Source organism: Pongo pygmaeus, chromosome X (assembly GCF_028885625.2).
Source record: "Pongo pygmaeus isolate AG05252 chromosome X, NHGRI_mPonPyg2-v2.0_pri, whole genome shotgun sequence".
Lineage (NCBI taxonomy): Eukaryota > Metazoa > Chordata > Mammalia > Primates > Hominidae > Pongo > Pongo pygmaeus.
In genome coordinates, this window is record NC_072396.2 from 55,336,019 (window position 1) to 55,480,197 (window position 144,179).

General features: G+C 42.5%; 2 protein-coding genes and 1 non-coding gene across 6 annotated transcripts; 2 read left to right on the forward strand and 1 right to left on the reverse strand.

The window, feature by feature from the left end:
- Nucleotides 1-21,625: 21,625 nt before the first annotated feature.
- Nucleotides 21,626-64,562, reverse strand: ITIH6 (inter-alpha-trypsin inhibitor heavy chain family member 6). Its single transcript, XM_054473064.1, has 13 exons — nt 64,416-64,562; nt 63,251-63,405; nt 58,433-58,543; nt 57,345-57,592; nt 54,990-55,159; nt 40,590-40,706; nt 32,426-32,597; nt 29,634-31,667; nt 27,715-27,807; nt 26,638-26,673; nt 26,359-26,472; nt 23,711-24,088; nt 21,626-22,814 (listed from the first exon to the last, which is right to left on the reverse strand). The coding sequence occupies exons 1-13, from the start codon at nt 64,515-64,517 to the stop codon at nt 22,603-22,605; spliced, it is 3,942 nt and encodes a 1,313-aa protein (XP_054329039.1). The 5' UTR covers nt 64,518-64,562; the 3' UTR covers nt 21,626-22,602.
- A 9,268-nt stretch (nt 64,563-73,830) lies between these two features.
- On the forward strand, nt 73,831-82,253 carry MAGED2 (MAGE family member D2). Of its 4 annotated transcripts, none has more exons than XM_054471282.2 (13): nt 73,831-74,050; nt 75,550-75,623; nt 75,968-76,459; nt 77,067-77,375; nt 77,496-77,559; nt 77,821-77,900; nt 78,397-78,491; nt 79,186-79,265; nt 79,359-79,401; nt 79,729-79,791; nt 80,898-81,012; nt 81,486-81,928; nt 82,119-82,253. In XM_054471282.2, exons 2-12 carry the CDS (start codon nt 75,579-75,581, stop codon nt 81,918-81,920), a joined length of 1,821 nt encoding a protein of 606 aa, XP_054327257.1. In that variant the 5' UTR covers nt 73,831-74,050; nt 75,550-75,578; the 3' UTR covers nt 81,921-81,928; nt 82,119-82,253. The 4 variants fall into 4 exon arrangements, with proteins under 4 accessions (XP_054327257.1, XP_054327258.1, XP_054327256.1 ...); XM_054471283.2 differs by lacking the exon at nt 73,831-74,050 and adding an exon at nt 74,574-74,680; XM_054471281.1 differs by lacking the exon at nt 73,831-74,050 and adding an exon at nt 75,233-75,470.
- On the forward strand, nt 80,607-80,734 carry LOC129025568 (small nucleolar RNA SNORA11). The gene has a single exon (XR_008497313.1). It is a non-coding gene; the product is annotated as a small nucleolar RNA SNORA11 (small nucleolar RNA).
- Nucleotides 82,254-144,179: the final 61,926 nt, after the last annotated feature.

Sequence of the window (144,179 nt, forward strand, 5' to 3'; positions counted from 1 at the left end):
CCATGTCCCTACAAAGGACATGAACTCATCCTTTTTTATGGCTGCATAGTATTCCATGGTGTATATGTGCCACATTTTCTTAATCCAGTCTATCATTGTTGGACATTTGGGTTGATTCGAAGTCTTTGCTATTGTGAATAGAGGCGCAATAAACATCCATGTGCATGTGTCTTTATAGCAGCATGATCTATAGTCCTTTGGGTATATACCCAGTAATGCGATGGCTTGGTCAAATGGTATTTCTAGTTCTAGATCCCTGAGGAATCACCACAGTGACTTCCACAATGGTTGAACTAGTTTCCTGTTGCACCAACAGTGTGAAAGTGTTCCTATTTCTCCACATCCTCTCCATCACCTGTTGTTTCCTGACTTTTTAATGATCGCCATTCTAACTGGTATGAGATGGTATCTCATTGTGGTTTTGATTTGCATTTCTCTGATGGCCAGTGATGGTGAGCATTTTTTCTTGTGTTTTTTGGCTGCATAAATGTCTTCTTTTGAGAAGTGTCTGTTCATGTCCTTCACCCACTTTTTGATGGGTTTGTTTGTTTTTTTCTTGTAAATTTGTTTGAGTTCATTGTAGATTCTGGATATTAGCCCTTTGTCAGATGAGTAGGTTGTGAAAATTTTCTCCCATTCTGTAGGTTGCCTGTTCACTCTGATGGTAGCTTCTTTTGCTGTGCAGAAGCTCTTGAGTTTAATTAGATCCCATTTGTCAATTTTGGCTTTTGTTGCCATTGCTTTTGGTGTTTTAGACATGAAGTCCTTGCCCATGCCTATGTCCTGAATGGTAATGCCTAGGTTTTCTTCTAGTGTTTTTATGGTTTTAGGTCTAACATTTAAGTCTTTAATCCATCCTGAATTAATTTTTGTATAAGCTGTAAGGAAGGGATCCAGTTTCAGCTTTCTACATATGGCTAGCCAGTTTTCCCAGCACCATTTATTAAATAGGGAATCCTTTCCCCATTGCTTGTTTTTGTCAGGTTTGTCAAGGATCAGATAGTTGTAGATGCGTGAAATTATTTCTCAGGGCTCTGTTGTGTTCCATTGGTCTATATCTCTGTTTTGGTACCAGTACCATGCTGTTTTGGTTACTGTAGCCTTGTAGTATAGTTTGAAGTCAGGTAGCGTGATGCCTCCAGCTTTGTTCTTTTGGCTAAGGATTGACTTGCAAATGCAGTCTCTTTTTTGGTTCCATACGAACTTTAAAGTAGTTTTTTCCAAGTCTCTGAAGAAAGTCCTTGGTAGCTTGATGGGGATGGCATTGAATCTATATATTTCCTTGGGCGGTATGGCGATTTTCATGATATTGATTCTTCCCACCCATGAGCATGGAATGTTCTTCCATTTCTTTGTATCCTCTTTTATTTCACTGAGCAGTGGTTTGTAGTTCTCCTTGAAGAGGTCCTTCACATCCCTTGTAAGCTGGATTCCTAGATTTTTTATTCTCTTTGAAGCAATTGTGAATGGGAGTTCACTCATGATTTGGCTGTTTGTCTGTTATTGGTATATCAGAATGCTTGTGATTTTTGCACATTGATTTTGTATCCTGAGACTTTGCTGAAGTTGTTTATCAGCTTAAGGAGATTTTGGGCTGAGACAATGGGGTTTTCTAGATACACAATCATGTCATCTGCAAACAGGGACAATTTGACTTCCTCTTTTCCTAATTGAATACCCTTTATTTCCTTCTCCTGCCTGATTGCCCTGGCCAGAACTTCCAACACTATGTTGAATAGGAGTGGTGAGAGAGGGCATTCCTGTCTTGTGCCCGTTTTCAAAGGGAATGCTTCCTGTTTTTGCCCATTCAGTATGATATTGGCTGTGGGTTTGTCATAGATACCTCTTATTATTTTGAGATATGACCCATCAATACCTAATTTATTGAGAGTTTTTAGCATGAAGCGTTGTTGAATTTTGTCAAAGGCCTTTCTGCATCTATTGAGATAATCATGTGGTTTTTTTCTTTGGTTCTGCTTATATGCTGGATTACATTTATTGATTTTCATATGTTGAACCAGCCTTGCATCCCAGGGATGAAGCCCCCTGGATCATGGTGGATCAGCTTTTTGATGTGCTGCTGGATTCGGTTTGCCAGTATTTTATTGAGGATTTTTGCATCAATGTTCATCAGGGATATTGGTTTCAAATTCTCTTTTTTTGTTGTGTCTCTGCCAGGCTTTGGTATCAGGATGATGCTGGCCTCATAAAATGAGTTAAGAAGGATTTCCTCATTTTCTATTGATTGGAATAGTTTCAGAAGGAATGATACCAGCTCCTCCTTGTACCTCTGGTAGAATTCGGCTGTGAATCCATCTGGTCCTGGACTTTTTTTGGTTGGTAAGCTATTAATTATTGCCTCAATTTCAGAGCCTGTTATTGGTCTATTCAGAGATTCACCTTCTTCCTGGTTTAGTCTTGGGAGGGTGTATGTGTCAAAGAATTTATCCATTTCTTCTAGATTTTCTAGTTTATTTGTGTAGAGGTGTTTATAGTATTCTCTGGTGGTAGTTTGTATTTCTGTGGGATCAGTGGTGATATCCCCTTTATCATTTTTATTGCATCTATTTGATTCTTCTCTCTTTTCTTCTTTAAGAGTCTTGCTGGCAGTCTATCAATTTTGTTGATCTTTTCATAAAACCAGCTCCTGGATTCATTGATTTTTTGAAGGTTTTTTGTGTCTCTATCTCCTTCAGTTCTGCTCTGATCTTAGTTATTTCTTGCCTTCTTCTAGCTTTTGAATGTGTTTGCTCTTGCTTCTCTAGTTCTTTTAATTGTGATGTTAGGGTGTCAACTTTCGATCTTTCCTGCTTTCTCTTGTGAGCATTTAGTGCTACAAGTTTCCCTCTACACACTGCTTTGAATGTGTCCCAGAGATTCTGGTATGTTGTGTCTTTGTTCTCATTGGTTTCAAAGAACATCTTTATTTCTGCCTTCATTTCGTTATGTACCCAGTAGTCATTCAGGAGCAGCTTGTTCAGTTTCCATGTAGTTGAGCGGTTTTGAGTGAGTTTCTTAATCCTGAGTTCTAGTTTGATTGCACTGTGGTCTGAGAGAGAGTTTGTTATAATTTCTGTTCTTTTACATTTGCTGAGGAGTGCTTTACTTCCAACTATGTGGTCAATTTTGGAATAGATGTGGTGTGGTGCTGAAAAGAATGTATATTCTGTTGATTTGGGGTGGAAAGTTCTGTAGATGTCTATTAGGCCCGCTTGGTGCAGAGCTGAGTTCAATTCCTGGGTATCCTCATTAACTTTCTGTCTCATTGATCTGTCTGATGTTGACAGTGGGGTGTCTCCCATTATTATTGTGTGGGAGTCTAAGTCTCTTTGTAGATCACTAAGGGCTTGCCTTATGCGTCTGGGTGCTCCTGTATTGGGTGCATATGTATTTAAGATAGTTAGCTCTTCTTGTTGAATCGATCCCTTTACTATTATGTAATGGCCTTCTTTGTCTCTTTTGATCTTTGTTGGTTTAAAGTCTGTTTTATCAGAGACTGGGATTGCAACCCCTGCCTTTTTTTGTTTTCCATTTTCTTGGTAGATCTTCCTCCATCCTTTTATTTTGATCCTATGTTTGTCTCTACATGTGAGATGGGTTTCGTGAATACAGCACAGTGATGGATCTTGACTCTTTATCCAATTTGCCAGTCTGTGTCTTTTAATTGGAGCATTTAGCCCATTTACATTTAAAGTTAATATTGTTATGTGTGAATTTGATCCTGTCATTATGATGTTAGCTGGTTATTTTGCTTGTTATTTGATGCAGTTTCTTCCTAGCCTCGATGGTCTTTACAATTTGGCATGTATTTTATAAATAAATTATAAATAAAGGAGAAATAAAGGAGAAATAAAGTATTTTATTTCTCCTTCACTTATGAAGCTTAGTTTGGCTGGATATGACATTCTGGGTTGAAAATTCTTTTCTTTAAGAATGTTGAATATTGGCTCCCACTCTCTTCTGGCTTGTAGAGTTTCTGCTGAGAGATCAGCTGTTAGTCTAATGGGCTTCCCTTTGTTGGTAACCTGACATTTCTCTCTAGCTGCTCTTAACATTTTTTCTCTCATTTCAACTCTGGTGAATCTGAGAATTATGTGTCTTGGAGTTGCTCGTCTGGAGGAGTATCTTTGTGGCGTTGTCTGTATTTCCTGAATGTGAATGTTGGCCTGCGTTGCTAGATTGGGGAAGTTCTCCTGGATAATATCCTGCAGAGTGTTTTCCAACTTGGTTTCATTCTCCCCGTCAGTTTCAGGTACACCAATCAGATGTAGATTTGGTCTTTTCACATAGTCCCATATTTCTTGGAGGCTTTGTTCATTTCTTTTTATTCTTTTTTCTCTAAACTTCTCTTCTAGTTGCATTTCATTCATTTCATCTTCCATCACTGATTCCCTTTCTTCCACTTGATCACATCGGCTACTGAGGCTTGTGCATTCATTACGTAGTTCTTGTGCCATGGTTTTCAGCTCCATCAAGTCCTTTAAGGACTTGTCTGCATTGGTTATTCTAGTTGGTCATTCATCTAATTTTTTTTGAAGGTTTTTAACTTCTTTGCCATGGGTTCGAACTTCCTCCTTTAGCTCAGAGTAGTTTCATCTTCTGAAGCCTTCTTCTCCCAAGTCATCAAAGTCATTCTCAGTCCAGCTTTGTTCTGTTGATGGTGAGGAGCTGTGTTCCTTTGAAGTAGGAGAGGTGCTCTGATTTTTAGAGTTTCCGGTTTTTCTGCTCTGTTTTTTCCCCATCTTTGTGGTTTTATCTACCTTTGGTCTTTGATGATGGTGACGTACAGATGGGTTTTTGGCGTGGATGTCCTTTCTGTTTGTTAGTTTTCCTTCTAACAGTCAGGACCCTCAGCTGCAGTTCTGTTGGAGTTTGCTGGAGGTCCACTCCAGACCCTGTCTCCCTGGGTATCAGCAGTGGTGGCTGCAGAACAGCAGATATTGGTGAACTGCAAATGCTGCTGCCTGATCATTCCTCTGGAAGTTTTGTCTCAGAAGAGTACCCAGCCAATGAGGTGTCAATCCACCTCTACTGGGGGGTGCCTCCCAGTTAGGCTACTCAGGATCAGGGACCCACTTGAGGAGGCAGTCTGCCCATTCTCAGATCTCAAGCTGGGTGCTGGGAGAACCACTACTGTCTTCCAAGCTGTCAGACAGGGACATTTAAGTCTGCAGAGGTTACTGCTGCCTTTTGTTTGTCTGTGCCCTGCCCCCAGAGGTGAAGGCTACAGAGGCAGGCAGGCCTCCTTGAGCTGTGGTGGGCTCCACCCAGTTTAAGCTTCTGGGCCACTTTGTTTACCTACTGAAGCCTTGGCAATGGCTGGCACCCCTCCCCCAGCCTTGCTGCCACCTTGCAGTTTGATCTCAGACTGCTGTGCTAGCAATGAGCAAGGCTCCATGGGCGTAGGACCCTCTGAACCAGATGTGGGATATAATCTCCTGGTGTGCCATTTGTTAAGCCCATTGGAAAACTGCAGTGTTAGGGTGGGAGTGACCCAATTTTCCAGGTGCCGTCTGTCACCCCTTTCTTTTACTAGGAAAGGGAGTTCCCTGACCCCTTGTGCCTCCTGGGTGAGGTGATGCCTCGCCGTGCTTCAGCTCACACATGGTGCACCACACCCACTGTCCTGCACCCACTGTCCGGCACTCTCCTGTGAGATGAACCCGGTACCTCAGTTGGAAATGCAGAAATCACCCGTCTGGAGCTGTTCCTATTCGGCCATCTTGGCTCCACCTCTGTGTGGCCCATTTCTATGTAGTACCAAGTCTGCATGCATAACTGTTTGCTTATGCCTCAAAGAATGTATGTCCCAGTTTCTGTGTGCCCCAGCGCCAGTGTACCTCACTTTATATATATCCCAATATTTGCTTGTTCCACTCTTTGTGAGCCCCAGTGTCTGTGTATCTCAGTGTTTTTTTTCATGTCCTTGTCATTGTGGGACTCAGGTTCTGTGTGTCTCTGCATCAGCATGTTGTTGTGTCTCTGAGTTCCAATTTTTGTGTGCTTCAGTCTCTGTACCTCAGTTTCTGGTGTCCCAGTGGCATGTGTGTCCTAGGTTCTGTATGTTCCTCTCTCTGTGTATTGCAGTGTCTGTGTATACCAGTACCTGTGTACTAGTGTCTAGTCCCACTATCTTCGTGTGTCAGTGTCCCTGTGTGTTTTGACATCTGTTCTAATGTCTATGTGTGTTAAGTATTAGTGCATGCCAGTGCCTCTATGTGTTTTAGTGGGTGTCTATGTTTTCCAATGGCTGTATGCATCTTTTTTTTTTTTTTTTTGAGACAGAGTCTCACTTTTGTTGCCCAGGCTGGAGTGCAATGGCGTGATCTCGGCTCACGGCAACCTCCACCTTCTGGGTTCAAGCGATTCTCCTGCCTCAGCCTCCTGAGTAGTTGGGATTACAGGTGCCTGCCACTATGCCCAGCTAATTTTTATATATTTTTTAGTAGATACGCGGTTTCCCCATGTTGGCCAGGCTGGTCTCGAAATCCTGACCTCAGGTGATCTGCCCACCTCGGCCTCCCAAAGTGCTGGGATTACAGGTGTGAGTCACTGCATCCAGCCGGCTGTATGCATCTTAATATCTGTATGGCAAGTGTCTGGCTGTGTTCCAATGTTTACATATTCTAGTTTCCCAAGGTCTATGTGTCCCAGTGTTTCTGTGTTCTGGTGTCTATGGTTTCTTCTGTATATCATTGTCCAGTATCTGCACGTCCTTGGTTCTTTGTAAATCTGTGAGATCCCATGTCCCATTCTTTATGCATTCCTATGTTGTACATTCTATTAGTCTCTGCGTTTCAGGGTCTGTACATCCTCATTTCTGGATGTCCCTGGGTCTCTGTGGTCCCTTGATTTTGCCATTTTCTCTGCATGTCCCTGATCTCTACGTTTTCATGTATGTGCATCCTTGTCCTTGAATGTACTTGAGTTTTTGTATATCCTGAGCCTCTGTTCTAGTGTCTGTGTCTCCTTGTCTCTGTGTGCCTGTGAATCTCTGTCTCAGTATCTGGGAATCTGATGAGCCCTTGTATTGGAATGTTTGTGCACCCTTTCTCTGTATATCACTGACTTTTTGTGTGTTCCTGATTCTTTACATGTCTCTGAATTTTTGCACATCCCTGAGTCTGCATATCCCTGAATCTTTACATGTCCCTGAGTCTTTGCATCTGATCTAGTGTCTGTCTGTGTCTGGATGTCCATGAAGCTCTGTTTTCCAGTTTGTGTGTTCCTGTCTCTAGGCATCCCCAGGTCTTTGCATGTCCCTGAACCTCTGTACTCTATTGTGTGTCCATGAGTCTCTGTCTCTTTAATTTTTAATTTTTGTGGGTACATAGTAGGTGTATATATTTATCAGGTACCTGAGATATTTTGATACAGGCATGCAATGTGAAACAAACACATCATAGAGAGTGAGATATCCAACCTCTCAAGCATTTATCCTTTGAGTTACAAACAATCTAATTATACTCTTTTAGTTATTCTATAATGTACAATTAAGTTATTATTGACTATAGTCACCCTATTGTGCTATCAAATAATAGGTCTTATTCAGGCTCTCTAACTATTTTTGGTACCCATTAACCATTCCCGCTTACCGCCCCAACCCCCTACTACCCTTCCCAGCCTCTGGTAACCATCCTTCTACTCTCTATCTCCAAGTTTAATTGTTTTAATTTTTAGCACCCACAGATAACTGAGAACATGTGATGTTTGTCTTTCTGTGCCTGGCTTATTTCACTTAACACAATGACCTCCAGTTCCATCCACGTTATTGCAAATGACAGGATCTCATTCTTTTTAATGGCTGAATCATATTTCATTGTGTATATGCACCACATTTTCTTTATCCATTCATCTATTGATGGGCACTTAGCTTGCAAATCTTAGCTACTGGGAATATAGTGCTGCAGCAAACATGGGAGTGCAGATATCTCTTTGATGTGCTGATTTCCTTTCCTTTGGGTATATACCCAACAGTGGAGTTGCTGGATCATGTGGTAGGTAGCTCTTTATTTATTTTTTTGAGGAATCTCAAAACTGTTCCCCATAGTAGTTGTAGTAGTTTACATTCCTACCAACAGGGTATGAGGGTTCCCTTTTCTCTACATCTGCATCAGCATGTGTTATTGCCTGTCTTTTGGATAAAAGCCATATGAACTGGAGTGAGATGATATCATATTGAAGTATTATAGTTTTGATTTGCATTTCTCTGATGATCAGTGATGTTGAGCACGTTTTCATATGTCTATTTGCCATTTGTATGTCTTCTTTCGAGAAATGTCTATTCAAATCTTTTGCCCTTTTAGATTGTATTATTAGATTTTTCCCTATAGAGTTGTTTGAGCTCTTTATACATTCTGGTTATTAATCCCTTGTCAGATGGGTAGTCTGCAAATATTTTGTCCCATTCTGTGGGTTGTCTCTTCACTTTGCTGATTGTACCTTTTGCTGTGCAGAAGCTTTTTAACTTGCTTTGATCCCATTTGTCCATTTTTGCTTTGGTTGCCTGTGCTTGTGGGATATTGCTCAAGAAATTTTTGACCAGACCAATGACCTGAAGATTTTCCCCAATGTTTTCTTATAGTAGTTTCATAGTGTGAGGTCTTAGATTTAAGTCTTTAATCCATTTTGATTTGATTTTGTATGTGGTGAGAGATTGAGGTCTAGGTTTATTCTTCTGCATATGGATATCCAGTTTTCCCAGCACCACTTATTGAAGAGACTCCTTTCCCCAATGTATGTTCTTGGCACCTTTGTTGAAAAGGAGTTCACTGTAGTTCTGTGGATTTGTTTCTGGGTTCTCTGTTTTGTTCCATTGGTCTACATGTATGTTTTACATGAGTACCATGCTGTTTTGGTTACTATACCTTTTTGGTATAATTAGAAGTCAGGTAATGTGATTCCTCCAATTTTGTTCTTCTGGCTTAGGATAGCTTTGGCTTTTCTGGGTCTTTTGTGGTTCCATGCTAGTTTTAGAATTATTTTTTTCTATTTCTGTGAAGAATGTCATTGGGATTTTGATAGGGATTGCATTAAATCTGTAGATTGCTTTGAGTAGTATGGACATTTTAAAAATATCGAGTCTTCCAACCTGTTAACATGGAATATATTTCCATTTTTAAATAACTTCTTCAATATCTTATATCAATGTTTTACAGTTTTCATTGCAGAGATCTTTCACTTCTTTAGTTAACTTAATTCCTAGGTATTTTATTTGTAGCTACTGTAAATGGGATTACTATCTTAATTTCTTTTTCAGGTTGCTTGCAATTGCCATATGAAAACACTAGTAATTTTTGTATGTTGGCTTTGTATTCTGAAAATTTACTGAATTTATCATTTCTAATACTTTTCTTGTGGAGTCTTTAGGTTTCTCCAAATATAAAATCCTATCATCTGCAAACAAGGGTAATTTGACTTCTTCCTTTCCCATTTGGATACTTTTTATTTCTCTCTCCTGTCTAATTGCTCTAGCTGGGACTTCCAGTACTCTATTTTGTAACAGTGGTGAAAGTGGGCATACTTGTTGTGTTTCCAAAGTTAGAGGAAAGGCTTTCAGTTTTTCCCCATTTAGTATGATACTAGCTGTGGGTCTGCCATATATAGCTTTTATTATGTTGAGGTATGTTCCTTCTATAACCAGTTTTTGGAGGGTTTTTATCATGAAGGAATGTTGAATTTTATCAAGTGCTTTTTCAACATCAATTGAAACAATTATGTGGTTTTGTCCTTCATTTGGTTGATAATAATGCATCACATTGATTGATTTGCATACATTGAATCATACTTGCATCCCTGGGATAAATTCTACTTGGTAATGATGAATGATCTTTTCAATGTGTTGTTGAATTCAGTTTACTATTTTTTTTTTGAGATGGAGTCTTGCTCTGTTGCCCAGGCTGGAGTGCAGTGGCGCAATCTCAGCTCACTGCAAGCTCCACCTCCCAGGTTCACGCCATTCTCCTGCCTCAGCCTCCTGAGTAGCTGGGACTACAGGTGCCTGCCACCATGCCCGGCTAATTTTTTGTATTTTTAGTAGAGACAGGGTTTCACTGTGTTAGCCAGGATGGTCTCGATCTACTGATTTCATGATCCGCCCACCTCAACCTCCCAAAGTGCTGGGATTATAGGTGTAAGCCACCGTACCTGGCAGTTTACTAATATTTTGTTGAGGATTTTTGCATCCGTACTCACCAGAGTTGTTGGCCTATAGTTTTCTTTTCTTTTCTTTTTTCTTTCTTTCTTTCTTTCTTTCTTTCTTTCTTTCTTTCTTTCTTTCTTTCTTTCTCTTTCTTTCTTTCTTTCTTTCTTTTATGTGTTTCTGTCTGGTTTTGATATCAGGGCAATACTGGCCTCATAAAATGAGTTTGGAAGTATTCCCTCCTCCTGTATTTTTTTGGAATAATTTGAGTAGGCTAATTTTGTATTTTTAGTAGAGACAGGGTTTCACCTTGTTAGCTAGGATGGTCTCAATCTCCTGACCTCGTGATCCGCCCGCCTTGGCCTCCCAAAGTGCTGGGATTATAGGTGTGAGCCACCATGCCTGGCCAGGCTTTTCTTTACTGGGAGACTTTTTGTTTGATCCTGTTAATAGTTACTGGTTTGTTCATGTTTGGATTTCTTCATGGTTCAATCTTGGTAGGTCATATGTGTCTAGGAATTTGCCCATTTCTTCTAGATTTTCCAATATATCGGCATATAGCTGCTCATAGTAGCCACTAATGATCCTTTGAATTTCTGCAGTATCATTTTGTAATGTCTCTTTTTTCTCCTCTTATTTTATTTATTTGGATCATCTCTCTTTTTTCTTTTTTTTTTTTTTTTACTTTTATTTTATTTTTTTTTCATTCTTTTTTTTTCTTTTATTATTATTATTATTATTATTATACTTTAGGTTTTATGGTACATGTGCGCAATGTGCAGGTAAGTTACATATGTATACATGTGCCATGCTGGTGCGCTGCACCCACCAACTCGTCATCTAGCATTAGGTATATCTCCCAATGCTATCCCTCCCCCCTCCCCCCACCCCACAACAGTCCCCAGAGTGTGATGTTCCCCTTCCTGTGTCCATGTGTTCTCATTGTTCAATTCCCACCTATGAGTGAGAATATGCGGTGTTTGGTTTTTTGTTCTTGCGATAGTTTACTGAGAATGATGATTTCCAATTTCATCCATGTCCCTACAAAGGACGTGAACTCATCATTTTTTATGGCTGCATAGTATTCCATGGTGTATATGTGCCACATTTTCTTAATCCAGTCTATCATTGTTGGACATTTGGGTTGGTTCCAAGTCTTTGCTATTGTGAATAATGCAGCAATAAACATACGTGTGCATGTGTCTTTATAGCAGCATGATTTATAGTCCTTTGGGTATATACCCAGTAATGGGATGGCTGGGTCGAATGGAATTTCTAGTTCTAGATCCCTGAGGAATCGCCACACTGACTTCCACAAGGGTTGAACTAGTTTACAGTCCCACCAACAGTGTAAAAGTGTTCCTATTTCTCCACATCCTCTCCAGCACCTGTTGTTTCCTGACTTTTTAATGATTGCCATTCTAACTGGTGTGAGATGGTATCTCATTGTGGTTTTGATTTGCATTTCTCTGATGGCCAGTGACGGTGAGCATTTTTTCATGTGTTTTTTGGCTGCATAAATGTCTTCTTTTGAGAAGTGTCTGTTCATGCCCTTCGCCCACTTTTTGATGGGGTTGTTTGTTTTTTTCTTGTAACTTTGTTGGAGTTCATTGTAGATTCTGGATATTAGCCCTTTGTCAGATGAGTAGGTTGCGAAAATTTTCTCCCATTTTGTAGGTTGCCTGTTCACTCTGATGGTAGTTTCTTTTGCTGTGCAGAAGCTCTTGAGTTTAATTAGATCCCATTTGTCAATTTTGGCTTTTGTTGCCATTGCTTTTGGTGTTTTAGACATGAAGTCCTTGCCCATGCCTATGTCCTGAATGGTAATGCCTAGGTTTTCTTCTAGGGTTTTTATGGTTTTAGGTCTAACATTTAAGTCTTTAATCCATCTTGAATTGATTTTTGTATAAGGTGTAAGGAAGGGATCCAGTTTCAGCTTTCTACATATGGCTAGCCAGTTTTCCCAGCACCATTTATTAAATAGGGAATCCTTTCCCCATTGCTTGTTTTTGTCAGGTTTGTCAAAGATCAGATACTTGTAGATATGTGGCATTATTTCTGAGGGCTCTGTTCTGTTCCATTGATCTATATCTCTGTTTTGGTACCAGTACCATGCTGTTTTGGTTACTGTAGCCTTGTAGTATAGTTTGAAGTCAGGTAGTGTGATGCCTCCAGCTTTGTTCTTTTGGCTTAGGATTGACTTGGTGATGCGGGCGCTTTTTTGGTTCCATATGAACTTTAAAGTAGTTTTTTCCAATTCTGTGAAGAAAGTCATTGGTAGCTTGATGGGGATGGCATTGAATCTGTAAATTACCTTGGGAAGGATGGCCATTTTCATGATATTGATTCTTCCTACCCATGAGCATGGAATGTTCTTCCATTTGTTTGTATCCTCTTTTATTTCCTTGAGCAGTGGTTTGTAGTTCTCCTTGAAGAGGTCTTTCACATCCCTTGTAAGTTGGATTCCTAGGTATTTTATTCTCTTTGAAGCAATTGTGAATGGGAGTTCACTCATGATTTGGCTCTCTGTCTGTCTGTTATTGATGTATAAGAATGCTTGTGATTTTTGCACATTGATTTTGTATCCTGAGACTTTGCTGAAGTTGCTTATCAGCTTAAGGATATTTTGGGCTGAGACGATGGGGTTTTCTAGATATACTATCATGTCATCTGCAAACAGGGACAATTTGACTTCCTCTTTTCCTAATTGAATACCCTTGATTTCCTTCTCCTGCCTAATTGCCCTGGCCAGAACTTCCAACACTATGTTGAATAGAAGTGGTGAGAGAGGGCATCCCTGTCTTGTGCCAGTTTTCAAAGGGAATGCTTCCAGTTTTTGCCCATTCAGTATGATATTGGCTGTGGGTTTGTCATAAATAGCTCTTATTATTTTGAGATACGTCCCATCAATTCCTAATTTATTGAGAGTTTTTAGCATGAAGGGTTGTTGAATTTTGTCAAAGGCCTTTTCTGCATCTATTGAGATAATCATGTGGTTTTTGTCCTTGGTTCTGTTTATATGCTGGATTACATTTATTGATTTGCGTATATTGAACCAGCCTTGCATCCCAGGGATGAAGCCCACTTGATCATGGTGAATAAGCTTTTTGATGTGCTGCTGGATTCTGTTTGCCAGTATTTTATTGAGGATTTTTGCATCAATGTTCATCAAGGATATTGGTCTAAAATTCTCTTTTTTGGTTGTGTCTCTGCCAGGCTTTGGTATCAGGATGATGCTGGCCTCATAAAATGAGTTAGGGAGGATTCCCTCTTTTTCTATTGATTGGAATAGTTTCAGAAGGAATGGTACCAGCTCCTCCTTGTACCTCTGGTAGAATTCGGCTGTGAATCCATCTGGACCTGGACTTTTTTTGGTTGGTAAGCTATTGATTATTGCCACAATTTCAGCTCCTGTTATTGGTCTATTCAGAGATTCAACTTCTTCCTGGTTTAGTCTTGGGAGGGTGTATGTGTCGAGGAATTTATCCATTTCTCAAACTAAGCTTCATAAGTGAAGGAGAAATAAAATACTTTACAGACAAGCAAATGCTGAGAGATTTTGTCACCACCAGGCCTGCCCTAAAAGAGCTCCTGAAGGAAGCGCTAAACATGGAAAGGCACAACCGGTACCAGCCACTGCAAAATCATACCGAAATGTAAAGAACATCGAGACTAGGAAGAGACTGCATCAACTAACGAGCAAAATATCCAGCTAACATCATAATGACAGGATCAAATTCACACATAACAATATTAACTTTAAATGTAAATGGACTAAATGCTCCAATTAAAAGACACAGACTGGCAAACTGGATAAAGACTCAAGACCCATCAGTGTGCTGTATTCAGGAAACCCATCTCACGTGCAGAGACACACATAGGCTCAAAATAAAAGGATGGAGGAAGATCTACCAAGCAAATGGAAAACAAAAAAAGGCAGGGGTTGCAATCCTATTCTCTGATCAAACAGACTTTAAACCAACAAAGATCAAAAGAGACAAAGAAGGCCATTACATAATGGTAAAGGGATCAATTCAACAAGAAGAGCTAACTATCCTAAATATATATGCACCCAATACAGGAGCACCCAGATTCATAAAGCAAGTCCTGAGTGACCTACAAAGAGACTTAGACTCCCACACAATAATAATGGGAGACTTTAACACCCCACTATCGACATTAGACAGATCAACGAGACAGAAAGTCAACAAGGATACCCAGGAATTGAACTCAGCTCTGCACCAAGCGGACCTAATAGACATCTACAGAACTCTCCACCCCAAATCAACAGACTATACATTTTTTTCAGCACCACACCACACCTATTCCAAAATTGACCATATACTTGGAAGTAAAGCTCTCCTCAATAAATGTAAAAGAACAGAAATTGTAACAAACTGTCTCTCAGATCACAGTGCAATCAAGCTAGAACTCAGGATTAAGAATCTCACTCAAAACCGCTCAACTACGTGGAAACTGAACAACCTGCTCCTGAATGACTACTGGGTACATAACGAAATGAAGGCAGAAATAAAGATGTTCTTTGAAACCAACGAGAACCAAGACACAACATACCAGAATCTCTGGGATGCATTCAAAGCAGTGTGTAGAGGGAAATTTATAGCACTAAATGCCCACAAGAGGAAGCAGGAAAGATCCAAAATTGACACCCTAACATCACAATTAAAAGAACTAGAAAAGCAAGAGCAAACACATTCAAAAGCTAGCAGAAGGCAAGAAATAACTAAAATCAGAGCAGAACTGAAGGAAATAGAGACACAAAAAACCCTTCAAAAAATAAATGAATCCAGGAGCTGGTTTTTTGAAAGAATCAACAAAATTGATAGACCGCTAGCAAGATTAATAAAGAAAAAAAGAGAGAAGAATCAAATAGATGCAATAAAAAATGATAAAGGGGATATCACCACCGATCCCACAGAAATACAAACTACCATCAGAGAATATTACAAACACCTCTATGCATCTCTCTTTTTTCTTAGTCTGGCTAAAGGTTTGTTAATTTTGTTGAACTTTTCAAAAAAAAACTTTTGTTTAATTGATCTTTTGTATTGTTTTCTTCATTTCAATTTCCTTTATTTCTTCTCTGATCTTCATTATTTCTTTTGCTAATTTTGGGTTTGGTTTGCTCTTGCTTTTCTAGTTCCTTCAGATGCATCATTAGGTTGTTTAAGCTTTTCTTCATCTTTAATGTAGGCATTTATAACTATAAAGTTCCCTCTGAGTACTGCTTTTGCTGTATCCCATAAGTTTTGGGGTGTTGTGTTCCCATTATCTTTTCTTTCAAGAAAATTTTTAATTTCCTTCTTAATTTCTTCATTGACCCATTGGTCATTCAGGAGCATATTGTTTAATTTCCATGTATTTCTATAGTTGCCAAAATTTCTCTTATTGATTTAGAAATGAATAGTTTTACTTCATTGTGGTCAAATAAGAACCTTGATGTTATTTCAGTTTTTTGAATGTTTTAAGACTTGTTTTGTGACCTAACATATGGTCTTTCCTTGAAAATGATCCAAGTGCTAAGGAAAATAATGTGTACTCTGCAGCCATTGGATGAAATATTCTGTAAATATGTATCAGGTCCACTTACTCTATAGTGCAAATTAAGTCTGAGTTTGTTAATTTTCTGTCTGGAAGATCTGTCCAATATTAAAAGGGGGATGTTGAAGTCTCCACCTATTATTCTATTGGGGTCTATCTCTCTCTTTGCTTATAATAATATTTACTTTATATATCTGGGTATTCCATTGTTGGGTGCATATATATTTAAAATTGTCATATCCTCTTGCTTATTGACCCTTTTATCATTATATAGTGAAACTCTTTGTCTCTTCTTACAGTTTTTGCCTTGGAATCTATTTTCTTCTGATACAAGTACAACTACTCCTACTCTTTTTTGGTTTCCATTGTCATGGAATATCTTTTTCCATCCCTTTATTTGCAGTCTATGTGTCTTTGTAGGTGAAGAATGTTTCTTGTAGGCACCAGATCAATGGATCTTTTTTTTTTTTAATCTATTCAGCCACTCTATGTCTTTTGATTGGAACGTTTAGCCCATTTGCATTCAATGTTATTATTGATAAGTAAAGACTTACTCCTGGAATTTTGTTATTGGTTTTCCTATTTTTTTGTGGTCTGCTTTTCCTTCTTTTTTCCATTCTGTCTTTCTTTTAGCAAAGGTGATTTTCTTTGGTGATATGATTTAGTTTCTTATTTTCTTGTTTTTTGTGTATCTGTCATACGTTTTTTGCTTTGAGGTTACCATGAAGCTTGTAAATACTATCTTATAACCCTGGGTTTTTTTTTTTTTTAATGTGTGTGTGGTCTTCTCTTCTTTCTCCTTCCTGTCTTCCTTTTAGTGAAGATGATTTTCTATAATGATATGATTTTGCTGGGCACAGTGGCTCATGCCTGTAATCCCAGCACTTTGGGAGGCCGAGGCGAGTGGATCATGAGATCAGGAGATCGAGACCATCCTGGTTAACACAGTGAAACCCCATCTCTACTAAAAATACAAAAATTTGGCCGAGTGTGGTGGCAGGCGCCTGTGGTCCCAGCTACTTGGGAGGCTGAGGCAGGGGAATGGCATCAACCCAGGAGGCAGAGCTTGCAGCGAGCTGAGATCGTGCCACTGCACTCCAGCCTGGGTGACAGAGCATGACTCAGTATCAAAAAAAAAAAAAAAGATATGATTTAGTCTCTTGGTTTTTTATTTTTTGTGTGTCTGTTGCATGTTTTTCAGTTTGAGTTTACCATGAGGCTTTCAAATACTTTCTTATAACCCATTATTTTAAGCTGATAACAACCCTGTTTGCACAAACAGACATAAAGAAAATGATTAAAGACTTTATGCCTTAACTTCATCTCCTCATTTTCTAATTTTTTTGTTACTAGTTAGGTCTTATTGTACTATGTCTTGGAAAGTTGTTGTAGTTAGTATTTTTGATTGGCTCGTCATTTAGTCTTTCTACTTAGGATAAGAGTAGTTTACACACCACAGTTACAGTGTTATATTCTGTGTTTTTCTGTGTATCTTCAGGTGATTATTTATTGCTCAGTCATATCCTTGTCTTTCTGATTGAAGTACTCCCTTTAGCACTTCTTATAGGATGAGTCTGTTATTGATGAAATCCTTCAGCTTTTGTTTGTCTGGGAAAGTCTTTATTTCTCCTACATGTTTGAAGGACATTTTCATGAGATTTACTTTTCTAGGGTAAAAGTGTTTTTCCTTTCGCATTTTAATATGCCATGCCACTCTCTCTTGTCCTTTATGGTTTCCACTGAACCGTCTGTTGTCAGACACATTGGAGATTCATTGTCTGTTATTTGTTTCACTGCTTTTAGGATGCTTTCTTTAACCTTGACCTTTGGGAGTTTGATTATTAAATACCTTGAGGTAGTCTTCTTTGGGTGAAATCTGCTTGGTGTTCTATAATCTTTTTGTACTTGAATGTTGATATCTTTATCTAGGTTTGGGAAGTTCTCTGTTATTATCCCTTTGAATAAACTTTCTACGCCTATCTCTTTCTCTACCTCCTCTTTAAGGCTAATAACTCTTAGATTTGCTCTATCAAAGCTATTTTCTAGATCCTGCAGGCATGCTTCATTGTTTTTTATTCTTTTTTCTTTTGTCTCTGACTGTGAATTTTCAAATAGCTTGTCTTGAAGCTCATTAATTCTGTCTTCTGCTTGATCATTTCTGCTATTAAAAGACTCCAATGCATTCTTCAGTATATCAATCACAATTTTCAACCCCAGAATTTGTTTCATTCTTTTACATTATTTCAATCTCTTAGGATTCTGAATTCCTTCTCTGCATTAGCTTGAATTTCTTTGAGTTTCCTTAACACAGCTATTTTGAATTATCTTTGATATCACATTTCTTTAATATGTGAAAGGTCACATATCTCTATTTCTCCAGGATTGGTCCCTGGTGCCTTATTTAGTTCATTTGGTGAGGTCATGCTTTTCTTGATGGTCTTGAGACTTGTGGATGTTCGCCTGTGTTTGGGCATTGAAGAGTTAGGTATTTAGTCTAGTCTTCACAGTCTGGGCCTGTTTGTACCCATCCTTCTTGGGAAGGCTTTCCAGATATTAGAAAAGACTTGGATGTTGTGATCTAAGCTGTATCTGCATTAGGGGCAACCAAAGCCCAGTAATGCTGTGATTCTTGCAGACTTGTAGAGGTATTGTCTTGATGGTCTTGGACAAGATCTGGAAGAATACTTTGGATTTCCAGGCAGAGACTCTTTTTTCTCTTCTCTCTCTTTCTCCCAAACAAACAAGTCTTTCTGTTATGAGCCACCTGGAGTTCTGGGTGGAGTGAAACAAGCACCTCTGTGGCCACCACTATTAAAACTGCACTGTGTCAGACTTGAAGCCAGCACAGCACTGGGCCTCACCCAAATCTTAGCATAACCACTCTTTGGCTACCGCCTATGTTTGCTCAAGACCCTGGGCCTCTATAATCAGCAGGTAGCAAAGTCAGTCAGGCTTATGTCCTTCCCTTCAGGACAGTGAGTTCCCTCAGGCCCTGAGTAGGTCCAGAGATGCCACCCAGGTACCAGGTACTGGAGTCAAAAACCTTAGAAATCTACCTGATGTTCTATTGTACTGTGGCTGAGATGAAACTCAATCCACAAGACACAGTCCTTCCCAATCTTCCCTCACTTTTCTAAAGGCAGAGGAGCCTCGCCCCATGCCCACTGCCACCACAGGCTCACAGGGAGTACTGCCAGGCTACCACTGATGTTCCCTTAAGAATCAAGGTCTCTTCAATCAGCGTGTGTTGGATGTTGCCTGGCCTGGGACTCACCATTTAGGGCAGTGGGCTCCCCTCTGGCCTAAGGCAGGTCCAGAAATGCCATCCAAGATCCAATACCTGGAATTGGTAACCCTAAGAGCCCTCTTCATGCTCTACCCTGCGAGGTTGAACTGGTACCTAAGGTGCAAGACAAAGTCCCCTTTACTTTTCCTTCTACTTTAGTGGAAGGAATCTTGCCCCATAGCCATTACAGCTGGGAATGTGTTAAGTCTCATCTGAAGCCAGCAAGTCTGAGAGTCTCACCCAAGGCTCTTGACGTAGTACCTGGGTATCACTGTTAGTTATTCAGGGACCAAGGGCTCTTCAGTTAGCAGGCAAGGAATCCTGCCACAACTGGGTCCTTCCCTTCAATGCAGCAGGTTCCCTTCTGGCCCAGGGTATGTCTAGAAATGTTGTCTGGGAACTGGGGCCTAGAAAGGGGGCCTCACAACTCTGACCAGTACCCTGTCCCATTGTAGCTTAGGTGGTATCCAAGATGCAAGACAAAGTCCTCCCCACTCTTCCCTCTTCTCTCCTCAAGTGGAAGGAAGAAGTCTCTTTTGGAGCTGCCAGCTGTGCAGCCTGGGGTTAGGGGAGGTGTTGTGCCAGTACTCCCTTTGCCACTCTGCCTAATGTCTCTGTCGGTTGAGTGCCCTCCCCTCCGCAGTCCACTGTTTCAGAGCCCAGTTTAGCACTAGGACTTGCTTAGGAGTTGCAGTCCTTGTGTCTTAGACTTCCTTTCATGTTTATTTGGGGCCCCAAAACACTTTGGCCCAAGGTGGTGTGGCTTGTGGGAACTCAAATTTCAACTGCTGGGATGGGCTATTCCCCTCTGGCTAGGGCTGGTTTAAATGTTCCCTCTGTGTGCAGGTGTCAGCTGAGTTCGTTATTTTGCTTTCTGCTATGACAGAGCAGCACTGAGTTCAATGCCTCACTTCAATTGCTGTGCTTTCCCTCTCCCAAGTAGTCAGATTCTCTCTCCACACCCCTCAGCCACTGCTAGAGGATGGGGAGGTGGTGTTGGTGAGTCAAGACTGTTTTTCCTACCTCTTCAGTGCCTCTTTCAGTGATATGAAGTTAAAACCAGGTACTGTGAGTGCTCACCTGATTTTTTGTTCTTAAGAAGTTGCTTTTTTGGTGTAGATAGTTGTTTAATTGGTGTCCTTGCGGGGAAGGCGGGGGATGATAGGTGGAGCCTTCTGTTCCACCATCTTACACTGCCTCCCTCTGTGTTCTTCTGTCTGGGTGTCTCTGAGGCTCTGTGTTCCAGGGTCTGCATGTTCATAAATCTGCATATGCCTCTTTCCATATGCCCTGTGTTAGTGAGTCCCCGAGTCTGTGCATTTCTGGAACTTTGCTTTCCATGTCTGTGTCTCTGTGTTTCTGTATTTATCCTCTTCTCCATCTATTTTCCCCAGCTTTTGTCAATATCTCTGTATTATTGTTTCTTTATGTTACTGTGGTTGTGTTTTAAGTTGTTCTGTGATTCAGTCCCTCTCTTTTTCAGTTCCTGTGTCTTTTTTCTGGGTTCCCATGACTGTTGACATTTCTATGAGTCTGTTTGTCAGGGTGTCTTTCTGCATCTGTTTCTCTTTCTGTGTCACTCTGCCCCTGATTTTGTTTTGGTCTGGCTCACCTCCTCTGTGTTCCTGCCTCTCTGTTTGCATCTGGTGTCTGGTTCCATATCTTTTTATCTTTAAGCCACTATCTCTGTGTACCTGGGTCTGATTCCCTGTTCCCATGCCTTCTGTTGTGGCCTTGGTTGTCTATTTGTGTGTAACTTTTTCTGGTGTTGCCAGGTGCATGTTGGTTCTGTGTCTTTGCATCCTTGCTTCTCTGGATATACTTCTTTGTCACATGTTTATGCCCATTTGCTTATATTCTGTCTATCTGATCTATGTGTTTAGGTTTCCTTGTTCCTGTTTCTATCTCACCAGACATGTCCCTGTGTTTCTGTCTCTGTGTCTAGCCTGTGTCCATATGACTGTGTTTGTGGGTTCACATCCATATGTCTACTTGTTCTGGGTTCTCTGTCTCTGAATTCCCAATGTCCCTCTCACTATGTCACAATGTCCCCATTTTACCTGGGTCTGCATCTTGCCGCTCCTTATGTCTCTGGCCTGAACCTTATCTCTTTTCTTGTAACTGTTCAAGTGTCTGAGTCTCCATGTCTTTATCTGTGAATTTGTGAACATATGAGTCTTGCTCCTGTCTCACTCTTAGTGTATTCCTTTGCCTATATCCCTATCTTTGTCACCAAGCCTGAGTCTGTGTAACATCTCTGTTTCTACATCTTTATATGTCTCTGGCCCTGTGTTTCTCTGTTCTTCTCCTATTCTCTGCCTCATGTCTGCAAATCAGCATGTCAGTGTATCTCTGAGTTTCTACCCCTCTGACTTTGGTGTCTTGGACTGTGGTCCTGGTCAGTGTCTCCTTGGTTACCTATGTCCGCATGTCTCTGTGTGTCTTGATACCTCTGCTTCTGTGTCTGAATCTCTATGTTTATCTATCTCTTAGTTTGTATATAGTTATGTATCAGTGTCTTTACATTACTCATTATGTGTCTGTACCTAAGTGACCTTTTTTACTCTTTGCCTCTTTGTGACAGGGACAGTAACTGAAAACCACGAAGACACAGAGGCACAGCCAGAGAGCATCTGTTCCTTTTTCTCTGAGTTTATGTCCCTGATTCTGCCAGTCTGACTCCCTGTCCCCATCTTTTTATGTCTCTATACCCCTATGTCCCTGTTTGTTTTGTGATTCCTGTATTTCCATAAGTGTCTGTTCCTCTATTCCCCATCCATATCTGTGCCCTTGTCACTGTTTTTCTGGGTGTGATCCTGTGTCTTTGGTTGTGAGTATGTATATATGTGTGTCTATTGCTGTTATGGGATCCTTTTTTGTTAATTAACTAATTCATTCTTTTAACAAATATTTACTAAGCACCTATTATGTGAGAGGCACTGGGGATACATAGATGATTCAGAAAAGGTCCTTGCCCTCAAAGATCTCACAGTCTAAGTTAGGGATCCAGACAAGTAAACAGATGATTACTACACAGTATAAATACTGTGAGCGTGGAGGGGTGGGAGTGGGCTATAGGAACCCAGAAGACAGGACCAAACTCAATCTAGGGCAGGCATCAGGAAAGGCCTCCTAGAAGAGGTATCAACTAGGACTTGAAGGATGAATTACATTCACCTACAGGAACAAAGGAAGAGTGTCTTACGCAGAAGGAAAAGCACATGCAATGGTCCAGTGGTAGGAGTGAGCATGGTTTGTTAGGGAAACTCTGAGAGTCTTAAATATGCCATAGGAGTTAGGGAAAGCTGTGAGCAGAACTACTGATCATTTTTTTGTTTTACAAAAGTGGCTTGTAGGGCTGGTGTGGAGGATGGATTTGGAGGGGTGAGACTGGAGACATGAAGGACCATGAAGATGCAGGAGTCCCTGACTCTATGTCTCTGCATGCCTATGTGTTTGTATACCCTTGTATATGTGTTCCTTAGAACATGCGTGAGTCTGTGTGTCCCTGTGTGTGCTTCCATGTCCTTGGGTCTCTGTCCCTGGCTCACCCCATGCCCTGGTTTCTGGATCTCCCAAATTCAGGTCTCCTGGCTCTGGAATTCAGAAGCCATCACAGGACATAGGAGAGGTAGGGGTGGCCCAGAAGCAGCTCTACATGAGAGCGCTTCACCAGCCAGCAGGAAGCCCAGTGGGGCAGCAGCCTTGGTGAGTCCTTCAGCAGCCTCTTGCCTAGAATCACAGGCACATCTGGGCCATGGTGCCTTCGTAAGCATGGCCCCATAGGTCCTGTCACCAGTCGGATGTCTGCGTGCTGGAACTGCCCTGAGGGAGAGAGATGCAGTGCTAGTCAGGGAGGTGGCCTGAGTCCCTGCTCAGAGATCTGCAAGGAGGCCCAGCAGGAAATCCAGAGGGATTTAAAGGAGGAAGAAGGAGGAGCAGCAAAGGACCAGAGGGAAGAGGCTGGGCATTGTGGGAACTGTGCAGGAGCCAGATGTGGCTGGAGTGTAATATGGAAGTAGGGAGCCAAAGTGCATGAGATGGCAGAGAAAGGGGGACAGCCAGGTTTGGAGAAGACAGGGAAGATTAGAAAGAAGGAGGCAAGAGGAGGGAGGAGGCCCAGAGGAGGTAAAAATATCTGTTCAACCCACTGTCACTCTTTGATGTGAGCCTCTGCCTCAGGTTCTGCCAGTGTCTCCTGACCTACAGCCTGGCTTCCTGCAACCTCCCTTCATAGCAGTCTCCAGAGGGATCTTTGTAACACCCAGATATGACTGTGTCTCTCCTCTGCTTATAACGCTTCATGGCTCCTCACTGCTTTCAGGATAAAGCCCAATTCCTCATCCAGGCATTCAACTCTGACCACTCAACCCTATTTCCTCCAACTTCCATTCCTTTCCTCCACACTTTTGTTTTGCCTTTCAGACTCAGTGTGGGTGTGTCTACCTCCTCCAGGAAGTCTTTCTTGAGCTCTGAGGCTGGGCAAGTTCCCCCACTCTGGTTTTCTCTAGCTCACTGTGCAGCTTTCTGTCCAGCAATGATCCCCTCCTGTGTTCACTATCCATACCTGGGTCTGTCCTCTCCCAAGATGAGGAGCTCCCCAAGGGAAGAGCCTGTTTCTGATTCCTCTTCCTGGTTGGGGATATAGGTGCCTTTCACCCTGGCAGTGTCTTTTTGGTGGCTGGTGCTCCCTGGCTCCTCTCAGCCTCAGCTGCACTTACCTATCAGGCCACGGGCTGAGGGGCTGAGGCCTGAGCCATTGGCCACGTAGAACCCCAGGTGGGGTAGTTGCAGGGTACTGGGATGTCTGTAGCGGTGTCGGAGGACTAGGAACTCAAGGTAGGGCCCAAGGCGGAGGGTAAGGCGGGCTGCAGCAGCCACGTAGAGCTCCAGCTGGGGCCTCTTCAGCAGGGCAGGTCGGTCCCAGGACAGGCGCAAGGTACCCTCACCTCGCAAAGTTATAGAACTGCGGCTGATGGTGATAGTGTAGGCCCGGGGTTTGTCTGTAGTGACTGTGATGATCTGGAAGTAGGTGCGAGTCTGGTCCTTGTGGCCCGGCCTTGGTGGTGCGCCAAGCAGCTTCCCACTCACATGCAGCCCTGGAGGGAGGGGAGTGTGGGCCTGGAGCAGGGGCTTTTGCCTGGTCATTTACATGGTTACCTACAGCATGGGCAGATGAAGTAGTGAAGATTTGTGGCTAGAGGGCCAGCTCCTGAGAGAACTACTTCTACCATGGTCCACCTGGCTGCTCCTTCCTGAACAGTGTGTGGGGTGGGGGCATGTAGTATGCGTGCACATGCTTACCCCAGTGTGGTTGTTTGCATATATATGTGTGTTTGCCTCTGAGTGTGTAATATGTGTGTTTGGTTATGTTCATATGAGTAACTCTGGGCATATCAGTACATCTGCATGTTTGGGGAAGGTGGCATGTTAGAGTGCGTATTTTTGCTTGTATGTTTATGTATGTGCCTCTGGATATGTTGGTGTTATATGTCTTGGTGCAATAGTGTATGTTGTGTGTACCTGGTTATGTGTTGGTCTGTACTGATGTGTATCTGGAGTGTCAGTGTGTGTGCATCTGGATTAGTGTCATTGTTTGGCTTGGCGGGTATTTCCATGCATCAGTGTATTTCATATAACTAGTGTAGCAGAGTATGTTTGTTGCCTGTAGGTGTTGAATTCCTGGAAATTGGGATTAACCTTGGGGTATTCAGTGCTTGTATGCCCAAGTGTGTTGATGTGCATGCCATTGTGTATATCTGGGCATGTGTTGTGTGTCACCATGTGTCTAGGTGCATATTTGCATATTTGTGGGTGAAAGGAGTGTCAAAATATGTACACCATGGTGTGTATGAGGAGTCTTCAAAAAGTTCATGGAAAATGCATTTTATGAAAAACTATGCATGGATTTCAAAATTTTTTGCACCAAAATAAACTGATACTAATTTGTTACAACACGGATGAACCAGATCTAGTTTGAAGCATTAAGGACAAGACATCAGTTTGAAAAGAGCCCCTATCAGAGCAGCATGAACTCTGCTAAAATTGAAGGAAGAACAATTTATGGTGAAGCTTGGGTGCAAGAACGGTAAAATTATTGGCATTTTATGAAAAGTTTATAAGGACAATGTCCTAAAGAAAGCAGCAGTTTACAAATGGATAACTCATTTTAACAAGGGATGAGACAATGTTGAAGATGAAGAAGCCTGCAGTGGCAGACCATCTACATCAATTTGTGAGGAAAAATTCATCTTGTTCATGTTCTAATTGAAGAGAACTGGCAATTAACAGCAGAAACAATAGCCAACACCATAGACATCTCAATTGGTTCAGCTTACACAATTCTGATGGAAAAATTAAAGTTGAGTAAACTTTCAACTCGACAGGTGCCAAAACCATTGCACCCAGCTCACCTGCAGACAAGAGCAGAGCTTTCAATGAAAAATTTAAACAAGTGGGATCAAGATCCTAAAGCATTCCCTCAAAGAAGTATAACAGAAAATGAAACATGGCTTTATCAGTATGATCCTGAAGACAAAAGCACAATCAAAGCAATGGCTACCAAGAGGTAGAAGTGGTTCATTCAAAGCAAAAGCAGACTTGTCAAGAGCAAAGATCATGGCAACTGGTTTTGGGAGATGCTCAAGACATTTTACTAGTTGATGTTCTGGAGGGCCAAAGCATGATAATATCTGCTTATTATGAGAATGTTTTGAGAAAGTTAGCCAAAACTTTAGTAGAAAAATGCCTGGGAAAGCCTCACCAGAGAATTCTCCACCATGACAATGCTTCTGCTCATTTCTCTCATCAAACAAGGGCAATTTTTCAAGAGTTTTGATGGGAAATCATTAGGCATTGACCTTACAGTCCTGATTTGGCTCCTTCTGACTTATTTTTGTTTCCTAATCTTAAAAAATCTTTAAATGGCACCCAGTTTTCTTCATTTTTAAATAATGTATAAAATACTGCATTAACATGGTTAAATTCCCAGGACCCTCAGTTCTTTAGGGATGGACAAAATGGCTGCTATCATTGCTTATCTTGTACTTGATGGAGCTTATGTTGAGAAACAATGTTTATGTTTTTAATTTTTTATCGTTTAATTCCATTTTACCACAAACTTTTTGAAGTTCCATCATATTTGTGTGAGTTTACTCTATGCCCTTTTGTGTGTGTATCTGTGAGTATCTTGGTGTTTGAGTGTATTCATGTGTGTTTTTGTGTGTGTCTTGGTGTGTTCTTGTGTGTTACTGTGTGTTAGTGAGGTGCATTGCTATATGTCTGGGGTATTAACCCACAAATGTCTAGGGGTATTGACATGGATATATCCAGCTGTTGTGTATGGTGATGGAGTTCTTGGGGCTCTTACCTGCCTTTGGGTCCTCTATGAGCTGCAGGAAGTCCCCAGGGTGCCCATTCAGTGTGAAGCAGATCTTCTCTTCTGAGTGTGGGATTTGGATCACAAAGTGGGGGTCCCCGTCCACTGCAAGGCAGAAGATACAACTCTAAAGTTAAAGGAATAAATGGAAGGGAGAGGGAAAGAGAGAGGAGGGAAAGGGAAGAGGTTATGTCTATTTCCCTAGCCCCAGTCCCAGTGCACAAGCTGCCCTGTACTCAAACAGGGGAGCCATGGGGGTGACTGGCTTACCTGAGGAGGAGAAGGTGAAGATGCTAGGCAATGTGCCTGCAAAGGAGAGATAGACTGTGTTGGGAAGGGACTAATCTATCACATTCCTAGGAATTCTGGGACCTCCTCCCAGATAAGGGCCAAATTCCTATGTTCAGCATTTAAGGCTTTTCTGAAATCTAGTCCCTGCCCAGCTCTCCAGTCTTTGTGCTCTAGCCCAACCAAACTATTGTTATGAGTGTCCTACCTTCTCTTCCTTTACTCCTGTTTTTCCTGCCACCTGGATTTTTTTCCTTTCCCTTAACTACCAAGGATGAATTCCTAGTTATCCTTCAAGGCCAGCCCAAATGCTCTTTTCTCTTGCTCTCTGCCTGTGGTAGGTAGAATTCTAAGATGGCCCCCAGGATCTCTCGGTGTACACACTCTGTAAAATCTCCAGAGCTGTGAATATGATGAAATATCCTCCCAGAAATAGGTTATTTCATGTGACCCTATTGAACTTATGAAGGGTATATTATCCAGGTGGGCCTGACCTAATCATGTAAGCCCTTAAAATTTGCATCTAGAGGTCAGAGACAGAGGAGTCAGAGAAATTTAAAGTGTGAGAAGGGTTTGGCATTAGGGGAATGCTCCATGGCTGCCTTTGAAGATGGAGGGGGACCACATGACAAGGAATGCAGGAGATTTCTAGGTGCTGAGAGTGGCCCCAGGTAACCTCTAGCAGCTGAGAGCGATCCTCCAGCCAACAGCCAGCAAGAAAACAGGGACCTCAGTCCCAGCAACACAAATAACTAAATTCTGCTAACAACGTGAATAAGTGTGGAAGAGAATGAGAGCTCAGTGTGACAGACACCTTGATTTCAATCTTGTGAGACCCTGAGCAGAGAATCTAACTAAGCTATTTCTAGACTACTGACTTACAGAACTGTGAGATTATTAATTGGTGTTGTTTTAAGCTACTAAATTTGTGATAAATGTTACACAACAATAGAAAACTAATACATTACTTCCCTCTGGTCTCCCACAATGTCAATAAGAATTCTAATGGAATGGAAATGAAGGCCCAGGGGATCTTTGTCAGGGGAGCTCCTTGCTCACCTTTTGCTAACCCCACAGAACTTCCTTGAGATTCCATGCTGCCTCCAGCTCCTCCCAGGATCTCCTCAGAATTGCCATCCCAGTTTGGACTTCCTTCCAAGCACAAAAGAAATAAGAAAACCCTTCAAATTCCCGGGGCAAAGGCTCACAATCCTTCTGACAAGGAAAGCCCTCACTGGCTCTGCAGGCTGACCTGCCCATCTCCAGGACTGGGACCTTATGCTCTCCACAGCCTCTTAATCTTTCAACTCAGATATGTTCAAAGTTCTTCCTTATAGCATTTATACATTCATTTGTCCATTCGTTCATTCATTCATTCAGGCATTGCTTAGGTATCAGGTATATTGTGGTGAAAAATAGAGACATAGTTTCTGACCTGGTGAAGCTCATAGTTTAGTAGGGGGTGGCAGACATGAATGAAATAATAATTTATCACAAATGGTGATAAATGCTATTAGAAAAAAATAATGAGGTGACTGTGGGAGTTAAACAGAGACCTGAAGTAGCCTGCTTGGGGAAGGGTGGGTAAGGAGATCTGAGCTGAGATCTAAGGCATGAGCTGGAGTTTGAAGGGCAATGGAAGGGATGAGGGCAGCAGGAAGGGGTAGGACAAAGCTGGTCAGATGATTATGAAGCAGAGACAGTAGCTTGAGAAAAGTCCCTGAGTGGAGATGGGATAGGGTGTTCATTGGAGAGGCAAAGTAGAGACCAGTGGGGCTGGAGTTCAGAGAATGGGTGGGAGAGGGTGAGGTCATAGGGGAATGGGGGTAGGGAGCAGATCACACAGAGCCTGCTGGCCATGAAGAGGACTTTTAACTTCATTCTAAGTATGATGGGAAACCCTTGAGGGATTTTAAGTAGGGAAGGGGCATGAGATGATTTGTGTCTTTAAAGGATCCCTTTGGCTGCTGGGAGAGACTGGTCTGTAACAGAACAAGAGAGGAAGCAGGGAAACCAGTGAGGAGCCTGGAACAGTTTTCTAGGTGAGACACAATGGTGGTCTGCTGTAGCACAGTGACACTTGGGGTGGTGGGAAGTGGATGGATTTGGTAAATATGTTAGAGGTAGCATTGTCAATAACTGAGGATGGATAGGATATCAGAGGGGTGTCTGAGGAGAGAGGCATGTAGAGGATGTCATACCCAAATTTGCATCCCTGTGACTTAGGCACCCTCAGTGGGTTCCAATCCTGCCCTATAAGATCACCTAGGAAATGTCACTCCTTCTCTTAGGAAGGCAGGATACTGGAGTGGTGAATCACATTCATTCTGTGACCAGATTGTATGAGTTCAACTCTCTGACTAGCTGTGTGACATTGAGAAACTTATTTTACCTCTCTGTGCTTCATTCTCCTCATGTGTAAAATGAAGATGTCAAGAAAGAAAGATGTTTCTTGTGAGGATTAAATGAGGGACAAGTACAGTATGTAGAGCAGTACTTGTGCATAGGAAGAGCTCACAAATGTTAACTTATTATTTCATACTTTTTTTGGAAATTAAAGATAATTTTAATTATCTTCCCCAATTCTTCTACCCCTGTCATTAAGCAGGACTATTCACAGAGCACAGAAAAACCAATAAGACCCGTCTCGTCCAATGATGCATTCCTCCCCTGCTTGGGAAGCATCAACAATTCTTTTGTCCAACAAAACAAATGTCAAAGCTTACCCTTGGCCAATTTGTTTCTGTTCAACCTTCCCAGTCTCAACACTCCTCCTCTCCCAAGGCCTCTAATTCCGTGCATGTATACTGAGGCCCAGAGAAGTTAAGTAATTGGTCCAAAGTCCCAAAGCAAGCAAGCAAGCAAGGAAGCAGCTGCCCCATCACTGGAGTCTGCATAAGCCTTGTAGATTCCCAGCTCCTGGTACTGTCCATTCATAACTCACCCCCATGGCTCGACCTCTTACCCACGGCACTCACCATCTTCATCAGGAGTCAGGAAGGTATAGAAAGCTGGTGGGTTCAAGGACTCCACGAACTTGGATTCCACCATTGATTCAGACAGCAGCTCTAGCTCCTCAGGGAGAAGGAGCAGACTGATGGCCTCAGGGAGTATGCCAGAAGGCAGCAAGATTGGCAGGTTTGGAGGGCTGCCTTCTGGTGTAGGCCTGGAGCTGTTGAGTAGGCTCATTGTTGGAACTCCTGGCCTAGATGGTCCCAGAACTTGCCTGGTCCTCTGGGGACCCGGGAGCAGGTCATACTGATGCCAGAACCTTCCAGGGGGCAGAGTGGGAATAAAGGGTATGGGGAGGGGTTCTCCAAGGACCGAGGTGGTTGTGGTACTGCTGGGACCTGTGGAACTTGAGATTGTATTTGGGAATGTGCTTAGGCTCTCAGGAAGTGGGGGCCTTTGTCTGTCAGGTCTAGGAGGTAGTGGGGTTTGAGGCATATGGGGGTTTGGGGTCTCAGGCTTGGAAAGTGATATGCTTGTGGAAATTTGGTGTGGTGGGGCACTCGGTTTAAGAGATAATGAGATTTTAGGGGTCTTGGACAAGAGGATTCCAGGCCCCGGGTGTGGCATGTTGTTTCGGGTCTTGGGAGCAAGAACCCTAGGTCTGGTGTGTGGTGGGTACTTGGGAACCTGAAGTGTAGAGACTCCAGGTCTTGACTGTGGCAGGCCTTTAGGTGACTGTGATGTGAGCGCCCCAAGTTGGGGGTGCGATGGAGCACCAGGTTTGGAATGCAGTGGAGTAACACATTTCACAGTGTCAGCTTTGGGCGAGGCTGGGATGCCAGGTTTCACAGGTGGGACTTGTGTCCTGGAGTTCATGGGTAATATATCAGGATTCTGGTGTGATAGAAAGCTGGGCTTCAGAGGCAACAGAGTACCAGAATTTGAGGGCACAAGAATGGCAGGTTTTGTCCTGAGAGTTGGCTGGGCCAACGTGCCAGAATCCTGTTGTGCTGGAATTTTGGCCTTTGGGTATGTGGGCGTCGACAGGGTATGAGGGCTCTCTCCCAATGGCTCCAACTCTTTGGAACTTAGCATCTGCTTGGTAGAGGCAGTAGTAGTTGAGGATAAGTAGAACTTTGGTTTCACAAGCCTTGATTTGGGGGAGATGACCTTGGGCACCAAGGCTGGCTGAGCTGTGCTTACCCCTAGGCCATGCCTGCTGCTGGATGAGGGCATGATGGTGTCTGGCCCAGCAGAGGTGGAAGTCTGTCTCCTGGTCTCCTCACTGGCCTCTTTGGGTTGCATCATGACCAGTGAAGTCAAAGGTGTGACAAAGTTGTATTCAAGGGACAGGTTGAGGACTTTGGCAGCCAGCAGGTGGCGAGTGGTCATGTCACGAGCTTGGAAGCGTGCATCCAGCAGCTCTCCAATGGTGACATAGGCCCAGAGGCGGCGGATGAAGTGGGCCACATTGGGGGCTGGCTCCCCTGGGCAACCAAAGGCCTTCTGGCTGTTGTTGGTGGCCCCTTCACTGTGGTGGACCACAAGAAGCTGATCCTTGGGGCCACGGGCTGCCAGGTGGATGCCCAGTTCCTGTTTGCCTGGCTGCACCCGTCCTGCCACCACCAGCTCAGAGCCACCAAAGTAGTTGGGGAAAACGGCCCAAGGGGAGGCCCCAACCAAGCCACCCAGGTAGTTCAGATGCACATCTGCCAGCAGAGGCATGGAGATCTCCTCATAGAGGCCCTTCAGCTGTAGGGCTGCATCAGTGTCCTCATATATGCGCCGGGCTATTCCCTGGTTTTCCAGGGACAGGCGGCGCAGCAGTGTAAAGTCAGCATCATCCCCAAAGGCCAAGCTGAAAAGGGATACCCTGTGGCCTAGCGCCTGACGGACATTGGAGAGGATCACACTGGGGGTCGTCACTCCGGCTGTGGGCTCCCCATCCGTCAGGAAGATGATAAGAGGGATCCTCCCCACACTGGGGCCTCTCCCAGGCTCCTGGTTGCTATGGTTCAGCACTGAAGCAGCTGCCAGCAGAGCTGAGTTGATGTCTGTCCCTAATTGGGGAATAGATTGTGAGACCATCTTCTCTGGTCACTTCTACCCCCATTGCAGACACACTGGGCACCTCACCAACCTCCCAGGCTCACAGCTCCTTATCTTTGCTCAGGCTGTATCCACTGTTTCTCCTTCCCAACTTCTCCACTCCCACCCAGACTTGCTGAGATCTGACATTGGGGCCCACGTGTCCTTGGCTTTTATCACTCTCTGTCTCACACTGTTCTTTGTCTGTTTCTTTGGTGGTGCAGGGTTGAAGGGGGAGATGTCTCATTCCTGAGCCAGACTGGCAGGCTCCCAAGGCTAGCACCCCCACCCGCCAACCTTCTTGCTACAGGGGAAGAAAGGACAGGGTTGATAGGAGGCAGTGGGTAGAGGAGACTTCAGTAGTTGTCAGAGACGATTGCTTAAAAGCTAGAATCAGGGCAGCAGCTTCCTCAAATGCTTGGAAATAAATATCTAGATTATTGATTTAAGGAAAGTTTAGCAAATTCTTTCAAGTGTTTGCTTTAAAGAAGAGGAAACTGAGGCCAAAAAGAAATGTGCCCTAAGATACATGGAGAATCAGCTGTGCTCTTTCTACAAGGAAAGGGTGATGGGAGAACACAGAGGACAAAGGACCATATTTGTGTGAAATGTGGTCTTGATATTTCAGGCACTGTGAGAGTTGAGGAGGATGGGGGAATGAAGAGAGGGTTTCAGGAATTTCCCATATCACCACAGCCTGCCCATTTGGGTGGGTAGATCTAACACTTACAGCCATTGGCTTCCATGCAATGCAGGTAGTCCTTGGCACTGTGGACATTCTGGATGGTGGCCTGGATTGAACCTCCAGCTTTCCAAACATTAACTGTGTCAGAAAAGGAGATGATGTTGAAGTAGTCATTGGCTTGAAGGTCACTGAGGATCACATTCATGGCCATTTTAGTCTGTGGGATATGGATGAAATGAAGAGAATGGGACAAGACTTGAGGTCTATGAGATGGAAAGGCTTTTTCTACACAAGGCATCAACATCTAAATGTTATATGGTTTTAAGACTCTGACTGCAGGACTCTGTGAATCTAGGATTCTCAGGTGAAAAGACTCTATGGGTTCCAAGGCATAGAACTGCACTGTTTAATATGGGAGCTAATAGTCACATGTAGCTACTTACATTTGAATATAAACTAGCTAAAATTAAAGAAAAATTCAAACATTTAATTCTTTACTTGCAGTAGCCACATTTCAAGTGTTCAATAGCCACATGTTGCCAGTGGCTACTATATTAGATAGCACAGAATTTTAGATCATTTCCATCATCACGAAAGTCATATTGGACACTGGTCATCTAAAAGGTTCAAACTCCATGTTTTTAGAGCTCTAGGATTCATTTGCTATATGGTTCCTGGGCTCCATGACCCGGGATTCAATGATATTTAGGACCTTTATGATCCCAGGTCTTTTTTTTTTATTATTATACTTTAAGTTCTAGGGTACATGTACACAACGTGCAGGTTTGTTACATATGTATACATGTGCCATGTTGGTGTGCTGCACCCATTAACTCATCATTTACATTAGGTATATCTCCTGATGCTATCCTTCCCCCCTCCCCCTATGCTACAACAGGCTCCAGTGTGTGATGTTCCCCTTCCTGTGTCCAAGTGTTTTCATTGTTCAAGTCCCACCTATGAGTGAGAACATGCGGTGTTTGTTTTTTTGTCCTTGAGATAGTTTGCTGAGAATGATGGTTTCCAGCTTCATCCATGTCCCTACAAAGGACATGAACTCATCAATTTTTATGGCTGCATAGTATTCCATAGTGTATATGTGCCACATTTTCTTAATTCAGTCTATCATTGTTGGACATTTGGGTTGGTTCCAAGTCTTTGCTATTGTGAATAGTGCCGCAATAAACATACATGTGCATGGGACTTCATAGCAGCATGATTTATAATCCTTTGGGTATATACCCAGTAATGGGATGGCTGGGTCAAATGGTATTTCTAGTTCTAGATCCTTGAGGAATCGCCACACTGACTTCCACAAGGGTTGAACTAGTTTCCAGTCCCACCAACAGTGTAAAAGTGTTCCTATTTCTCCACATCCTCTCCAGCACCTGTTGTTTCCTGACTTTTTGATGATCGTCATTCTAACTGGTGTGAGATGGTATCTCATTGTGATTTTGATTTGCATTTCTCTGATGGCCAGTGATGATGAGCATTTTTTCATATGTCTGTTGGCTGTATAAATGTCTTCTTTTGAGAAGTGTCTGTTCATATCCTTCACCCACTTGTTGATGGGGTTGTTCATTTTTTTCTTGTAAATTTGTTTGAGTTCTTTGTAGATTCTGGATATTAGCCCTTTGTCAGATGAATAGATTGCAAAAATTTTCTCCCATTCTGTAGGTTGCCTGTTCACTCTGATGGTAGTTTCTTTTGCTGTGCAGGAAGCTCTTTAGTTTAATTAGATCCCATTTGTCAATTTTGGCTTTGGTTGCCATTGCTTTTGGTGTTTTAGACATGAAGTCCTTGCCCATGCCTAAGTCCTGAATGGTATTGCCTAGGTTTTCTTCTAGTGTTTTTATGGTTTTAGGTCTAACATTTAAGTCTTTCATCCATCTTGAATTAATTTTTGTATAAGGTGTAAGGAAGGGATCCAGTTTCAGCTTTCTACATATGGCTAGCCAGTTTTCCCAGCACCATTTATTAAATAGAGAATCCTTTCCCCATTTCTTGTTTTTGTCAGGTTTGTCAAAGATCAGATGGTTGCAGATGTGTGGTATTATTTCTGAGGGCTCTATTGTGTTCCATTGGTCTATATCTCTGTTTTGGTACCAGTACCATGCTGTTTTGGTTACTGTAGCCTTGTAGTGTAGTTTGATGTCAGGTAGCGTGATGTCTCCAGCTTTGTTCTTTTGGCTTGAGATTGAATTGGCAATGTGGGCTCTTTTTTGGTTCCATATGAACTTTAAAGTAGTTTTTTCCAATTCTGTGAAAAAAGTCCTTGGCAGCTTGATGGGGATGGCATTGAATCTGTAAATTACTTTGGGCAGTATGGCCATTTTCACGATATTGATTCTTCCTATCCATGAGCATGGAATGTTCTTCCATTTGTTTGTGTCCTCTTTTATTTCATTGAGCAGTGGTTTGTAGTTCTCCTTGAAGAGGTCCTTCACATCCCTTGTAAGTTGGATTCCTAGGTATTTTATTCTCTTTGAAGCAATTGTGAATGGGAGTTCACTCATGATTTGGCTCTCTGTTTGTCTGTTATTGGAGGATAAGAATGCTTGTGATTTTTGCACATTGATTTTGTATCCTGAGACTTTGCTGAAGTTGCTTATCAGCTTAAGGAGATTTTGGGCTGAGGCAATGGGGTTTTCTAGATATACAATCATGTCATCTGCAAACAGGATCCCAGGTCTTTATAGCTGCCTTTCAATGACTTTGCATGCTTTGGTTCTGCTGTAATCTGCTCTTCTGCCTCACCCTCCATTTCTTCCAGGCTAGTCTCACCAGCCCCTAGAAAACTCAGGTTCCAGTTTAACTCCATAAACCTTGCTCTTTTGTGCTCTTTAGATAGCATACTCTCCAACTTCCCTTTATTTATTCACATCTTTACTGTTCTTTCAGTTGCTCCTCCTCTGGAAAGTTCTTGCTTAAGTTGCCAACCCTGACCCCTGCCCTTCTCACTTAGATATTCCCTGTCCCAGTCTGTTAACTGACTGTTTTACATGAAATATTTTTACTTTCTATCCAAATATTGAACCTTTTGAGAGAAGGGCTTATAATGCTGCTGCTTCTTGTCTCCCTTCTCCATGGCAATACTAGCATAGGGCTAGGCCCATAGGAGGTTCAGGGAATAGAGTGTATAGGATCTACTATTAGGTATCATTTACAAGACACTTGCTATGTTCCAGGCACTGTGCTAAACCCTTTCGATGCATCAGCTCACTTAATTATCACAGCAACACAATGAAGAAGGTACTAATAGTATCCTCATTTTACAGGTGATGACACTGAGACTCAGAGAGGTGGGTACTTGCTTAAGGTCACACAGCTAGTCATTGATGGACAAGGGATTCAAATCCACATTTGGGAGGTTTTAAATCCAGTGACCCTAAGCACAATATTATGCTTTCAATCCTTTATATAGATATAGATTTCAGAGACCACAGGAAGGACACTTGAGACCCACCTTTCTCTATACCTTAAACTGATAGGAAATATCTTGAATGCTTCTAAGTGGATTAGAGTCTTTCCTGCCATAGGGAGAGCTCTGGGGATAGGTCGTATATTCTGGGAGAGGGAGCTAAGCACCATACTCTTGTTTCCATTGAGAGGGAAGAGACTTAATAGGATTGCCTTTCCTGGGAAGAGCAGTAGAAAAGTGAGAGCCTATGAGGTCCTAGAAGTCAGAACCTCTTGTTGACCAGGAATAGACTGTTTGTAGAAGTGTGCTGTTTAATCTCCAATTACTTTGAGATTTCCCAGCTATCTTTCTGTAATTGAATTCTAGTTTAATTCCATTTGATTTGAGAGCATACTTGGTATGATTTATATTATTTTAAATTTGTTAAGGTATGTTTTAAGGCCAAGGATATGGTCCATCTTGGTAAATGTTCCATGTGAGCTTGAGAAGAATGTGTAATGTTGTGGAATAAAGTATTCTAGAAATGTCAATTCCATCCAGTTAATTGATGGTGCTGTTCAGTTCAACAATGTCCTTACTGATTTTCTGCCTGCTGAATCTGTCAATTACTGATAAAGGGATGATGAAGTCTCTAATTATAATAGTGGATTCATGTATTTTTACCTTCCAGTTTCATCAGTTTTTACTTCATATATTTTGGTATGTTGTTGTTCATTGCATGCACGTTAAGGATTGTTTGTCTTCTTGGAGAATTTCCCCTTCACCATTACATTTGTTTTATTGTTATATCATATAATGCAACTATTTATTGCTGAAAATTTCCTTGCTTTGAAGTCTATTTTGTCCAAAACTAATACAGCTACCCCAGCCAGCTTTCTTTAATTTGTGTTAGCATGGTATATCTTTCTCTATCCCTTTGCTTTTGATTTATCTGCATCTTTATATTTAAAGTGGTTTTCTTATAAACAACCTACAATTGGGTCTTATTTTATTATCCACACTGAGAGTCTCTGTCTTTTAATTGGTATATTTAAACCATTTATGATTATAGTCGTTACTGACATAGTTGGATTAATATTTGCCATAGTTGTAAATATTTTCTATTCTTTTAAAATTCTTTATTCTTATGTCTTCCACTTATTTTGTGGCTTCTCTAGTTTTAATTGGGCATTTTACATGATCCCGTTTTATTTTATCTCTTAGCATATGCATTAGACTTAAAAAATTTTAGCAGTTCCCCTAGAGTTTGCAGTATACATTTACAACCAATCCAAATCCACTTTCAAATAACACTATACAGCTTTATGCATAGTGCAAGTACCTTGCAACAGAGTATTCCCAATTATTCCCTCCCATCCTATACAATATTACTCTCATTAATTTCACTTATTCCTAAGCTACATTCACTAAATACATTGTTATTTTGAAAAAATATTATCTGTTACGTCAGTTAATAAGAAAACTATTTTATTTTGCCTTCATTTATTCCTTCTCCAACACTTTTCCTTTCTTTATGTAGATCCAAGTATCTGAGATATACCATTTTCTTCCTCTATGTAGAACTTCTTTCAACATTTCTTGCAAAGCAGGTTTATTGGACAATTCCCAAAATTTTTGTTTGTTTGAGAAAGTCTTTATTTTTTTTTCACTTTGGAAGAATAATTTTGATGTATACAGAATTCTAGGCTGGTGGGCTTTTTCCTTTAACACTTGTAATATTTCACTCCACTTTCTTCTTGCTCCCATGGTTTCTGAAGAAAAATCTGATATAGTTTATATCCTTGCTCCTCTATAGATAAGGTACATTTTCCTCTGGCTTTTTAAAAGATTTTTCTGCTGTCTGAATATGATATGCCTAGGTGTAGACTGTTTAGTATTTATCCTGCTTTGTGTTCTCCTAAGCTTCTTGGACCTGAGGTTTGGTGTGCATAATTTATTTTGGAAAATTTGTGTCTATTATTACTTCAAGTATTTCTTCTGTTCCTTTCTCTCTTTCTTCTCCTTCTATTATTTCCATGATGCATATCTAACACTTTTAAAATTATTCCACAATTCTTGGATATTCTAGGGTGTTTCTTAAAATTCTTTTTATTTTTGTTTTTTAGCTTCAGGAATTTCTATGAACGTATCTTCAAGCTCATTGGTTCTTTACCCAACTATGTCCAGTCTACTGATGAGTGAATCAAAGGGATTCTTCATTCCTGTTACAGTATTTCTGATATCCAGCATTTCCTTTTTATTTTCCTAGGGTTTTCATGTCTCTGCTTACATTACCATGTGTTGTCCTTATATGTGGTGCACTCTATCCATTAGTGCCCATAGCATATTAATCATGGGTTTTAAAATTCTTGGTTTGACCCATTAAAAAATTGGCAAAGGACATGAACAGATACTTCTGAAAAGAAGACATACATGTGGACAACAAGCATATGAAAAAAATGCTTAACATCACTGATCATTAGAGAAATGGAAATCAAAACCACAATGAGATACCATCTCACACCAGTCAGAATGGCTATTATTAAATAGTTAAAAAACAACAACAACAACAGATGCTGGCAAGGTTGTGGAGAAAAGGGAATGCTTATACACTGTTGGTGGGAGTGTAAATTAGTACAACCATTGTGGAAGACAGTGTGGCAATTCCTCAAAGATCTAAAAACAGAAATACCATTTGACCCAGCAAACCCATTACTGGGTATATACCCAAAGGAATGTAAGTCATTCTACCATAAAGACACATGCACATGTATGTTCACTGCAGCACAATTCACAATAGCAAAGACATGGAATCAACCTAAATGCCCATCAATAGTAGACTGGATAAAGAAAATGTGGTACATATACACCATGAAATACTATGCAGCCATAAAAAAGAATGAAATCCTGTCCTTTGCAGGAACAGGGATGGGAACTGGAGGCAATCATCCTAAGTGAATTAATGCAAGAGCAGAAAACCAATGCTACATATTCTCACTTATCAGTGGGAGCTAAACATTGAACACACATGTACACAAAGAAGGGGACAAGAGACACTGGGGCCTACTTGAGGGTGGAAGGTCGGAGAAGGGTGAAGATTGAAAAATGATGTATTACATACTGTGCTTATTACCTGGGTGACAAAATAATCTGTACACCAAACACCTGCAATACTAAATTTACCCATGTAACAAACCTGCTCATGTATCCACTGAACCGAAAATAAAAATTGGAAAAAAATATTTCAATCAAAAGTAAAATTGTTTGGTAATTTCAACATATTTGACATATTGAAGTCTGGGTGTGATGTTTGTTTACTCTCTTCAGGCAGTGTTTTTCTCCTTTTAGCATGCCTTCTCATTTTAGGTTGAAAGCCAGACATGATGTATCAGGTAAAAGGAAATAAACTAAACGGCATTTAGTGTGGGGTTTTAAGTTTATCTGGCTATGAGTTAGGTAATGTTTCCTGTTTGGAGCAGTTTTAGTTGTCAGAGGCTAAAACTACTACTTTTTTTTTTTGACAGGATCTTGCTCTGTTGCCCCAGCCTGAGAGCAGTGGTGTGATCTTGGCTCACCGCAAGCTCCACTCGCTGGGCTCAAGCCATTTTCCAAATGCAGCCTCCTGAGTAGCTGGGACTACAGGTGCGCACCACCACACCTGGCTAATTTTTGTATTTTTAGTAGAGACAGGGTTTTGCTATGTTGCCTAGGCTGGTCTCAAACTTCTGGGCTCAAGTGATCCGCTTACCTCAGCTTCCCTTCTAGTGTCCGTATTTTTGTTGCTTCTGTTGTCTTTGGTTTTCCCTAAGAACATTTTCTTAAATAGGGTTTGGGCTTGTAGTTCTATCAGCTGTAACTTTCCATTATTGCCAAGGAGCCCAGTTGATGTGGTGATAATGTGTGGAGTGAGAGGAAGCATTCTATACTCTTATGAGGAGGTCTCAGTCTTTTAGTGAATTGGTGTCCCTGAGATAGAAACTTCACAAGGACTTCTGAGATTTTACCCCTCCTCAGTGAGACAAGAAGGCTAGAAAGGGCTGGATTTGGGGAGATCCCTCCCCCTACACTGGGGCTGGGGAGCTGGCTTGGGGTACTACCCATTTTTCCCCAGGTTGCTCAACTCTGGTAAAACAAACTCAGCCTTAGGTCCCAAGGGCTCTGTGATCGAAAGATTAAGGAGCAAAGCTATACAATTGCAAGACACTGGTACAAAAAGCTCCAGGGTATTATGGTATGAAATGCTGCCTGCAGAACTTTATGGATTCAGGGGCTAAAGTCAAAGCCCACTTGGTCTACGGCCTCAGAACTCTGACCCATGGGCACAGTGGTAGAAGTGCAACAAGATTAAAATCGATACGGCTCCTGACTCTATGGTTTCTAATTCTATAATGCTAGTACTCTATACTATTAGGCCTTTAAAGTAAAAAAAAATAATAATAACAAAGACCCAAAACCTTGTGGCCTCAGGAAGACTCAGAGTCTTTCTGACCTAAGGTTTTCTTGCTTCTGGATTCTAGGATCCCAGGGTGCTCTAGCTTGAGGGTCCTATATGACCCTGGGCTTTTGTGGCTGAGGGTCTCAATGGTTTCACAGTGACCAATGTGTCAATGTTCTTAGGACTCTGTGGCTCCAGGTCCACAGGCTCCTGTTACGTAAGATACAAGGACCCTAGGGTAGGCCCAAGCCTGTAAGACTCAAGGGTCATGGGATGGTGGAATCTCTTCTCCCAGGGCCCCATTGTTACCATGCTCTCTGCTTTCTGGGTCTTCTGATACTAGGACTAAGAAAGGTTTCCAGGATCCTTGTTACCTGTTCCATCTTGGTACCAAACATGGAGCCGCTTACGTCAATAACAAAAACCACATTCTTCTCCATAGGTGGAAGGCCTCTAGGGGCAAAGTAGTGAATGAAATAGTCATCGTAAATCTGGACAAAAAAAAAAAAAAAGTAAAACCAAGAAGGACAGTGAAAGCCAATCTAAATCAGGTCCTCTCTTATTTTCCTGCATAACACTGTGCTTTGTTCCCCAGGACTTCTCACTGTTTCTAAACAGGCATGCGTGTGACTGTTTGCTCACTGTCCATCTCCTTCACCAGAACCGTGTCTCAGCTATTCAGACCTTCATCCTGGGGCCTGCCCCAGAGCTGTGGAGGGAATGAGACTGGCTTGTAGCCCAGGAATCCAAGTATCAGGATCTCTGTAATATATGAGTTCCTGTCTGTGAGAGAATTGGGCTTGCACAGCCTTGAGGGTCCCTAGGGATATTTTGCCTGGGCTGCAGGAACTCCAAGTATTGTTTTAACCTCCCTGTATAGAGTGAGCCTGGGGCCCAGCTCTTTGCTGCCAGGGGCTGGGAGTTACAGGGCCTCCCTCTCCTCCTAAAACCTCCTTTCTGCTGTTGCTGGGCAGAGCAGGGAGAGGAGGAGGGAACCTAAGCAGAGTGAGCTGTTTATTCAGAGGGGATTGGTTACACCAGGTACAGATGCCTTGGGCTGTCCTGGATGTGATTGGCTGCTGACTCCCCTCCCCCACTCCATTCCTCCCTCTGCAGAGCCTCTGGGCTGGGACAGCTGAGGGAAGGGGAGGGAAGGGGAGGGGAGGGGAGGGGGGCTGGGAGGGCCCCTCAGGACCAGTCTCAGCTCAGCTCAGCTCAGGGATGTCTGCGCTGGCTGAGGGTCTGTGCTACCCTGAAGCTGACGCAGGCTCTGCCCAGGGCCACAGGCTTTTGCTCCTCTCTGCCCTTCAGGCACTCTCTGACCATTAGGCTGTACACTACCTCTTCCCTCTCAAGAGGAAAGAGGAGACGGGAAGACATCTGCTCTTCCCCCTCCACCCCAGCCTTTGAATTAATTCACATGTGCAATTGCAGCCTCTGTCTCTGCTAATCCTGGCACTCTGGTACAGTTCAAAAAGGCCTGTGTCACCCACACTACAACTGCCCAAGCCAACAGCAGAACCCAGTCACCTCCCATACCTGGGCCGGTGAGCACTCCTGGGAAAATCATGCCTACCTTTCCCCGATCCCATGCCCACCAGGGCCCCCACTTCCTATCACATAACTCAAGGGCAGGACCTTGCTCACTAACCTCTCCCAGTCACTTTAGCAGTCATTCCATCCTACCCACCTGACTCGGGAAGAGAATTAAGAGCATGGAGACAGGGACACTTTGACTGCCCACCCCACCCTTCTACAGGGTCCACATCACCATACACCTCCTCCCTCAGCCTAAGGAAAGGAGGTCCTGCCTTGGACCCCATGCACTGCAAGTGCCCAGCCCCTCCAGTACTCCTCAGGTCCCCTCTCTCCAACCCCATTTAACATGTACCCCACTGGGTCTTCTTGAAATATAGATTTTTTTTGTCTTTTCCACGCACTAAGACTAGCTCTTGTCCCCAGTCCACTCCCAAACTTCTCTCTAGCCTCTTTTTTCCCTGAAGTATCACAGGCTGAGAAAGTGGGCACCTTCAGTGGGCTTAAATGCAGATCACTCCTGGGGACCACCACAGACTGGCTACCATGCCCACCCCGCATAGACACTTCCCTCACTAAAGGCAACCGTGACTAGCTTGCCTCCAAACTCAATGGCTGGAAGAGGGGTGAAGCAAGATGGTGGAATAAAAGCTCCACCGATTGTCATCCCCCTAGGAAGGACACCAATTTAACAACCATCTACACACAAATAAGCACCTTCAAAAGAACCAAAAGCTCAGTACCTGGTTTTAACTTCCTATCAATGAAAGAGGCACTGAAGTGGTAGAAAGAACAGTCTTGAATTGCCAACACCATGCCTACCCCACCCTCCACCTCTGCCCCCAGCAGAGGAGGCACGGTGTGCAAGAGCATTTCTGTGTGTTGGGGGAGGGAGAGTGCAGCTATTGTGAGGCATTGACCTCAGTGTTGCCCTCTTAGAGCAGTAAAAAAAAAAAAACTGAACCAAACTCGGCTGATGCCTGCATATGGAGGGAGCATTCAAAACGGCCCTAGCTACACGTGAATTACCCATGTCAGCAGTTGGCACTTGAGTTCCTGCAAGCCTCACCACCACGGACTAAAGTGGTCTAGGGCTCTAAATAAACTTGAAAGACAGCCTAGACACAAGGACTGCAACTCCTAGTAGGGGCCTAGTGCTGAACTAGGCCCAGAGACAGTGGACTTAGGGGGCACACAACCTACCGAGACAGCAGCTAGGGCAGCTAAGTGAGTGCTAGCATCACCTCTCCTCTAACCCCAGGCTCCACAGCTTGTGTCTCCAAAAGAGACCCCTTCATTCTTCTTGAAGACAGGAGAGGGAAGAGTAGAAAAGACTTTGTCTTGGATCTTGTATACCAGCTCAGCTGCAGCAGGATAGGGCACCAGTAAGAGTCGTGAGACCCCCTTTCCAGGCCCTAACTCCCAAACCACATTTCTAGACACACCCTGGGCCAGAAGGAAACCTGCTGCCTTGAAGGGAAGGACCCAGTTCTGGCTGCATTCTTCACCTGCTAAATGAAGAGCCCTTGGGCCCTGAATAACCAGCAATAATGCCCAGGTACTACACTGAGGGCCTTGGGTGAGACTCTGAGACTTGCTGGCTTTAGGTGATGCACATTCCAAGCTGCGGTGGCTATTGGGAGAGAGTGCTTATGTTTTACAAAAGCAGAGGAGAAAGTAAATTGGACATTGTCTTGAAGCTTAAGTACCAGCTTGGCCACAAGGGTGTAGAGCACCAAGCAGGCTCTTGAGGTCCTAGATTCTAGGCATGGGCTCTTGGATGGCCTAGAATCCAACTTCTGGGCCTGCCCTAGGCCAGAGAAGAGCCTACTGCCCTGAAAGGTGAGGCTAAGGATAGGCAGCATATACCACAAGCTGACTAAAGAAACTTTGGGCCTTAAGGGAAAATCGGTGGTTGCCTGTCAGTACTCCTTGTGAGCCTGTGGTGGCAGTGGCCATGAGGTGAGGCTCTTCTGCCTTTGAAAAGGGAAAGGAAGAGTGAGAAGAAGTGTATTTTGTGGTTTGACTGCCAGTTTGCCAGCAGGACAATAGAACACCAGGTAGAATTTCTAAGGAGTTTGACTCTAGTCTCTGGCTCCTGGATGGCACCTTTGGATCCACCTAGGGCCTGAAGGAACTCACTATCCCAAAGTGAAGGACACAGGCCTGGTTGTTTTTGACACTTTCTGATTGTACAGCCCCAGGGTCTTGAGTGAACATAGGCGGAAGCCAGGACATGGTTACAGCAGGCCTTGGGTGAGACCCAGTACTGCGCTGGCTTCAAGTCTGACCCAACACAGTCGTAGGTGGTGGCCACAGGAGTGCTTGTGTCAATACACCCCCTGCTTCAGGTGGCTCACAACAGAGAGAGAGAGAGAGAGACTCTGTTTGGAAGAAAGTAAGGAAAGTGAATTAGTCTGCCTGGTAATGGAAAGAATTCTCCCAGATATTGTCCAAGACCATCAAGACAATACTTCTATGAGTCTGCAAGAACCACAGCATTACAAGGCTTGGGGTGCCCCCTAAAGCAGATGCAGCTTAGATCACAACATGTATGTACATTTGAATATCTGGAAAGCCTTCGCAAGAAGGACAGGTACAAGCAAGCTCAGACTGTGAAGACTATAATAAATACTTAACTCTTCAATGCCCAGACATAGAAGAACATCTAAAAGTATCAAGACAATCCAGGAAAATACATGACATTACCAAATAAACTAAATAAGTCACCAGGGACCAATTCTGAAGAAATAGAGATATGTGACCTTTCAGACAGAGAATTCAAAATAGCTGTGTTGAGGAAACTCAAAGAAATTTGAGATAACACAGAGAAGGCATTCAGAATTCTATCAGATGAAAATAACAGAGATTGCAATGAGATTGCAATAATTTAAAAGAATCAAGCAGAAATTCTGGAAAATGCAATTGACATACTGAAGAATGTACCAGAGTCTTTTTTTTTTTTTTTGACAGAGTCTCCCTCTGTCACCCAGGCTGGAGTGCAGTGGCACGATGTTGGCTCACTGCAACCTCTGCCTCCTGGGTTCAAGCGATTCTCCTGCCTCAGCCTCCTGAGTAGCTGGGATTACAGGCATGTGCCACCATGCCCGGCTAATTTTTGTATTTTTAGTAGAGACAAGGTTTCACTATGTTGTCCAGGCTGGTTTCAAAGTCCTGACTTCAAGTGATCCACCCGTCTCAGCATCCCAGAGTGCTGGGTTTAAAGGCATGAGCCACTGCACCCGGCCTGCACCTGAGTTTTTTAAAAGCAGAATTGTTCAAGCAGAAAAAACAATTAGTGAATTACAAGACAGGCTATTTGAAAATAAACAGTCAGAGGAGACAAAAGAAAAAAGAATAAGAAGCAATGAAGCATGCCTACATGATCCAGAAAATAGCCACAGATAGGCAAATCTAAGAGTTAGTGGCCCTAATGAGGAGATAGAGAAAGAGATAGGGGTAGAAAGTTTATTCAGGGGGAGAATAACAGAGAACTTTCCAACCCAAGAGAAAGATATCAATGTCCAGATACAAGAAGCTGCCAGAACACCAAGCAGATTTTACCCAAAAAAGACTACTTTGAGGAATTTTATAATCAAACTCCCAAAGGTCAAGGATAAAGAAAGGATCCTAAAAGCAGCAAGAGAAGAGAAACAAATAACAGACAATACATCTCCAATATTTCTGTCAGCAGACTTTTCAGTGGAAACCTTTAAGGCTGAGAGGGTGTCATGACATATTTAAAATGCTGAAGGAAAAAACTACTTTTACCCTAGAATAGTACATCTGGAGAAAATATCCCTCAAACGTGAAAGAGAAATAAAGAGTTTCCCAGACAAAAAAGAGCTGAGGGATTTCATCATTGCCAGACCTGTCCTACAAGAAATGCTAAAGGGAGTACTTGAATCAGACAGTAAAGGATGTTACTGAGCAATGAATAATCACCTGAAGGTACAAAACTTACCGGTAATAGTAAGTACACAGAAAAACACAAAATATTATAACACTGTAACAGTGGTGTATAAACCACTCTCATGCTTAAGTAGAAATACTAAATGATGACCTAATCAAAAGTACTAACTAAACAACTTTTCAAGACATAGTACAAGAAGTTACAAATAGAAACAACAAAGACATAAAAAGCAAGAGGATGAAGTTAAGGCATAGAGTTTTTATTAGTTTTCTTTCTGTTTGTTAGTGCAAACAGTGTTAAGTTGTTATCAGCTTAAAATAATGATTAATAAGATAGTATTTACAGGCCTCATGGTAACCTCAAAACAAAAAACATACAACAGATACACAGAAAATAAAAAAAGTAAGAAACTAAATCATATTACCAAAGAAATAATCTTGCTAAAAGGAAGACAGGAAGAAAAAAAAAAGAAGGACGAGCAGACCACAAAAAATAGGAAAACCAATAACAAAATGGCAGAAGTCCTTACTTGTCAATAATCACATCGAATGTAAATGGGCTTAACTCTCCAATTAAAAAACATAGAGTGGCTGAATGGATTAAAAAAAAATAAGACCCACTGATCTGTTGCCTATAAGAAAAACATTTCATCTATAAGACACACATAGACTACAGATAAAGAGATGGAAGATGATATTCCATGCCAGTGGAAACAAACAAACAAAAAAGATGAGGAGGAGCCATACAGAGACAAAATCTATAAGAAGAGACAAAGAAGGTAGCAATATAATGATAAAGGGGTCGATTTGGCAAGAGGATATAACAATTGTGAAAATATATGTGCCCAACACTGGAGAACCAAGATAGATAAAGTAAATATTATTAGAGCTAAAGGGAGAGATCGACTCCAACATGATAATCGCTGGAGTCCTCAAGACCCCACATTTGGCACTGGACATCTTCCAGGCAGAAAATCGACAAGGAAACATCAGACTTAATCTGCACTATAGATCAGAAACCTTAGATATTTACAGAACATTTCATCCAATGGCTGCAGAATATGCATTCTTTTCTTCAGCACATGGTTCATTCTCAAAGATAGACCATATATCAGGTCACAAAGCAAGACTCAAAATTCAAAACAATTGAAATACCATCAAGCGTCTTCTCTGACCACAATGGAATAACACTAGAAATCAGTAACAAAAGGAACTTTGGAAGATATAGAAATACATGGAAATTAAACAACATGCTCCTGAATGAATAGTGGGTCAATGAAGAAATTCAGAAAGAAATTGAAAAATTTCTCGAAACAGATGACAGTGTAAAGACAACATACCAAAACCTACGAGATACAGCAAAAGCAGTTCTCAGAGGGAACTTTATAGCTGTAAGTGCCTACATCAAATAAGAAGAAAAATGTAAACAACATAATGATGCATCTTAAGGAACTAGAAAAGCAAGAGCAAACCAAACCCTAAATTAGTAGAAGGAAACAAATAATAAAGATTAGAGCACAAGTAAAGAAATTGAAATGATGAAAACAATAAAAAGATCAAGGAAACAAAAAGAGTTTTTTTTAAGTTTAACAAAATTGACAAACCTTTTCCCAGACTAGTTAAAAAAAGAGAAGATCCAAATAAATAAAATCAGAGATGAGAAAGTAGACATTATGAAGTGATACTGCAGAAATTCAAAGGATCATTAATGCCTACTATGAGCAATTATATGCCAATAAGTTAGAAAATCTAGAAGAGGCTAGAGAACCCAGAAATAAGGCCACACACCTACAACTATCTGATTTTCAACAAACCTGACAAAAACAAGCAATGAGGAAAGAGTTTCCTATTCAGTAAATGGTGTTGGGATAACAGGCAAGCCATTTGCAGAAAAATGAAACTGGACCCCTTCCTCATACCATATACAAAAATTAACTCAAGATGGTTTAAAAACGTAAACGTAAAACCCAAAACTATAAAAACCCTGGAAGACAACCTAGGCAATAGCATTCTGGACATAGGAAAGGGCAAAGATTTCATGATGAAGACGCCAAAAGCAGTTGCAACAAAAGCAAAAATAGACAAGTGGGATCCAATTAAACTAAACAGCTTCTACATAGCAAAGAAAACCACCAACAGAGTGAACAGACATAAGAAAATGTTTGCAAACTATGCATCTGGCAAAGGTCTAATATGCAACATCTATAAGGAACTTAAACAAATTTACAAGAAAAAAAACAAGCAGCCACATTAAAAAGTAAGGAAAGGCATGAACAGACACTTCTCAAAAGAAGACATACATGCGGCTAACAACCATATGAAAAAAAGCTCAACATCTTTGATCATTAGAGAAACACAAATCAAAACCACAATGAGATACCATCTCACAACCAGTCAGAATGGCTACTATTAAAAAGTCCAAAAACAACAGATGCAGGCAAGATTGCAGAGAAAAAGGAATGCTTAAACACTGTTGGTGAGAGTATAAGTTGGTTCAACCACTATGGAAGACAGTGTTGCAATTCCTCAAAAACCTAAAATCAGAAATAGCATTTGACCCAGCAATCCCATTACTGGGTATATAATCAAAGGATTGTAAGTTTTTCTGTTATAAAGACACATGCATATGTATGTCCATTGCAGCACTATATACAATAGCAAAGACTTGGAATCAACCTAAATGTTCATCAATGATAGGCTGGATAAGAAAATATGGTACATATACACCATGAAATAGTATGCAACCATTCAAAACAATGAGATTATGTTTTTAACAGGAACAGAGAAGAAGCTGGAGGCCATTATCCTTAGCAAACTAACACAGGAACAGAAAACCAAATACTGCATGTCCTTAGTTATGAGTGGGAGCTAAATAATGAGAATACACGGACATATAGAGGGGAACAACACACACTGGGGCCTGTCAGAACACCCTCTGGAGGGTGGTAGGAGAGTGAGAATCAGGAAAAATAACTAATGGGGTTGGACACAGTGGCTCATGCCTGTAACCCCAGCACTTTCAGAAACTGAGGCGGGCAGATCACCTGAGGTCAGGAGTTCGAGATCAGCCTGACCAACATGGAGAAACCCCATCTCTACCAAAAATACAAAATTAGCAGGGTGGGGTGGTGCATTACTGTAATCCCAGCTACTCAAGAGGCTGAGGCAGGAGAATCGCTTGAACGCAGGAGACTGAGGTTGTGGTGAGCCGAGATTGCACCATTGCACTCCAGCCTGGGCAACAAGAGTGAAACTCTGTCTCAAAATAATAATAATAATAATTAAATAAAAATAACTAATGGGTACTAGGCTTAATACTGGGGTGACAACATGGGGTGTCTGTAAAACAAACCCCCATGACCCACATTTACCTATATAACAAACCTGTATGTGTACCCTTGAACTTAAAAGTTAAATTAACAAAAAGAATGTCTAGAAGAAATGGACAAATTCCTAGACACATACAACCTAACCATGACTGAAGCATGAAGAAATTAAAACATGAACAGAATAATAACATGCAACAAGAGCAAAGCCATGATAAAAAGTCTCCCAGTAAAGAAAGGCCCAGGACCTGATGACTTCACCACTGAATTCTACCAAACAGTTAAAGAAGAACTAATACAAATCCTACTCAAATTATTACAAAAAATAGATGAGGATAGAATACTTCCAAACTCATTCTACATGGTCAGTATTGCCCTGATGCCAAAACGAGACAAAGACACATCAAAAAATGAAAACTATAGGCCAACGACTCTGATGAATATGGATGTGCATGTCCTCAACAAAATACTAACAAACTTAACTCAATAACACACTCAAAAGATCATCATGACCAAGTGGGATTTATCCCTGGGATGCAAGGATGGGCCAACATATGCAAAGCAATCAATGTGATACGTTATATCAACTGAATGAAGGACAGAAACCATATGATCATTTCAATCGGTGCTGAAAAAGCATTTAATAAAACTCAACATTTCTTCATGACAAAAACCTTCAAAACACTGGGGATAGAAGGAACATACCTCAATATAATAAACGCCATATATGGCAGACCCACAGCTAGTATCATACTGAATGGGGAAAAACTGAAAGCCTTTCCCCTAAGGACTGGAGCACGACACGGATGCTCACTTTCACCACTGTTATTCCACAATGTACTGGAAGGCCTACCTAGAGCAATCAGACAAGAGAAAGAAATAACGGGCATCTGAATTGGAAAGGAATAAGTCGAATTATCCTTGCTTGCAGATGATATGATCTTATACTTGGAAAACCCTAAAGATCCCACAAAATATATTAGAACTGATAAACGAATGCAGGAAAGTTGCAGGAAACAAAATCAACAAAATAAAATCAGTAGCATTTCTATATGCCAACAGTGAACAATCTGAAAAATAAAATTAAAAAGAAACCCCATTTATAATAGCCACAAACAAAATTAAATACTAGGAATTAACTTAACCAAAGAAGTGAAACATCTCTATAATGAAAAGTATAAAACACTGTTAAAGGAAATCGAAGAGGACACTAAAAAATGGAAAGATATTCCATGTTTATGGATTTGAAGAATTAATATTGTTAAAATGTCCATACTACCCAAAGCAATCTACAGATTCAAAGCAATCTCTATCAAAATCGCAATGACATTCTTCACAGACATTGAAAAAGCAATCCTAAAATCTAAATGGAACCAGAAAAGACCCAGAATAACCAAAGCTATCCTAAGCCAGAAGAACAAAACTGGAGGAATCACATTATCTGACTTCAAATTATACGGCAGAGCTATAGCAACAAAAACAGATTGGTACTGGGATAGAAACAGACACATAGACCAATGGAAAGGAATAGAGAACCCAGAAACAAATACACTAATCTATAGTGAACTGATTTTCAACACAGGTGCCAAGAACATACACTGGGGAAAGAACAGTCTCCTCAATAAATGGTGCTGGAAAAACTGGATATCCATATGCAGAATAATGAAACTAGACCTCTCTCTTACCATATACAAAAATCAAATCAAAATTGATTAAAGATTTCAATCTCAGACCTCAAACTATGATACTATTAATACTACAAGAAAACCTTGGGAAAATCTCCAGAGCATTGGTCTGAGCAAAAATTTCTTGAATAATGCCCGATAAGCACAAGCAACCATAGTAAAAGTGGACAAATGGGATCACATCAAGTTAAAAAGCTTCTACACTGCAAGGGAAATGATAAACAAAGTGAAGAGACAACCCACAGAATGGGACAAAACATTTGCAAACTACCCATTTCACAAGGGATTAATAACCAGAATATATAAGGAGCTCAAACAACTCCATGGGAAAAAAGTCTAAAAATCCAATCAAAAAGGGCAAAAGATTTGAATAGATATTTCTCAAAAGAAGACATACAAATGGCAAACAGACATATGAAAAGGTGCTCAACATCACTGATCATCAGAGAAGTGAAAGTCAAAAACTACAATGAGATATCATCTCACCTCAGCTAAAATGGCTTCTAACCCAGAGACAGGCAATAAGAAATGCTGGCGAGGATGTAGAGAAAAGGGACCCCCATACACTCTTGGTGGGAATGTAAATTAGTAGAACCATATGGAGAACAGTTTGGAGGCTCCTCAATAAACTAAAAATTAGAGCTTCATCATACAATCCGGCCATTCCATTTCTGGGTATATACCCAAAATAAAGAAAATCAGTGTATCCAAGAGATGTCTGTACCCTCCTTTTTCTTACAGTGCTGTTCACAATAGCCAAGACTTGGAAACAACCTAAGTGTTCATCAACAGATGAATGGATAAAGAAAATGTGGTACATATACACAATGGAGTACTATTTAGCCACAAAAAAGAATGAGATCCTGTCATTTGCAACAACATGAATGGAACTGGAGATCATTATGTTACATGAAATAAGCCAGGCACAGAAAGACAAATCTCGCATTTTTAGATCACTCATCAGTGGGAAATTTAGATGAAATTTTTCATTTCATCTAAAAATGAAAAATGGAGATAGAGAGTAGAAGAGTGGTTACCAGAGGCTGCGGCGAGTGGGGTAGTGGGGAGATGGGGGGCGGAAGCCAGGGATGGTTAATGGGTACAAAGAAAAGTGAGAAATAATGGATAAGACTTAGTATTTGATAGCACGAAAGGGTGACTATAGTCAATAATAATTTAATTGCACATTTAAAAATAAGTAAAAGAGTATAAATGGATTGTTTGTAACACAGGGATACATGCTTGACGGAATCGGTACCCTGTGATGCGATTATTACGGATTGCATGCCTGTACCAAAACATCTCACTTAACCCGTATACACCTACTGTGTACACTCAAAAATTAAAAGTAACAACTTTACTAAAAAACAAACCCAATGTCTGTATTTTGAGTCTCTTGGGACTGCCTTCCCCGCCCATGAATGTCACAGTTGAACATGGATGACTTCTGCTGTCTTCAAAAGTCGTTTCCCCTGCGATCTGCGACAGTGAACTCTCCTTATTCTCCTACCGCCTCTGTCTGCCCACTCCCTTCGCAGTGCTTCCCAATATTTGTCAGGTCAAAGCATGAAAAGAAAATGATTATGCTGGTGCAGCTCAATGGAGTGAACCGCTGGGGACTGGGGCTCTGGGCAGGCTGTGTGCAGTTGATGGGGCAGCTGAGGGTATCCATAGCTGCTGGATTGGGCTGCTTCACCTTAGCTTTGCCTTCAGGGATTTTCCCTTCTGGCTCCACACACGTTCCCTGGGTGACCTCCCTCTGTCATTTGGCTTCCACCACAGAACCCATATCAATCACTCTGCATCTCTTCTCCCGTCTAGGGCTCCCACAGTTGCCCCTCACCAGTGGGTGCACATTCACTGTTGGACATGTGCCCCAGGATGTTTCAAGAAGCCTCTGATGCATCCTGCCCAAGCAGTGAATTCCTTGTCCTGCCCCCACGTGGCCCTTTTATGCCTTCCTGGTCAGGGGCACCATCATCCACATGGTCACTCTGGAGACAAATCTGAGTTTTGCCTTCAATCCTCGGGTGGCCCCCATTCCCCGCAGTGAATCAGCCTCCTGTTGCTTTTCTCTGCTGGATACTTCTCCAGGCCACCCTCCTCTTCATCCCTAACTGACAAAGCCCAAGCTCAGGCCTCATTCGTCTCAGGTTTCCTTCTTCTACTGAGACCTCTCCCATCCATGCTGCTTGGAGGCAGTGGCTGGGACCCTGTAAACACGACCTCACAATGTCATTTTATCTCATGGCTCCCTGGTCACCAACAGGACAAATCCCATGTTCCTTTCGTTGCCCTGCAGGACTCTCCAGCCTTCTATGTGGCTCTTTGGGTTTTTCATCTCAAATCTCTGCTCCAGAACGCCAAGCTATTTGCAATTCCATACACACGTTTGGTGAGTTTTAGCCTGTTTCTTTTTTCATGCAGCCCCCGCTCTGCTGGAATGCCTTTCCCTCCCACAGGCCACCTCCCATGGCCCACTTTTATTCATCCATAACACACAGGTCAGCCTTGGTCGCCCTCAGGGAGCCTTCTGGAACTGGCTTTCCTCTTCATTATGGCTTCCATCTTACCTTGTGTGTCATGGAAAGGGCACTTCTACCTTAGTGTCAGTATTGGGTTTCTGCATCTCACTCAGAGACAAGTAGGCTGTGTGTGTGATACCCTTCCGGGTTCCCAACATTGGCCAACACAAGGTATGACACAGATTAGGTGCCCAGTGAGCCCCAGCAGGGTAGATGATCTGATGATGTGCTCGGCTTTGAACGAAGGGCACACTCAAGTAGGAAGTGGGAGATGAACTGAGTGTTCCTGGCAGGGTGTCAGGAGGGGTAAGGGCTCACGGTGCATGGGAGTTCCTGGTTGTACTGGTCAATGCCTTCCATCTATATTTCAACCGCTGGCAGCTGTGTTAATGGTAAAGAATAAACCAGCAGAAGAATACCTCCATGAGCTAAACACACCCACATGACAGAACACCAGGTTAAAGCCCCTGCTGCCACCTGCTGGCAAGGTACCCTCGGCTCCTATCCTGGCAGGAGAATAACTTTTATTCCCCCTGCACAACAGACTGAGCCACACCTCTGTGCCTCTGCACATGCTGTTCCTTCTCTCTGCATGTCCTTCCCTTCACCTGATCGACTGACTTGCAGATATATCCAATTCATCTTTCCCATGCTTACTTAAATTCCAACTCCTTTAGGATGACGGCCCTGAAACCCTCCTCCACTGGCACCCCCGCAGAATCCATGACACACTTAAACACAGCACCTAGAACATTTGATGACCGACAAGGCTCTGTGTATCTGGGTGCTTCAGGATGGGGTGATGGCAGAGGGAGATGAGTGGCTGTGTCCGACTCACTTCTGAGTTGTCAGAGTCAATGAGTACACGACTGGCCTAGTTCACATATTCATTCAACATATGAATGAATGAATGTTGCAGGAGAAAAGGTTTAACCATAGGTCACTTTTAGTCCAGGGCAGACAAACGAATTGTTGGTGGGCTGGAGTCATCAAGGGGAGGTGTTTCGGCAGTGTTTCAGGAACACGAGGATGCTGAGCAGTGGAGCAAGGAGGAAGAAGTCATTCTCAGGGCAGCGGCCACCATGAGCAAATGCTCACACAGAGGAGAGGCAGGCTTGGGTGTTTTGGAGAAAGGTGTGATATGGTGTGGGGCAGCTGGAGGGTGGTTTGTGTGCTGGGGTTGAGAGTCCTGTGGTGGGAGAGGAAGGGTGGGACCAGATGTCTCAGGCTGCACTGCCATCCTTGTGCTCAAGCCAGGGCCCTGGGATCAGTGCTCTGTGCTTTCCCATCTGGGAGAGTGTGGGACCTCTGCTCTTTCTTCATGAATGTGGAAACTCAGAATTGAAGGGCTCCCTGTTTAGGCAGATGGCTCCACTGAAGCAATAAGGATTGTTGAAAGCCGAGAGAGAGCAAGGAAGCCCAAGAGAACACAGGAGAGTATAGGAGCTGCAGAACGCATGAGAGTCCATAAGCTTGGGTGCCCAGTTAGTGGCCAAGGGTTTACTTTGCAGAAGGACTGTTTTCGAGTAGGCTATGACTTGATTCAGTTAGGGATGGGTCCTTTGGGCACTTGATTCACTGGAGACAGTTCCAAGTCTCCAACCCCTTGGGGGATTCGATGTGCCTCCCAAGGTTGAAGCCATGTGTCTTTTCATGTCAGCCTATCCTTGTTCGCTAGCTCTCGCTTATCCCTAGGGAAACTGGTGTGAACAGCTGGAGAGGCCCAAGCATTGCTCAGGCCTGTTTGACTCCAGAGCGCATCTTCTCTTCCCTTCCCCAGGCCCCCTCACCTGCACGTCTCCAATGATGTCCTCCATGACCACATCATACTGAACCAGGAAGTCAGCCATGATGCCTGAGCCAGAGATGGACAACTGGTCTTGCAATGTCGGGCAGTAGGTGATTCGGACACAGGTCTCTCCCTTCTCAATCCTGGTGGATGGGGGTGAATCCACCTCACCTGTATGGGTGGGGAGGATCGGGGCGTGGTGGTACAGAGGACTCGCAAGACAGAAGAACCACAGAAAGGGCAGCACAAAGGGTGCTATCTGGGGAGGGTGAGAAGTCTAACTCCTCCCCAAACCTCTGGTGCCTCCCGCCTACATCTTTCCACCTGCCCCATGCTCCTCTCCCAGTCCCACAGCCAGCTCCTCTCTGCATCCTCCATTGAGCCCAGCCGGACAGACCCAACCTGGCCATCAGCTCCCAGGCCCTGGCAATGTGGCCCTCACTGGCAATCTCACCCTGCCTCATTTTCCATGCAACCTGGGGCCCAGTCTTTGGAGGTGTGGCATGTCCGGAGGTACACCAGCAGCCCTCGCCTCCTCCCAGAGAGGCAGTGCAGTGAGTGTGTGTCCAGGAGACAGACAGACAGACACACAGACAAGGTCTAGGTCTCCTCCCATCCCCCCACTGCTGTGGGAAACAGCAGCCTAGCAAGGTTGTCCTCTGGATCGGATTTCATATTTCTTCTTCCCTCTCTGCCTTCTGACTTTGGGCATCACGTGTGTGAACAAGCCTTTTAGAGTCTCATGAAATCACAGATGAATCTCTAGTCCCGGATGTTTGCTGAGCTGGCCACAAGATCAACTCCTCTGGAATCCAAGACAAATGTCCATTTAGAAATGTCACTGTGCCTCCTTTTTTTCCAGAAAATGGAAACTTGGGAATTCTGCTCCCCCTCCTTCCTGCCACAGCTGTCAGGAAGCTCAGGGGCACACTGAGCCCCATACTCTCTGAGGCGCCTGCTCACATACATTCCCTTGGCTTCCTTCCTCTCAGAGCTCTTTGTTCTGTTTTCTCCCCCACAGGATTGGTTCTACCCTCTGTTTTAACCTTTAAGGAGAATGGGGGAGGGACCTGCCATTTATAGCTTAGGGCTGAAGAGTGCGGCCTGCCCGGACTCAGATGGCCTGTGGGTCCAGGTTCCAGCTGCTGCTGTGTGTCCCTGGACAAGAGACTCATTCTCTCTAAGCCTCTGGCTCCTCATCTACAGCACAGGCATGACCGCAGCTCCTACTTCATAGGCAGTGCTTGTGGGAAATAAATGAGGCCATTCATGTAAAGCGTTTGGAGCCATACCTACAACTCAGTGAGTGCCACCTAATGCTAACGAGTAGAATGATTGTGCAATCTTCTCTGCACGACGTAGTTGGGAGGGAGGAATTCTCTCAAAGTCTCACAGTGGTCCTGAGCTGTAGATGGCATCTCGTCCATTTTACAGATGGGAAAAGTGAAGTCGAACAATGGAGTGACTGGCTTTGATCATCCCACATTAGGGGAGTGTCAGCACTGGGATTTGGATCCAGTCTGTGTGTCTGTCTGTGTCTGTTACATCCACTGTCCACCCAGTGCCTCTCTGGGTCAACAGAGTTGAATGAGTTGGGACCTCCAATGCTAAACAGCTTTGGAGGGGCTGCCACATGAGCCAGGGATTTCTCTGCACCTGTCCTCTCATCTCTCAGATGAGGTGAGCAGGCCAGCTCCGTGATTCTCCAACCTGGCTGGATGTCAGTGTCGCCTGAGACTAGTTGATGACACAGCTTCCTGGGCCCCACCCCCATGCTACTGAACCAGACCCTGAAGGCTGGGCTCCAGGAATCTGCATTTCTAGGAGCCCATGTTGTGATTCTGATGTAGCCAGTCTGGGCTTCCAAAACCTCTAGGTGATATTGGAAGCAAACCTCTGAGGCAGGATGCTTCTCTTCCCTCCAGGGCCTGAGATGGTGTCCTCCAGGGAGCCTGCACTTGCTGTGCACTCACTGTCCTGCCATTCTCAGTGGGGATCCAGGGAAAAGCACGATTTGGCCAGTGTGGCTTCTACAGCCTTCAGCATGGTTAACATATGATTTAATTTCATTAGCCCACCCAACAAACCCTCCCTTATCACTGATGTTTTTTTTTTAGGGAGATCAAGAGTCTGGGAAGTTTCTAATGCGCCAGGTCATACAGCCTGTAAGGACCAGGCCAAGGTTAAAATCCAAATATTTTCACCTTCAAACATGCCCTCTTCTCACTGAATCAGGAAGGAACTTGGCAGTGAGTACAGAGCAGAAGTGGCACTAGAGGGAAACCCAGTGGAATCGATAAGGTTTTCATTCAGTGAAGGCCAGTCTGATGGGTGACCCATAGTGCTGCCCACATACTTGCATGGGCATTGGTGCGCAGACGGCTGGTCCTCAGGGGTGGTATGTGCACATAGGAGATGCCTGTCCTTTCTGACACTGTAACCTCTACGCTCAGCCTCTTCACCAATTGGCCGGGCCTCAGGCTCACCACCAGCTGGTACTGGCCCTGGTGCCGCTGAAGCAGTTCCTCATAGGCCAGGGAAAAAGTCACCTCTGTGCCTGCTGCCAGGCTGGTGGAGATGCGGAACTTCTCTGATTCCCGGTCCCTGGGCAGGAAATGGAGGATGGTGGGAAGAGAAAGGGATCTTCTGAGGAGTACAGGGGCTGTTAGATGACCTAGTTTTGCTCCCCCCAACCCTGGTCCCAGCCGACCTGACTAGGCTTCTGGTTCAGCTGAGTCACTGGCCCATGGTCCGTCATCCATGCATCCACTTATCAATCTCTCTCTCCCTCCCTCCCTCATTCAGCCTCCTAAATATTCTGCTTGAGAAATTATCTCACAGGTGGTCCACCCTTAAGGGAACTTAGTCCATGAAGATCTGAATATAGAACAGACCAACTAGGGTCTAATGATTCATTTTACAAAGAGTTTTCAATTTACATACAATGCCTCAGCCCCTTCAAATAGACCCTCCCACTATCCTCTCCCCTATGCTTTTGAAGGAGCTTGTTTATGTGGCAGTAACTCAGTTTGCTGGAGCCAAAGCTAAAGTTTTTGCTCTATGAAACTCTCTTGGAAGCTGGGAGGAAACATTGAAGGAAGACAATATATTTCTGCCCACTGAATGGAACTCAGGAAACAAAATTCAATTTAGAAAAATCTCACTTGCATATAACCTTCCTGGAAGGTGCCAATTCTTAAATAAGCCACAATCTGCTGACAGTAGAAAAGTGGAAATGGGGAAGTAAATTTCCGTTTATTGAACACCCACCCTGTTACAGGCTCTGATATTCATTAACTCACATCATCTTCACATGATCCTATGAAGTAGAGGTCATGTCCCCACTCTGCAGAGATGGAGACTGAGGACCAGAGAGAACGTGCATCTCCCCTGATCACACAGCTAAGATGATTAAGTCATGATTTGGACTGGATGGGGACTTACCTGATGCCTACATGAGCAGCTGTCTTTCCCTGCTGATGTGCTTCTTCATAGATTTTCTTTGCCTGGTGCTTCTCTTTGACTTCTGCAATGTAGACTTTATTGTTGATGGTCCTAATGGGGCAGAAAGAGGAGGGACAGCAGAGACAGAGAAAATAAAGAGTTGGTCAGAGACAGAGAAAGAGACACATGAGGTAGAAAGAGGAGGATAGAGATAGGGAAAGAGAAAGAACAACACAGTGCCATAAAGCCCCAGTGTGAGCAGCAAAAAGAGAAGAAGAGGAAAGGAGAGGGCGATAACAGAGTGAAGTAGTTATCATTATCTCCATTTGTCAGATGGGGAAATAGAGGCCACACAGCACATGGTGGATCTGGTTGTTAGAGTTTTGTGTTTCCCAAAGTGTTGAATGAATTCTACCTTTTGGCACACGACATAATTTTAGGTACGATATAACCGAATATTTTTATTATAATTGTTATGTATTTACAGTAATGTTTATTAAATTACAACTAGCACATTAAACCCATGATCTCATAGATATTGTTGCTCAGAATAAAACTAACTCAGATCATCTCAGAAAGTATATCTATTGAAAAAATATATTGGGTAAATAATATGGCCATATTAATATAAAAATATATTAAGTAAATACTATGGGTGGTATAAGTGGTAAAAATTGTGAAAGAAGTGTGCAAATTGTTGCAAAGTCTTCTGGGCCTGACTAGGGAGGAGGCCTTGTCCTCAGGGAGCTCAGAGACTGATGAGTTACAAGCAGACTTGCTTACCCCCATTTTCCCCGTTTCTCTAAGGAAGGTGATAAAGTGAAAAGAAGCTCAAAGAAGAGAGAGAACACTTTTGCCCAAGTCTTCAGGAAAGGGTCCTAGAGAAGGTAGCCTTCAAGCTAGGCCTGAAAGACAGGGAGGATATGGATAAATAATCCTCACTGGCCATGCCTTCTCAGTTTCCTCTGTTGGCTCTTTCTCTTCCTAACCTCTGAATCTTTGGAACACTCCAAGGCTCTGTTGTCAACCTTTTATCCTCTCCCCTCCCTCCCTCTCCCCTTCTGTCCTCTATTCTTTCTACATTGGCTCTCTAGGTGATGTCATTTAGCACCATGGCCTTAAATATCATTTATATACAGATGCCTCCCAAATCTGTATCTCCAGTGTGGACTTGTGCCCTGAACTCCATACCCATCCAATTTCTTACTTGACATCTCCACTAGAATGTTCCATAGACACCTCAAGCTGAACATATCCAAAACTGAGCTCCTGACAACTCTCCCCTCCCAAATCTGCTCCTCCTCTGGTATCTTTGTTTCAGGACATAGTTGCTCAGCTAAAAATCTTAGAGTCATGTTGGATTCTCCTCTTTGTTTCACAATCCACATCCAATCCATCAGGGATTTTCAGCTCCATCTTTAGAAGACATCCACAATCTGACTGACTTCTTACCACTTTATTTGCTGCTGCACCCCTGGTGCCTGGAATAGGGCTTGGCACAGAGGAGGTGCTCAACAATTATTTGTGGAATGGACATCCTGGACAGACAACAGGAAAACACAGAATGTGTTTCAGGGGACAGCAAGTAGTTAAATTTGACTGGAGTGGAGGGGCAGGGAAGGGAGGTATGGAGAGAAAGTTGGAATGGTTGAGTGGGCCTAGAGAATAGGGGGCTTTGAACACAAGACTCAATGAGCTCATGCAGCAGCAAAGACTTTTTGCCATGGAGAATGGAGAGTCTTGGACAAATCTTGAAAAGGGGAAGGATGGATCAGAGCTGGCCTTTGAGGAGTGATGGTTGGGTGTCCTAGAGAAAGTTAGTGCAACTCTGTAGGACGCAAGTACAACAGTTTCCATTTTACAAGTGGAGTAACTGAGGCACAGGTATCAGGAAAGTTGCTTGACCAAGGCAGCAGCTTCCAGGAGCACTGGGGGAGGATAGGCTGGTGGCAGAAGAGACCACTCAGGGAAGAAGTGTTTCTAGGCAGCTGAAACAGATTATTGCTGTAGCTGGGCTAGTGTGGGGGTGGGCCGAGCTGGCACCTTCCCAAGGTCTCCTGGGGGGTGAGGGGGGTAGGGTGGAGCTGGTCTGGCAGCAGGACACTGGGGCCTCTGTGTGTGTGCTGCCTCCAGCCAGCATACTTTCCACAGAGTCTGCCCAAGAACATTTCCTCCAGCTTGCTTTGCTTAATTTTTTTTTAAAAAATCTGTTGGTGTTTTTTTCAATTGAAGCAAAAATCCAAATTCTGCCTGACTACTTGGCCCTTACATCATTTGACTGCCAGCTTCTCTGGTTAGCCCCCCATACTCCAAACTCACGCCTGCTCTTTTTGGTCCTTGATTCCTCTGGGTACCAACATGCAATGATCTTAGTCCCTTCAAATCTTACCCATACGGAAATCCTGCTTTCAGGGAGCCCTCCTTGACTGCCTCAGCACTTCTCCCCCAAACTCCCTGGCTCTGACTCCATACCAGTCCCCTCCTCTAACCCAATCCTTCTCCAGGGGAAGTGCCAGGAGGTTCTTGATGGCACAGCCTAGGCCCACCCCAGGGCTGCTGTTTGAGGTTTTACAGATTATTGATGGCACAAGAACCTCCTCCCAACTAACAGGGACAAGCGGAGTGAACAAGGGTGGATATTCTGCTTGTGGTGGGCTCACTTATCTGGTAAATCTGATAGTCCCTCTACCCAAATCCAGGGGCCTTTTTGTAATTCACGCTAAAGTGTGATACTGGCTACTGAGGCCCTACTAAGCTTTCCCTTTATTTGCTCCAGCTCCCTTGTTTATCACCTCAACAGGGTACTGTCATCTACCAGGTCTAACAAGCCGAAAAAAGGTAAACACCATCTATATTTACTTACTCTCCACTGCAGTCAGGTTGTTTCTCCCTCGATAGTCTCTCAGATCCACCACCACTGTCCTGCTCCCACCTTCAGCATCCCCTACGTGGATTCTGTCCCTGTTTGCCTACTCAGCTCCTGGCCACCTAGCTGGCCCCTCCAGTCTGCTACCACTTCACAATCACCTCTGCTTGCTTAAAACCTTACCATGTCTCCTTATTATGGCCCATGCTTATTTCTAAAGAGAGGTGCACATGTCCCAGGGGATGCTGGAGACAAATCGAAAGGGAGTGGAAAAATAATACTCATGCTCTATTTTAGGGCTTTTTCCTTATCCTTTAGGGATTAATATTTATATGCTTCATAATGTACCTAATATATTTGCTCAGCAGTATATTTATATAATGCCTAAATGAATAACTATATATGTTTTGGGAGTATAGGATCAAGTTTTTCCTGATAGGTGTGCAAACACATAAGATGGTTTGGAGACCATTAAGTGAGACCCAAGGAGGTGCTCTAACATTGGAAGTCCTCCACAGCCTACTCTTTCTCTGCCTCTCACATCTCATTTTTTTTTTTTTACCGCTCTTTTACCTCTTGTCTGTCCCTGACAGTACAGTGACACAGAAGTACTTGCAGTTCCCCTAATTGAGGGAACATTTGTGCCTTTATTCCTTTTTCCTGGATTCCTCCAGTCCTGCCCTCACCCTAGTTGCCTGGTGAAGATGTCCTATTTCAAGCCTCAGTTTAGGCGTTATCTCTCTGAGGTTTTCTCCACCAGCCTGGGAATAGGAAACTCACCATTGTCTTCACCATTCCAACCATTCCACATTCAGACTTCTCTTTTTCCTCAGCATACTTTATTAAAGTAATCTACTCACTGCTCCCCAACCCAATGCTCTTTTTTAGAGACAGTCTCACTCTGTCATCCAGGCTGGAGTGCAGAGATCATAGCACAGTGCAGCCTCAACCTCCCATGTTCAAGCAATCCTCCTGCCTCAGCCTTCTGAGTAGCTGAGACTATAGGCATGCACCACCACACCCTGCTAATTTTTATTTTTTTTCTAGAGATGGGTACTCTCTATATTGCCCAGGCTAGTCTTGAACTCCTGGCCTCAAGCAATCCTCCCACTTCAGCCTCCCGAAGCTCTGGGATTACAGGTGTGAGTGAAACTGTGCTGGGCCAGTTTCCTTTTTTATATCCCCCCCTTAAATTGTGAACTCTCTGAGACTAGGGACTATATGCAGTTCACCTTCCTCTTTCTGTTGGACTCAGCACAGTGTAAGTCACACACTCAGCACCAGGAAATGTTTGTTTAAAAAGCAATAAAGCTAATATTATCAACTACTTAATATGTGCCTGGAGCTAATTTTAGCATATGTTTCCATGTATATTAGTTCATTTAATCCTTGAAAGTGAGTTCTGGCCGGGTGTGGTGGCTCATGCCTGTAATCCCAGCACTTTGGGAGGCCGAGGTGGGTGGATCACGAGGTCAGAGATTGAGACCATCCTGGCTAACACGGTGAAACCCCGTCTCTACTAAAAGTACAAAAAATTAGCCGGGTGTGGTGGCATGCACCTGTAGTCCCAGCTACTTGGGAGGCTGAGGCAGGAGAATCGCTTGAACCTGGGAGGTGGAGGTTGCAGTGAGCTGAGATTGTGCCACTCCACTCCAGCCTGGGCAACAGAGCAAGACTCCATGTCAAAAAACAATGAAAAAAAAAAAAAAGAAAGAAAGAAAAAAGAAAGTGGGTTCTAATTTTATCCCCATTTTGTGGATGTGTAAAATGAGACTCCCAGAAATGAAGTAGCTTGCCCTGGGTCCCAAACTGGCAGAGCCAGGATTCAGACTCAAGAAGTCTGATCTCAGAGTGCATTCTCTTAATCACTATGCTCTGCTGACAGAATAAGCACAAGAATGAACAAATATATGCACAAATGAATGAAGTGGTGACTTTGGAAGCAGACTTACATACTGAAATTGGAGATAAAGGCAAGATGAGGCAGATCCAGGTCAAAGATGGCTTCATGGGCTTCAGCATGTGGATTAAACAGGACAGAGGTGACCAACGTGTGGGCATAGCGAGACACCACCGTGGAGCGCATAGAATAGCTTGTCATTAACAGCTGAGAGAGAAGACAGGAGGAGATGTTTTAGGTAGACTATGTCCTCAGCGTAGATGGGCTAGTATTTGGGAACCCAAGATTCCTACACAGGCCTCAAAGTATACAGGTGGATAAACTAAGGCCTAGAGAGGGAAAACAGCCTCTGTCATCCATTTGGTGGATCTGCCTGATTACTTCAGCAAGCTTTATCAAGTCTCAGAACCCAAGACTCAGAAGATTAGAGATCAAGGGACCTCTCTGGACAAGCACTTCTCTAACTTTGATGTGCACATGAATCTCCTGGAAAGCTTGTTATAATGAAGATTCTGATTCAGCAAGACTAGGGTGAGGGCTGAGATTTTATCTTTCTAAAAAGCTCCCATGGGATGATGCTGGGACTAGTCCACAGATTTCACTTTGAGTAGCAAGGCTTTAGAATATAGCAGAGCAGCCGCCATTCATTGAATCCTACTCTGTCCAAGGCACTGTGATAAATATTGATTTTTTTCTCCTTTAGGATCTCAGGTGTAAAGAGTTGCACTTATAAGCACAATCATGCACCGCAAGCATGGTAAGTATCTGGCATCCATGATGAGGGCACACAGCAAGTACAATATCTATCTTCTTCCTCTCCTTTCTTGAGGCAATGGTCCCTCTATCTACCCACACGTGATGCAGAGCTAGTTCCTTCCCAGTGTGGGGCAGTGGGAAATGAGGACGATTTGAGATCAGACGGTTCTGCCACTTCCTAACTGTGTCTTAACCTTGGAACCTCTGTTTTCTCTTCTCTATAATGGGGATAATAATATAGCCCATCTCACAGAGATGCTGTGAGGACTAAATGAAATAATAATTCTGGGATCCCTGGTGTAGCACCTGACATGTGCTCAGCAAATAGTACCTTTTTTCTCTGGCTCTAGCTTCTCAGTCATAGGACTGAAGAAACACACTGAATAACCTTCCCAAATTTCCCCCAAGAAGCTAATTTTATCACAAATCCCCAAGCTTTGTTCCCTCATCCCAGAACTGACCTTTGTGCTTGATGAAGCAGGGACAGGGGGTCCCTGGTATGTCAGTTCAAGAAGAATGGTCAGCAAAAAGCTAACACAGATGAGGTACCTCCACCCAGACATGATGACACCTCTGGCCTGGATCTGTTGTTCACATCCAGAAGATCTGAGCCCAATCTCCAAACCCTTGCTCTTTTAAACCTCCAGGTATCCCTTCTCTTGAGAGGGAGGGACCATCCTGAAGGGTGGGGAAGGCTCTGAATGTGGCATTGAGGCTCACACAAGTCAGGATTGTCCAAGAGCTGGGGCTGGCATCTTGCCTGGAGAAGGGCCAGTTCCATGCTTCCTTTTTTCCCCTCATCCAGCTGTAAGATGAATGGAAACTAAACATACCAGAGTGCTGGGTCTGTCTGTTTGCTGTGTTGGCTCGGGGTGGGGTTTTTCTTTCCTATAAACATCCACAGGAGCCCAGTAACTGGGGCCAGAGAAAGGTCACTTAGCATTGATCATCTTAAAAAGGTAGTGGCGATGAGAGAGGGATTGGCAAGGTAAGCCCCCAATACTGGTCTTCCCTGGTATTGACTTTAGCCTAGTGCCGGGAGGGACTTACTCAGGATCCCATAACAATTTAGGGGTCCCATAGACATAATAAGACTTACAATCTCTAGAACAGCCAGAGGCCAAGACAGGCTGGGGCAGGACTGAGAAAGAATATAACATAGTGGTTTCAAAATACAGGCTCTAGACCCAGACCACATGGGTTTGAATCTCAGTTCTGCCACTTACTGACTGTATAATATTGAGCAAGTTAATTAACCTCTCTGTAGCCTCAGTTTCTTCATCTATAAAATAAGAATAGTAATAGCACCTACTTCATAAAGTTCTTATGAAGATTAAGTGAGTTTGTACTTTTAGAATGCTTGGCACATGGTAAGTGATCAGTAAATAGCTGCTAGGAGGGCAGGATGAGGCATGACAGAGATCAAAAGTCTGGAAAGCTCCCTGTCCTCAGAGACCTGAGTGGAGGGAGAAGGGAGACGCTGAGGTGCTCTGGACTCAGGATCTGCAGGTCCTGTGGAGGATGGGGGGGGCGCGAGGAATGGGGCTGAGAAAAAGGAAAGTACTTGAAGGTCTGCACAAGGACTATCAGCCTCAGTCAGAATCCTGCTGCCCCTGGCCCTCCCGCCTCTACCCATCCACACAGGGAGCACAGACAGCTCCAGTACTTACTCTCAGGGGCAAAATCTCTGATGACATTTTACAAACTGCCCCAGGAACACTCAGATTTGTCCTAGGGCATTTGGCATCACAACAAAGTCTTCTCATTCTGGCATCTGTGGGTCCCAAAACCTGTCAGTTGCCACCACCCACAAGTCCGCACCAAGTTTCCTCTCAGGATTTCCTCATGAGGGAGAGTCCTAGCTAGAGAACAGCTCTGCTTATACAGTAACAGAGAAAACTTCCATCAGCTACCCAGTCCTTTTCTCTTAAATATGAATGAGTAGCCAAGGAGTCTCAAGCAAATTAAGGAAGCCTGTAGCATGAAAGCAAAATACTAAAAGAAACAAATAGAACAACTGACCCTAGAGCAATTTGAGGATCTGGGAAACAAAAGAGAACTTCAGGGGAAAAATTGATACTATTCTGAATAAGATTCAAGAAGATATAACACTCATAAAACAAGAACTAGATGCCATAAAACAGGAACAATCAGAGAAAACAGAGATTCCTTAGAAATTAAAAATAAGTTACTGAAATAATAAATTTCCCAGGACCAGGAAATGAGGAAATCTCCCAGAATGTAGGGCAAAAAGCCAAGGCAACAGAAAATGTGAGAGAAAATTTAAGAGAGATGGATTAATCTAGCAGATTAGACATTCAAATAATAAGAGTTCTAGATAGAGAAAACAAAACAATGAAGGAAACTTTATTGAAAACATATTAGGCCAGATGTGGTGGCTCACATCTGTAATCCCAGCACTTTGGGAGGTTGAGGTGGGAGGATCGCTTGAAGCCAGGAGTTTGAGATCAGCCTGGCTAACATAATGAGACCCTGACTCTACAAAAAAAAGTAAAAAGAAATAGCCAATCGTGATGGCTCTCATCTGTAAATCCCAGCTACTTGGGAAGCAGAGGCGGAGGATTGCTTGAGCCCAGGAGTTCGAGGTTACAGTGAGCCATGATTGTGCCACTGTACTCCAGCTTGGGAGACAGAGTGAGACCCTGTCTCAAAAAAATAGATATATTAGAAGTTATAATAATTTCCTACACCTGAAGAAGGATCTCCAGACAGCTGCCCAGAACAGTGAATCCAGGAAACAGTGAATCCAATTCAAGCAATGACTACAGCAGCCTCCTTACTGGTCCTCCTGCTTCAGCCTTCATCATCCCCTTTTCTGCCTCCCACCAGTATATTTTTACAACAACCAGAGGGATCCTTTTGAAACCCAGGTCAGATCCTGTCCCCTTTTTGCTCCAAACTCTCCTGTGGATCCCGCTTGTGGCTTACATGGCCCTATGTGAGAGGGGTCGGTGAGGCAAGCCCTCATTACCCATTTGACCCCATTTCCTATTACTTCCCTTCCTGCCTTCCTCCATCACTCTAGCAACTCTGGCCATTATGTTCTTCAAAAGTGCCAGGCATGGGGAAAAAATGCCAGGCATGATCCTGTCCCATGGCCTTTGCAATGACTGTTCTTTCTGCTTGGAATGTTTTCTCACCAAGTATCCACTTGGCTAGTTCTCTCACCTTGTGCAAGTTTTTGCCCACATGCTACCTTTTCAGTGAGTATTTCCCTGACCAACCTATTTACTTATTTTTATTTTTTTTGTTATTGATACATAATATTTGTACAAATTTATGGGATACATTGATATTTTGTTACATGCATAGAATGTGTAATAATCAAGTCGGGGTATTTAGGGTATCCGTTGCCTTGAGTATTTATCATTTCTATGTGTTGGGAACATTTCAACTTATCTTTTCTAGCTATTTTGAAATATACAACACACTGTTATGACCAGCCTATTTAAAACTGAAATTTTTCTCCATAGCACTTATCACACATTTTAATTTGGATACGTTTTACTGATTTATCTTATTTCTCTCCCTTACTAGAATCAGCTCCATGGGGGCCAAGGATTGCTATCTGTCTTCTTCACTGCCCTAGCCTAATCTTCTAGAACAGTACCTGACACGTAGTAGACACTCAAAAAATACTTGTTGAATGAGTGAATACAATAAAAGCATATAATTCAAGGAAAAAAGAAAAGCTTTTAGAAACTGTGTGTGTGTGTGTGTGTGTGTGTGTGTGTGTGTGTGTAATTATTCAAGAAAGTCTTGGCCAAATACAAAGCAAAATAAAATGTAACATGATTATGAGCAGCTGATAAGAGTATAAGAAAGATTCCATTTGACCTTGATGCTAGAAACATTCTCCTCTGAGAGGCCCAAAGACTGTGACATTGAACTTGAAGAGAAGGAAGTGTATTCCAGGCTCACTACTTGGCTAGATTTTGAAAAATATTTACATAGCCATGATAATGTGAATGCTGTTTATTGGGTTTCAGGTCATAGAGTCAACCTGGGGAGACAAAGTAGGGAAGATCTGATTGTGGCTGCAGAACAGAATGTAAACGTTAATAACCAGGGCAATGTAAAAGGAAAGATAAAACTGACAATGTGGGACATTGAATGGGCAGGCGGAGGGTTGTAGCCATAATATCCTTGGCTTAAAAAATGGGGAGTCAAAATTATCTGTCAAAATGGATGGAATACAAAATAGAGGGCTGAGTATATTTTTTTCAAGTTATAAAATTAACCAAAAACAAAAAAGGAACATCAGTGTTAACCATTGCAGGGGAGTAGAGGGAAAAGTGAGGCACAGTACATAAACAAAATCCTTACTGCCATCTCTGGGAGTCAATAGGATATTGTCTAATTTTTTTTAAAAAAGAAACATTACATACATATTATCTAGAGTTGTAAAGGGAACCAACAGTAGAGCTAAAACTAAAAACTGTTAAAAGTTGGCTTTGAGGGGATGGGATGGAGATGGGGAGGGTTGAGGCAGGGGACTATTCGTTTTTATCACGTGATCTTCTGTACTATTTCATTTGTTGTCATGTACAAGCATGAAATTCATAAAAATCAAATGTTAACAACTGCATGTTGATCTCAAAACAATGAAATAATTATATTTCCTATGACACTTATGACAATATCTAAATGGGCATATGGATAGTCAGTTAGACGTGCCTCCATAGATGAAAAACATACTGTAATGTGCCTAGCATATGTCTGTGAAGAGTGTTGGAAAGGATATTCTGGGACTTAAATCATTGGACAAAGTATAGTGTAGTGGTTAAGTCTTTGGTATTTGATATTCCATTGACTTGGGTTCAAGTCCTTTCTGTACCACTCATTGGTTGCCTTGCCTTGGGCAAGTTACCCCTCTCACTTTTAATATTGCCATCTGTGAAATGAGGCTAATGTTCACACAGTATAAAAATAAACCCCTTAAGAGCAAGGGCCACCTCTGTAGAGGTGTCTAATGCATAGTTGGTGCTCATTTTCTGTTGAATGGCCTAATCATAGCTCACAAGCCTGTGCTAAGGAAGGACTCAATATACAGAGAACAGGGGAGAATGAGGGTTAGTCCAAAAGTGGGTAGCAGGTTTCCTCATCTATGGGAAATTTGTCTTTTGTTTGACAAAATGTCATTTTTGCTGTGGAAAGGTAACCCTTAGGGCTTAGAGTGAAACAAAGTTAACTAAATTGCCCTACATATAAAAGGGGAAAAATGAGATTTCACCAGCAGCTCAAGAAAGAAGACATAGGCCAGGTACGGTGGCTCATGCCTGTAATCCCAACAATTTGGGAGGCTGAGGCGGGTGAATCGCTTGAGTCCAAGAATTTGGGACCAGCCTGGGCAACATGGCGAAACCCCATCTCTACCAAAAATACAAACAAACAAAACCCTAAAAATTAGTAGGACGTGGTGGCATGTGCCTGTAGTCCCAGCTACTTCTGGAGGCTGAGGTGGGAGGATCACTTGAGCCCAGGAGGTGGAGGTTGCAGTGAGCTGGGATCACACCACTGCACTTCAACCAGAGTGACGGAGTGAGACCCTGGGGGAGGTGGGGGGAAGAGAGAGAGAGAGAGAGAATATAGAAGCCTGGAAATGGAAAGGAGAGAAGTTGCCAGCATGTTGGGGGACAGAAAGGGTCCAACAGGGGTGGGGCATGGGGCCTGGGAGAAGGAACAATTATTAGGCCTTTCACAGTGGTGGGAATGGTTATGGAAATCTGAAGAACAAGAAAGTCTGATGTCCAGTTTAAAGTTGATTTCTATGCTGAGCTACATGGTTTAAATGACTAAAGAAGTGACAGGCAGCCTTAAAAGGAAACCTTTGCTACCCTCTCCCAAATTTTCCAAAATTCAGAGATATGGATTCTGTATAGTTTGGGAGAAAGTAAATGTGCTAGGATAGGATTGGTGGTGGGGATATTCTGGGCTTTCCATTTGAGCTTCAAGAGTCTGGAGTCTTGGATGCCTGTGGGACTAGACAGTTCCGTCTCGACATTCTGCACTAAGCAATCCTTAGCCTGCCTTTCCTTATCTCCAGAACAGAGCTGCCTGATGATAACAGCCTTTCATCTTTCCTCTTAGTTGATATGTAGGATCTATATGGTCTCAGATATTTCTCTACTGATCTATGGGTGCTAGAAATGGGCCTGAGACCCAGTGACCTAGGTTCTTCAGAGTTTATGGGTGGATGCTGAAGATCAAGATTCCAAGAGTTCACAAGGGGAAGGTGGGAGGAAATCTCTCTGGTCAAAGGGTAAAGATTATGAACTAATTTGTCTTTTCTCCCCCGATAAGGTTGCCTCCTATCCTCTGATCCCCAGGTCATAAGATAAGGGTGTTAATGGTATTATGTTATGAAGGTGGTGGAATTGAGAGGGGTCTGGGGAAGTTTGGGTTTGACAATCTTTGGGAATGCCTCTCTGATGGATTTGGACTGAGATTTTTCCTGACTTCCTGAATCCAATAATATCTCCTAACATTCTGACTCTGTATTCCTTTAAGTTACCCCAGGATTCCAAAGACCACAACTGAGACCTAAAACATTGTGAAACTTAAAATGTTGGAGGTTGTAACCGAGTGTAGATATACCAGAAGGGTAGTTGTAGCAGAGGGTGTTCCCCATGGGGACAAAATTGCATAACAAAGGCTCCTAGGCAAGAGAAGGCAGGGCATATCTGGTAATAGTGAAGTGTTCTGTTTAGGTGGAATATAGGCAACTATATCTAGTACTCTCAGAAAAACAGCAGGAAAAGGGCTGGAAAAGCAGTCAGGGCTGGATTTTGGGAGAGCCTTGAAATCAAGCTCAGGCATTTCTTGGGAAAGCATTCCATACCCATTGTCATGTATACCTCACCTGCTATTCATATCTCAACTTACTGCAATCAGGAAACTACTGCATGGAATAGACTCTGAAATAACAATGGCTTAAATAAGACATACATCTATTTGCCTCACCTAAAAGAAATCCAGAGGTAGGCAGTTCACGTTGGCTTCTTGAAATTGTTACGGATCCAGGTTCTTTTTAGTTCACTAATCCAGTATCCTTAGAGTGTGACCCTAGTCCTCATGGCCTTTATTCTGGGAGGCTATGTATCTAGCTAAAAATCAGATGGCTTATTACTAAGGAAGAAGAGGAGGATGAATATCAGGGTAAGCAATTAGCAAGCTATGCCACAAACATGTGCACTGAAACTATTCCTTCCAAGGTCCCCAGAGACCACCACTTGATCGTCAAAATCCCCAGACATTTTTTCAGGTCTTACTTTTCTTGATTCTTGGCACCATTCATCACTATTGACCTTGACTCCTCCCTCCTTTTGAAACAATCTCTTCCCTTACTTTTGTGACACTCCTTTCTCTTGTTTTTTGTTTGTTTGTTTGTTTTTGATGGTGTCTCGCTCTATCACCCAGGCTGGAGTGCAGTGGCACAATCTCGGCTCACTGCAACCTCTATCTCCCGGGTTCAAGCGATTCTCCTGCCTCAGCTTCCCGAGTAGCTGAGACTACAGGTGTGGTCCACCACACCCAGCTAATTTTTTGTATTTTTAGTAGAGATGGGGTTTCACCGTGTTGACCAGGCTGGTCCTGAACTCCTGACCTCAGGTGATCTGCCCACCTCGGCCTCCCAAAGTGCTGGGATTACAGGTGTGAGCCACCGTGTCCGGCCCTCTCCTGTTTTTCTCTCTGCCTCTTTGGTCACTCCTTATCAGCCTCTTTCATGAGTTTCTTTTCCTCCTCCTATACCAAAGATGCTGTTGGGCTGCAGGGCTCTTCCGTGGGCCCATGTCTCTTCTAGCACTATGCATTCACCAGGGTGCTGTTACCCTTTCTCATGAATTCAAGAACTATTTATGTACTGATGACTCCTAGATCTATAACCTCAGCCTAGACCACTTCTCTGAGCTTCAGACATGTATATTCAACTGCCTGTAGTACTTTCCACCTGGACATGCCACAGGTGCCTCAAAAGCAATGTTCAGTTCTCGTCTAACCTGCTCCTCAAACCCGCTCTTCCTTCAGTATTCCTGATCTCAGTGAAAGGGGTTATCATTCACACAATCTCTCAAATCAGATCGCCAAGAGTTCCCTTTGACACTCCCCTCCTCCTTGCCCTTCTCTTCACAATCCAGTTACTCAAGTCCAGTTACTTTTTACTTCTTTACTATCTCCTCGATTCAATCACTTCTCACTATCTGCCACCACTCTAGGCCAAAGCACAATCATTGCTTACCCAGATGACTACAAAAGTCATAAGTACTCTCCCTGTTTCCAAGACAACACCTAATCCATACTCCATATAGCAGCTAGGTGTTCTTTCTAAAACACAAACCTATGCTGTATCCTTGCCTAGAATCCTTTAATAACTCCTGGGTGCTCCCAGGATCAACACCAAAGTCCTCATCTTGGCATTCAAAACTTGCCAACTTGCCACGATTTGGAAGGGGTGGGGAATTTGAGATGCCAGAAGTAGAAGAAAAGGAGGGGCTATGTCTAGTGTGGATAAGGGAGAAAATCTAGGAGTCAAGAACATGGTGAGCTGATATCACACACTTGGAGAAAGCAATAATTCAGAGAAAGAGAAAAGACAGGAAAACAGAAGCCTGCCTTGAATATGCAAGAAATTTGTGTGTTTGTCTATCTTGAATTATCCATGGAACATAGGGATTCATGATATGTTATTTACATAGTAAAAGGTGACCACATAAAGCAGAAGACTTGTGTCCATTTGAATTACATTTATATGTGGAAAGGCACTGAACATTATTTCTGCAACTAACAGTTGTGCTGAATTTTATTATGGTTTTTAATAACTTTTTAGTTGATGCTCTTGGGTTTTCCAGGTCTGCATTTATATATTCAGTAATTAATGATGATTTGTCTATGTCCTATTATTTTACATCTTATTTTGTTCTCTTGAATAGATCCAATTGCTTATGTGAATTTATTATGTGATAGAGGTGCCATTTCAAAGCAGAGAGGGAAAAGATGGATTAGTTTGCACATGATGTAGGGGTAAGAGACTGTGATTTTGAAGCGTAATCAAGCTGAATCCGTATAGAAAATAAATTTTGAAATGATCAAACATCTAAATGTAAGTAATAAAGCCACAAAAGTGCTTGAAAAAAAAAACAGGGTTTGTTATAGGAGTGTGAAAAGCATCTTTAAGCAAGCAGCAGAATCCAGTTGTGATGAGGGAAAAATGGATATATTTGACTATATAATAATTAAACATTTTTGTTTGGCAAAAGTTATCATAAATAACATGAAAATATTTGTAATATGTGACACGTACAGGAGAGACATTGCTGGTGGGAATGTTATTCCATGTACTTTTTAGGAGTAAGTTGACAAATTTTGCATCAAAATGGAAGACTTTTTTGTAGCATTTGAGCTAGCAAAAAATACCATAAAAAAAAGTGCCCCAAACAATCTAAATGTACATGTGTACTGGACTGGTTCAATAAATTATGGGACATCTATGCAAGAAAAGATCATGCAGCTGTTTAGAAAAATGTGCACTGACGGAAAGATGTTTTATATATAACTGGAAAAAAACAGGTAGCAGAACAGAAGGTATGTATAGTGTACCATTTGTCGGAGAGAGAACCTGAATAATTAGTATACAAATAGAAAAAAAATCTGGAGAGCAAAATGTTAATAGTGGTTATTTCTGGGAGATGAGTGGCCTTTCATTGGTGTGTTATATATTACTGTATTGTTTGAATTTTTACAACAACAACAACAAAACAACAACATATTACCTTTGTAATAAGAAAAAATGAAGATATAAAAATAAATTCAATGAATGACTTGCTTTCAGGGGGCGGTTTGGGTTGGAAGAGCTTCAGACTGAGCCTGGTACAGTGGCATAAACATGGGCTTTGGCGTCAGACAGCCCTGAGCGGGGCCCCATTGCCCCACCCCCGAGGAAGGCGAGGGGGGGTGGCAGGGGGCTGCGGAAAGGGGCTGGGCTGGGTTGGGCTGTCTGCAGCTCTAGTCCAGGAGGCTGAGACTTCGAGAGGGACTTAGAGAAGGCAGACGCATCCCGAACTCGCTGGAGGACAAGGTGAGGGGCGTTGAGAATGGGGTTTATGGAGGTCAGAGAGTGGTTTCAGACCCCTCGAACCCATAGCCAGGCAGATGAGCAATTCTTACTGCACCACTGCAGCTGAAGCAGAGGTGACCTGGAGTGGGGTGTAGGCAATGAGGACGACCGAGAAAGTAGTAGGCTGTACAGACTGGGAGCAGAGACTAGCGGAGGGAGGAGGGGAGAAAAACGGGGAACCAGGAATGTTGGGAGGGGGACGAGGAATACAAGGAGGAAGGGGAACACTGAGGGGGAGTGAAGATCCAGAGAAGAGAATCGGGGATGCAGAGAGGGGTTAAGGAATACTGAGGGGCAGGGTGTGCAAACGTAACACGGAGGAGGATGTAAGGAATGGGAAGAAGGAATTCTGGAGTAAATAGGAAATGTGAGGTAGGAATAGGGAGTAGGGAGCCAGGCTAAGGGAATACGGAGGGGGGCATAAGGAATGAGGAGTAGGGCGCGGGGGAGGGGCAGACAGGCTGGGACGGAGGCCCCCTAGGGAGGCGGAAAGGGGCGGGACCACTTCCGGCCTAGAGAGGGGAGGGCGGTCTCCGAGTTTCGGAGGGGCTTGGAGTGAGTGGACGCACTCGGGAATTGTAGGAGGACGAGGTGAGCAGCCGGGCCGGCTTTTGGATGGGAGCCCCGCTAGGGGTCGGCCCCACCCTCTGGGATCTGGAGAAAACCTGCCATAAGGACCGGATCGTACCGGATCCATCCGGCTGGGAAGGGAGGGGACTGGACCCGGTTTGGCCGGGCCCAAGATGGAATCACTAGCTCAATATTTATTTGAGGAGGGGGTGTAATAGGGAAGGGGCGGAACCAAGATGCGCCTGTCTGGAGGGGGGCGTGTTAGGAAGAAGGGCGGGGCCAAGAGACACTGGACTCGGTAGGGCGTGAGTAGGAGAGGGGCCGGGCCCACCAGACACTGCGACAATTTTGGAGGAAGGCTTGTTGGGCAGGGGGCGGGACCGAATGGTACTGCGGACCTGGAGTGGGGCGTGTGTCGGGGCAGAGTGCCAGACTGAGACCACGACCATTGCGCATGCGCACTATGTTTCGCTAGAAAGGGGCGTGTTGAGAAGGGCTAGCACTGAGAAGAGCGAGCTGCTGAATGCGCATGTGCACGGTGGACATCAAAGAAAGGGCTCGTGCTGGGAAAGCGGGCGGGGCTGAGATCGGCCCTGCAGCCGACGCGCATGCGCTCTATCGACCTGCGGCTGGGTGGGGGGTGCACTGGGAAAAGGGGCGGGGTCCTCAGAGCTGCCGCGCTGGCACATCTTCCTGGCGAAGGGGAGGGTGCGGCTGCAGAGAATTGAGACTTAGAAGCTTTGAATTCTTGTATCTGAGAACGGAGTCGTTGGGGGTGGTGGAGGGGGTTGGAATTGGGGACCTACGGAAGGTGAGGATCAGCCTCCAGGCACAACAGGGGAGAGGACGTTCAGTGGGCTTCAACTTGACCCAGGCCTTCTCCCCTTCAGGCTCAGCTCTTGCCAGGCCAAATTGAGACATGTCTGACACAAGCGAGAGTGGTGCGGGTCTAACTCGCTTCCAGGTAAGGCCTCTTTCTGTCCTTTCCCCAGCTGCTTTTCCTCTTCAGCCCTTGTTGCTGCCCCAAGTCCCTTGGCTCTTCCCCTCCCATCCTTGTCCTTCTCCACCTACTTTCCTGCCTGGGTGTCCCCCTGCCCAGTGGAGGGAGGGAGAGAAGGTGGGCGGGCCCCTCTTCTGCCATCAGTTCTTGCTCAGAGGAAAGGGAGGCCTTGTTGGGCTGAGGTGGTCAGAGCACACCGCAGGTAGGAGTCAGTACAGGTCAGAGAAGTGTGGCCTTGGAATTTTGGAGCCATTTGCTTAGTTGGGGGTGGGGAGAAGGTCTGTGAACTTCCCTGCTTCCTCTTGCAGGCTGAAGCTTCAGAAAAGGACAGTAGCTTGATGATGCAGACTCTATTGACAGTGACCCAGAATGTGGAGGTCCCAGAGACACTGAAGGCCTCAAAGGCACTGGAGGTCTCAGAGGATGTGAAGGTCTCAAAAGCCTCTGGGGTCTCAAAGGCCACAGAGGTCTCAAAGACCCCGGAGGCTCAGGAGGCACCTGCCACCCAGGCCTCATCTACTACTCAGCTGACTGATACCCAGGTTCTGGCAACTGAAAACAAGAGTGTAGCAGCTGACACCAAGAAACAGAATGCTGACCCGCAGGCTGTGACAATGCCTGCCACTGAGACCAAAAAGGTCAGCCATGTGGCTGATACGAAGGTCAATACAAAGGCCCAGGAGACTGAGGCTGCACCCTCTCAGGCCTCAGCAGATGAACCTGAGCCTGAGAGTGCAGCTGCCCAGTCTCAGGAGAATCAGGATACTCGGCCCAAGGTCAAAGCCAAGAAAGCCCGAAAGGTAAGACCTCTGCAGTCACCACCCTTGGTTTTCTACTCCTCTCTCAGTTGGTTCATTTGTTCTACAAACATTTAGAAAGATCCCTGTGCTCATCAGGGCTGTGGGGGGCACTGAGAGTAATGTGATGTAATTCCTGTCTTCAGAGAGCTTGCAGACTGATGGGGAGGTGCAATCTGAATGTAATGCAGTTTATGTTTACATAGTAGCTGCCCTGTATTAGGCCTTGAGCTAAGCACATTTATGCAGGTTGTCTCATTAAATCTTGAAAGTAATTCTCATAGCCCCAATTTTATGGAGAAGGAAGCTGAGTTCCAGAGAGGTGAAGCGGCTTGTCTAGGATGGTTCAAGCAGAGCCAGTAGTGGGCACAGAAAGAGAAGAAGACTCAGCCTCCACCCACCCTTGGTTTGCTCCTGGCCTGCTAGGCAGATGATACACCTGCTTGGAAGTCAGTGAGAAACAAACCCAGGGTTCAGCATGGCCAACATCTATTGAGTCAGACTGTTACTACAGGGGTGGGAGTAGCGGCTGCTTCCTGGAAGAGATAGGGAGAGGAAAAGGACCACTTGCTTCATCTGGTGATGTTGAGCTTCCTCTCTGTTGATACAGGTGAAGCATCTGGATGGGGAAGAGGATGGCAGCAGTGATCAGAGTCAGGCTTCTGGAACCACAGGTGGCCGAAGGGTCTCAAAGGCCCTAATGGCCTCAATGGCCCGCAGGGCTTCAAGGGGTCCCATAGCCTTTTGGGCCCGCAGGGCATCAAGGACTCGGTTGGCTGCTTGGGCCCGGAGAGCCTTGCTCTCCCTGAGATCACCTAAAGCCCGTAGGGGCAAGGCTCGCCGTAGAGCTGCCAAGCTCCAGTCATCCCAAGAGCCTGAAGCACCACCACCTCGGGATGTGGCCCTTTTGCAAGGGAGGGTAAGAACTCTGTCGTTTTTACTCTGCCTTTTCTACTGCCTTGGCTGCCCTTTTCTTTGCCATCGTCTCAAGTTTTCTGCAAACTTGTTTTGGTCTTTCCATCTTTTTCTACTCTGCCAGGCAAATGATTTGGTGAAGTACCTTTTGGCTAAAGACCAGACAAAGATTCCCATCAAGCGCTCAGGTAAAGTCCTACCAATCCTCCCTCTGCCCTGAGCTCTGCCCTCCATTGCCCTTACACCATTGTGCTGGGGGATATCCCTTGCTCTTATGCTCATGTCTCTGTCCTCCCAAAGTTTTAATTTGGCAGTGCTGGCATCTCTGTTGATAAGCACAGAACCGGGTTATGCCACCCTTGGTGTGGTTGGCAAAGAGTCTATAGCTTGGGCATCAGGGCCACCTGGCATCTCTTCAGTCAGGTGCTCACAACACTCTCCCCTTACAGACATGCTGAAGGACATCATCAAAGAATACACTGATGTGTACCCTGAAATCATTGAACGAGCAGGCTATTCCTTGGAGAAGGTGAAGGGGCAGCCCTGGGGGATGGGCACAGTGGGGAAGCCTTGAATTCAACAAAAATGTACGAGTCCCTTCTCGGGAACCAAAGAGACCTGCTAATCCAGCTCCATCACTATGCTGAGGGGCAGACAGTGGCCTAGGGAGGGGTGTAGATTAGCGATGGGTCACACAGCAAGTCAATGGTAAAAGTACAGCTAGGACCCAAGACACCCAACTTAGTCCTGCCTTCTGTCCGCAGCTCCTGCCATGTATTTGAGATTTCACCTCTCCCTTTCATTCCCCATTCTCTGTCTCCCTAGAGTCCCACTCATCACAAAGATGATGATGACAATGGTACATTTGCAGTGTGTTTACCGGGTGCCAGGCACTTAGCTATGTACTTTGTGTGCATTATCTCACTGATTTCTCACACATGCAAAACTCCTAGGTACATAGGGAGCTGCAGCATGCCCCGGAAGCTGAATTTTGTCATCTCACAAGCTGTTCTCCCCATCCGCAGGTATTTGGGATTCAATTGAAGGAAATTGATAAGAATGACCACTTGTACATTCTTCTCAGCACCTTAGAGCCCACTGATGCAGGCATACTGGGAACGTAAGCTGGGAAAGGGCTGAGGTGTGGGGGGGGCTTCTGCTTTGGCCATGTGCTGCTACCCCTTCTTTGTCCTACTTCCCCCATCCTCTTAGAGAGTCAGGAAAGACAGGGTCTCAAAAGCCCTGTCCCAGTTCCCATGCATAGTCGGAGCCCTGCTCACAGTAGTGGCACCTGATTATGATTGACTGAAGGGTGTAGGAGCCTGGTGTGGGACATTCCTGCTGTCAGGTTTGCTGTCTCTGTAGAAGCTTCCCAGGAAAGCAGGCCTGTCATTGCTTGCCTCTTCCTACTGGGTGCCTGGCCTGGCTTTGGCAGAGTGGTTCTCAAGGAGGGCTTCCTGGTGTGGGTGGATCAGGATGCGTGAAGCGCAGGAGTGTCAGTGGGGCTGAAGGTTCTGGGACAGAAAGAGGGGACTCACATTGACTGAGTGCTTGTGTTGTACCAGGTTGACAGCCATTCTTCCGTCTTCTTGGAAACCCAGGGAAGGGAAAATATGATTTTTCTATTTTACCGAAGAGTAGACTGAGGCTTGCAAGTCTAAGTGCCTTGCCCAGGGTGGCATAGAGCTGGAAGCAGAGACTGGGCAGAATTCTGTATCTGAGGAATCTGGGACAGGCTAGCCTAGTGAGTTGGCTTGTGTGTCTATTGCAGATGGCTGCTGAACATAAACCTCTCTGTCCTGTTATTTCTCTAGGACTAAGGACTCACCCAAGCTGGGTCTGCTCATGGTGCTTCTTAGCATCATCTTCATGAATGGAAATCGGTCCAGTGAGGGTGAGTGGCTGGGCTTGCAGCTGAATGGGTGGCTGTGGTCTAGATTCCATGTGTTCAATTTCTGTCCCTGTCTCCTCTTGCCTCCCCTCGCAGCTGTCATCTGGGAGGTGCTGCGCAAGTTGGGGCTGCGCCCTGGGTATGATTGGGCTCTCTCAGCGCTTGCTGTCCGTGTTGTCCTTTGGCAAGAGAGGACGGTCCTAGGATTGCATCAGTCTGGTGGTCTGGTGGAGTGGGTGGGGTGCTGGACTGGGTAGACGGCCCAGGGTTCTGACCTGGGTGGATGATGGGCGAATGGTCCTGAACTCTCTGCTCCCTCTCTCAGTGTCTCTTGGGCTTCTATGGAGCTTCCCTCTTGTGCTGGAAACCTCTTTTCCATCTTGGAAATGCCTCTGCCCACATCTGGGAAGTGCCATGGCCTTGAGTGAATTTATTTGTTTATTTATTTTTCTTTTTCTTCTCTCAGGATACATCATTCACTCTTTGGGGACGTGAAGAAGCTCATCACTGATGAGTTTGTGAAGCAGAAGTAAGTATCTCTGTCTGGTGTTCATGTGTTCCATGCATTTGGCCTATTTCAGAACTGAGTGATAAAGCCATGGTGCATGCATGCATGTGTCTATGTGTGTATGTATTTGCATATTTGCATGTATGCAGGTGGGATTATTCCTTGGGCGGTGATGGGAAACAGGAGCAGCACATGTTTCCTGATCTGTTACATATACTTCAACATTTGTCTTGAGACCAGTTCTACAAGGGAGGGATTATCGTTACCATCATTGTACGTATGCAGAAACTGAGGTTTAGAGAGGTGAAGTCATTTGGTCAGGGTTACACAGGTAGCAAGTAGAAGAGTTATGTTTAGAACTTGGCTCCAAAGCCTTAGTTCTTTTTACTCTGCTAACTAGAGCTTCATAGAAATTAATTTCCGTAAAGAAATGACATAGAATGGTAGCTTCAGGCAACCAGGTACCATGCTGGGGAGTTAACTTGTACATCTCATTTCATTTTCATAACTACCCTGCAGCTGTCATCCTATCCCCGTTTTACAGTTGAGGGACCTGGGGCTCCGAGAGGGGAGATCTGAGCATGGCCCACAGCTGGTATGGGCCTGGAGCCCAGTCCTCTTGAATTTCTGGCCAAGGCTCACCTATCCTTGGTCCTTGGAGGACATGCGAACACTCAGCCACACGCATGTGCACACAGAAACACACACAAAGGGTCAGGAATTCAGCATGTGTGAAGCATGCTGCTATTGGCTATTCTTCCTCTGTAGTCTTTCTGGTCATTTTCTGTGGTGGACCTTTCTGGGCTTGGCCAGGCTGAGGCCAAGACACTTGCAGTGGGGTGTGCTCAGAGCAGGGGGCCCAAAGAATGGCTCCTCTGTTTACAACACACCCAACAGGAATCTGGGGTCATTGTGATGAGGGCGTCAAACTTGTGGCTTCCCTATGAACAAATGTCCCCCAACACCTCTATGTGGCTTCTGGGCAAGACCAGTGGGACAGGGCTCAATATTGGAAGAAAGACTGTAGTAATTAGTGGATAATGTTGCCATCTGGAGCCTGTCCAGTCTATGCATGGGTAGGCCATGAATGGTCTTAGAAATAAAGGCTTTGAACCTCTCTTTCCAAGGTACCTGGACTATGCCAGAGTCCCCAATAGCAATCCCCCTGAATATGAGTTCTTCTGGGGCCTGCGCTCTTACTATGAGACCAGCAAGATGAAAGTCCTCAAGTTTGCCTGCAAGGTAATTGGAGAGCTGCCTGAGCTTGGCAAGTCAAGAGCAGGGGGTGCCCCTGGCTGGGGCAGGCTGTGTGCAGAGCAGCCTGCAGTTCAAATCTGAATGTTTTGGTGCTTCTGTTAATTGTCAAAACACTGTAACAGGCACTTTTTCTGAATCATTTAAGCCTTACAACCTGATATGTCATTGCCCTGTTACAGATGAGAAAACTGAGGCCCAGAGAGGTTGGTAGGTGACATGTCCAAAGTCATGGAGCTAGTAAGTGTCAGAGCAGGGATGGAGTATTAGGTGCATAATTACTGGTAATACTGTGTTATTACTATTATCTTTTTATACTAAGCATGTAGCATAGTGCCTAGCATAAAGAGTAGATGTTTAATCCTCTTATGCTCATTCTGATGGTTATTTACATAGTAAGACTGTATTATTACTATGGCTTAATCCCTCTGTGCTCCTTCTGATGGTTATTTTTGTTTCAGGTACAAAAGAAGGATCCCAAGGAATGGGCAGCTCAGTACCGAGAGGCGATGGAAGCGGATTTGAAGGCTGCAGCTGAGGCTGCAGCTGAAGCCAAGGCGAGGGCCGAGATTAGAGCTCGAATGGGCATTGGGCTCGGCTCGGAGAATGCTGCCGGGCCCTGCAACTGGGACGAAGCTGATATCGGACCCTGGGCCAAAGCCCGGATCCAGGCGGGAGCAGAAGCTAAAGCCAAAGCCCAAGAGAGTGGCAGTGCCAGCACTGGTGCCAGTACCAGTACCAATAACAGTGCCAGTGCCAGTGCCAGCACCAGTGGTGGCTTCAGTGCTGGTGCCAGCCTGACCGCCACTCTCACATTTGGGCTCTTCGCTGGCCTTGGTGGAGCTGGTGCCAGCACCAGTGGCAGCTCTGGTGCCTGTGGTTTCTCCTACAAGTGAGATTTCAGGTATCTGCCTTGGTTTCAGTGGGGACATCTGGGGCTTATGGGGCTGGTGTGAGGAGCTGGATGATTCTAGGAAGGCCCAAGTTGGAGAATGATGTGGAGAGTGTGCCAAGACACTGCTTTTGGCATTTTATTCCTTTCTGTTTGCTGGATGTCAATTGACCCTTTTATTTTCTCTTACTTGTGTTTTCAGATATTGTTAATCCTGCCAGTCTTTCTCTTCAAGCCAGGGTGCATCCTCAGAAACCTACTCAACACAGCACTCTAGGCAGCCACTATCAATCAATTGAAGTTGACACTCTGCATTAAATCTATTTGCCATTTCTGAGTTTATTGCTTTTTTTTGGCGGGCTGTCACATTTTGGTATCACATTTAAAAATCAGTGAGTTGGGAAAGTTTCCACCTCAGTCTGTGTTTAGTTTGAGGTGATATTGTTGGATTCCCAGGAGCGAGATTAACACACCTTTCTGGGATAGATTGGGCCTCACGTCTAGCCTTCAGGGTGGTGGGATTTTAGTGGGGTGGAGTTGAAGAGATTGTAGTTACAGAGGACACACTTTGAAGGAGAGGCTTGAGGTCGGCAAGTCTGGAGCAGAAAGCGTAAGTAGAGGAGACTGGACATCAAATATAGAATCTCTTTTTGAGAAATTTGAAAGAGGAGAGAGAGGTACAGAGCTAAATGGAGATGCAGGAACAAGGGAGCATTTTCTTGGGGAAGGAGAGAGAGACTTGAGTAGGGAGGAGTCAATGGAGAGGGAGAAGTTGAATGTTGACTTCTGCAGCCCAGTCCTGGAGGAGGTGAGAGGAGTCGGGTTGTGGGAAGGCCTGGGAGAAGGGACTACTCGGTTAGGACTCAGAGAGGGGGACTGTGAGAGGATGTTGAGCAGTAGGGAGGCCCCAGTAGAGGATGGAGCCCATGATTTTTGGGGGAACATAGCAAGGTGCTCAGTAATCTTGGTATAGGAACCATGAAGATGAGTGTTGGTTTATTCCAAGGTTTGGGTTCTGCTGTTTGGATCTGGAATAAGAACACAGGACCAGGGCAGTGACTGGATGAGTCTGTACCTTCACCACTGTGTCCATGGTACCTGACATGTAGTAGTTGTACACAGAGTGGTGGAAGAAATGGACCATGGGACCCAGGCAGGCTTGGGGAGGAGGGATGAGGAGAGTGTGTGATAGATTTGGGGACAGTGCAGGAATCTGTGGATATCTGTGTGAGTGATGTGCATCTGACGGTGCAGAAGTCTCAGTGAAGTCCTCATTAGGAGTGCCTGCTATATGTCTGGCAGCATTCCGGGTATCTGGAAACGGGTATTGAGAGAATAAGAAGTGTGATCTGGGGGACTAGTCAGACAGCGGGATGATTGTATTTAGGAAGTCATAGCACAGAGAGCTCTGGGTGATGGTGAGGTTCAAGGAATGGGTAGTCGAAGGGTAGAGATGCTTCCTGCGGATGTGGAGTCAGTGGTCTGGGAGGCCAGGGTATTGGTTGGGTTATCCATGTGGACAGTGAAATCACCCAGATGGTGGCAGGAGGTGGGAGAGAGGGGAGCATTATGAGCCAGGTGCCACAGTACCCACATGTGGTGTCCTCTCAGCTACACTGCTCACTAAGGGACAGGGCCCTCAGGCTATTAGAGATCCACCTCCCTGTTTTTGGGGGGTACTGCCCTGGACCACCTTTCTCCCCATGAAGCCCTCACCATCTGCAATCCCAACATTACTGGGCTTCTAATCACTGGGACGATCTCGTGGACAATGAGGCCCCGGTAATGGCCACCTCTCCTCTCCTGTAGAATCTATAAGCAATAAAGGAAGGATGTTTATTGCTTAGGGAACAGAATTTTAAAAGAGAAACACAGCCCCATGTGCAGCAAGACAGCTCCTTACCTGTGGCTGTGAATTGAGACCTGCTGAAGTGATCTTCACTAGAAGCAGAGGCTCTTCCATTGAAGATTAGGATATGGTCTCCTCAGGGCCTGGGTAGTACCCAGGACAGGTAGACAAAATCACAGGCAGCTTTGGCCTCCTAGGAAGGACTCTCAGTGGGTACTGTGTCTAGGGCCCCCTCAGATTCTCTGGTGATGTCCATCTGAAAATGGAAGGGGTGGGCGATGATGAGGTAGTGAGGAACTCAGGGGCTGTGATGCTAATAAAAATGAGTTCCAAGTGTTTGATAGAGTTAAGTGTGAATCATAGTCATGAAGAACTCTTCTTTCCTCTTGCCTTCCCTCCACAGGACACTGGGCTTGCAGAGCACCCACCTCTTCTTCCCTTCCCACAAAGCCTAGAATTTGACAGGAGAAGGAGTTGGCTCTTCCTCACTCCTCACTCCCCGCTCCTCAAGTGTCAGACTGAAGGCAGGTGGGACAGGGAAGGAGAGAGCAGGTCTGGTCCCAGGCAAGCAGGGGAGTGTTCGGAGCAGGGGGAGGGAGTGGCAGGGGAAATGAGGACAGACCCTTATTCATGTTTTTGCCATCTTTATCAGCCTGGAGGCCGTTACTGTGGCGAATGAACTCCCACAATTTTCAGTTTTTTCTTCAGTATATTATTAAGTAAATTCCAAATAATTCTAGATTGTATCATGCATCTTCCCCTTGGCTAGTGGTGGCCAGAGCCCCTTTAGCAGCTGCTCTACCTATTTTTTTTTTTTTATTATCACCCTCTAAGAAGCCTTTTTAGACATTTTTATCCTAATTGTCCTTCCCCATGTAGTTTTATTTACACAGATATACTGTAGATATCTATTTAATAACTATGTATATTTGTGCTTTATACATAAAAAATAAACCTTACTCTTTTTATTCAATACAGGGTTAATAATGAAGAAAATATTTAAGTAAAAAGTTAAATGTGAAGGTAAATCAATGTTGAACTGATGCATAACATCCATCCCTTCTACTATGATAATTTTGTTCATTGGCTCATTGAACAAGCACTGGGTGTCTGGAGAAGAGGTTGACAGACTTCCACGGGCTGGGTAACCATGCTCCTTTTGGTGAGCACTCACATGGGACACAAATATCCCCACACAACCCATCCTGAGAGATCTGTCCACTTGCTCCTCATATATATGCAGGCAAAGCAATTAGAACTGTGCCTTGCGCATAATGAGTACTCTAAGTATTTTATTACATGGTCATTATTGCTATCAATTCTCCAATCTCGTTCCTTCCCAGTCTCTATCTGGCAGACGCAATCTGTATTGATCAGTGCCCCTGGCCAGGTCGCTTTCTGGACAGAGATCAACCACATGCACGGCTGTTGAGTTTTGACTCGGAAGAGGATTTCCTTTTTTTACTTCCCGTCAGGGTCACACCTGAGTGCGGCTGTTGCACCATAGCTCAGCCTCCAGCTAGTTCCTGCTTATCATGTGTGTCATTTGCAAACCATGCTCCTGGGCTTTTTTCCTTGTTTGGGAAGCTGGTTGTTGGGAACTCCTTACAAGGCTCTCGGTGTGAGCTGAGGGAGGGCAAGCAATGTGGCAGAAGAAGGTGTTATCCGGAGGGTGAGCCTCCCGTAACTCACTTGTGCCTGCAGGACCCGTTCTGGTCTGATCTCCTGTGACCACTGCCCTTTGGTGACGAAGCATTGTCATTGCCTGCCTGACTCTATGGTTTGGTGGATAAGATGGCACAGGCCCAGAGTGAGCAGCTCAGGTGCATGGTCACTTGGGGTCCTGTGGTTAAGTGCTCATACTCTACCAGGAGCCAGTAGTTCAACCTTGTTGAATTAATTGTCAGGTGCCAGGTGCCACTTCTCAGAAGGTGAGCGGTTATTTGATGAAGAGAGCATGGCTTTTGCTCCAAAATGCTAGAAGCTCGTGCTTTGATTCTCCAGATGGGGCTTGTCACAGGCTCCACACAGCATCCCAATCTGTCAGACATTTATTTGTTCCTTCAACTGCCATGTATAGTGACTGCAGGGGTCCATGTAGTGAGCACCCTGTGCTGGGTGCTGGGGTGTTCCTGTTCTCAAGATGGCCAATACAGCGAGGGAAATACTGGCAGCACCGAGGGGAACCATAAAGGGCTGTCAGAGCCCAGGGGAGCTGCTGATTCGCTCCTCTGTGTATAGGTGTGTTGTTAACCGCTGATGGCATGTGTTAGGAATATTTGCACAGGTGCATAGGTCCAGGCACACATTTCTATATGCGGCTATAGGCGTTTCATACATAACATTTCATTATGGACATGAGTCAGCAGTCAGCGTGCTCTGGTGGAAGGAGCCCTTGACTGGGAGGAAGGAGCCTTAGGGTAAACTCCCCCAGCTCCTTTACGTGGTCCCTTGTGCCCTTGGACACGTCCCTGCCCCTCTCTGGTCTCATATCCAAAGAGCATTGGCTCACCCGGCCTGCTCTCTGGGGGCTGCACTTTAGACAGTGGGTGGGGAGCACCCAGACCGTGGCCTGGTACATGGTGGGTGCTGCGCAAGTGAGAGCTACCTCGACGGGGAGGTGCTTTGTAAACTGGGCCTGGTGCTCTGTGATGAACGTGAAGGTGGTGCCGGTTGTGCGCATGCACACACAGGTTTGTGTGCAGGGAGGCACGCCCTGTGGAGACGGCCACGTGTCTAGCTGGGCTCCAAGCTGTGTTGGCAAGGCCGGGCTGGCTCCAACCAAGATGGCCCTGGCTGCAGGGGCTGCCATGGGCCAGGGTCACGCCTCTAGCGACCTCTGACTCTGCTCTGAGAAGTGGGCCATGAGGGAGTCACAGGTCAGAGTCTACCTTGACGGGAGGCTGTCAGTCTAGAGATAACAGAAAGGGAGCCACGAGGACGCAGCCATCCATCAGGGCAGCGACTTGCCTGGGGCACCCCCACCTCTCCAGTGGGGGAGCTGAGGGCAGGCGGGTAGGCCGGCTTTCAGTCCTGGCTCTGTCTCATCCTAGCCGCCTGCCCTGGGGCCACTCTCTGCTTCCTCATCCATAAACCAGTGGCAGGAAAGCCCACCCCATAGACTCGTGGTGAAGATGAAATGAGCCACACATGTGGAGGTAGATGGCACCATGACTGTGCATAGGTGTCCAATAAATGACAATTGTGACAACAACTGTCCTTCCTGCACTCATTTTCCCACTTGTCCCACCCCCAACCAGTCCTGCCAGCAGGAACAATACCTGTGCTAAGAAGCCCAGGTGCAGGGGTAAATGCTGTGGAAATGGATCCCTTTATTCAGCCAGCACCCAGAATGTGCAGGTCTCTGTCCTGGGCTAGGGAGAAGAGACTCGGGCCAAGAAAGCCACATATGGGCCAGAACTGGGAGAACTGAAGCCCAGGGCACAGCAACCTGCCTGGGAGGGAGGAGAAGATGAGGAGGGCTTCCTGGACCACACCATGGAGCCAGTGTTGGGCCTTGGAAGGGAGTGGGGAGGGCAAGAAGGACACAGTCATGGGTGGGGACAGGGCTGCCAGTGTGACACCTATGTTGGGGTGAGAAGGGGAGAAGAGTGGTTCAAGGGTGGGTGTCTCAGGGCAGCTGTCTGTGTGACCAGTGATGGTCACCCGCTGACAGAGGGGACAGAGGAGGGCCGTCTAGGTGGGGGAGGTGCACCAGCAAAGGCACAGAGTCGTAAGAAAGATGAGGGGACCAGTCAGGCAGAGTCAAGGGGGTCACTGTCACGAAGCAGCTGGCTTTGGGTAGGGCTTGGGTGCCGGGGCCAAGCTCTTAGATCTGCAGAGCAGGTGGCATTGGGAGTCATTTGGTGGCTGGGGCAAGACTGAGTGGCTGACGGGTGGAAGAGCAAGAGTGACAGAATCTGTCTCCCACCTCAGGACCCAGGGAGTGGCCACCCCTACACCCCCAGCCCACCTGGGACAGCCCAGCCAACCCATCTGTGTGTGTGGCCATCCCTACCTGCTGGCCGCAAGCTGAGAGGAAAGAGTCACCTCCAAAGCGGCCTCTGAGGTTGAGTTTGCTCTCACCTTGTCGGCATAGGTAGATAGAGTGGGGTGTGATGGGATATTCATGAGGCAGTAGACTGTGCGGCTGGATGTGCTCTTGCACTCAGTTACCATGTAGCGTGTGCCCACGATGAAGATCTTGAGGTGGGACAGGTGGCTGGGCCAGACCCAAGCAGGAGCAAGGGCAGCTCAGGGGCTAATGGTGGGGGGCTCTCTTCATTACTCCCCACTTGCCCCTCTAAATCCACTCCCCATCTATGCCTGTCCCGCTCTGTGCTTCAGGAGACTGACCGTTGCTGATTGTATCATCTGGGCTCCTTGTCCTGCAAGTGAGAGACAATGGCACCCGATGCTCAGAGGTCCCAGCAAGAGCTTTCGGGTATTTATCCCTATGCCTCCCTATCTGCTGGGTTGTGCTTTAGCTGTCGCGAGGCTCCCCTAACTCGGGCCATCAGTTCCCATGGGCAGCTCTTCTTCCGTGGCTGTGACTCTTGTCACTTTCTTTTAACTGCCCTTGCACCTTGGCCCTTCAGGGCTTGAGGTGGTAATGGCTTTTGGTATATATAGTTCCTCCACCTCTGCCCATCCCTTGTGGGTCCTCTAATGCCACCTACCTTTGTAAATTATGTCTTCATGAGTTTACCATCAGTTTGCCCACGGAGTTTGCCATGTGTTTTGGGACAGCATTCTGCCTGACACAGAGAGTGAATGCGAGTGTAAAAAGGAATGAATAAATGTGAGTGAAGGAAAGAGTGGGTCAAAGTAATGCCAGTAAATGCATGAATGAATGAGAAAATCAGTGTGAATGAGGAATTTTTGTGTGAAACTTTCCTTGTTTATTTTGCTGAGGTTGTAGAAGCCACACTGGCCAAATCATGCTTTTCCCTGGATCCCCACTGAGAATGGCAGGACAGTGAGTGCACAGCAAGTGCAGGCTCCCTGGAGGACACCATCTCAGGCCCTGGAGGGAAGAGAAGCATCCTGCCTCAGAGGTTTGCTTCCAATATCACCTAGAGGTTTTGGAAGCCCAGACTGGCTACATCAGAATCACAACATGGGCTCCTAGAAATGCAGATTCCCGGAGCCCAGCCTTCAGGGTCTGGTTCAGTAGCATGGGGGTGGGGCCCAGGAAGCTGTGTCATCAACTAGTCTCAGGCGACACTGACATCCAGCCAGGTTGGAGAATCACGGAGCTGGCCTGCTCACCTCATCTGAGAGATGAGAGGACAGGTGCAGAGAAATCCCTGGCTCATGTGGCAGCCCCTCCAAAGCTGTTTAGCATTGGAGGTCCCAACTCATTCAACTCTGTTGACCCAGAGAGGCACTGGGTGGACAGTGGATGTAACAGACACAGACAGACACACAGACTGGATCCAAATCCCAGTGCTGACACTCCCCTAATGTGGGACGATCAAAGCCAGTCACTCCATTGCTCGACTTCACTTTTCCCATCTGTAAAATGGACGAGATGCCATCTACAGCTCAGGACCACTGTGAGACTTTGAGAGAATTCCTCCCTCCCAACTACGTGGTGCAGAGAAGATTGCACAATCATTGTACTCGTTAGCATTAGGTGGCACTCACTGAGTTGCAGGTATGGCTCCAAACGCTTTACATGAATGGCCTCATTTATTTCCCACAAGCACTGCCTATGAAGTAGGAGCTGCGGTCATGCCTGTGCTGTAGATGAGGAGCCAGAGACTTAGAGAGAATGAGTCGCTTGTCCAGGGACACACAGCAGCAGCGGGGACCTGGGCCCACAGGCCATCTGAGTCCCTGCAGCCTGCACTCTTCAGCCCTAAGCTATAAATGGCAGGTCCCTCCCCCATTCTCCTTAAAGGTTAAAACAGAGGGTAGAACCAATCCTGTGGGGGAGAAAACAAAACAAAGAGCTCTGAGAGGAAGGAAGCCAAGGGAATGTATGTGAGCAGGCGCCTCAGAGAGTATGGGGCTCAGTGTGCCCCTGAGCTTCCTGACAGCTGTGGCAGGAAGGAGGGGGAGCAGAATTCCCAAGTGTCTATTTTCTGGAAAAAAAGGAGGCACAGTGACATTTCTAAATGGACATTTGTCTTGGATTCCAGAGGAGTTGATCTTGTGGCCAGCTCAGCAAACATCCGGGACTAGAGATTCATCTGTGATTTCATGAGACTCTAAAAGGCTTGTTCACACACGTGATGCCCAGAGTCAGAAGGCAGAGAGGGAAGAAGAAATATGAAATCCGATCCAGAGGACAACCTTGCTAGGCTGCTGTTTCCCACAGCAGTGGGGGGATGGGAGGAGACCTAGACCTTGTCTGCGTGTCTGTCCATCTCCTGGACACACACTGACTGCACTGCCTCTCTGGGAGGAGATGCAGGCTGCTGGTGTACCTCCAGATATGCCACACCTCCAAAGACTGGGCCCCAGGTTGCATGGGCAATGAGGTAGGGTGAGGTTGCCAGTGAGGGTCACACTGCTAGGGCCTGGGAGCTGAGGGCCAAGCTGGGTTTGTCCGGCTGGGCTCAATGGAGGATGCAGAGAGGAGCTGGCTGTGGGACTGGGAGAGGAGCGTGGGGCAGGTGGAAGGGTGTTGTAGGCAGGAGTCACCGGAGGTTTGGGGAGGAGTTAGACTTCTCACCCTCCCCAGATAGCACCCCTTGTGCTGCCCTTTCTGTGGTTCTTCTGTCTTGCGAGCCCTCTGTACCACCCCGTCCCAATCGTCCCCACTCATACAGGTGAGGCTGATTTGCCCCCATCCACCAGGATCGAGAGGGCAGCCTGAGACATCTGGTCCCATTCTGCATCTCCTGCCACAGGACTCTCAACCCCGGCACACAAACCACCCCCTCAGCAGCCCCACACCACACCACCTACTGCCTGACGTTGCAAGACCAGTCGGCTCAGGCATCATGGCTGACTTCTTGGTTCAGTACGATGTGGTCATGGAGGACATCATTAGAGACCTGCAGGTGAGGGGGCCTAGGGAAGAGGAGAGAGGGTGGGCTCTGGAGTCAGACAGGCCTGAGCAATGCTCGGGCCTCTCCAGCTGTTCACACCAGTTTCCCTAGGGATAAGCGAGAGCTAGCGAACAAGGATAGGCTGACATGAAAAGACACATGGCTTCAACCTTGGGAGGCACATCGAATCCCCCAAAAGGTTGGAGACCTGGAACTGTCTCCAGTGAATCAAGTGCCAAAGGACCCATCCCTAACTGAATCAAGTCTAGCCTACTTGAAAACAGTCCTTCTGCAAAGTAAACCCTTGGCCACCAATTGGGCACCCATGCTCATGGGCTCTCATGCATTCTATAGCTCCTATACTCTCTTGTGTTCTCTTGGGCTTCCTTGCTCTCTCTCAGCTTTTAACAATCCTTATTGCTTCAGTGAAGCCATCTGCCTAAACAGGGAGCCCTTCAATTCTGAGTTTCCACATTCATGAAGAAAGAGCAGAGGTCCCACACTCTCCCAGATGGGAAAGCACAGAGCACTGATCCCAGGGCCCTGGCTTGAGCACAAGGATGGCGGGGCAGCCTGAGACATCTGGTTCCACTCTGCCTCTCCCGCTGCAGAACTCTAAACCCCAGCACACAAACCACCCTCCAGCTGCCCCAAACCACACCACACCACACCACACCTTTCTCCAAAACACCCGAGCCTGCCTCTTATCTGTGTGAGCATTTGCTCATGGTGGCCGCTGCCCTGAGAATGACTTCTTCCTTCTTGCTCCACTGCTCAGCATCCTTGTGTTCCTGAAACACTGCCGAAACACCTCCTCCTTGATGACTCCAGCCCACCAACAATTCGTTTGTCTGCCCTGGACTAAAACTGTCCCATGGTTAAACCTCTTCTCATGCATCATTGATTCATTCACATGTTGAATGAATATGTGGACTAGGTCAGTCGTGTACTCATTGACTCTGACAACTCAGAAGTGAGTCGGACACAGCTACTCATCTCCCTCTGCCATCACCCCGTCCTGAAGTACCCAGATACACAGAGCCTTGACAGTCATCAAATGTTCTAGGTTTTGTGTATAAATGTGTCATGGGTTCTGTGGTGGTGCCAGTGGAGGAGGGTTTCAGGGCCGTCATCCTAAAGGAGTTGGAATTTAAGTAAGCATGGGAAAAATGAACCGGATATATCTGCAAGTCGGTCGAGAAGGTGAAGGGAAAGGCATGCAGTGAGAAGGAACAGCATTGCAGAGGCACAGAGATGTGGCTCAGTCTGTTGTGTAGGCTGAGTAAAAGTTATTCTCCTGCCAGGATAGGAGCCGAGGGTAACTTGCCAGCAGGTGGCAGCAGGGGCTTTAACCTGGTGTTATGTCTTGTGGGTGTGTTTAGTTCATGGAGGTATTCCTCTGCTGGTTTATTCTTTACCATCACCACAGCTGCCTGCAGTTGAAATACAGATGGATGGAGGCATGGGATTAGGCATTGACTAGTACAACCAGGAACTCCCAAGCACCGTGAGCCCTGACCCCTCCTGACACTCTGCTAGGAACACTCAGGTCATCTCCCACTTCCTACTTGAGCGTGCTCCTCTTTGAAAGCCCAGCACACCATCAGATCATCCACCCCGCTGGGGCTCACTGAGCACCTCATCTGTGTCATACCTGGTGTTGGCTGACGTTGGGAATCCCAAAGAGTATCACACACACAGCCTACCTATTGTCTATGGGCGAGACACAGAAACCCAATATCGGCACTAGGGTAGAATTGCCCTTTCCATGACACACAAGGTAGGATGGAAGCCATAATGAAGAGGAAAGGCAGTTCCAGAAGGTTCCCAGGAGGAGACCGAGGCTGACCTGTGTGTTAAGGAATTAATAAAAATGGGCCATAGGCGAGGGCCTGTGGGAGGGAAAGGCATTCCAGCAATGTGGTGGCTGCCTGAGAAAAGAAACAGGCAAAAACTCACCAAGTATGTGTAGGGAATTGCAAACAGCTTGGCGTTCTGGAGCAGGAATTTGAGATGAAAAACCCAAAGAACCACATAGAAGGCTGGAGAGTCCTGCAGGGCAACACAAGGAATGTGGGATTTGTCCTGTAGTTGAACAGGGAGCCATGAGATAAAATGACATGTGAGGTAATGTTTACAGGGTCTCAGCTGCAGCCTCTGAGCAGCATGGATGGGAGAGGCTGCAGTAGAAGAGGGAAACTGGGAAAAATGAGGCCTAAGCTTGGGCTTGGTCAGTTAGGGATGAAGAGGAGGGTGGCCCGGAGAAGCATCCAGCAGAGAAAAGCAGTAAGAATTGGAAGTTGATTGGCTGCAGGGAATGGGGGCCACCTGAGGATTGAAGGCAACACTCAGATTTGTCTCCAGAGTGACCATGTGGATGATGGTGCCCCTGACTGCGAAGGCATAAAGGGCCAAGTAGGGGCAGGACAACGAATTCATTGTTTGGGCAGGATGCATTGGAGGCTTCTTGAAACATTCCGGGGCACATGTCCAACAGTGAGTCTGCACCCACTGGTGAGGGGGCAATTGTGGGAGCCCTAGATGGGAGAAGAGATTCAGAGTGACTGGTAGGGGTTCTGTGGTGGAAGCCAAGTGACAGAGGGAGATCACCCAGGGAGCACGTGTGGAACCAGAAGGGAAGATCCTTCAAGGCAGCCGCTAAGGTGGAGTGGCCCAATCCAGCAGCTATGGATCCCTTCAGCCACCCCATCAACTGCGCACAGCCTGCCCAGAGCCCCAGTCCCCAGCGGTTCACTCCATTGAGCTGCACCAGCATAATTATTTTCTTTGACCTGAGAAATATTGGGAAACACTGCGAAGGGAGTGGGCAGACAGAGGTGGTAGGAGAATAAGGAGAGTTCACTGTAGCAGATCGCAGGGAAAACGACTTTTGAAGACCGCAGAAGTCATCCGTGTTCAACTGTGACGTCCATGGGCGGGGAAGGCAGTCCCAAAAGACTCAAAATACAGACATTGGGTTTGTGTGTTTTAGTAAAGTTCCTATGTTTAATTTTTGAGGGTACACAGTAGGTGTATATATTTATGGGATAAGTGAGATGTTTTGGTACAGGCATGCAATCTGTAATAATCGCATCACGGGGTACCCATTCCCTCAAGTATTTATCCCTGTGGATAATGGATTTACAAACAATCCATTTATACTCTTTTACTTATTTCTAAATGTACAATTAAATTATTATTGACTATAGTTACCCTGTCGTGCTATCAAATACTAGGTCTTATTCATTATTTCTCACTTTTCTTTGTACCCTTTAACCATCCCTGCCTCCCACCTATCTCCCCACTGCCTGCTGCCCCTCCTCCCTCAGCCTCTGGTAACCACTCTTCTACTCTCTATCTCCATGAGTTCAACAGCTTTCATTTTTTAGATCCCACTAATGAGTGACAACATGTGAGATTTGTCTTTCTGTGCCTGACTTATTTCATGTAACATAATGATCTTCAGTTCCATTCATGTTGTTGCAAATGGCAGGATCCCATTCTTTTTTATGGCTGAATAGTACTCCATCGTGTATATGTACCACGTTTTATTTATCCATTCATCTGTTGATGGACACTTAGGTTGTTTCCAAGTCTTGGCCGTTGTGAACAGCACTGCAACAAAAAGGAGGGTGCAGATATCTCTTGGATACACTGATTTTCTTTCTTTTGGGTATATACCCAGAAGTGGGATGGTTGGATTGTATGATGAAGCTCTAATTTTTAGTTTATTGAGGAGCCTCCAAACTGTTCTCCATATGGTTCTACTAATTTACATTCCCACCAAGAGTGTATGGGGGTCCCTTTTCTCCACATCCTCGCCAGCATTTCTTATTGCCTGTCTCTGGGTTAGAAGCCTTTTTAGTTGGGTTGAGATGATATCTCATTGTAGTTTGATTTTCACATTTCTGATGATAGTGCTGTTGAGCACCTTTTCATATATCTGTTTGCCATTTGTATGTCTTCTTTTGAGAAATATCTATTCAAATCTTTTGCTCTTTTTCAATGGGATTCTTAGATTTTTTTCCTATGGAGTTGTTTGAGCTCCTTGTATAATCTGGTTATTATACCGTTGTGAAATGGGTAGTTTGCAAATATTTTGTCCCATCCTGTGGGTTGTCTCTTCACTTTGTTTATCATTTCCCTTGCAGTGTAGAAGCTTTTTAACTTGATGTGATCCCATTTGTCCACTTTTACTATGGTTGCTTATGCTTATCGGGCATTATTCAAGAATTTTTGCTCAGACCAATGCTCTGGAGATTTTCCCAAGGTTTTCTTGTAGTATTAATAGTATCATAGTTTGAGGTCTGAGATTTAAGTCTTTAATTCATTTTGATTTGATTTTTGTATATGGTGAGAGAGAGGGGTCTAGTTTCATTATTCTGCATATGGATATCCAGTTTTCCCAGCACCATTTATTGAAGAGACTGTTCTTTCCCCAGTGTTTGTTGTTGGCACCTGTGTTAAAAATCAGTTCACCATAGGTGAATATATTTGTTTCTGGGTTTTTTATTCTTTTCCATCGGTCTATGTGTCTGTTTCTATCCCAGTACCCATCTGTTTTTGTTGCTATAGCTCTGCAGTATAATTTGAAGTCAGGTAATGTGATTCCTTCAGTTTTGTTCTTTTGGCTTAGGATAGCTTTGATTATTCTGGGTCTTTTGTCATTCTATATAAATTGTAGGATTTTTTTTTCAATCTGTGAAGAATGTCATTGCGATTTTGATAGGGATTGCATTGAATCTGTCGATTGCTTTGGGTAGTATGAATGTTTTAACAATATTGATTCTTCCAATCCATGAACATGGAATATCTTTCCATTTTTTAGATATAAAAATGTCCTCTTCAATTTCTTTTAACAGTGTTTTACACTTTTCATTATAAAGATGTTTCACTTCTTTGGTTAATTCCCAGCATTTAATTTTATTCATGGCTACCGTAAATGGGGTTTCTTTTTAAATGTCTTTTTCAGATTGTTCACTGTTGGCATATAGAAATGCTACTGATTTTGTTTTGCTGATTTTGTATCCTGCAACTTTCCTGCATTTGTTATCAGTCCTAATATTTTTTGTGGGGCCTTTAGGATTTTCCTAGTATAAGATCATATCATATGCAAACAAGGATAATTTGACTTATTCCTTTCCAATTCGGATGCCCTTTATTTCTTTCTCTTGTCTGATTGCTCTAGGTAGGCCTTCCAGTACTTTGTGGAATAACAGTGGTGAAAGCAAGCATCTGTGTCATGCTCCAGACCTTAGCAGAAAGGCTTTCAGTTTTTCCCTTCAGTATGATACTAGGTGTGGGTCTGTCATATATTGCTTTTGTTATGTTGAGGTATGTTCCTTCTATCCCTAGTGTTTTGAGGGTTTTGTCATGAAGAAATGTTGAGTTTTATTAAATGCTTTTTCAGCATCAATTGAAATGATCATATGGTTTTTGTTCTTCATTCAGTTGGTATATTGTATCACACTGATTGCTTTGCATATGTTGAACCATCCTTGCATCTCAGGGATAAATCCCACTTGGTCATGATGATCTTTTGAGTGTGCTATTGAGTTCAGTTTGTTAGTATTTTGTTGAGAATGTGTGCATCCATATTCATCAGAGTCATTGGCCTATAGTTGTCATTTTTTTATGTGTCTTTGTATGGTTTTGGTATCAGGGCAATACTGGCCATGTAGAATGAATTTTGAAGTATTCTGTCCTCTTCCATTTTTTGGAAGAGTTTGAGTAGGACTGGTATTAGTTCTTTTTTAACTGTTTTGTAGAATTCAGAGATGAAGCCATCAGGTCCTGAGCCTTTCTTTACTGAGAGGCTTTTTGTCATGGCTTTGATCTTGTTACTTTTTATTGGCCTGTTCAGGTTTTGAATTTATTTTCTTTTCTTCTTCTTCTTCTTCTTCTTTTTTTTTTTTTTGAGACAGAGTCTTGTTCTGTTGTTCAGACTGGAGTACAGTGGCATCATCTCGGCTCCCTGGAACCTCTGCCTCCTGGGCTCAAGCAATTCTCCCACCTCAGCTTCCCGTGTAGCTGGAATTACAGGTGTCCGCCACCACACCAGTCCAATTTTTGTTTTTTTAGTAGAGAGGGGGTTTCACCATGTTGGCCAGGCTGCTCTCCAACTCCTGATCTCAAGTAATCTGCCTGCCTAGGCCTTCCAAAGTGCTGGGATTACAGGTGTGAGCCACCAGGCTTGGCCTTGGTTTTGAACTTCTTCATGCTTCAGTCTTGGTAGCTTGTATGTGTCTAGGAATTTGTCCATTTCTTCTAGGTTTTCTTTTTGTTAATTTAACTTTTAAGCTCAAGAGTACACGTTCAGGTTTGCTACATAGGTACATTTGTGTCATGGGGGTTTGTTGTACAGATTATTTTGTCACCCTGGTATTAAGCCTATTACCCATTAGTTATTTTTCATGATTCTCTCTCTCCTCTGCCCTCCACCTCTGACCAGCCACAGTGTGTGTCATTTCCCTCTATGCTTCCATATGTTCTCATCATTTAGCTCCCATTCATAAGTGAGGACAGGTAGTGTTTGGTTTTCTGTTTCTGTGTTAGTTTGCTAATGATAATGGCCTCCAGCTTCTCTGTTCCTGTAAAAAACATAATCTCATTGTTTTTAATGGTGGCATACTATTCCATGGTGTATATGCACCATGTTTTCTTTATTCAGTCTATCATTGATGGGCATTTAGTTTGATTCCATGTCTGTGCTATTGTAAATAGTGCGGCAATGGACATATGTATCCATGTGTCTTTCTAATAGAAAAATTTGTATTCCTTTGGGTATATACCAAGTAATGGGATTGCTGGGTCAAATGGTATTTGTATTTTAGGTCTTTGAGGAATCGCCACACTGTCTTCCATAGTGGTTGAACTAATTTACACTCTCACCAATGGTGTATAAAAGTGTTCCCTTTTTTTCCACAATCTTGCTGGCATCTGTTGTTTTTGCACTTTTTAATAGTAGCCATTCTAACTGGTGTGAGATGGTATCTCATTGTGGTTTTGATTTGTGTTTCTCTAATGATCAGTGATGTTGAGCTTTTTTCCATATGATTGTTAGCCACATGTATGTGTTCTTTTGAGAAGTGTCTGTTCACGCCCTTTGCTTACTTTTCAATGTGGCTGTTTGTTTTTTTCTTGTAAATTTGTTTAAGTTTCTTACAGATGCTAGGCCTTTGTCAGATGCGTAGTTTGCAAACATTTTCTCATGTCTGTTCACTCTGTTAATAGTTTCCTTTGCTATGTAGAAGCTCATTAGTTTAATTGGATTGCATTTGTCCATTTTTGCTATTGTTGCAACTGTTTTTGGTGTCTTCATCATGAAATGTTTGTCCGTTTCTATGTCCAGAATTGTATTGCCTAGGTTGTCTTCCAGGATTTTTATAGTTTTGGGTTTTACATTTAAGTCTTTAAACCATCCTGAGTTTTTTGTATATGGTGTGAGGAAGGGTTCTAGTTTCAGTTTTCTGCAAAAGGCTTGCCAGTTATCCCAGCACCATTTATTGAATAGGGAATCCTTTCCCCACTGCTTGTTTTTGTCAGGTTTGTCGAAGATCAGATAGTTGTAGGTGTGTGGCCTTATTTATGGGTTCTCTATTGTCGTCTAGATTTTCTAATTTATTGGCATATAGTTGCTCACAGTAGCCACTAATGATCCTTTGAATTTCTGCAGTATCATTTTGCAATGTCTCCTTTTTTATTCTGATTTTATTTATTTAGTTCTTCTCTCTTTTTTTCTTACTCTGGGTAAAGGTTTGTCAATTTTGTTGAACTTTTTTTTTTTTTTCAAAAAAACCCTTTTTTCCTTGATCTTTTGTATTGTTTTCTTCATTTTAATTTCTTTATTTGTGCTCCAACCTTTATTATTTTTTTCTTCTACTAATTTAGGGTTTGGTTTGCTCTTGCTTTTCTAGTTCCTTAAGATGCATCATTATGTTATGTTTTTCTTGTTATTTGATATAAGCACTTATAGCTGTAAAGTTCCCTGTGAGTCCCGCTCTTACTGTATCCCATAGGTTTTGGTATATTGTGTTTCCATTATCATCTGTTTTGAGAAAATTTTCAGTTTCTTTCAGAATTTCTTCATTGACCCACTGTTCATTTAGGAGCATATTGTTTAATTTCTATGGATTTCTGTAGTTTCCAAAGTTCCTCTTGTTATTGATTTCTAGTATTATTCCACTGTGGTCAGAGAAGATGCTTGATGGTATTTCAATTGTTTTGAATGTTTTCAGACTTGTTTTGTGACCTAACATATGGTCTATCTTTGAGAATGAACCATGTGCTGAAGAAAAGAATGTGTACTCTGTAGCCATTGGATGAATTGTTCTGTAAATATCTATTAGGTTTATTTGTTCTATAGTGCAGATGAAGTCCAATGTTTCCTTGTTGATTTTTTGTCTGGAAGATATCCAGTGAAGAGTGTGTGGTGTTGAAGTCTCTAGTGATTATTATGTTGGAGTCTACCTCTCTCTTTAGCTTTAATAATATTTGCTTTATATATCTTGGTACTCCAGTGATGGGTACACATATTTTCACAATTGTTATATCCTCTTGCCAAATTGACACCTTTATCATTATATTGTTGCCTTCTTTGTTTCTTCTTACAGATTTTGTCTCAGTATAGCCTTCCTTATCTTTTTTGGTTTCCGCTGGCATGGAATATCTTGTTCCATCCCTTTATTTGCAGTCTACATGTGTCTTTATAGGTGAAGTGTGTTAATTGTAGGCAACAGATCAATGGATCTTTTTTTTTTAATCCATTCCGCCACTCTTTGTCTTTTGATTGGAGAATTTAGCCCATTTATAGTCAGTGTTATTATTGATAAGTAAGGACTTACTTCTGCCATTTTGTTGTTGGTTTTCCTATTTTTTGTGGGCTGTTCTTCCTTCTTTTTTTCCTTCCTGTCTTCCTTTTAGCAAAGGTTTTCTTTGGTCATATGGTTTAGTTTCTTACTTTTTTATTTTCTGTGTATCCTTTGTATGATTTTTTTTTGAGGTTACCATGAGGCTTGTAAATACTATCTCATAACTCACTATTTTAAGCTGATAACAACTTAACACTGTTTGCACTAACAAACAAAAAGAAAACTAAAACTCAATGCCTTAACTTCATCCTCCTGCTTTTTATTTATTTGTTGTTTCTATGTATATCTTATTGTACAGACTATGTCTTGAAAAGTTGTTGTAGTTAGTAGTTTTGATTGGGTCATCATTTAGTCTGTCTACTTAGAGTTAAGAGTGGTTTATGCCCCACTGTTATGGTGTTATAATATTTTGTGTTTTTCTGTGTATTTACTATTACCAGTAAGTTTTGTACCTTCAGGTGATTATTTATTGCTCAGTAATGTCCTTTTCTTTCTGATTCAAGTACTCCCTTTAGCATTTCTTTTAGGACATATCTGGCATTTATGAAATTCCTCAGTTCTTGTTTGTCTGGGTAACTATTTCTCCTTCATGTTTGAAGGATATTTTCTCTGTATATACTATTCTAGGGTAAAAGCATTTTTTCCTTCAGCATTTTAAATACATCATGCCACCCTCTCTTGGCCTTTAAGGTTTCCACTGAAAAGTCTGCTGAGAGAAGTATTGGAGACTCCTTGTCTGTTATTTGTTTCTCTTCTCTTGCTGCTTTTAGGATATTTTCTTTATCCTTGACCTTCGGGAGTTTGATTATTAAATGGCTCAAGGCCGTCTTTTTAGGTAAAATCTTCTTGGTGTTCTATCACCTTCTTGTATCTGAATATTGATATCTTTCTCTCTGTTTGGGAAGTTCTCTTTTATTATCCCTTTGATTAAAATTTCTATCCCTACCTCTTTCTCCATCTCCTTTTTAGGTCCACTAACTATTAGATTTGTCTCTCTGTGGTTATTTTCTAGATCCTGTAGGCATGCTTCATTGCTTCTTATTATTTTTTCTTTTGTCTCCTCTGATCATATATTTTCAAGTAGCCTGTCTTGAAACTCACTATTCTTTCTTCTGCTTGATCAGTTCTGCTCTTAGAAGACTGGCGCATTCTTCAATATGTCAATTTTTTTTTCACCTCCAGAATTTCTTCTTGATTCTTTTAAATTATTTCAATATCTTTGTTACTCCATCTGATACAATTCTGAATTCCTTCACTGTGTTTTCTTGAATTTCTTTGAGTTTCCTCAACACAGCTATTTTGAATTCTCTGTCTGAAAGGTCACATATCTCTGTTTCTCCAGAATTGGTCCCTGGTGGCTTATTTAGTTTATTTGGTGACATGATGTTTTCCTGCATTTTCTTGATACTTTTAGCTGTTCTTCTGTGGGTGGGCATTGAAGAGTTAGGTATTTATTATAGTCTTTGCGGGCTGGGCTTTCATGTACCTGTCCTTCTTGGGAAGGCTTTCCAGATATTTGAATGTATGTATGTGTTGTGATCTAAGCTGTATCTGCTTTAGGGGAAACTCCAAGCCTAGTAATGCTGTGGTTCTTGCAGACTCATAGAAGTATTGTCTTGATGGTCTTGGACAATATCTGGGAGAATTCTCTCCATTACCAGGGAGAGACTCTTGTTCTCTTCCCTTACTTTCTCCCAAACAAACAGTCTCTCTCTCTCTCTGTTGGGAGCCACCTGAAGCTGGGGGTGGATTGACACAAGCGCCCCTGGGGCCACCACCACTATGAATGCACTGGGTCAGACTTGAAGCCAGTGCAGTACTGGTTCTCGCCCAAGGCCTGCTGTAACCACATTCTGCTTCCACCTATGTTCACTCAAGACCCTGTGGCTGTACAATTAGAAAGTGTCAAAACCAGCAAGGCCTGTGTCCTTTGCTTTTGGGTAGTGAGTTTCTCCAGGCCCTAGGTGGGTCTAGAGGTATTATCCAGGAGCCAGAGACTAGAGTCAAACACCTTAGAATTCTACCTGGTGTTCTATTGTCCTGCAGCTTAGCTGACAGTCAAATCACAGGAGAAAGTCCTTACCACTCTTCCCTTCCCTTTTCAAAGGCAGAAGAACCTCACCCCATGGCCACTGCCACCACAGGCTTACAGTGAGTACTGACAGACTACCACTGATGTTCCCTTAAGGCCCAAAGGCTCTTCAGTCACCTTGTGGTGAATGCTGCCTATTCTGGGCCTCAACTTTCAGGGCAGTAGGCTCCCCTCTAGCCTAGGGCAGGCCTGAAAGTTGGATTGTAGGCCATCCAAGAGCCAATGCCTGGAACCTAGGGCCCCAAGAGCCTGCTTGGTGCTCTACACCCTTGTGGCCAAGCTGGTACCTAAAGTACAAGTCAGTGTCCCATTTACTTTTCCCTCTGCTTTTGTAAAGCATAAGGACTCTCTCCCAATAGCCACTACAGCTTGGAATGTGCATTACCTGAAGCCAGCATGTCTCAGAATCTCACTCAAGGCCCTCAATGTAGTACCTGGGTATCATTGCTTGTTATTCAGGGCCCAAGGGCCCTTCATTTAGCATGTGAAGACTGCTGCCAGGAATGGGTCCTTCCCTTCAAGGCAGTAGGTTTCTTTCTGGCCCAGGGTGTGTCTAGAAAAGTGGTTTGGCTGTTAGGCCCTGGAAAGTGCATTTCACGACCCTGATTGGTGCCCTATCCTGCTGCAGCTGAGCTGGTATACAAGATGCAAGACAAAGTCCTTTCCACTCTTCCCTCTCATCTCCTCAGGTAGAATGAAGGAGTCTCTTTTGGAACCACAAGCTATGGAGCCTAGGGTTAGAGGAGTGGTGATGCCAGCACTCCCTTAGCCACCCTACCTGGTGTCTCAGGTTGTGTGCCCCCCTCGGTCCACTCTCTCTGGGCCCAGTTCAGCATTAAGACTGTCCTAGGAGTTGCAGCCCTTGTGGCCTAGACTGCCTTTCAAGTTTACTTACAGCCCTGGAGCACTTTAGCTCATGGTAGCAAGGCTTGTGGGAACTCATGTTTCAACTGCTGACATGGGTAATTCACCTTTAGCTAGGGCTGTTTTAAATCCTCTCTCCATGTGCAGGCATCAGCTGAGTTTGGTTGTTTTTTTCTTATTGCTCTAAGAGGACAGCACTGAGGTCAATGCCTCACAATTTTTGCACTCTCCCTCCCCCAACACACAGAAATGCTCTTCCACACCATGCCACCGCTGCTGGGGGCAGAGGTGGAGGGTTGGGTAGGGGTGGCATCAGCAATTCAAGACTTCCTTCTACCGCTTCAGTGCTTCTTTCATCAGTATGAAGTTAAAATCAGCTACTGAATGCTCACCTGATTTTTGGTTCATCTGAAGGTGCTTTTTTTGTGTAGATGGTTGTTAAATTGGTGTCCTTCCTTGGTGGGGGGGCAATCAGTGGGGACTTCTAGTCTACCATCTTGCTTCACCTCTCTCCCAGCCATTGAGTTTGGAGGCAACTAGTCACAGTTGCCCTTAGTGAGGGAAGTGTTCATGTGGGGTGGGCACAGGAGCCAGACTGTGGTGGTCCCCAGGAGTGATCTGCACTTGAGCCCATTGAGGGTGCCCACTTTCTCAGCCTGTGATGCTCCAGGGAAAACAGAAGCTAGAGAGAAGTTTGGGAGTGGACTGGGGACAAGAGCTAGTCTTAGTGCATGGAAAAGACAATAAAATTCTATATTCCAAGGAAGACCCAGTGGGGTACATGTTAAAGGGAGTTGGAGAGAGGGGACCTGAGGAGTACTGGAGGGGCTGGGCAGTTGGAGTGCATGGGGTCCAAGGCAAGACCTCTTTGTCCTTAGGCTGAGGGAGGAGGTGTATGGTGATGTGGAGCCTGTATATGGGTGGGGTGGGCAAAGTGTCCCTGGCTCCGTGCTCTTAATTCTCTTCCTGAGTCAGGTGGGTAGGATGGAATGACTGCTAAAGTGACTGGGAGAGGTTGGTGAGCAAGGTCCTGCCCTTGAGTTATGTGATAGGAAGTGGGGGCCCTGGTGGGCATGGGATTGGGGAAAGGTAGGCATGATTTTCCCAGGAGCGCTCACCGGCCCAGGTATGAGAGGTGTGCAGAGGCCACTGGGTTCTGCTGTTGGCTTGGGCAGTTGTAGTGTGGGTGACACAGGCCTTTTTGAACTGTACCAGAGTGCCAGGATTAGCAGAGACAGAGGCTGCAATTGCACATGTGAATTAATTCAAAGGCTGGGGTGGAGGGGGAAGAGCAGATGTCTTCCCATCTCCTCTTTCCTCTTGAGAGGGAAGAGGTAGTGTACAGCCTAATGGTCAGAGAGTGCCTGAAGGGCAGAGAGGAGCAAAAGCCTGTGGCCCTGGGCAGAGCCTGCGTCAGCTTCAGGGTAGCACAGACCCTCAGCCAGCGCAGACATCCCTGAGCTGAGCTGAGCTGAGACTTGTCCTGAGGGGCCCTCCCAGGACCCCCCTCCCCTCCCCTTCCCTCAGCTGTCCCAGCCCAGAGGCTCTGCAGAGGGAGGAATGGAGTGGGGGAGGGGAGTCAGCAGCCAATCACATCCAGGACAGCCCAAGGCATCTGTACCTGGTGTAACCAATCCCCTCTGAATAAACAGCTCACTCTGCTTAGGTTCCCTCCTCCTCTCCCTGCTCTGCCCAGCAACAGCAGAAAGGTTTTAGGAGGAGAGGGAGGCCCTGCAACTCCCAGCCCCTGGCAGCAAAGAGCTGGGCCCCAGGCTCACTCTATACAGGGAGGTTAAAACAATACTTGGAGTTCCTGCAGCCCAGGCAAAATATCCCTAGGGACCCTCAAGGCTGTGCAAGCCCAACTCTCTCACAGACAAGAACTCATATATTACAGAGATCCTGATCCTTGGAGTCATGGGCTACAAGCCAGTCTCATTCCCTCCACAGCTCTGGGGCAGGCCCTGGGACGAAGGTCTGAATGGCAGAGACACGGTTCTGAAGGAGATGGACAGTGAGACGTCACACACATGCCTGTTTGTTTAGAAAGTGAGTAGTCCTGGGAAGCAAAACACAGAGTGTTATGCAGTAAAATAATAGGGGACTTGATTTAGATTGGCTTTCACAGTCCTTCTTGGTTTTACTTTTTTTTTTTGTCCATATTTACTATGACTATTTCATTCACTACTTTGCCCCCAGAGGCCTTCCACCTATGGAGAAGAATGTGGTTTTTGTTATTGACATAAGTGGCTTCATGTTTGGTACCAAGATGAAACACGTAACAAGGATCCTGGAGACTTTTCTTAGTGCTAGCATCAGAAGGCCCCAAAATCAGACAGTGTGGTAACAATGGGATCCTAGGAGGAGAGATTCCACCACCCCATGACCCTTGAGTCTTACAGGCTTGAGCCTACCCTAGGGTCCTTGTATCTTACCTAACAGGAGCCTGTGAACCTGGAGCCACAGTTTCCTAAGAACATTGACACATTGTTCTATGGGGACTGAAACCATTGAGACCCTCAACCACAAAAGCCCAGAGTCATATAGGACTCTTAAGCTAGAGCATCCTGGGATCCTAGAATCCAGAAGCAAGAAAACCTTAGGTCACAGAGGCTCTGATTCTTTCTGAGGTCACAGGGTTTTGGGTTTGATAATTTTTTTTTTAAATTTTACTTTAAAGGCCTAATAGTATAGAGTACTGGCATTACAGAATTAGAAACCATACAGTCAGGAGCCGTATCGATTTTAATCTTGTTGCACTTCTACCACTGTGCCCATGGGTCAGAGTTTTGAGGCCGTAGACCAAGCAGGCTTTGACTTTAGCCCCTGAATCCATAAAGTTCTGCAAGCGGCATTTCATATCATAATACCCTGGAGCTTTTGGTTCAGGTGTCCTGTGATTTTACAGCTTTTGTTCCTTTATCTTTCAACCACAGAGCCCTTGGGACTTAAGGCTGAGTTTGTTTTGCCAAAGTTGAGCAACCTGAGGAAAAAAGGGTAGTTCTCCAAGCCAGCTTCCAAGCCCCAGTGTAGGGGAAGAGATCTCCTCAAATCCAGCCCTTTCTAGCCTTCTTGTCTCACTGAAGAGGGATAAAATCTCAGAGGCCCTTGTAAAGTTTCTATCCCAGGGACACCAGTTCACTAAAAGACTGAGACCGCCTCATAAGAGTATGGAATGCTTCCTCTCACTCCACACATTATCACCACATCAACTGGGCTCCTCGGCAATAATAGAATATTACAGCTGATAGAACTACAAGTCCTAAACCACGTTTAAGAAAATGTTCCTAGGGAAAACCAAAGGTAACAGAAATGACAAAAACATGGACACTAGAAATAATTTCAGTCTCTGTCACCTATAAGTGTTCCAAACAGTAAACATTACCTAACTCTTACTAAGAGTTAGGTAATGAGTTAGGTAATCCCAACACTAAAAGCCTTTTAGTTTAGTTCCTTTTACCTGACACATCATGCATGGCTTTCAACCTAAAATGAGAAGGCATGCTAAAAGGAGAAAAACACTGTCTGAAGAGACAAAAGAAACATCACAACCAGACTTTGATATGTCACAGATGTTGGAATTATGAAGATGAGAATTTAAAAAAACTCATGATTTATATGCTATGGGCATTAATCGGTATGGTGCACAACATGCAAGAACAACTCATGGTAATGTAAGCAGTGGTATGAAAATGCTAGGAAAATAAAAAAGAAATGCTAGATATCAGAAACACTGTAACAGGAATGAAAAATGTCTTTGATTGGTTCATCAGTAGACTAGATATGGCTGGGGAGAGCATCAGTGAACTTGAGGATATGTCCATGGAAATTCTCCAAGCTGAAAACCAAAAAGAAAAAAAAATTCAAAGATACCCCAGAATATCCAAGAATTTTGGGTCAATTATGAAAGTGTAACATATGCATATTACTATGAGAATAATAATTATTTTTATGAGACTAGTAGAAGGAGAAAGAAGAGAAAAAGGAACAGAAGAAATATTTGAAGTAATAATAGATACAAATTTTCCAAAATAAATTATGAACACCAAACCTCAGGTCCAAGGACCTCAGAGAACAATAAGCAGGATAAATACTAAGAAATTCAAACCTAGGCATATCATATTCTCATGATGGAAAAATGAAAGACAAAGAGAAAATCTTTTAAAAATCCAGAGGAAAAAAGTACCTTATTTATAGAGGAGCGAGGACATGAATTGCATGAGACTTCTTTTCTGAAATCATGGGAGCAAGAAGAGAGTAAAGTGAAATATTACAAGTGTTGTAGGACTGAAAGTAGAAAGATGGCTGGTGTGCTTGTATTAATGCTAGAACAAATATACTTTGAATCAAGAGATATTACCTTATATAAAGATGAATATTTTTAATGATAAAGGGATCAATTCAGTTGTAAGACATGTTTATAAATTTGTATTCAACCCTATCAATAGTTGAAATATGTAAAACAAAATTTGACAGAAATAAAAGGATAAATGAATAAAATTGCAGTCATAAGTAATGATTTAAATATAATTCAGTAACTGATAAAACAGTTTAGTTAACAAATTTGTAAGGATATAGGTAATTTGAACAAGAATGTTTAACAGTTTGACATAAATGATATTTGCGGACCAATGCACGCAATAACAGAGTTTACCTTCTTTTCTTTTTTCATTTTTTGACAAACGAAATCGTACATATTTAAAGAGATACAACACGATGTTCTGAAATATGTATATGTGTGGAATGGCTAAATCAAGCTGTTTAACATATGCATTACCTCACATGATTTCTTTGTGGTGAGAGCACCGAAAATGTGCTCTTAGCAATGTTCACATATACAGTGCATTGTCATTAAGTATATATCACTGTATGGTACAATAGATCTTTGGAACTCATTCTTCCTGCCTAATTGAAATTTTGTATTCTTTGAACAACATCTTCTAATCCCCCACCTCTCCAGACCTTGGTAACCACCATTTTACTCTCTAATTCTATGAGTTCCGCTATTTTTTTGTAAGTGAAAGAAAGTTTAAGAAAGTAGAAGGATACAAGAATGGCTACTCCATAAACAGAGAAGCCCCGAGGGCTGCTGGTTGCCCATTTTTATGGTTATTTCTTGATAATATGCTAAACAAGGGGTGGATTATTCATGCCTCCCCTTTTTAGACCATATAGGGTAACTTCCTGACATTGCCGTGGCATTTGTCAACTGTCACGGCTCTGGTGGGAGTGTAGCAGAGAGGATGACCAGAGGATACTCTAGTGGTCATCTTGGTTTTGGTGGGTTTTGGCCACCTTCTTTACTGCAACCTATTTTATCAGCAAGGTCTTCAGGACCTGTATCTTGTGCTGACTCCTATCTCATCTTGTGACTTAGAATGCCTTAACCATCTGGGAATGCAGGCCAGTAGGTCTCAGCCTCATTTTACCCAGTTCCTATTCAAGACGGAGTTGCTCTGGTTCACACTCCTCTGACATTTCCCCCATCTCTTTTATAAAACAACCCATAATCCTAAGGGTTGCAGAGGGAAAAAGATCCATCTTCTGTAACTTCTTCAGGCTGAATAGGGATGATGACATTCCTGCCTGTTAGGGTCTCTTGTGTTCAGGGTAGAGAGGAGCTCAGTCAGAATGCATCAGTATGGTGAGGGCCATTCATGATTCTTGGTGATATCTGGAAGATCAATAAGTGTTCAGTTTAAGAAAACATTCAGGCATTTGCTAGCAAGATGGCTGAATAGGAACAGCTCTGGTCTGCAGCTCCCAGTGAGATTGGCACAGAAGGTGGGTGATTTCTGCATTTCCAATTGAGCATTTGCTGGTGATACCCAGGCAAACAGGGTGGGGAGTGGACCCCCAGCAAACTCCAGCAGACTGGCAGCAGAGGAGCCTGACTGTCAGAAGGAAAATTAATAAACAGAAAGGAATAGCAAGTCCACTCAAAGACCCCATCTGAAGGCCACCAACATCAAAGAAGAAAGGTAGATAAATCCACAAAGATGGGGAGAAACCAGCACAAAAAGGATGAAAATTCCAAAAACCAGAACACCTCTTCTCCTCTAAAGGATCACAACTTCTCACTAGCAGGGGAACAAAACTGGACAGAGAATGAGTTTGACAAATTGACAGAAGTAGACTTCAGAAGGTTGGGTAATAACAAACTCCTCCAAGCTAAAGGAGCACGTTCTGACCCAATGCAAGGAAGCTAACAACCTTGAAGAAAGGTTAGACGAATTGCTAACTAGAATAATCAGTGTAGAGAAGAACATAAATGACCTGATGGAGCTAAAAAACACAGCAGCAGAACTTTGTGAAGCATACACAAGTTTCAATAGCTGAAATGATCAAGCAGAAGAAAGGATAACAGTGATTTAAGATCAACTTAATGAAATAAAGAGAGAAGACAAGATTAGAGAGAAAAAAATTAAAAGGAATGAACAAAACCTCCAAGAAATATAGGACTATGTGAAACGAACAAACCATGTTCAATTGGTTTACCTGAAAGTGATGAGGAGAATGGAACCAAGTTGGAAAACACTCTTCAGAAGATTATCCAGGAGAACTTCCCCAATCTAGCAAGGCAGGCCAACATTCAAATTCAGGAAATACAGAGAACACCACAAAAATACTCCTCGAGAAGAGCAACCCCAAGACATATAATTATCAGATTCACCAAAGTTGAAATGAATGGAAAAATATTAAGGGCAGCCAGAGAGAAAGGTCAGGTTACCCACAAAGGGAAGCCCATCAGACTAACAGTGGATCTCTTTGCGGAAACCCTACAAGCCAGAAGAGAGTAGGGGCCAATATTCAACATTCTTAAAGAAAAGAATTTTCAACTCAGAATTTCATATCCAGCCAAATTAGGCTTCATAAGTGAAGGAGAAATAACATCCTTTACAGACAAGCAAATGCTGAGAGATTTTTGTCATCACCAGGCCTGCCTTACCAGAGCTCTTGAAGGAAGCACTAAACATGGAAAGGAACAACCAGTACCAGCCACTGCAAAACCATATCAAATTGTAAAGACCATCGACATTATGAAGAAACTGCATCAGCTAATGGGCAAAACAACCAGCTAGTGTCATAATGACAAACTTGACACAAGTAATGGGGAAAAGATTCCCTACTTAATAAATGGTGTTGGGAAAACTGGCTAGCCATATGCAGAAAATGGAAACTGGACCCCTTCCTTACACCTTATACAAAAATCAACTCAAGATGGATCAAAGACTTAAATGTAAGACCTAGGACCATAAAAATCCTAGAAGAAAACCTGGGCAATACCATTCAGGACATAGACATGGGCAAAGACTTCATGTCTAAAATACCAAAAGCAATGTCAACAAAAGCCAAAATTGACAAATGGGATCTCATTAAACTGAAGAGCTTCTGCACAGCAAAAGAAGCTATCATCATCTGTGAACAGACAACCTACAGAATGGGAGAAAATTTTTCCAATCTATCCATCTGACAATGGGTTAATATCCAGAATCTACAATGAACTTAAACAAATTTACAAGAAAAAAACAAACAACCCCATCAAAAAGTGGGCGAAGGATATGAACAGACACTTCTTAAAAGAAGACATTTATGCAGCCAACAGACATATGAAAAGAAGCTCATCATCACTGGTCATTAGAGAAATGCAAACCAAAACCACAATGAGATACCATCTCATGCCAGTTAGAATGGCGATCATTAAAAAGTCAGGAAACAATAGATGCTGGAGAGGATGTGGAGAAATAGGGACACTTTTACACTATTGGTGGGAGTGTAAATTAGTTCAACCATTGTGGAAGACAGTGTGGTGATTCCTCAAAGATCTAGAACTAGAAATACCATTTGACCCCAAAATCCCATTACTGGGTATATACCCAAAGGGTTATAAATCATTCTACTATAGAGACACATACACACGTATGTTTATTGTGGTACTATTCACAATAGCAAAGACTTGGAACCAAGCCAAATGTCCATCAACAGTAGACTGGATAAAGACAATGTGGCACATATACACCATGGAATACTATGCAGCCATAAAAAGGATGAGTTTATGTCCTTTGCTGGGACATGGATGAAGCTGGAAACCATCATTCTCAGCAAACTATGACAAGAACAGAAAACCAAACACTGCATATTCTCACTCATACGTGGGAGTTGAACAATGAGAACACATGGACATAGGGAGGGGAACATCATACACTGGGGTCTGTCAGGGGGTGGGGGGCTAGGGGAGATATAAAATTAGGAGAAATACCTAATGTAGGTGACAGGTTGATGGGTGCAGCAAACCACCATGGCACGTGTATACCTATGTAACAAAACTGCACGTTCTGCACATGTACCCCAGGACTTAAAGCATATATATATATGTAATTCAGTAAGCTTATTCTGCATTCCTACATGAAGAGTACAACAGCAATATGTTCCACAAGAGTAAAGCAAAATAAGTAAAATTATCCTAAGTAAAGTAAATTAGAAGACTTTCCATGAACTGGGCAACTGTTGGAACCAAGCTGATATGGGGTTTCTAGATGATTCCAATATATGCCCAGGATTAGAATACTGATCCAGATTTTTACATTACTCATCCCTCTTGTTTCTTCTGAGCAGCAGTGAGAGATCACTTGTTGGTTCACAGGAATAAGCAAGGTTAGCCCTAAATTCCAGAAACAAACTTAAAAACAACTGATGAGACTAGAATTTAATAAAAAGTGTACCACAGTCATTGAAACATAATATTTCTCACCAGTTTCCCATTTTTACTAGAGATGAATTATGATAAGACCAATTTGCTTTATTATACTAGGCCTGATTATTTGTATAAAGTGCAGCAAGAATAATTTTTTTCACATAAGCTCTTTGTAAACTGGCCTTGAAGGAACTTTGTTCCATAGAAGGAATCTTAGATAAGACTTTTTAAAAGCTGAGCCCAGCCATGGGTTTGTACCCTCCAATACCTATGAGTTGAGTAAGTTCCTCTCCTCTTGTGGTCCTAAGATAACTTGGGGCTCCTGGACCTGTTAGAAAGAGACATTCTTTACTTACCTCAGGTCAGACACCCTGTACAGAGACTGTGTAGGCAAGGTATGAGGCCAGTTCCTCAAAAGGCTTTTATTGGCTTTACAAGTCAAGTTTGATTCCTAAAAGGAAAGCATGTCATTCCAATCAAAGCCTTGGTGAAATAACCAGTTTCTCCAATTATGTCCTGTTGGAAAAGAAAATAGACTCTTATTGTACTTATGCAAATAATGATATTGCCATAAATTAAGAATATTCTCACAACTAGTTTTCAAATTCTGGAAAAATCAGGTAGAAACAAATATGCTCTAAATTTTGTTCACAGAAGTATACTTTACTGAATTGCTAAAAGCTGTAAATAGCTCACAATAAAATTTCCTTGAGTCCGAAAAACAAAAAAAGGATTAACAATGTTTTAAGCAAAGTTAAAAATATTACTTCAGACTTTTTTAGTTTAGTTTATGCTGTTAACTCCTGTTCTGCTTGATATTTGTGAACACTTCAGCTCTCCATAAGAGTTCTGAAAGTTGTTTCCTCACTCTAATGTCACAATTTTCAAAGTTATCAGAAATCTGCATGTAAGAACACCTGTTAGAGCCCTATAGCTTATTAGAAACCACCTTTTGAAGAAAATTAAAACAAGACAATAATTGCCTGTGGATGATAAAATGTCTTAGGACAGCCACAGTCAAAAACACAATTGACAAATTTGGTTACCTCTGTAGCATACAATGATTTTATGTAACAATTATCAATAACATACGCTAAGTTATATCAGAATTATAGGAATTTTCCATGATTTTGGAATACACACCAATAACATATTTATACAAATACAGCCTAAAGAAAACTAAGCACCATTTCATGTTTGACAATGCTTCTTGTATGATTTTTGTATCAAAAAAGCCAAATGTTACTGTTGCATTAGTACATTATTGATGTCAAACCCAATTCTTAATAAAACCTTATAGAAAAATGTATTTAATCTTAATCAGTTTGACCATAAAGTAAGATTTTCATAAATCTTTTATAACCCTTTACAAATTTTTGTTAAAGAGCAGATTATAACAGGTTTTTGCTTTAAGAAAAACCTGTTGTGCTTTTATTCCAATGTTCGATTTACAAAAAAAACTGAATAATACCCCTTTAACTTCACCCAATATGTTCATACACAGAATTTCTTTTACAATTAATTTTTACAAACCTTCCACAAAACTTAAACCTCCAGCCTTATTCTATCTAATTAAAAACAATCCTTTAACTCTTTAATCTAGGCAAGAAAAATCCACATACCCATGCCTTCTTATAATCTTTTACCAAAAACTCATTTCACTTTTCTTGCACACCTTGCATGTAAAACTATTTCTTCAGTATTCTCAATCACATGATACAATGTTAACTTAGTAACTTTTACTTTTGGTGAAAACCTTGATAAGTAACAATTTTAATTATGTACCAGGTGTGGAGCCTATCCTAGGACACACCAGGCAGAAGTGCAGATAAGGGCTTTTTCTAGCATAGCTAGGGGACATGGCTAACTCCACATGTCCCAGGCCTTACTTAGTTGTAAAGCAGGGAAGTTGTACAGTTAGAGCCATAGTGGCATTTCATGATGCATTTAGGAGGCCTAATCACCTTTAAATTGTACAACTTTTTTTGCATAAATTCCCTTTCTGATTTTTTTCGCTACTTATACAGACATGCGTAGACTTTCTGACTTGCCTTAAACATCCCTCTTTTTAGAACATATGGGCACGGGAAGGGGAACATCACACACTGGGGCCTGTCAGGGGGTGGGGAGCAAGGGGAGGGATAGCATTAGGAGAAATACCTAATGTTGATGACGGGTTGATGGTTGCAGCAAACCACCATGGCACATGTATACCTATGTAACAAACTTGCACATTCTGCACATGTATCCCAGAACTTAAGTATAGTAATTTAAAAAAAATCCCTCTTTTTAAACAACCAGTCATTTTACTTTAGGACAAGAATTTATCATACAACATATTTTCTTATATAAAATATCTTTTCTTTATAACTTTCTTTGCATAGCTGGGGCATGGCTAATTCCACATGTCCCCAGGCTTTATCTAGAATCTAATGTCTCCAAGGTAGGTAAATTGAACAATTTTCAAAAGTCAAAGAAGCAGTTTATGCAAACCTAATATCTGACCTGCATAATTTAGAACACATGTCTACATTTTTGAAGATATTTTATTTTACCAGTAATTTTTACAAGTGTCTGTATTTCCCAAAGATTACTTAAGTCACATGAACTAAAAGGCATTATGCTTTTTACTTTTTTGAGAAAATATTTGATTTAAGCTCTCATTACTTTTAAACCAATTAATTAAAACTCTTTTATATTACACACACATAGTACATATAAATACATAGACAGAAAAGAAAAGATCATCCCCTAGGCTGGGAATTAACCCCTGAACCCAGGACACCATTGTGATGGTGGAGACCAAGAGAAAGTACTGCCATGTGGTTACAAGCTCAAGCTCCCAAGGACATGACTGACCAAAGGGAAACCTCATCCAGTTTATACACACAAACACACACACACACACACACACACACACACACACACACACACACAGAGAGAAAGAGAGACAAAGAGAGAGAGAGAAAGAGACAAAAAAAAAAAGAGAGAAAGACACCAGAAATCTAAGTGGTAATAAATTCTTACCCTTTTGCTAGCATGCCAGGCTTCTGGGTTTTCTTTCCCTGAGTGGCCCTAGTGACCCAGATGGCTGCACCACAGCCCTGGGGGCCAAGCTGCAACACAAACAAAAATTATGTCTTTCCATTCTGGCCAGAGTAAAATATGGGTGACAAAACATATACATTAGCCACTCTGCTTAGCACCCAATATCAAACTGGCAAGGCTCAAACTTGCTCCCATAATCATTAATCCATCCTCCAACCAGGAGTTTCAACATGTGGTCTCTGGGCAAGATGGTCTCCCTGAGTAATAGAAAAGATAAAAAAGGGAAAGGAGAGAGAGAAAAGCATTGCCTGTGGCAGGGTGGGGAAGGCAAAATGATCAGGGAGGCCAGAGAAAGACCCACCCATTGTAGCAACACCGAAAAGATCAGGTGGCTGCTATCATGAAGGGAATTTTTTCCAGCAGTCCCATCTCAGGTTTCCCCTTTTAGGGAGGAAAAAGCTTCTCATGTCCCACAATCCTGTACATGCCTAATCCTGTCACCCACAGCCATCAGCAAAGAGTGCAAGGCAGGTTAATCCAAAGAGAGTAGCAGTTAACATCTCGTAGTGCCAAATCCATTCTTAGCCAAAAGGGACTTTACCGACAGGGATTTTACTGGGAGGGGCCTCTAACCTCCTAAATCTTAGAAGGGACTCTAACCTTCCTAAGTTGGGTCTCCAACCCAAGGTCAGTCAAGCATCCCTGCGTTTTATTGAGAGGAGCCTCTAACCCTCTCTGTTTTAGGAGAGACTCTAACTCCCCTAAGTTGGGCCTCTAACCCAATCCTTCTTTACCCGGGTATACGCAGTCCACTTACCCAAAGTTAGCCAATTTGTGTATGCAGATGATTTTCCTTTGGGTTGGGGGTCTCTTCAGTATCGTTCCTTCAGGATTTGCCAGAAAGAAGTTACCAGACCCCACCACTTACCAAAAGTTAGCTTTTGGGTCAGGGGTTTCCACACTATAGTCCATTCCGTGGTTGCCAGAAAGATGTTACAGGAAAGAGGTCCTGATCTAGACCCCAAGAAAGGGCTGTTGGATCTCACACAAGAAAGAATTCAGGGCAAGTCCATAGAGTAAAGTGGAAACGAGTTTATTAAGAAGGTAGAAGAATAAAAGAATGGCCACTCCATAGACAGAGCAACCAAGTTCCACTATTTTTTTTATTCCAAATATAATTAAGATCATGTGGTATTTGTCTTTCTGTGCCTGCCATATTTTACTTAACAATGTCCTCCAGGTTTATCCATGTTAATGCAAATAGAAGAATTTTCTTTTTTAAAGACTGAATAGTATTTCATTGTGTATATACAAAATATTTCCTTTATTCACTCATCTGTTGATGGACAATTTGATTGATTCATATGTTGACTATCGTAAATAGTACTACTGTGAACGTGGGAATACAGACATTTCTACTACATAGCAATTTCACTTCCTTTGGCTATATACCAAGTAGCGAGATTGCTGGATTATATGATAGTTCTATTTTTAATTTTTTGAGGACCCTCAATGCTGTTTTCCATAATGACTGTACTTATTTACATTTCCAGCAACAGTGTACAAGGTTCCTCTTTCTCTACATCTTGGACAACACTTGTTATCTTTTGTCTCTTTGGTAAAAGTCATTCTAACATGAGTTGGATAATAACTCACCGTACTCTTAACTTGCATTTCCATGATGATTAATGATGTTGAGCATTTTGTCATATACTCACTGGATGTTTTTAACCTTCTTTTGAGAAATATTTATTCAAGTATATTGACCTTTTTTAAATCAAGTTACTTGTTCGCTTTCTATTGAGTTTGAGTTCCTTGTGTATTTCAGATATTATCCCCTTATCAGATGCATGGTTTTCAAATGTTTTCTCCCATTCTGTAGATTGTCTCTTCATCTCTTTTTTTTATTATTATACTTTGAGTTTTAGGGTACCTGTGCACAACGTGCAGGTTTGTTACATATGTATACATGTGCCATGTTGATGTGCTGCACCCATTAACTCGTCATTTAACATTAGGTATATCTCCTAATGCTATCCCTCACCCCTTCCCCCACACCACAACAGGCCCCGGGGTGTGATGTTCCCCTTCCTGTGTCCATGTGTTCTCATTGTTCAATTCCCACCTATGAGTGAGAACATGCGGTGTTTGGTTTTTTGTCCTTGTGATAGTTTGCTGAGAATGATGGTTTCCAGCTTCATCCATGTCCCTGCAAAGGACATGAACTCATCATTTTTTATGGCTGCATAGTATTCCATGGTATATATGTGCCACATTTTCTTTTATTTATTTATTTATTTTATTATTATTATACTTTAAGTTTTAGGGTACTTGTGCACAACGTGCAGGTTTGTTACATATGTATGCATGTGCCATGTTGGTGTGCTGCACCCATTAACTCATCATTTAGCATTAGGTATATCTCCTAATGCTATCCCTCCCCCCTCCCCCCACCCTACAACAGTCCCTGGGGTGTGATGTTCCCCTTCCTGTGTCCATGTGTTCTTATTGTTCAATTCCCACCTATGAGTGAAAACATGCAGTGTTTGGTTTTTTGTCCTTTGATAGTTTGCTGAGAATGATGGTTTCCAGCTTCATCCATGTCCCTACAAAGGACATGAACTCATCATTTTTTATGGCTGCATAGTATTCCATGGTGTATATGTGCCACATTTTCTTAATTCAGTCAATCATTGTTGGACATTTGGGTTGGTTCCAACTCTTTGCTATTGTGAATAGTGCTGCAATAAACATACGTGTGCATTTGTCTTTATAGCAGCATGATTTATAGTCCTTTGGGTATATACCCAGTAACGGGATGGCTGGGTCAAATGGCATTTCTAGTTCTAGATCCCTGAGGAATCGCCACACTGACTTCCACAAGGGTTGAACTAGTTTCCAGTCCCACCAACAGTGTAAAAGTGTTCCTATTTCTCCACATCCTCTCCAGCACCTGTTGTTTCCTGACTTTTTAATGATCACCATTCTAACTGGTGTGAGATGGTACATCATTGTGGTTTTTATTTGCATTTCTCTGATGGCCAGTGATGATGAGCATTTTTTCATGTGTCTTTTGGCTGCATAAATGTCTTCTTTTGAAAAGTGAATGTTCATATCCTTTGCCCACTTGTTGATGGCATTGTTTGTTTTTTTTCTTGTAAATTTGCTTTTGGTGTTTTAGACATGAAGACCTTGCCCATGCCTATGTCCTGAATGGTAATGCCTAGGTTTTCTTCTAGGGTTTTTATGGTTTTAGGTCTAACGCTTAAGTCTTTAATCCATCCTGAATTAATTTTTGTATAAGGTGTAAGGAAGGGATCCAGTTTCAGTTTTCTACATATGGCTAGCCAGTTTTCCCAGCACCATTTATTAAATAGGGAATCCTTTCCCCATTGCTTGTTTTTCTCAGGTTTGTCAAAGATCAGATAGTTGTAGATGCATGGAATTATTTCTCAGGGCTCTGTTGTGTCCCATTGGTCTATATCTCTGTTTTGGTACCAGTACCATGCTGTTTTGATTATTGCAGCCTTGTAGTATAGTTTGAAGTCAGGTAGCGTGATGCCTCTGGCTTTGTTCTTTTGACTTAGGATTGACTTGGCCATGCGGGCTCTTTTTTGGTTCCATATGAACTTTAAAGTAGTTTTTTCCAATTCTGTGAAGAAAGTCATTGGTAGCTTGATGGGGATGGCATTGAATCTATAAATTATCTTGGGTGGTATGGCCATTTTCATGATATTGATTCTTCCTACCCATGAGCATGGAATGTTCTTCCATTTCTTTGTATCCTCTTTTATTTCATTGAGCAGTGGTTTGTAGTTCTCTTTGAAGAGGTCCTTCACATCCCTTTTAAGTTGGATTCGTAGGTATTCTATTCTCTTTGAAGCAATTGTGAATGAGAGTTCACTCATGATTTGGCTCTCTGTTTGTCTGTTATTGGTGTATAAGAATGCTTGTGATTTTTGCACATTGATTTTGTATCCTGAGACTTTGCTGAAGTTGCTTATCAGCTTAAGGAGATTTTGGGCTGAGATGATGGGGTTTTCTACATATCCAATCATGTCATCTTCAAACAGGGACAATTTGACTTCCTCTTTTCCTAATTGAATGCCCTTTATTTCCTTTTCTTGCCTGATTGCCCTGGCCAGAACTTCCAACACTGTGTTGAACAGGAGAGGTGAGAGAGGGCATCCCTGTCTTGTGCCAGTTTTCAAAGGGAATGCTTCTAGTTTTTGCCCATTCAGTATGATATTGGCTGTGGGTTTGTCATAGATAGCTCTTATTATTTGGAGATACGTCCCATCAATACCTAATTTATTGAGAGTTTTTAGCATGAAGGGTTGTTGAATTTTGTCAAAGGCATTTTCTGCATCTATTGAGGTAATCATGTGGTTTTGTCTTTCATTTTGTTTATATGCTGGCTTATGTTTATTGATTTTCATATGTTGAACCAGCCTTGCATCCCAGGGATGAAGCCCACTTTATCATGGTGGATAAGCTTTTTGATGTGCTGCTGGATTCGGTTTGCCAGTATTTTATTGAGGATTTTTGCATCAATGTTCATCAAGGATATTGGTCTAAAATTCTCTTTTTTTGTTGTGTCTCTGCCAGGCTTTGGTATCAGGATGATGCTGGCCTCATAAAATGAGTTAGGGAGGATTCCCTCTTTTTCTATTGATTGGAATAGTTTCAGAAGGAATGGTACCAGCTCCTCCTTGTACCTCTGGTAGAATTCGGCTGTGAATCCATCTGGTCCTGGACTTTTTTGGTTGGTAAGCTATTAATTATTGCCTCAATTTCAGAGCCTGTTATTGGTCTATTCAGAGATTCAACTTCTTCCTGGTTTAGTCTTGGGAGGGTGTATATGTCGAGGAATTTATCCATTTCTTCTAGATTTTCTAGTTTATTTGCGTGTAGGTGTTTATAGTATTCTCTGATGGTAGTTTGTATTTCTGTGGGATTGGTGGTGCTATCCCCTTTATCATTTTTTATTGCATCTATTTGATTCTTTTCTCTTTTCATCTTTATGAGTCTTGCTAGCAGTCTATCTATTTTGTTGATCTTTTCAAAAACCAGCTCCTGGATTCATTGATTTTTTGAAGGGCTTTTTGTGTCTCTGTTTCCTTAAGTTCTGCTCTGATCTTAGTTATTTCTTGCCTTCTGCTAGCTTTTGAATGTGTTTGCTCTTGTTTATCTAGTTCTTTTAATTGTGATGTTAGGGTGTCAATTTTGGATCTTTCCTGCTTTCTCTTGTGGGCATTTAGAGCTATAAATTTCCCTCTACACACTGCTTTGAATGTGTCCCAGAGATTCCGTTATGTTGTGTCTTTGTTCTTGTTGGTTTCAAAGAACATCGTTACTTCTGCCTTCATTTCTTTTTGTACCCAGTAGTCATTCAGGAGCAGGTTGTTCAGTTTCCATGTAGTTGAGTGTTTTTGAGTGAGTTTCTTAATCCTGAGTTCTAGTTTGATTGCACTGTGGTCTGAGAGACAGTTTGTTACAATTTCTGTTCTTTTGCATTCGCTGAGGAGTGCTTTACTTTGATCTATGTGGTCGATTTTGGAATAGGTGCCGAAAAGAATGTATATTCTGTTGATATGTGATGGAGAGTTCTGTAGATGTCTATTAGGTCCGCTTGGTGCAGAGCTGAGTTTAATTCCTGAATATCCTTGTTAACTTTCTGTCTCATTGATCTGTCTAATGTTGACAGTGGGGTGTTAAAGTCTCCCATTATTATTGTGTGGGAGTCTAAGTCTCCTTGTAGGTCTCTAAGGGCTTGCATTATGAATCTGGGTGCTCCTGTATTGGGTGCATATATATTTAGGATAGTTAGCTCTTCCTGTTGAATTGATCCCTTTACCATTATGTTATGGCCTTCTTTGTCTCTTTTGATCTTTGTTGGTTTAAAGTCTGTTTGATCAGAGACTAGGATTGCAACCCCCACCTTTTTTTGTTTTCCGTTTGCTTGGTAGATCTTCCTCCATCCCTTTATTTTGAGCCTACGTGTGTCTCTGCCGGTGAGATGGGTTTCCTGAATACAGCACACTGATGGGTCTTGACTCTTTATCCAATTTGCCAGTCTGTGTCTTTTAATTGGAGCATTTAGCCCATTTAAGTTTAAGGTTAATATTGTTATGCATGAATTTGATCCTTTCATTATGATGTTAGCTGGTTATTTTGCTCGTTAGTTGATGCAGTTTCTTCCTAGCCTTGATGGTCTTTACAATTTGGCATGTTTTTGCAGTGGCTGGTACTGGTTGTTCCTTTCCATGTTTAGTGCTTCCTTCAGGAGCTCTTTTAGGGCAAGCCTGGTGGTGACAAAATCTCTCAGCATTTGTTTGTTTGTAAAGGATTTTATTTCTCCTTCACTTATGAAGCTTAGTTTGGCTGGATATGAAATTCTGGGTTGAAAATTCTTTCTTTAAGAATGTTGAATATTGGCCCCCACTCTCTTCTGGCTTGTAGAGTTTCTGCTGAGAGATCAGCTGTTAGTCTGATGGGCTTCCCTTTGTGGGTAACCCAACCTTTCTCTCTAGCTGCCCTTAACATTTTTTCCTTCATTTCAACTTTGATGAATCTGACAATTATGTTTCTTGGAGTTGCTGTTCTCGAGGAGTATCTTTGTGGCGTTCTCTGTATTTCCTGAATTTGAATGTTGGCCTGCCTTGCTAGATTGGGGAAGTTCTCCTGGATAATATCCTGCAGAGTGTTTTCCAACTTGGTTCCATTCTCCCTGTCACTTTCAGGTACACCAATCAGACGTAGATTTGGTCTTTTCACATAGTCCCGTATTTCTTTGAGGCTTTGTTCATTTCTGTTTTTTCTTTTTTCTCTAAACTTCTCTTCTTGTTTCATTTCATTCATTTTGTCTTCCATCACTGATACCCTTTCTTCCAGTTCATCGCATCGGCTACTGAGGCTTGTGCATTTGTGACTTGGTTCTCGTGCTGTGGTTTTCAGCTCCAGCAGGTCCTTTAAGGACTTCTCTGCATTGGTTATTCTAGTTAGCCATTTGTCTAATTTTTTTTCAAGGTTTTTAACTTCTTTGCCATGAGTTCGAACTTCCTCCTTTAGCTTGGAGTAGTTTGATCTTCTGAAGCCTTCTTCTCTCAAGTTGTCAAAGTCATTTTCTGTCCATCTTTGTCCCATTGCTGGTGAGGAGCTGCATTCCTTTGGAGGAGGAGAAGCACTCTGATTTCTAGAGTTTCCGTTTTTTCTGTTCTGTTTTTTCTCCATGTTTGTGGTTTTCTCTACCTTTGGTCTTTGATGATGGTGATGTACAGATGGGTTTTTGGTATTGATGTCCTTTCTGTTTGTTAGTTTTCCTTCTGACAGTCAGGACCCTCAGCTGCAGGTCTGTTGGAGTTTGCTGGAGGTCCACTCCAGACCCTGTTTGCCTGGGTATCAGCAGTGGTGGCTGCAGAACAGCGGATATTGGTGAACCGCAACTGCTGCTGCGTGATCGTTCCACTGGAAGTTTTGTCTCAGAGGAGTACCTGGCCGTGTGAGGTGTCAGTCTGCCCCTACTTTGGTGTGCCTCCCTGTTAGGGTACTTGGTGGTCAGGGATCCACTTGAGGAGGCAGTCTGGCTGTTCTCACATCTCAAGCTTTGTGCTGGGAGAACCACTACTCTCTTCAAAGCTGCCAGACAGGGACATTTAAGTCTGCAGAGGTTACTGCTGCCTTTTGTTTGTCTGTGCCCTGCCCCCAGAGGTGGAGCCTACAGAGGCAGGCAGGCAGGCCTCCTTGAGCTGTGGCAGGCTCCACCTAGTTCGAGCTTCCCAGTGGCTTTGTTTACCTACTCAAGCCTCAGCAATGGCCAGCGCCCCTCCCTCAGCCTCACTGCTGCCTTGCAGTTTGATCTCAGACTGCTATGGCAGCAATGAGTGAGGCTCCATGGGCGTAGGACCCTCTGAGCCATGTGTGGGATATAATCTCCTGGTGTGCCATTTGTTAAGCCTGTTGGAAAAGCGCAGTATTAGAGTGGGAATGACCTGATTTTTGAGGTGTCATCTGTCACCCCTTTCTTTGACTAGGAAAGGGAATTCCCTGACCCCTTGTGCTTCCCAGGTGAGGCGTTGCCTGGCCCTGCTTCGGTTCATGCACGGTACGCTGCACCCACTGTCCTGCACCCACTGTCCGGCACTCCCCAGTGAGATGAACCTGGTACCTCAGTTGGAAATGCAGAAATCACCCATATTCTGTGTCGCTAATGCTGGGAGCTGTAGACTGGAGCTGTTCCTATTCGGCCATCTTGGCTCCACCCCCTGTGCCAGATTTTCTTCATGCACTCTATCATTGTTGGACATTTGGCTTGGTTCCCAGTCTTTCCTATTGTGAATAGTGCTGCAATAAACATATGTGTGCATGTGTCCTTATAGCAGCATGATTTATAATCTTTTGGGTATATACCCAGTAATGGGATTGCTGGGTCAAATGGTATTTCTATTTCAAGATCCCTGAGGAATTGCCACACTGACTTCTGCAATGGTTGAACTAGTTTCCAGTCCCACCAACAGTGTAAAAGTGTTCCTACTTATCCACATCCTCTCCAACACCTGTTGTTTCCTCACTTTTTAATGATCACCATTCTAACTGGTGTGAGATGGTAACTCATTGTGGTTTTTATTTGCATTTCTCTGATGGCCAGTGATGATGAGCATTTTTTCATGTGTCTTTTGGCTGCATAAATATCTTCTTTTGAGAATTGTCTGTTCATGTCCTTTGCCCACTTTTTGATGGGGTTGTTTGTTTTTTTCTTGTAAATTTGTTGGAGTTCATTGTAGATTCTGGATATTAGCTCTTTGTCAGATGAGTAGGTTGCGAAAATTTTCTCACATTCTGTAGGTTGCCTGTTCACGCTGATGGTAGTTTCTTTTGCTGTGCAGAAGCTCTTTAGTTTAATTAGATCTCATTTGTCAATTTTGGCTTTTGTTGCCATTGCTTTTGGTGTTTTAGACATGAAGTCCTTGCCCGTGCCTATGTCCCGAATGGTATTGCCTAGGTTTTCTTCTAGGGTTTTTATGGTTTTAGGTCTGACGTGTAAATCTTTAATCCATCTTGAATTAATTTTTGTATAAGGTATAAGGAAGTGATCCAGTTTCAGCCTTCTACATATGGCCAGCCAGTTTTCCCAGCACCATTTATTAAATAGGGAATCCTTTCCTCATTTCTTGTTTTTCTCAGGTTTGTCAAAGATCACATGGTTGTAGATATGTGGCATTATTTCTGAGGGCTCTGTTCTGTTCCATTGGTCTATATCTCTGTTTTGGTACCAGTACCATGCTGTTTTGGTTACTGTAGCCTTGTAGTATAGTTTGAAGTCAGGTAGCGTGATGCCTCCAGCTTTGTCCTTTCGGCTTAGGATTGACTTGGCCATGCGGGCTCTTTTTTGGTTCCATATGAATTTTAAAGTAGTTTTTTCCAATTCTGTGAAGAAAGTCATTGGTAGATTGATGGGGATGGCATTGAATCTATAAAACACCTTGGACGGTGTTGCCATTTTCATGATATTGATTCTTACTTCCCATGAGCATGGAATGTTCTTCCATTTGTTTGTATCCTCTTTTATTTCATTGAGCAGTGGTTTGTAGTTCTCTTTGAAGAGGTCCTTCACATCCCTTGTAAGTTGGATTCCTAGGTATTCTATTCTCTTTGAAGCAATTGTGAATGGGATTTCACTCATGATTTGGCTCTCTGTTTGTCTGTTATTGGTGTAGAAGAATGCTTGTGATTATTGCACATTGATTTTGTATCCTGAGACTTTGCTGAAGTTGCCTGTCAGCTTAAGGAGATTTTGGGCTGAGATGATGGGGTTTTCTACATATCCAATCATGTCATCTGCAAACAGGGACAATTTGACTTCCTCTTTTCCTAAGTGAATACCCTTTATTTCCTTCTCCTGCCTGATTGCCCTGGGCAGAACTTCCAACACTATGTTGAATAGGAGTGGTCAGAGAGAGCATCCCTGTGTTGTGGCAGTTTTCAAAGGAAATGCTTCCAGTTTTTGTGCATCCAGTATGATATTGGCTGTGGGTTTGTCATAGATAGCTCCTATTATTTTGAAATACATCACATCAATATCTAATTTATTGAGTTTTTAGCATGAAGGGCTGTTGAATTTTGTCAAAGGCCTTTTCTGCATCTATTGAGATAATCATATGGTTTTTGTCCTTGGTTCTTTTTACATGGTGGATTATGTTTATTGATATGTGTATGTTGAACCAGCCTTGCATCCCAGGGATGAAGCCCACTTGATCATGGTGGATAAGCTTTTTGATGTGCTGCTGGATTCGCTTTGCCAGTATTTTATGTAGGATTTTTGCAGTGATGTTCATCAGGGATATTGGTCAAAAATTCTCTTTTTTGTTGTGTCTCTGCCAGGTTTTGGTAGTGGGATGATGCTGGCCTCATAAAATGAGTTAGTGAGGATTCCCTCTTTTTCTACTGTTTGGAATAGTTTCAGAAGGAATGGTACCAGCTCCTCTTTGTACCTCTGGTAGAATTTGACTGTGAATTTGTCTGTTCCTGGACCTTTTGTGTTAGTAGGCTGTTAATTGCTGCCTCAATTTCAGAATTTTTTATTGGTCTAGTCAGGGATTTGACTTTTTCCTCGTTTAGTCTTTGGAGGGTGTATGTGTCGAGGAATTTATCCATTTCTTCTAGATTTTCTAGTTTATTTGCATAGAGGTGTTTATAGTATTCTCTGATGGTAGTTTGTATTTCTGTGGGATCGGTGGTGATATCCCCTTTATCATTTTTTATTGCACCTATTTGATTCTACTATCTTTTCTTCTTTAGTAGTCAAACCCATGGCAAAGAAGTTAAAAACCTTAAAAAAAATTAGACAAATGGCTAACTAGAATAATCACTGCAGAGAAGTCCTTAAAGGACCTGATAGAGCTGAAAACCACAGCATGAGAACCAAGTCACAAATGCACAAGCCTCAGTAGCCAATACGATCAACTGGAAGAAAGGGTATCAGTGATGGAAGACAAAATGAATGAAATGAAACAAGAAGAGAAGTTTAGAGAAAAAAGAAAAAACAGAGATGAACAAAGCCTCAAAGAAATATGGGACTATGTGAAAAGACCAAATCTACGTCTGATTGGTGTACCTGAAAGTGACAGGGAGAATGGAACCAAGTTGGAAAACACTCTGCAGGATATTATCCAGGAGAACTTCCCCAATCTAGCAAGGCAGGCCAACATTCAGGAAATACAGAGAACGCCACAAAGATACTCCTCGAGAAGAGCAACTCCAAGAAACATAATTGTCAGATTCACCAAAGTTGAAATGAAGGAAAAAATGTTAAGGGCAGCTAGAGAGAAAGGTTGGGTTACCCACAAAGGGAAGCCCATCAGACTAACAGCTGATCTCTCAGCAGAAACTCTACAAGCCAGAAGAGAGTGGGGGCCAATATTCAACATTCTTAAAGAAAGAATTTTCAACCCAGAATTTCATATCCAGCCAAACTAAGCTTCATAAGTGAAGGAGAAATAAAATCCTTTACAGACAAACAAATGCTGAGAGATTTTGTCACCACCAGGCCTGCCCTAAAAGAGCTCCTGAAGGAAGCACTAAACATGGAAAGGAACAACCGGTACCAGCCACTGCAAAAACATGCCAAATTGTAAAGACCATCAAGGCTAGGAAGAAACTGCATCAACTAACGTGCAAAATAACCAGCTAACATCATAATGAAAGGATCAAATTCATGCGTAACAATATTAACCTTCAACATAAATGGGCTAAATGCTCCAATTAAAAGACACAGACTGGCAAATTGGATAAAGAGTCAAGACCCATCAGTGTGCTGTATTCAGGAAACCCATCTCACCTGCAGAGACACACGTAGGCTCAAAATAAAGGGATGGAGGAAGATCTACCAAGCAAACGGAAAACAAAAAAAGGTGGGGGTTGCAATCCTAGTCTCTGATCAAACAGACTTTAAACCAACAAAGATCAAAAGAGACAAAGAAGGCCATTACATAATGGTAAAGGGATCAATTCAACAAGAAGAGCTAACTATCTTAAGTATATATGCACCCAATACAGGAGCACCCAGATTCATAATGCAAGTCCTTAGAGACCTACAAGGAGACTTAGGCTCCCACACAATAATAATGGGAGACTTTAACACCCCACTGTCAACATTAGACCGATGAACAAGACAGAAAGTTAACAAGGATATCCAGGAATTGAACTCAGCTCTGCACCAAGCGGACCTAATAGACATCTACAGAACTCTCCACCCCAAATCAACAGAGTATACATTCTTCTTAGCACCACACCGCACTTATTCCAAAATTGACCACAGAGTTGGAAGTAAAGCACTCCTCAGTGAATGTAAAGTAACAGAAATTATAACAAACTGTCTCTCAGACCACAGTGCAATCAAACTAGAACTCAGGATTAAGAAACTCATTAAAACCCACTCACCTACATGGAAACTGAACAACCTGCTCCTGAATGATTACCGGGTACATAATGAAATGAAGGCAGAAATAAAGATGTTCTTTGAAACCAGTGGGAACAAAGACACAACATACCGGAATCTCTGGGACACATTTAAAGCAGTGTGTAGAGGGAAATTTATAGCACTAAATGCCCACAAGGGAAAGCAGGAAATATCTAAAATTGACACCCTAACATCACAATTAAAAGAACTAGAGAAGCAAGAGTAAACACATTCAAAAGCTAGCAGAAGGCAAGAAATAACTAAAATCAGAGCAGAACTGAAGGAGATAGAGACATAAAAAACCCTTCAAAAAATCAACGAGTCCAGGAGCTGGTTTTTTGAAAAGATCAACAAAATTGATAGACCACTAGCAAGTCTCTTCATCTTTTGATTGTTTCCTTGGTTGTGCAGAAGGTTTCTAGTTTGACATAATCCCATTTGTCTATTTTCACTTTTGTTGTCTGTGCTTTGTGGTCATATCTAAAACATCATTGCCCAGACCAATGTCATGAAGCTTTTTCTTTGTATTTTCTAGTAGTTTTATAGTTTCATGTCTAACATTTAAGTCATTAATCAATTTTGATTGATTGTGTATATAGTGGGAGACAAGGATCTAATTTTTTTCTTCTGAAAGTGGATATCCAGTTTTGTCAACACTACTTATTGAAGAGAATTCTGGTGATTAAAAAGTCCAAGAGCATGGTTCTGGCATCTGCTCAACTTCTGGTGAGTGTCCTATACTGCATCACAACATGGTGGAGTAGCAGAAGGGGAAGTGGGCATGTGCAAAATGAAACCAAACATGAGAGGCAACCTCGTTTTATAACAATCCTCTCTCATGGTAACAGATCTAGTCACTCAAGAGTGAAAACTCACTCACTGCCTAGATACTATATTAATCCCTACGTGAGGGCAGATCCCTCACAACTCAAATGCCTCTTAAAGGTCCCACTATCTCTCAACACCGTTATATTGGGGACCTAGCCTTTACATGAATTTTGGTGGGGACACACCATAGTCAAACCATAGCACCATAAAAGCATGGTTTATTTTTGGGCTATCTATTCTTTCCCTTGGTCTATGTTTCTGTTTCTATGCCAGTAACATGCTGTTTTGATTACTATATATTTGTAGTAGATTTTGAGATCAGGTAGTATGATGTCTCTAACTTTGTTCATTTTGTTCAATAATTCTTTGGATATTTTAGGTCTTTTGTGGTTCCATATGAATTTTACTGTCGTTTTTCCTATTTGTATTAAAACTGTCATTGGAACTTTGATAGGGCTTGCATTGAATCTGTAGGTCAGTTTGGATAATGTAGACATTTACACAATATTAATTCTTACAGTCCATGAACACAGGCTACTGTTTTATCTGTTTTTCTTCATTTTTTAAATCAATGCTGTAAAGTTTTCAAGTGTACAGATATTTCACTTTCTTGATTAAGTTTATAACTAAGTGTTTTAGGTATAAATTATTTTTTGATGGTATCATACATGGGATTTTTAAAAATTTGTTTTTCAGAGAGTTTGTTGTTAGTATATAGAAGTGCTACTGATTTTTGTATGTTGATTTTGTGTCCTGCAACTTTACTGAATTTACTTATTTGTTCTAAGAATTTTTGTGAATACTTTAGAGTATTCTATATATAAGATCATGTTGTCTGCCACCAGGGACAATTTAACTTCTTCCTTTCCAACTTGGATACCTTTTATTTCTTACTCTAGTCTAATTGCTATGACTAGGACTTCTGGTACTATGTTGAATAGAAGTGGTGAGGGTGGGCATCCTTATTTTGTTCCTGATTTTAGAGGCAAAGCTCTCCACTTTTCACTATTGAATATGATCTTAGCTGTGGACTTGTCCTATGTGACCTTTATTGTGTTGAGGTTCATTCTTTCCATACCTAATTTATTGAGAGTTTTAATCATGAAAGGATGCTGAATTTTGTAAAATGCTTTTTCTGCATCTGTTGAGATGATCATATGGTTTTTGTCTTTCATTCTATTAATGTGGTATATCACATTTAGTGATTTGCATATGCTGAACCATCTTTGCATTCTTAGGATAAATCCCATTTGATCATAGTGAATGATTTTGTTAATGTGCTGTTCAATTTTGTTTCTCATATTTTCTTAAGAATTTTTCCATCTATGTTCATCAGGGATATTAATCTGTAATTTTTTTGTGGTGTCCTTGCCTGGTCTTGGTATCAGAGTAATGCTGACTTTGCAAAATGATTTTGGAAGTTTGCCCTCCTCTTCAATTTTTTGGAAGTGGGAGGAATTATTCTTCACATGTTTGTTAGAATTCAGCTGTGGAGTCACCAGGTTGTGGGCTCTTCTTTGATTGGAGATTTTTTATTACTGATTCAATTGCCTTATTATTGGTGTATTCAGATATTTTATTTCTTCTTGATTCTGTCTTGATAGATTGTATTCACTTAGGAATTTATCAATTTCTTTTAAGTTTTCCAATGTACTGTCATATAATTATTTATAATAGTCTCTTATAATCCTTTGTATTTCTGTGGTTTCAGTTGTAATATTGTCTCTTTCATTTCTGATTTTATTTATTTAACTTTTCTTTCTGTTTTCCTTAGTCTCACCAAAGGTTTGTCAATTTTGTTTATCTTTTTCAAAAAACCAACTTTTAGTTTTGTTGATCTTTTTTATTGTTTTCTTAGCCTCTATTTCATTTATTTCTTCCCTGATCTTTATTATTTCCTTTCTTCTACTAATTTTGGCTTAGTTTGTTCTTCTTTTTCTAGTTCCTTGAGATGTAATTTTAGGCTATTTATTTGGGTTCTTTCTTCTTTTTTAATGTAGACATTTATTGCTATAAAATTCCTTCTTAGAATTACTTTTGCTGCATTCCATTTGTTTTGGTATGTTGTATGTACATTTTCACTTGTCAAGATATTTTAAAATTTCACTTTAATTTCTCTTTGACATGTTGGTTGTTCTAGAGTATGTTGTTTAATTTCCATATACCTGTGCATTTTCCACAATTATTATCATTATTGATTTATAGTTTCTAGTTTCATATTGATTTCTGTTGTGGATAGAAAAGTTACTGGATATGGTTTCAATATTCTTAAATTTGTTAAGACTTTTTTGGCCTAACTTGTGATTTATCCGGGAATGTTCTGTTTGTCCTTGAGAGGAATGTGTGTCTATTAATGTTAGATGGAATGTTCTGTATATGTCTGTTAGGTCCATTTCGTCTAATGTTTAGATCAAGTCCAATGTTTCCTTATTGGTTTTCTGTCTTGATAATATGTCCATTGTTTAAAGTGAGGAATTGAAGTCCTCTAGTATTTTCTTCTCATCTTCTTTGTGATATTACCCCTACTATTATAGTGTTGCAGTCTATCTTTCCCTTTAGATCTATTAATATTTGCTTTATATATTTATGTGCTCTGATGTTGGGTGTATATGTATTTAAAATTGTTATAGCTTCTTGATGAATTGACCCCTCTTTATCATTATATAACGACCTTATTTGTCCCTTTTTACAGTTTTTTACTTAAAGTTTATTTTATCTGATATAAGTGTAGCTACCCCTGTTGTCTTTTGGTCTCCATTTGCACAGAATAACTTTTTCCATCCCTTCACTTTCAGTCTTGTCTATTTTTGAAGCTGAAGTGAGTCTGTTGGAGGCACATGTAGTGGGATGTTGTATTTCTTAAAAATTTTCAGCCTCTGTATATGTTTTGATTGGAGCACTTAACCCATTTATATACATGATAATAATTGACAGGTAAGGACTTACTATTGACATTTTGTAGTTTTCTCTTTGTTTTGTATTTCCTTTGTTCCTTTCATCCTCTCTTGCGTTCTTCTTTTGTGATTAGTTGATTTTCTCTTCTAGTTTGCTTTGATTCTTTACTTTTTTGTTTGTTTGTTTCTGTTTTCCTTTCCTGCATTCTTTTTGCTTAATTGAATATGTAGATTCTTTACTTTTATCTTTTGTGTATCTACTATAGGTTTTTGCTTTGTGATTACCATGAAGTTTGCATAAAACATAATTATAACAGGCTATTTTCAGCTGATAAAAACTTCAGTTCAATTGCATGTGAAAGCTCTACACTTTTACTCCATACCCTCACAACTTATATTTTTGATGTCATGATTTACATACTTTTACATTGTGTGTCCCTTAACATATTATTGTGCTATTATTATTTTTAACACTTTTGTCTTTTAAACTTTATGCTAGAGAAGTAATTTACTCACCACCATTATAATATTAGAGTGGTCTAAATTTTACTGTACTTACTTTTACTAGTGAGTTTTATATTTTCATATGTTTTCATGTTGCTAATTAGCATCCATTCTTTTTAGCTTGAAGAACTCCCTTTAGCATTTCTAGTAAGACAAGCTTGGTGGTGATGAACTCCTTCAGCTTTTGTTTGTTTGGGAAAGTATACCTTATGTTTTGAAGAACAACTTTACTGAGTACAGTATTTATTTTATTATTATGATTATTTTATTTTTTGAGACAGTCTCACTCTGTCACCCAGGCTGGAGTGCAGTGGTGCTATCTTGGCTCACTGCAACCTCCACTTCCCAGGTTCAAGCAATTCTCCTGTTTCAGCACCCCGAGTAGCTGGAACTACAGGCGTGCACCACCATTCCCAGCTAATTTTTGTATTTTTAGTAGAGACAGAGTTTCACCATGTTGGCCAGGCTGGTGTCAAACTCCTGACCTAAAATAATCTTAATCTGCCTCAGCCTCCCAATGTGCTGGGATTACAGGTGTAAGCCACCATATCTAGCCTGAGTACAGTATTTTTTATTGGCAGGTTTTTTTACTTTTGCTTTATTTTTATTTTTTTATTTTTATTTTTTGTGGAGATAGGGTCATAGGGAGCTATGTTGACAAGGCTGGTGTCAGACTTCTGGCCTTAAGTAATCCTCCCTCCTTCACCTCCCAAAGTGCTAGCATTACAGGCATGAACCACTGTGCCTGGCCAATTGGCAGGTTTTTTTTTTTTCTTACTTCGGCACTTTGAATATATCATTCCATTCTCTCTTGGCCTGTCAGCTTTCTTCAGAGAAATATACTGATAGTGCAACTGAAATTCTCTTATATGTGATATCCTTTTCTTTAGCTGATTTCAGGATGCTCTGTCTTCGATTTTTGACTGTTCAAGTATATGTCTTTGTGCAGTCTTATTTGGATTGAATCTGATTGCAGACTTTTGAGCTTTCTGTACCTGAATATTTGTATCTTTCCCCTAATTGAGAATTTTTCCACTATTGTTTCTTAAAATAAATTTTCTATCCCTCCCTCTTTCTCTTCTCCTTCTTTTTAATGTCCATAATTTTAAAATTAGTTCTATTGATGCTGCCCCATAAATCCCACAGGCTTTCTTTATTTGTTTTCATTTTTTTATTTTTCTCTATGACTGGGTAATTTCAAATAACCTGTCTTTGAGTTCACAGATTCTTTTTTCTGCTTGATGGGTTTTGCTGTTGATATTCTCTATTGTCGTTTTTATTTTATTCATTGTATTCTTCAACTGTAGAATTTCTGTGTTTTTTAAAAAATCTGGGATGATTAACTGATTAAATCTTTCTGTTAAATTTCTAGTTTTTTAATTTATTGTTTTCCTGGTTTCATTGAATTTCTTCCCCCTATATTTTCCTTAAGTTGCTGTGCTTCCTTAAAACAATTATTTTCAATTTTTTTTTTCAGGCAGCATATAGATCTCCATTTCTTTATGGGCAGCCACTTGGAATTATTGTGTTCTTTTGGTGGTTATATGTCTCCTTGATTTTTTATGTTTCTTGTCAGCTTACACTGATTTTTGTGCATTTGGTGGAGCAGTCACCTCTTCTAGACATTATGGTCTAGTTTCACTGTAGAAAGATCTTCTCCTATGGTGGGGTGTATGAAGCCACTTGTTGGGTGAGGTATAGTAGTTCTGGTATTAGTGAAGATGTACCCCTATGCAGTCTTTGTGCAACTCTGTAAGCTGAGGCTGGTGTTGACAAAGCTCATATGGCAATGGCTCCAGTGTCTGAGGCATGGCAGGTACAGTGCAGGGTCTTCATTGATCAACCTCTGGATGTTTACAGTGGCAGTGAGGACTGTTGAGAGAACTTCAGTGACAATAAGTTCTAGGGTCTTCTTGATCTCTTGCTCTTACTGTGAGGTTGTGGCTGAGTGAGTTACTCACTGACACTGGATCCAGCCTGTGGGCTTGCTCCTAGTAGTGGAAGCACTGGTATCTGATGAGTAGTGCTTGTAGAGTGGCCATGGAGCCTAGGTCTGAAGCACAAGCACATATGGAAGGGACTATGGCTCTGGGGTCATGGTGGCAATGTCAGTGGTGCCTAGGGTGCAAATACCCTTGGTGAGTTGGTAATGTTATGCTATATGTAAGTGCTTATAAAGCAGTCAGGGAGCTGGGAACCAGAGCATGGGCATGCATAGAACTACAGTGACTTCAGGGTCAGGGTGAAGTCTTGCTCTCTATGGTGGCTGAGGTGGCACCTGGAGTGAGGCACAGGGAGTCCTTAGCTCTAGAACCTAGGGTGTGAGCTAGTTTGCTATACTTTTGGCTCTGATTTGTGACTTGGGGTTGCATGCAACATAGCCTTGCAGCCTGGGTCCAATGTGCAGGCTCTTAATGGCAACTGAACTGGTATCTACAGTGCAGTCACATGCAGAGAAACTTTCAATCTGGGGCCTGGGGTGTGAAGTAGCTTTTTATGGCAATGGCTCCAATGTCCAAGGTATGGCAGGTACAGTGCAGCCACAGAGATGGTGTCTGGAGTGTGGGTACTTGCAGAGTGTGTATGGCTCAGGGATTAGGGTCCTGCATGGGGTTGGGAGAGGTGGCAGCTCCATCCCTTGAGTGGCACAATGGCAACTGCTTCTTGAGGAGCAGGAGTGTGCAGCTATTTCTTCCTTTCTGGGTTTCCCAATGGAATGGCTATCGATTACCTAACTGACCAAAGATGTTGGTGTTCTCTGTGGAGCAGGCCACTGGGGAACCATAATGGTTCCTGCTGTGTGGCTGATCCCAATAGCCTCTGTCTTTTATCTTTGTTCCTAGCCAACTCCTTTCATTTCGGATATGCTGATCTCACCTGCTATCCTGTGTGTGTGTGTGTGTGTGTGTGTGTGTGTGTGTGTGTGTGTGTGTATTCTCTGTTTTATTTTGCTCCACTGTTGTCCTGAAGATACTTAAATGGGCCCTTGAATCCTCTCAGGTGTATTTCTGTTTATGGGTAGCTGTGTATATTTGATGTTTTTTTTGTGTGTGTGGTGGAATGAAAACTGGTATCTCCTACTTCACCTTCTTGGTGACATCCTTTTTTTAAAATTTTATTATTTATTTATTTTACACCAACATTCTGCATTTCTCTTATTTTCCTTTTTTTACACCAGGCATCCTAAATAGTAATTTAAGGTTTCAATTTTTTAAATATATTTCCATTTTTCCTTGTTAGCAAATCAAAATACGACTGGTTTTTGTAGATTGAGTTTGTATCTAGTGACTATGCCAAACTCATTTATTTGTTTTAGGAGTTTTAGGGGTTTTTCTTTAGTCGTGTCTTTTGGATTTTATATGTAGACAATTACATCATTGGCAAACAGTGGCAATTTTATTTTTCCTTTTCATCTGTATGCTTTTCATTTCCTTTTCTTTCCTTATTGCACTAGCAAGTACAATGTTAAATAGGAGTGATGAGAATGGGCATCCTTGCTTTGTTATTTCCTTAGAATATATTTTTGAAATTTATTTTTTGAGTTAAGGATTTGTCCAAATCTATGGAAGAAGTATTCTTTCACCATCAAGTATGATGTTAGCTCTAATGGGTGTTTTTTGGTAGTTGATCTTCATCAAATTGAGGTAGTTTTCCTCTATTCCTATTTGCTGAAGGGTTTTTTTCTTTTTTTGGAAATCATGACTGGTCAAATTTTGAAGAATAATATTTCTATATTATATTAGTTTTTGATTGCTGCATAATAAATTACCACAGTCTTAGCATCATAAAACAACACCTATTTATTAGTTAGCCATTCTGTAGGTCAGAAGTCTGCCACATTGCCGCTGGGTTCTCTGCTCAGAATCTTACAAGACTGCAATCAAATTGTTAGCCAGCTCACTTTTCATCTGAAAGTTCTGGGGGAAAGTTCACTTCCAAGCTCTTTCTTGTTGCGGCAGATTTCAGTTCCTTGTGGTGGTAGGACTGAGATCCCTATTTTCTTGCTATCTGGTGGCTAGGGGTTGCTCTCAGCTCCTAGAGGCCACTCTCACATCCTTTCCATGTGCCTGTGTCTATCTTCAGGCCAGCAATAAAGTGTCAAATCCTCTTATGCTTTGAATCTCTGATTTCTTTGACCAGCCAGAGAAAATGCTCTGCTTTTAAAGGACTCTTGTGATTAGATCAGGCCCACTTGAATACTCTTTTATTAGTCAACCGTGCCATATAACATAACCTAAGCATGGGAGTAAAAGCCATCAAATTCACTATTTTGGGGAATTTACCAACTTGTACACTTGTGGTGGAGGTTCCAGAAGTCTTTGGAGCCATCCTCTGCCTACCACATACATCTACTGAGATGAGCATTTTTTTTTTATCATTAGTCTGTTGATATGGTGAATAACATTGTTTGAATTTCAAACGATGAATGATTCTGTCATTCTAAGTATAAACCCCAACTGGTCATGATGCATTATCCTTTTTTATATTGTTAAATTTGATTTGCTCATATTTTGTTGAGAATCTGAGTCTTTGTTTATGAAGAATATTAGCCTGTTTTATTATGCTTTTATAATTTGTATGTCTAGTTTTAGTATCAGGGTAGTTCTGGCCTTATAAGATAAGTTGGAAGTGGAGTTTCCATCTTACTGAGCTAGAAAAGACAGGGACGGAGCAGTCTTGGTTCAAATTCCACAGACTTGACTTTTCTTACCAAATTAAAAAATGTTTCTTGCAGTTTTTTCTTCATTTACTGTATTCTTCTACAACCATTTTCAGGGCTTTGAATGGTTGTTTTTAATTTTTTTCACCAGTTTCACTGGGGAATATGTCCCATGGAGCTCTTCATGCTGAAGTTGATCCCCTGTCCATTTTTTTCCCCATTTTTGAAAGATCTATTTTGCTGAGTATGGAATTCTGGGTAGTTTTTTTCTTTCAGCACATTAAAAATATCCTTCAATTGTCCTCTGACTTGCAGAGTTTCTAATGAGAAACTTGATGTAATTCTTTTTTTCCTCTGTATGTAAAATGTACACATTTTCTGGCTGCCTTAAAGATTGTTCTCTGTTTGATTTTTAGCAGTTTGATATGTATAGGTGATTTTTGTTTGTTTTATTTTATTTTAGTATTTACTGTTCTTTGTATTCTCTGACATTATTGGATTTGTGGTTTGGTATCTTATTAATTTTGGAAAATTTTCACCAATTGTCTTTCAAATATTATTTTCTGCCTTATTCTCTCCCTTTTGGAATTCTAATGCACACACGCACACGTCGTTTGATATTGTTTTTTGATTCTTGGATTTTTTTTTCCACCCACTCCTTTCTTTGTGTTTAAGTTGGTTAATTTCTATTAATTTGTCTTCAAGTTCACTGATTCTTTCCCTGGCTATATTGTGTTTTCAGGTGAGCTTGTCAAAAGCATTATTTATCTCTGTTAGCATGTTTTTCATTCCTAGCATTTCCACTTGGTTCTTTCTAATAGCTTTATCTTTTCTGCTGAAATCCCCTATGGGATCATGCATATTGTTCACATTTACCAATGAACCCTTTAATATATTTATTATAATTACCTATATTTCCTATTTGATAGTTTCAACATCTGTGCCATATCTGAGTCTGCTACTGATTCTTGCTTTATCTCTTGCCAGTATTTTTTTTCTTGCTTCTTTGTATGACTCATACATTTCTGTTGAAAGCTAGACATCATGTATAGGATAATAGAGGTTGATGTGAACATTTTTTATGCCTGGAAATGAGCATACCTACTTTTCCTCTAGGCCTTTAGTCAGTCTAGTTAGGACTTAAACTGGGTTTGGGTTTTGCTGTTGTTGTAGTTACCCTCAGAGCACCTTGGATAAGTTTATTCTGAGACCAAGATAAAAATGAGACAAAGAAAGGTCACTTCATAATTTTTTTCTAAGCATAGAGAAAAGCAAGTTCCCTGTGCCACCTGCAAAATACTGAACATCTTTGTCCCTTGGCCAAAATAACTGGCTGCTACTTCTTAATTAATTAAAACTTTACTTCCATTCTAGTATCTAGATAAGATTTGTTGAGATAGTAAGTAATAGAATTGCCCCTACTTTATGACAACATCCAATCTAGAATGAACCCACTCTTCCTTAGACCCTTTCCCCAAATCATCCAACCAAAGCCCAAATCCTGTAAGATAATTCTAACACCCACTTGTTGAGACATTCCATGATTCCCTATGATGTGTGTTCTCCTTCCTTGCAATGAATAATAAACCAAACGTTTTCAGCTACCAATGTGTAATTGGCTGGGTGGCATTGACAGAATTAGAGGTTCACAACGATTCAGCTGAGACCCTCACTGCATTGGACTAGAATGCTTAATTCCATGACATTTGAGACCCCTTATTTCTTTATGTGCTCAATGTGCCACCTACTTTTGATTATAAGATACGTTTATACTAAGTTGAGCTCTGATCAGGCCACTGCACTCCAGCCTGGGCAACAGAATGAGACTCCATCTCAAAAATAAATAAATAAATTGAGCTCTGGTATTTTGTTGGAGGTCTTCAATATTGTGTTTATTTTGTTTTCTTAAAAGTAGGCCCCCCTTTGGGATTTTGGTTTTCTGATTAGATTTGTGGTGTTCTTTGATGAAATTGTTTTCTAGCATCTACAGCTTGCTTGCCAAATGCCTTGTCTTGTTTGTCTGCTTGTCTATTGTCTTGAATCTTGTTTTTCTACAAGAAGAACCATTTTTGGGGAGATAATGGGAAGAGACCTGATAAGTTTATCCTCAAACTAGGCTTGGGGGATGAGAAGTTCAGATTTCTTTTTAGACTGGTATTTTTTGGACAAACCTTGCTATAATCAACATTTCAAACCTTATAAGGACTTTTCCCTTGTTTTTGTCTTTGTGAACTGCTTTTATTTGAGTTGCATCTGCATGAAATCAGAAGGTTTGTCTCATCCCTGATGAGTAATGATCTTTGACTAAGGTCTAGATATACAAGGACACATGACCACCATTCTTACAGGCATATTGAGGTTCTCATAGGATCTTTTCAATCTAAAACTGTATCTCCTCCAGAATGGACAGTTTCCTTTATTTTTTCTTGCTACAACACGAACTCCTGTGTACACCTTTTTAATTGGCACAATTTCAGTTTGAAATTACAGTGGATGCTTGGGAATCTTTTGATATAGACAAACTTGTTCATTTGAGAGGTGCCTTTGAACAAAAGAGAATTGAAATGCTGACTGTCCAATGGTTTGCTTTCTTTCATTGGTATGAAGAGGCATTTGAATAAAATTTGCACTAAAAATTGCCTTTCTAAAAGATCATCTAGCTAAAACTAATGCAAAATATAAGCAACCTAAGACCATTTGCCTTGTGGATCAACTAAAATCCCATTTAAATTCTTCCTATCTGTGTCCCATTCTCCCCCTACCTCCTTTGCCTTCACCATCAGAATCTTGTTTAACTTTCATGGAGTTCTTCCTTTTGCCTCCTTCTCTTTCTAAAAAAGTTGCACTACCTCTTCCTCAAATTCCCTTAAAATTGCATCCTCAACAGAAGAAAGATCCTGGCAGTGAGTGGGATGCAGATTTTAAGCCTGGGTCACATTCAGTTCTCACTGCAATAGTTACATACATCCCTAATTCCAAAATAAAAAGGGAAAATTCAATAAAGTATTCAAACTTATTGTGGGCACATACAACAGAGGCCTCATTGACCTCTACCAACAAATTCACCTTTTGGTGGGGCCAGGAAATACAAAACCTTAGTTAGAAAAGGCCAATTGGAAAGACCTAGAAAGTGACTTCAAAAACAATCAGGACACCTTAAGCACAGCAAATAGGCCATAATCTTTTGAAAACTATACGATAACTCTTTCCCACTAAAATAAACCAGACCTTGACAGAATAGATCCGTAAGATACTCAAAGACAGACTAATAAGCATTCTTTAAAAAATGTTCAGGGTTCACCCCCAATGTTGACATTTCTAATACCCTTTCCACTTCCTTTGATAGATTAAAGCCAGAAATTGCAGATATGGTACATTAAAAAATTGCCTGGCAAACCATGTCACTAATTGAACTTCAGCATTTGGCTAAACATTTTTAAATGGCTTTAGATATCAAATGAGAAAGTAAAACCCCAAACTAATCTTATACAATTATAAGTAAAGCATTTAAATAGATATTTCTCTTCCACAAGGGACAATAAACATTTTCCCTTTAACAAAGACACTCGCTGATACTATAAATAAATGGGACACTGGAAAAAATAACTGTCCCATCTTAACTAAAAAGAGAAATGAACTACCAACCCTCTTTTTTCTAAAGAATTATTATATGAAGCTGCTCTGAGGGGGATTCCCTTAAATCATAAGGAGAACTATCTTTGATAATAGAAAAACTGAAACAAATTTTTCTGGTAGATATGGGCACTACTCTGTCAACTATAAATCCCACTACAATTGCAACTCATTTCCCTTGGAGTCATAAAACTATTCTGGTGACAGGAATTTCAAACAATCCTCAAACTATTCCCAATACCCCAACCTGTGACTGTAACTCTCACCCTCCTCACTAGTCAACATGTATTTCTTCTCCCTGACACCAATTATTGAAAGAGATCTTTTATGTAAATGTATTGCCAAATCAAATGCTCCTCAGGTGAACTGTTTCTCAAAATACCTGATTATTCTTCCATGCATGATTCTTTAATGGTGCAGTTAGATATCAAGTTGACTATCCTTATAAGCTTGACCAAATCTAGGTTTGAGGATTTTTGTGAGGTTCCTTATTCTTTGTGGGCCAGCAGTTCTACAGATGTGAGAAGAATTCTAGGGATTAAACCTCTAATGTAGAAAAGGACTTCTTGAAATTCTTCCCTAAAGTTGTTTGATACCTTCTAAACCTAAAACTAAAGAAGGATTGAGCCCCTTTTGTGGAAGATTCTATGAAATGCTGACTAGTTACTTCTCACACTAGCCCAGGTAATATTCCAATGTTGCCTGTTAAAAAGACTCATGGGAGTGGATATTGATTTGTGTAAGACCTTAAGTCTAAAAATAAGATTGTGATTCTTTGTTTCCCAGTGGTCAGTCCTAAATCTAAATATTTTGTCCTAAATACTGCAAGAAGCCACCTACTTCATTGTAGCAAAGTTATGTTCTGCCTTTTTAGCATCCCACTGGATTCAGATAGTCTATATTTATTTGACTTCTTATGAGAAAACCAATGATATAGCTGGACTGTTATGCTCCAGGGATTTACTGACACCTTCCCTTATTTATCTGAAATTCCTGATTGGGAATTTAAGGATTTGACATTTACTTATGATTCTCTCCTTATACAATGATCTTTTACTGTGTTCCAATGATGATATTTTACTATGCTCAAAAAGCAGGAAAAGCTTTAAGATTGATTCTGTGTATTTATTAAATCTCTACAATACTTCCCAATGCTGGGGTTGCTGAGCTAGTATAAACCTTTTTTTTGTTTTTCTTCATGAAGGGTCTGGACATAATTGAGTCATAATTGAGTATGGACCCAATTATATGGGAATCATGTATAAAATATATTTCAATGATAGTATGCTTTTCAGGCTAAAAGAAGCATGTACAAGTCTATGTGCAAAGACTGGCAGAATATTAAAGACTGCTTTTTAAGATTCTAGATTCAATTCTGTGAAGAAAGTCATTGGTAGCTTGATGTGGATGGCATTGAATCTATAAATTACCTTGGGCAGTATGGCCATTTTCACGATATTGATTCTTCCTACCCATGAGCATGGAATGTTCTTCCATTTCTTTGTATCCTCTTTTATTTCATTGAGCAGTGGTTTGTAGTTCTCCTTGAAGAAGTCCTTCACATCCCTTGTAAGTTGGATTCCTAGGTATTTTATTCTCTTTGAAGCAATTGTGAATGGGAGTTCACTCATGATTTGGCTCTCTGTTTGTCTGTTATTGGTGTATAAGAATGCTTGTGATTTTTGCACATTAATTTTGTATCCTGAGACATTGCTGAAGTTGCTTATCAGCTTAAGGAGATTTTGGGCTGAGACGATGGGGTTTTCTAGATATCCAATCATGTCATCTGCAAACAGGGACAATTTGACTTCCTCTTTTCCTAATTGAATACCCTTCATTTCCTTCTCCTGCCTGATTGCCCTGGGCAGAACTTCCAACATTATGTTGAATAGGAGTGGTGAGAGAGGGCATCCCTGTCTTGTGCCCATTTTCAAAGGGAATGCTTCTAGTTTTTGTCCATTCAGTATGATATTGGCTGTGGGTTTGTCATAGATAGCTCTTATTATTTTGAGATACATCCCATCAATACCTAATTTATTGACTCAGGGATCTAGAACTAGAAATACCACTTGACCCAGCCATCCCATTACTGGGTATATACCCAAAGGATTATAAATCATGCTGCTATAAAGACACATGCACATGTATGTTTATTGTGCACTATTCACAATAGCAAAGACTTGGAACCAAGACAAATGTCCAACAATGATAGACTGGATTAAGAAAATGTGGCACATATACACCATGGAATACTATGCAGCCACAAAAAATGATGAGTTCATGTCCTTTGTAGGGACATAGATGAAGCTGGAAACTATCATTTTCAGCAAACTATCGCAAGGACAAAAAACCAAACACCGCATGTTCTCACTCATAGGTGGGAATTGAACAATGAGAACACATGGACACAGGAAGGGGAACATCACACACTGGGGAATGTTGTGGGGTGGGGGCGGGAGGGATAGCATTAGGAGATATACCTAATGCTAAATGACGAGTTAATGGGTGCAGCACACCAACATGGCACGTGTATACATATGTAACAAACCTGCACATTGTGCACATGTACCCTAAAACTTAAAGTATAAAAAAAAAGATTCTAGATTCACAAATCCTTTTCCCATTTTGTTCATGGAAAGTCTAAAAAAAGCACTAAAGGTACTGACTCAGCTACATAAGAATCATCAAAGGCTTATTGCTTATTTCAGTTTTTCATTAGATCTGATTGCCAAGGTTATCCAGCAGAATCTTCAATTCAGTACATCTGAGACCTCTTATCTAAGAGTGATAGCAGCAGCAGCAAAGCTTATGGAAGCCTCAGCTGTCTTAGTTCAGAGTCTCTACTAAATGGTTCTCTATACTGTAAGACTCCTTTATTAATGGAAAATACATAATTCTTATCTAGTTGCCTAATATCCTCTGAAATATTATTGCTTTCCTTTTAAAAATCACTATTTACCACTGCAATATGCAAGATCCAGTTATGTGCTTTCCTTTATCTGAGAAGTAAAACCTCATGCTTATTTAACCTTTGTTAGAAAGTTATCTGTGTCTTGTATAGATTTGTTAGAGAGTCTAATGATTAACCCTGATCTAATGTTATTTGTGGATGGTTCCTATTTAATAACAGAAATTGGAAATTGTCAAGCAGATTATGCTGTCACAAACCTGAATTCATCTTTTGAATATATGCCACCCCCAGAAATCAAATCAACTCAGGTGGCTGAATTAACTGCCCTCAACAAAGCCTGTCAAATGGCAAAAAATAAAATACAAAAGTATTTATATTGATAGTACATATGTATTTATGGTAGTATACAACTTTAGAATGCTTTGGGAACAAAGAGGTTTTCTTACTTCAACAATAACCCCTGTGCAGATGGATGACATTTAGATGCTTTTAGAACTTTTCAATGCTTTGCAGTTACCTAAGAAAACAGCTATAATAAAAGTGGACGGTCACTCAAAGCACAAAGACCCAGAATCTCAAGGCAGTGCTTTATCTGGCCACTATGGTAAGAAAGGCAGAATTAACCAAGATAATTTCTCCTAAAACAATTTTTAATTAGAGGAATTTAAAAGGCTGTCATTAACTATGAAAAGCAAGCCCCTAATTTGAAAAAAAGGAAATGGGAAAGCTCATGCTGCTCATTGCATAAAGACAATATTTGCTGATCTCAAAATAGCTGACTGTTAATGCCTAAAATTTAGAAATAGAGTTTAGCATGTTTTATGATATTACCTATAATAGCAAAGATAAATTAAACCAACATAGGTGGAGTAATTTTACAGATATTGCCTAGAATGTTTCCAAAACAAGTCCTACCCACCAATGACACAATTCTGGCAAAACTCTAAAGATGAGACATGGACAGGAATCAAAGCCTTGGTGGCCCTTTGAACACTTCCAAAAGAACTTTATACAAATACCTACTGCAGTGGATTATGAATATGTTCCAGTTATTGTCTGTCTATTCTTAAGATGTGTGGAAACTTTTTCTTACCTGAGAACTATGGCCCTAAAATGGGACAAAAACATTGCTTGTTTTTGTTTTTCCAATTCGGGAAATTCCCAAGTATTTCTCTTTACTTTATTGATACTGTTATTAAGTAACTGTAAAGTTATTAAATAACTTTGTAAATTTTGCCTTTTACTCAGAAACTTCAATGTCCTTATCATCCACAATCTTCAAGAAGAGTGGAGAACTAATGGAATTCTAAAACTAAAATTAGAAAAGCTGTCAAAACCTGAAAAAAGCTGTCAAAGCTGAAAAACCATGGCCTAAATCATTACCAGTTAGCTTTAATCTCTATAAGATTAACCAACTCTAGAACCCATGTATTATTTCCTGAGTTAATAACAGTCTGCCCTCATGCATTTGGTAATTTCCCCATCCAAGCTTAAGATTTTACTCTATTACAAGCAGGTATAATTAATTACTGCAAGGGATTTATACAATACCTCCAGCTTTATCATCAACAGGTACAAATTGCATTTTCAAAATATCTACCAAGATGGGATCTGCATGATCTGAAATCTGAAGATTTAGTTTTCTGGAAAAGAGCCAGAGAAAAACTGTCCTTAAGCTTTGATGTAAAGAATCTTATCAGGTACTGTTAACAACAGACTTAGCACTAAAGCTCCAAGGTATTGATCCTTGGCTTCATACTAGACATCCAATCCATCTGGAAACATTAAATTGAGGATTCTTAGAAATCCTCCAGAAGCTGCTGACCTCTGAAGTAGACAGCTTCTGCCCAAGATGATGGAACAAGTAGTGATCTGGGAAGCTTTAACCCAAGATGATGGGACAAGACTAATTTTCTAATTCCTTAACATCCTTTCTGTCCCTTTGCTCTACCACTGA

Coding starts and splice junctions, on each gene's coding strand:
- ITIH6 (XM_054473064.1), bottom strand. CDS start 64,517: ATGTCTGGGTGGAGGTACCTCATCTGTGTTAGCTTTTTGCTGACCATT. Junction 57,593..58,432: donor GCTGCTCATGTAGGCATCAG/GTAAGTCCCCAT, acceptor TTTCCTGCCCAG/GGACCGGGAATCAGAGAAGT. Junction 40,707..54,989: donor ACATCATTGGAGACGTGCAG/GTGAGGGGGCCT, acceptor TTTTTTGTCCAG/ATTTACGATGACTATTTCAT.
- MAGED2 (XM_054471282.2), top strand. CDS start 75,579: ATGTCTGACACAAGCGAGAGTGGTGCGGGTCTAACTCGCTTCCAG. Junction 77,560..77,820: donor GATTCCCATCAAGCGCTCAG/GTAAAGTCCTAC, acceptor CTCCCCTTACAG/ACATGCTGAAGGACATCATC. Junction 79,266..79,358: donor TGGAAATCGGTCCAGTGAGG/GTGAGTGGCTGG, acceptor CTCCCCTCGCAG/CTGTCATCTGGGAGGTGCTG.